Here is a 101,130-nt window from a genome sequence, read left to right on the forward strand (position 1 = left end):
TCAAAAGAAACAATAAGCAAGCATTATGATTAAATTCAAATAAGATTATTAAACACGAAAGACTAAAATTAAACAAACTTGAAAGTATATATACCATGAGATCATAAAAACTATTTATCATATGATTAATTTTATCTAACTATATATGAACCAAAACTCTAACTTATTTCAAATTATAAGAAAGAAATGTTTAACTAAACCAAACTATGTTTGAAAAGTTACAATATAAGGAAGGGTATGAAAGTTTTAAGTTGGGTATTAAAGGTGCATGAAGAATCCATGGAGAAATGAAAATAGAATGGTGGAGTAAAACTAGTCAGTTAAATTATTAGAAAGGGTGAATTTTAGTAATACATTACAAAGCTATTTGTCATATATTGCAGAACCCCAAACAAATGAAACAAGTAGGTTAGTTAAAAACCCTAAAGAATACAAAGAATGGGTATAGTGGGTGTTTGTTTAGAATAAAATAGGGTATAGTTTAATGTAATTGTATATAAAATAGTAATGGGCAAAGAATTGTGAGTAGTTGGTGGGGGGGAAGAGGATCCCACAATGGGAAGAGAAGAAAGGGCATATCATGTGCATTATTAGAGTTTCAAAGTGGGAACCACTTAATGGGCATGTGAAGTTGTAGGGTTTTTGTCACCAATGTCTCAAACCCTATCCCATGTGCATTGGTGCAGGGTATCCCACTGGCCCCTCCCCTCCTCTTTTTTCTTTTCTTTAAATTCCCCTATCAACTTAAATTTTTCATCAATAATATTAATACCCTATTTTCAAAAATATATATCAAATCAACAAGAAATTACAAAAAGAAAAAGAAGTGATATATATAACTCATTATACCTTCCCTTTTCCCTCTCTTTTATCCATTCTACCATCCTTCCTGTTGCAATCTTTTTTCTTCACATCTCGAGTCTAACCATCTACGAGTCGTATACTATAATATATTGTTACGTTTTGGATATATATTAAAAGTAGAAAATTTTGAGTTTTCTTTTACGTTGTTTCTTTATATCATTTGTTTGTGTTTTGAATCTTAGGTTAATATTTGTACTCGTTTCTATGTGCTTTGAATCTTGAATTTATATTTGAAACATTATGTTTTCTCTCCATTCGTTTTACATTAATAGTCCATGTGCTAGTTAGATCTCGAATAGTATGCTAAACTCTTGAGCCAACACGTGAATGGAGTAATATTATTTTGATTTAACGTATATTTTGGTAAGATTGAAAGTTGAAATGACGTTTAAAATTAAATTAGGCATGGAATTGTTGATTAATTGAAATGTGATTGACATCGTTAGGTAATTATCAAGCAAATCACATCAAATATATAAGTCATGTAACGATTTAAATATAGTTAAGTGTAAGTGAGTTGTTAAATATATATCAACTAAAACCGACATTTTAAACGACACCATAGAAGAAAAAAAACATATTTTTTCAATATAAAAAAATATATATTGTGAGGTAAATTATTGATGGTAGCCAAATTGTGTTGCCTTCTTCCTAAGATAGCATATAATATATTTATAATTAAACAAAATTTGAGGAGGTTGTTCATATTGGCCCAAAGATTAAGTTAAGAACATTATGAACCTTGTTTGGCAGACAAAGGAGTTGGTCGGTTCTCATAAGCTTAGAGATATCAATTCAAATAATTATTATGATCAGTATTATGATAATAATTATAATTACAATTTTATTATTATTAGAATTATTATTTTTGTTATTATTATATCAAACCTAAGTTGAAACTTTTAATAATGAGCATTTAATGGTCAAAATTTTTTTTTATGGTGTCAACTGTCAATTATGATAATATAAGTATATATATATCTTTATGAGCCAATGATCATGTTCGCTTTTAATTGATCCCTCACTTCTTTTAAGAGTAACATTTTAATAATAATTATAGTCTTATCACACCTATGTATATGCATGCATTTCTATTATTTTCTAATTATTATTTCTTATATTTCACACATTTTTAGGCTTATTTTAAACTTTTACTTCCATTTTAAAATATAGTAAAATGTAATTACTTTTAAGTGGAGGTATTAAAATATTTCTAACAATTTTATTATTTAAAACAATTATGATTATTCATTCAATAACTAAACTATGGGACGAGTCGATTGTTTTTTTTTAAATAATTATATAAACATGAACATATATATGAAAAAAAGTAAAAATAGAATTTAGATTTTGTATCTCATTATACTTGAAATATAAAAAAGTAATTATATAAACATGAACATATATATATATGAGAAAAGATAAAAATAGAATTTAGATATTGTATCTCATTACACTTGAAATTTTAAGCAAAAGATTGGGTAGAATAAAAAAGAAACAACAAATTTTGATTTCACTGTATTTCAAATTTTAAGTAACAAAATTGGTTTTTATTGATAAGTTAATTTTTAAATTTAACAAAAATTAGACTATTATATTTATTTAATATTCTATTTTGTACATTGTAAATAAACATATTTTTGCTCTATTTTTAAACATGTTTAGAAGTTTTGCCATTTAAAATAAACTTTTGTCATTATATTTCAATTTTTAACAAAATAATTGGTAAAATAAAAAAGAAATTAACTATATTATTAATTATACATATTATCCAGTAGTACATGAACAAGTATTTTATGTAGACATTCATGTATTTAGTTTTTTGAGGTGTGGATTAAATATAATTAATGTTAGTTCATGCATGTATATGAAGTTCAATGTGGTTTGTTATAATTACAAGTACTTTTAGTACATTGATCTTTTGACATATATGTGTGTGTGTGTATATATTAGACAGATATGGTGCATTATGGAAAAAGAAAAACAGATCAGCTTTGAAAGAAAAATGATGGACCAAGTTTGTATTTTCTCAAATATCAATCATAAATTTGATGTATATATTTTCAACTTTGCTATAGAAAAGTAAATAAACTATTGTTTTAAAGAACTGATGAGAGAGTTGAGATTTTAGAGGTTGAATCCTATTTAAGGAGGTTGAACCAATTAGTGTTAAACCAACTATGTTTCGGAAGCTAGTAAAGAGCCTTACAAAAGATAATCTACTAATACTTAATACTTAAAGAGTCAAACGATTACGACGTAATAACATTTATAGTGACACACGTAGAGCCTAACTCACCCTTAAGACGATGGAGAACTACTTCTCGAAGTGGCGAAGTCTTAGGTACTCCTCTAAGATAGAAGTTGTCTTAGCTCTTCTTGATATTGTACTCTTCTTCAATTACAACAATTTAGCACAACAAATTATAGCGAGCAACTGTGCAGTCAATGTATACACAGTTTAGTCTTGATCATAAAAACACAATACCAACAAACAAGATAAACAAAAGTCACAATCCTAAATAACCACAACTTTCTCCTTTATAAATAACGGCTAAGAAGGAAACACTACTCACATTTGAAATTAACATCCTTGAACAAAGAAAATTTTCGAAAGAGAAAAGATAATAACGTAAAAATTTTCAAATAAGGAAAGACACACAACCTTTAAAACAACTTCAAAATCACTACAATATCATCAAATGCAAGCCTAAATAAACATAGAACAAATTAACAAAGCTCTAACAAAAACTTACATCTAGAGGTTTTTCCATTTTTTTTCTTTTTTCAAGAGACAATAAGTGGGCCTTCTGATACATTGAGAAAAAGATTGGTGACACCGACAATGAAGATATTAATTTTGGATAATTTGAATGTGAGATTTATTTATTTATTTATTTATTTTAATTTTCATAGGAAGGTTGCAATAAATGAATAACTTTAAACCATTATTTTTCATCTCCAACCTATACCCATTATACTTTTTATTCAAGCCAAACAAAAAAGATTGACTTGCTACCAAAAGAAGTACCAATCTAATATTAGCAATAAAGATTGATTGTAAGATATATTTGAATCAACTATAAAGACTCTTTCAAATTATTAGAAAATATAAGAATTAAATTAAACTCAAACTCAAAAACTATATAATGACAAAATTTAAAGTTTTTAAGATGATAGGAATGGAATTAAATCAAAAATCAAAATTAAAAACAAAAGGATGTGAATATCCAAAATTTGAGAGAGAAAAACGAAAAAGATGGATCGGGGGGGAGGTGTTATGTGTTATGTTAATTGGGCCGAAATGTCTAAAAGTCCAAAAACTTGAACACGCACGTGCGGGATGAGGGCCCTATAAGTCAAAGTCCATCATGTTTCATGTCACACGTGTGTCCCAAGAATTGATGGCATCTTTCAATTTCTTGCATTAATTACTACCCCTTTTGATTAATTCAATATTCTTGCTTTCCAATTTTGAATTTTTTTTTGGACCCACCCATTATGGTGAAAATAAGCTCACAACAAACTCAAAATATCTCCTCCAACCTGCATACTAAACGTAATTAACTTTCGAGTTTTACGACTAAGTTATAAAAAATAAAAATAGATCTTGTTGATGTAGATACTAATTTTTAATTCTTTTAAAGTTTACTTAACCGTATTTTTGTATATTGAATATTAATCTAATCTAGATGTGATTTCGATTCATTCATATCTCTCCCTAAATTAAAAGCGTTACAATTAATTATATATGTTTTGATATGAATTCAAATTTTATGCTAAAACCCTAAACTAATTTTGTAACAAGTTAAACCATGAGCTTTCATAAGTGTATGAATTAAACATTTGATCGTGTTTTCGTTGGACTAAACATCATGGGAGACTTGTAATTTTACTAATCAAATCCACTAAATTTACAAAACCGAATCGATTTAGATTCTCAATTAAGATTTATTTAAAAATTGTCCATTCAAATTATAATCGATAAATGAAATAGTCTACCCACGCCTAAAATTGATACATTGATAATTTTCAAATATAATCCTACTAAAGTTTCTAAACAAATTCACTGATAAAAATTATAATCCTAATTGAAAAAATTTAAATGTCACACTATATTGTTCGACTTAAATCTGAAAAATATGTAAATTGATATATTAAATTATGGAAGTTAAAAGCTTAATAAATTGATGTGCTTATAAATACAAATTCAGAATTTAAATTCTTTAATTTAATAGATAAATTAGTGTACAACCCCAGTCATATATTTCATAAAAGTAAAATTTGAATATGTGATATTTAGTAGTGGTGAAGTTAAAGTAATGAGAGCACTTGGTTGGTTGAAACATACATGAGAGATTTTATTTTCCAACTAAAGAAATAATTAGCCCAAGGTTCAATGCATGCAACACATTAAAGTAGATTTTCTTTTTCTTTTTTTTTCTTTTTGAGGCACATTAAAGTAGTTTTCCAAAGGGATTATTGGCCATTTGATTCTTCATTCTACCAAACTTTAAAGTAATAATTGATCATTTTTATTATAAATAAAATATTAAAATATAGGTATAATATAGATGTTCAAGTATCACGAAATGACATTCTCTCCGATCACTCAATGCATGTGTCTACGATTCATGCTGTCTTATAATAGACGTTTGAAATAATGACTAACTAAGGCTAATTCTGATAACAAATGTTTACTGTAAATACTATTTAAAAAACATTAGAGACTCTTCATTTGCTATAGTATTTATTATTTTCTACCATTTTTACTCCTTTATATTCTATTATTTTTTAAAATTCTCAACTACAATTAATAACTCTTTATTTCTCAAACGAAAATATTTTACACCTTAAACACATACTATTATAATCCAAACTAAAATAATACACATCACAAATACAAACTATAATTAATTTCTTGTCTCAAATGCCTCCTTAGTATCTATACAATGTCACTATCCTACTTGTCAAATTGTATATAAATAATAATATTAGGTCAATTTTGGATACAGATGCATGTTGAGAAATTAATGAGAATTTTGGTGAAATTTTGGAGGAAGATCATACATAGCACATTTAAATTTCTATAATTTCATATATCTCTTTTGTTATTTTATAATTTTATAATATTGTTTATGTTATAATATATTATATTACCTCGATTTTTGTGTCTTCACGTACTTCATTTTATTTTGCTTTGAGTTTAAATAGATTTTTAAAATTTTGTATAACTTGTTCGTAAATATTTTTACATGCATATTTTCATCAATATTCACAATCTAACCTTTTAAACTTTTGACAGGAAGAATATCAAACATCATTGGTGCTTGAGAATCAAAATGATCGATATTTCAAATTTTAATACCGTCGTATCCGACATGAAAAGTATAGAAAAAAATGACGGCTCTCGAAAATCAAAATAAAATAAAATAGTAATTAATACGATCTTATATTTTAGAGGTTTGAAGATTCGGTTATGGTTGTACGTAAGAATTTAATATTCGACAACTAAAGCTTTTGTGTGGGGAAGAATTGGAGAAGAGTGAAGAAGGGGAATTAAAAGCTAGTGGACCAAACATTGTCTTTTGAATGAGTTGGGAGAGATGGCAAATAATTGATTTGTTAAGCAATAAATAATTGTGAAGTAATGTTGGAGTGTGACATTTTCTTGCATATCTCCAACGTTTTCTCTTCTCCCTCTAATTCTTATCCTTCTCTTCAAAGAGAGCTGTCTTTGTTTGGTGTATATCCTTTGCTCGTGGACTTGTTTCCTTTCACATCAAAAAATCACAAACCTAATCTCTTTGGGGCTTGTCCCACATTTTTTTTGTCTATGATGTATATGGTATGTTATAAAAGTGCTTTTGGTTTAATCCTACAGTGCTCTAACTTTTAACTCAACGAAACAATGGTATATAGAACGAATCAAGTTTGAATATGGTCATTCTTCGTGAAGTGCTTTTGAAATATGGTTGTTGCATTACTTACAAACCATAGTTCATTCAATAGAATATAGAAGAAGTGAATGATAATTAAAGTGAAGAAGTATCGAAAGTAAATTATTAAACACATATCTTGATTAAGTGAAAGAGTTAATTTATATCTATGCATGTATATTGATTAGACAATTAGAGAGAAACATATAGATCATAATAAGTGAGGAGAGACAGGTTAACAAGGAAAAAAGGTACAAGAAGATAGATAATCTAATAACTAATAACGATAAAGTAGTGTTTAAGCATTTCTTTTTTTCTTTTGAAATTTATAGGGTTTGAGATTCGAATACTTGAAACCAATTTTGATCCAGTATGTACATACTTTTCATACATCGATGAGCAAAGATAATTAAGCGTTCATGGTTCGATTATTTTATTGAAATGAATTTGATTGGTTTATCAACATTTTCTCTATTTCATATATTAAATAGATATGATATTCGTGTATAGAAATATAATGTCCAAACCTAGCATTTAATAAAAAAAATAGGTAAGCTAGCGACATAAACAACCTTCTAATCATTTATCTGGAAGGCACAGAACTATATACGGTAAGAGATTTTGATGAAAATCAAAATCAAGTCGGTCTAATTAGTTGATATATTAACATAATACAACTCATATTCACTACACACGATTTGATGTTAGAATTTAGTTTCATGTAAATGAAAACAAAGACAAGGAAAAGACTAACTTTTGGTGGCACTAACGTCTACTAGAGCCAAACCATCACCTAGCTAGTTTGAAATTATGGGATGTTAATTGAGATGTGATACAAACCCTAAATGTATATAGTAATTGGTTGTATACATTGAAGGTTATTACTCATGGACTACACTATATCATGTAACGTAGTTAAGATAATGTTCTTGATCACGAAGCAAAGCAAAAAGTTTTTGATTCTCCATTTTAATTATGTTATTATCTCACGTTCTGGTTCGTAAACCTTAACTATTATTGTAATACACAAACGTTATTACACATTCTTTTACTGTTTTTGTTTTCCTTCTGAAATGGATCTCTTTGGACATGTTTTATGAATGATAAAATAAAAGGGGTAATATAGAAAGCTTCTAACAAATGCTAGCCTATGAACTTCGATAATGTTATATATTTTTTGTTTATAGTCTTCAAAAACGCGTTTTAAAATTAAATTTCACTCTATAAATTGGCTAATGAGACCTACCTTGTGAAAACTATAATTTGACCTCAATGTAATGTTGTCTTCGTTACAAATCAAACATCAACCGAAGATTGGTATTTTGATTATGGTTGCTCAAGACATATGACTGACAATCGCTCATATTTTTCAGAATTAAAAAAATGTTATTCAAGGCATGTAATTTTTTGTGATGGAGCAAAAGGAAGAATTTTGACAAAAGAAAATATAATAATACAAATCTTTCCAGACTTAATGATGTCAGACATGTAGAAGGACTTACTGCAAATTTAATCAGTATTAGCCAACTGTGTGACCAAGGTTATACAGTAAATTTCTGCAAAAAATGATGTATTGTGATAGATAAGAACAATATTGTTTTTATGAAAGGAATTCGTCAAATTGATAACTGTTATCATTGAAAATCCAATTTTCGTCAAATTTTCCTCTTTAAATTCGGCAAAGATGGTGTGTGCATTACTAGATTTAAGAATTATTCTCTTTTTTACAAAAAGGAGGATTTTGTATGATATTTTTGTCAAAAATAAATAATAACGTTCTTTTTCTTAATATTAATGTGATTATTTAAAATAAAGGATATTACTCAATATAGGAATATTATTTAAAGATAAAATATTTTTCTTCATAATATGAATCTTTTTATCTATATCTTTGCATAAAGAAGTTAAATAAGATATATTATTGTGATATTTAAATAGCTAAGCTATATGCTTAGTTTGACGTGCACATTGATGAAAATTTTATTTTAGAGAAGTTCTCTCTTGAAGATTTATTATTTGGGAAGGTAGTCAAATTGTCTTCTTTTTTAAGATGGATTACTGAAGTTCTGCAAATGGTATTTGTGTTATACATGTTGATAAAAAATATGAAAGAAGACTGAAATAATTGAACCGCGGTCAATGAATTAAAGGGGGAGCCTGAGTTTAATTATCTTCAACTATGTATCCCAAGTATGTTTTTCTTTAGATAATTATACATAGAACATAATTATAAAACTTACAAGCTTATTAGAAACAAAATTGAAAATTCAATTTTCCTATTAATTAACCACAAAATTTAATTTTATATCAAATTTGATTTGTTAGTTTTTAATATATATACTATATATGTTAAATATGTGAGGAAGCCCATTTGATACAATTCTTTCTATTGCTTATATTAATCTATTTGACACTAATTCTATACGTTTAAGGGAGTCCACAAAGAAACATGCATGATGTTGAAAGAGATTAAGCTTCTAATCTAACTATCAAATAATTATTATATTAAATAAGGTTAAACTACTCAAGCTTATAAGTTTATGGGTCGGAGGTGCATGCCAGCTTTTAAAATAATTACTATTGACAATAATAACTAAGATTCAAGAAAAAATTAAGAAATGATATTGTAATATGAAGTTAATTTACTTAATATAATAATATATATACCATACATTAAAATAAATATAGACTAAAATAAGAAAAGTTAGGGTAAATAACCAAACTTTTTAAAATATTTACACAGTATACTAAAATTTGAAATCATGTTTTAATAAACATGATTAGACTCCAATCATCACTTAATCATGTCAATTTGGTATTTAATGAAGTATTTAGGTTAGTTAATTTTTTACATTTTTTATTATAAGATATTTGATTTTTTATAGATACTAATAAACTTGTATTAGGTGTTATTGATAAAATCTAAAAAAATTACTAGGTTTGTTATTTACCATAGTTATTTGTTTTAAGCAAAATCTACAAATGGGAGAAGAAAATTATTTTGTGAGAAAATGAACAGTAAACGTAATATATCTTACTAATTTAATTAAAAGAAATGAACCAAAATTAAGGAAAAATAAGAGAATTGTTGATGCTCAGAAAAATTGAAATGGTTGGAAAGAGGGAGAGATAGAAGGGACATGTAATCAAGAAAAAGAAAACAATTGAAAATGATAATGGATTGTGATAAAAGAAAAGGAATCTAATTACTATTGAAAGAAAAGGAAGGAGAGATAATGGGAGAGAGGAAAAATCAATATTTTTTTTAATAAAAATGTCATGATTTAGGTTCATAGTGCAAAGGTGATGTATTGCGATCTCATAATCTAAGGTTAAAACATAGATAAAACACTAATTAAATTTTAGTTTAATTTTGTATAGTGAATTAAGAGATGTATGTGAAACATATGAGATACGTGTATCCATCTAAGTTTTTTCTTATATATATATATACGCATAAGTCGTTTATTGTCAATCATTTCAATTATAAACATCTCAAAAGTATAGAATTGTGTATAATATTGTCAATAATTTGTATATGGGGTATGGATAACCCCTCTATACAGTTTGGGAGATCTAAATTATTTCTTTTACAAACAATAATCAAATCAAAATCTAAAAAACAACAATCTCTTTTCGTTTTTTTTACATCCTCTTTTGGATTTTTTTTTTCTTTTCCCTTTTCCTTTCTTCCTCCTGTTAGCCCTTGATCAGCTGCTGCCATGGCTGTTCTCTGTTTAAAAATAAATTTTATAAACATCCCAACCCTCTTGCTTCTGATCCTTTCATGATTCTCAATCTTTTGCAAGAAGAGATGAACATTCTGCACATTTTTAATTTTGAAATTTCCAGATTAGAATTAATCTCCTTATTTTGTTTATATAATAATTAATAATCTTGAAGAAAATTAGATATATATATATATGTGTGTGTATATCAACACTTACTCCCATGGGACGTCTCCGACGAGCATCCAATCACCATCTTTGTCTTCGTAAGTTGGAACATAATCAGATCCATTGAAACCTTCTCTTTCTGAGTAACCACCTAAACAGATCCAACGGTTATTCATTAGTTAAATTACTACTAAACTCAAAAGCTTTCATTTTATTTATTGACTTATTTTCTTACCTAGATTGAATTTGAACATGTTCTCCAAGGCCTTTACGAGGTCCGTGTAACTTTTGTAGACGGTTAAATCAATCTTCCTTAGGTATGGAGCTCCGTCCATGCTTACTTTCACGTACCCTCCACTTGAACTTTCTATCTCGCTCTTCTTTACAGCCAAACAATTCTTTCGGTATGATCGAACAGGTGGCCATCCAACAACTTGTGCCCTACAAATATTAAAAAAACTTAACATTATTAGTTTGATAGATTCTTTTTTAACATTCTCAACTAGTTGATAGATTCGAATATTAGATCTCTTAGATGAAGAATATATACGCAGCTTGTTGATGATCTCTTATTAAAAAGATGAGTAGAACCATCATATAATTTTTGTAAGATAATAAATCATTATAAAGTTAACTTGTTTTTAATTTTGATCTCATGTTATCTAATATAATATTGGAGCTTTATATATATATATATATATATAGTCCAATCACTATGTGATCCAATTTTCTCACTACGTCCGTACCCTAGCTAAATCTTAAATAAACTTGAAACACAATAATCAATTAAATTCTTTTTTTCTTACTTGGATGGAGGAGGTTGGGAGGTTTGATCGATGTGATTCCCAACGTCAGAAACGCTGCTGTTATTTTCCTTATCGATCTCTGAAAAGGGTCTCTTGTTCGACTTTGATTCGGTGCGACGATTGGTGTCGTCGGAGCCGGGGAGGCCAAGGCGGAGCTCGGTGGCTTGGAAGTTGAGATCTGGGTGATCAGAAGAAGCTGCCAGTTTGGCCATTAGATTTGTAAACTAAAATTGGAAAGGGTATGAAGAATTTGAGTAAACGATAAAAATGATAATGTGGAAAGGTTTTTCTTTCTTTCTTTCGTGTTTGTGAAAGCTTGTAATGAAAGAGAGAATATATATAATGGGAAGAACCACATTTCTGGAACACGCACGGTATGGTCTGCATGAACTCCACCATCGCTTATTTGACACGTGTCCCCTCTTTCATTTATTATTTTCCTATCCATTGTATTTAATTTTTTTGTTTAATTATATGAAATTTTGTAATGAAAAAAAAATCTTATTATCATTATATTTCAATCTCTCTACTTTGTTTATAAAAATTTGTTGATGAGTACATTTTAATTCAAAATAAATTTATAAAGAGTGTGACAAACGTACATCTAGAACATATTGAAAGATAAATTTATCACTAGACTAACTAGTAAATTTTGATATTGCCTATTAATTTTGGTTTCATTTCTCTTCAATAAATTCATATTTATTGTTTATTTATTGATTTTATAAAAGGATATATATTTTATTATTTAATAGTATTTTTTTCTAACTTTTGAAAGTATTCCTATATTATCTTTCTTTCGCTTGAAAATATATTTATTAAATTAAATAAATATTAAGTAGAAGAAGTAAAATGAATACATAAATAGAGCGTTGTTAACATTTCTGTAAATTCTATTTCATTAAGTAAACTATTTCTCTAAATCTTACCCTTTTTTTATGAGTGCTGTAAATGACGTGGAGAGGAGATTTATATTTATCTTAAAATTAGTTAAATTCTACACAAATAGGCAACAATATTTATAAGTTGAAGTTCTAAAATTACGATGAATTTTAAAATTGGTCTTTTTAGAAAATAAAAATAAGAAAAATTAAGCTTAACTAAAATATTAAAAAGAAAGAAATACAAGAATGGTGACACGTGGGGAGAGGACCAAGTATATGGCGGTGGCACGTGGAATAGAGCATCCCGTGTGTGTCAAGCGACAGATATGAATGTTCCCGAAAAGAAGGACAGGGTGGAGGATGTGGTCCGACGTGGAGGGGACAAGCAATAGACAATTACAGCCATTTGTATTAAAAGAGCTTGGACCCATAAACCAATGGTTCTGATTGAGTCTTTCTGATGACCCTAATCCTGCGCCGTCGGATTGAGTTCAAAGGCATTAGAAAACAGCAGCATGTGATGAGAGCGCCCCACTTGGACTGATTGGCCAAAGTGGAACAATATGGGGCCTTCTATTGTGGGACCCCTTTTTTCTTTTTATTTTAATTTTTTAGAAAATAATTTTAACATTTATGAGATTGATTTGATTTGATTAGCATTTTGGTAGGAATCCATGTGGGCTGTCAAAAGCTTAGGGTTTTACTGTTTAATTTTGATTTTGATTGTACTTTTCTCTCAAGAAATCTAGGAAGTTGTTTCGAAACTGCCCATTTTTTTTCTCAGGTATACTTTTTCTTTTTCAACTCGGTCGTAGTTAGTCTACTGGCATCGCCTATCATATTAGTTAATGATGAGTTGTCGTGATGATACTTGATAATATGATCCAAACATAGGAAGGGATATAGAGATTTGAAAATGTATGTTTTATTTAAGAATTTTGTAATTTAAATTCCTTTTAGTTTTAGTTAATAGTAGTAACTTTTTACAAATTAAAATGTAATTTAAAAAGTGTTAAAACGAGCTTTGAGATAAAATTATAATTGTTATCTGTTCTCTCTTTCGTGGTTGGATATCTAATCTACCATCTCTACTATACTGTAATGCTAAGAAAATGCAAATAGAACACACTTGAGTAGCTAAGTTTATTTAGGTTAGTCTATGAGTTGTATTTTGTAATTCTTTCACTTCAGGTTTGTTAATTAGTAATGTAGTACGACTTTTCAATCATGCATGATTGTTGAAATGACTATTCATACATTTCACTTTAAATTATTTATTTATTTATATATATATATTATTTCTTCAAGTTTGTGATTACATACGTACATTGTTTTTTATAAGGTTTTAATCTCTCAATCAAATATTTATTTTGTTTGGTTGATTATTATTCTTGTGATACTAGGTAACAATGACTAGGCTACACTTAATTCCTGTAACTTTGACTAGAACTTCTAACTTTCTCCCCTCGTTTACTTGAAAAAAGAGAGTAAAACTAATGCTTACTTTCATTCTAGGATAAATTAACTCTTTAAGATTATTATTATATACAACAATCGAACTTATCCAAAAAGATTCAATATTTATATTAGGATGGAAAAATATGACACATCTTTCAAACTAAAACCACTATATATATATTCTCTAAAAATAAGAAATTCAAACAGCAAACTTTGGACAGAAATGGTCAACTTATAATACTCTCTCCTAAACTAAAAATGATATATACATAACTAACTAAGATTTAGTTTACTTATTGAAAACAAAACACCACCATACAAAATTTGAATGTTTATATAAACTAAGCTAATTTGATGGGTTAGCTTAGTAGATTAATTCAATAATGTATTCGCTAGTAATCGAGATCAAAGATAACGATACCCCTTACGAATAATATATGTGTTTAAGACATATATCATTAGAATCTTTAAAGATTTGATACGAAAAGGATTGTTGTTGATTTCATTCAGACACGTTTGATAGTATTTTTTGATTTTTGTTTCTTCTTTCTGTTTTTTTAAAACAATAAATAAAAATAAGTTTTTGTAATTAACAAACCTAAACCTGATGTGAAAGAATTACAAAATACAACTCATAGACTAACCTAATTATTATTATTATTATTGATCACTAAACGTTTTCTTATTTATGAACTTTAGATATTTTATTATAATTTCTAAAAATTTACCTAATTAAGAACTACTTAATTTACTTTTTATTATCCATTCTTTTTGCATAAAATATTGTTATTATTTTTTTAAAAAAATAAATTGCATTCATGGACGATAAACACTCTGTTTTTATGAGGTTGGTATTTAAATTGGGAAGTCATTAAAAATATTCATATGTACTAAATCCTACCTAATTTTTAAAAACTTATATGGACTTTTTTATTTCGAATCCTTGAAAATTGTAAGGAAAATTTGTACAAAAATATTTAGAAAAAAACGATTCATAACATTTTATTTTTATATTACAAATATGATAAAATTAGTAATATCAAAGAATTATCGATTTTTAAATTTACTATTTTTGTAATTTAGAAAATATTTATTATTATAAAAAAAATTGTTATCTTTGAAAGCATGCTTACCTTTATTTCTCTTTAACTAATGTATGATATAATTTGAAATACACACATTAATAAAGTAACGTGAGTATGCATTAAAGTCTCATGAATCACCCACAATCAAGTTTAAATTATATATGTATTATGTAAGCATTAGATATTTTGTAACATAAAAATCTAAATACATGCAATAATTTAGAATTTATAAACTAAAATCGAAAAACAGAAAGTAAAAGAAGAAATAAAGAGAGTAGATTTGACAGAAAGTATATGTAACTCAATTTACAATCCAACAAAGTAAAATTTAAACTTAATGTTATGTTTCGAAATATTTATTATATAAATTATTTTTATGTTTTACATTTTTTAAAATTTAGTAGGATGGGTAGAAAAAAATACGTAGACAGTGGATTGAAAAATATGATATATCCTGAAGATTAAAACCACTATATATAATATATATATTCTCTAAAACCAAGAAATTCAAACAAAAACTTTGAATAGAAATGGTCAACTTATAATACCCTCCCCTCAACTAAAAATGCACAACTAACTAGGATTTATTTTAATTGAAAACAAAACAAACACCATATAAATTTTGAATGTTTAAAAAGTGATTTATAAGCTAAATTATGAAGGGCTAGCTTGATCACTATAATATGAACATGATCTTACAATAGAGTAATTCAATGATTTCGTCATTAGTACTAATAGAGATGAAAGATAATAATACCTAGTAAGAATAGTATACGTGTTTAAGCCGTATATCACTAGTCTTGAAGATTTGATACTAGAAATATTGTGGTTGATTTAATAAGTTTGTTAATATTCTTGTTTCTTGTTTTCTATTTCTTTAGAATAAAAAACAGATAACTATTCTTGTTTTTTCTAAAAAAAAAAAAACAACTTATTTGTTTTATAACTATTTCTTATTTTCTTATTAACATGATAATGTATATATATATAAATAAAAGATATGTCATACATTAAAAATTGAAAAAGATATTATCAAAAGTTTGTCATCTAATACAAGTAAACCTTGATGACAATTAAATATTATAACAAAATTATATTTTATCTTTCATATGTTGCCTAAATTTGATCAACATTGCCATCTCTAACTCGAGTCATATGTCTTGAATTTTGTCGTGGTCTCAGTCGTAAACTATTAAAATTAAGCTAAATGGATGTCTTAATCAATCTACCTAGGACTTAATTTTTTAGGAGTTTGCTTAACACTCAAATGTTGTAGGGTTAGACGGATTGTTGTGAGATTAGTTGAGTTGTATGTATATTGCAAAACCTAATACTAAACGATTTAAATCTAAAAATAAATTAATACATATTGTAAATTAAAATAATATATGAATCTAAATACACAAGAATTTTACCAAATTATTTAAAAGGAATAAAAACTTAAAATTCAAAATTCAAATAACTTATAAACATTTAAATTTAAAAATTTAAAAATATATTGCAAAAGTATTAATATAAAAGGAAAGATGAAAATTTTGATTAAAAAGCAAAATTGTTGCATAACTTTTTTGTTGAACTCATGACTTGCAAAATCAGTCAAATTAAATGAACGTTGTGGTGAACAAAAATTATATTGCAAAATTTGAACAAATTCTTAAATATATTAAAATTTAAAATAATATATAAACATGTTAAGAAAAATTGAACTTTGTATTAAAAACAACAAAAGATAAAAAAGTTAATACTAAAAATTGCCTTATTATTCTTAGTAGTTGGATTCAATAAATATAAAAATCCAAAACCCTTTGCTCAAAACGTCAAACCCTCGCCCAAGAGTTTGGCGCGAACAATAAAACACAAGTCCAAGATAAGAGCCATGGTAATGGCGTTAGAGCAAACCCTAATTCTTTCATCTTCATTGTCATCAAAGAATTCTATCTTCTCCATCCCTAGAAACCAATTACCAATCTCTTCTTTCTTCCCTTTTCACTCCTATCTAAACCCTCCTAAACACCTCCGTTTCCCTGCTCCTTTCCCAAAATGCTCCGCTATGGAAAACTACACCAATTACTCTGCTGTAACCTACCCCAAACCTTCCCAAATTCCATGGAAGAAGGAGCTTAGTAACTCCGTCACTCTCATTGGGACCGTTGGTCTGCCTGTCGAGCTCAAGCACCTGCCATCTGGCAAGGATGTGGCCTGGACGCGACTTGCTGTTTGGAAGTCTTCTACTGAAACATCTTGGTACTAGTCTATTGTTTCATTTCGAAATGGGCTTTTTTATTGTTGCATTTCTATTGAAGATTGGATGATAATAAGTTGAAGAATAGTTTTTTAGTTGTGGTTAATAATATGGACATTTCTTAGGACTATGGTTATAGACTATATTTCTGTCTACGTCGAGTGCCATTTCTAAATTGTTGTCCCGATTTCGATAGGATGTGGAAACCATATGAATTCTTAAATGAGCCTTTGCTTTATGTAAGTGACGCCTTTCCGTGTTTTAACAAGTTTGGAAGGAAGTTACTTGAATGCCTCTGTTTGGGCGTTGAGAGTGAGGATGTGTGGAATTTGACACATTTTAGATTGTAAGGTTAAGTTTCAGAACCACACCATTTTTATTTTTACCAGACGAATTGTATCAATTCATTAGCCATAAGAGAAGCACCCAAAATTATCTGTCTATTCCCAACAAGACCAAGCTTCTTAGGCGCAATGGTGGTACGCAGGGCCACTTTCGGACCATTGGATAAGACACAAGTAATGCTTTTATAGGCATATTTTAGAGTGTTATTCTCGGAAATTTATTCTACTTCTTTTTCATATAAATTTGCAGATCATATCAACGCTTACATTGGTGCATAGAATCTTACATTTTCTCTGGAAAGGGTGACCCCAATAAATGTCTGACAGGAGGATTATGTTACACTTAGTATGCAGAGAGTCAAAATTTTAAGCTGCATCGGTAGTGAATTGGTAAAATTCTTTAAGTTCTTAGCATTAACCTTGCTGCACATGACGCACCATGAAGAATAAAGCTAAGTGAACATACCTTTTTTTATAAATTTGCCATTCATATTGAGACCTCCCAAAGCTAGAATCCGAAAAAAGAACTTAATCTTTTCTCCGACCCTTCTATCTTCATGCTATACGACCTTCAAAAAGGCTTGATCAATGACAGCAGCTGCCGCTACCAATTTACCAAAAATGCAACGTTAGAGTTTTTGGTGTAGTTTGTCTTAATAATCAAGCACAAATTCTTCTATTCTCTATCAAGAGTACTCCAAAATCTCAATAATGGAGAAACTACTCAATCTCCCCATTATTTTAATTTCCTTCTAATGTTGAGATTCCACCTTCCTTTGTAGTTGTTCCTAGAATCTTTGACTTGTAACCATCAGAATTTGCAAAGGGTTGAAGTTTAGAAAATAGTGAATGGGTAGGAAGTATGGATGATGGGACCAGGGAACGTTGACAGATCTAACCAAAGAATCCTCACCAACTTTAAATGTCAAGAAATAGAAGTAAAACCATGAGCATATTTTCACTTATGGGCACATAATTTGTCTTATAGCTTTCTACATATTTGTTCATTGGCAAAGCTCCTCAGTGACAGAACCTCCCTTCAAGAGAGCTAAGTGCATGAGCTCGTGCATAGGTACAATTTTTTAATAAATGGCCTTGCACTTTAGGCTCAGTGGGCTATTATGCTCCAACACACTTTTGGGAAGATACACAAGTCTTTGTTGCGACCGGGAATTTCATTCAAGCCACGTAGTCCAAAGGAAAGCAAACACAGAGTTCAGCGAAAGAATCTTCTTTTCCTTCTTAAATGGATGACCATTGAAAAGGTGTGATAGGATGTCTCGATTATGTTGAGGGAGGGTTGTATGCCAACCAAAATCAGCCAGGATGAAATTCCAAAAACTTTGGTCCGGTTTCCGTGAAAAGACAGATGAGAATGGGTCTCTCCACCATTCTTGTACATATGATAGAAGCTTGTGGAGATACCAATCCATGGGCACTGAGTTTGTAGTTTGTCTTAAGCGTTGAGGAAACTGTGGCTCAATTCCCAAATGAGAAACTTAACTTTCTTAGGATAACTACTACCCCAAATAGATTGGTAAATATGCTTGAATGTTGCATCATCTTTATAGGTCAGTGAGTTTTAAACTGCAGAACTTTAAAACTTTGGTTTCTTGAGAGATACAGCGTGGCATTTCAAACTTGTTGCGTTTGCATGTAATGACAATTAGAAGTGATTCAGATTAGGATTTTGCTCTTTCAGGATAGGTTTAACATTCTGGGATGAATTGGCACATATTGCTTCTCAGCACGTCCAGAAAGGCAACCAGATATATGTATCTGGTCGGCTGGTAGCAGATTTAGTTGAAGCTGATGATGGGAAACAGCAAACATACTACAAGGTTTTGATGTCCTTGTTCACACCGTTCCATGGTTTTCTATTCATCAAGAAGTAGATTCCAACACTTTCATATCTTTTGCAGGTAGTGGTTCAGCAACTGAATTTTATAGAAAGAAGCAACTCAACAGCACCCCATTACGACCAAGACTCTAATTCCATAATGGCAGGCATGGGATAATTCCCTAATTTAACATTATTGATTGACGCTTTACTTTGCTTCAAAATCTTATTATTTGGTGTCCTATCACATTATTCACAGGGAGAAAGCCCGGCAGTGGTGCTGTTGATAACACAGGGTCCACACAAGAACTATGGCAAGCATTCTTTGCTAATCCCGTTGACTGGTGGGACAATAGGAAGAATAAGGTACATGATTAATTCTCTTGCAATTTCTGGGATTCAACTATCTCGTTTTTGGATTCAAATGTTCTTAACATGGACCAAGTTGTCTTTCTGTTTTTATTCAAATTGATGCATGGAAAAACCTTGGGAACTTACAACGAACTGCATGATAGAATAGCATACATTTTATGTATGTTATATTTCCATTGCAGAGAGCAGGCCTCATAAATGGTTACATTTTCTTAACTATTCGAGTGATACACCCCCAAGGGGGTGAGAATACGGAAAGAAAAAGCAAAATCAAGAACTTTGAGACAAATATAAGCAAAGTAATAGAGGTCAGCTCACAGAACAATTAATCTGTTAAAAAACAGTGGATTTATCCAATAATTTATGCCTTCTTTGAACCAATAACTTTTAGAGCTTGCAAATTGTGGTCGAAGTGAAGACTCTACAAACCACTCCAAAAGCAGCTGCAGCAACTGAAAACGAGACCAAAAAAACATTAAAGAAATTTCATCTAGAACTTGCTGAGAAAAACGTTGTATGGATAATCGCGGGATTTAATATTGTAATATCAATGAGACACTACCATTTAACATATCATGAGGAGAGTAAGGTTATTTAACAGGAAAGGTACCGAGAGCAACAACAGCCACAAGACTAATCCTCAAGGAAAGTAACTGAGGCTGTAAAGATTTGTGGAAGGCCCAAAACAAGAGCAATCAAATTGAAACAGAGCAAACTAATAAAAACTTATCAAACGCTGAAAAAGGCAGAAGCCGCATCAAAGGAGTCAGTATTAGGCATAGAAAAAGAAAACCTCCAAACTCAAACAAACTCAGATGCGCTCAGCCACGAAGACAAGTTGAGATCTCTCGGAGCCCATGTACTTGAAAACTTGAATTTTGATTTTTATCTCATAAACCTTAAGACCACAGACTCTGAAAAAGGAGGAAAAATTATAATCATCTTCAATGTGTTCTCATGAATGAAGGAGAGGAGGGGCGTCATATCAGACATTATTTGGAGGCCTAATGTCTTCTTGAAAGGGGTTACGTAGAACCCTATCAATAGCTTGTTTAGATGAAATTTTATCATTTCAATCGTCAATTAGAAAATTGAAATCCAATTCCTCACTCACAAGACTCCCTTTTGCTTGACCCATTTGTTGAAAAAATCACACTTTGACAGACCGTTATTTCAACTAAGAGGCTGAAATTGTGGAGGAAAACTGGGGTGAGTCGAGTTTGAGCCTACCTAGTCTCAGGAAATCTCTTTCATTTAGCTAAAAGCCTAAAAGAGTACTTAAGCTTCAAATTTTTAAAGGTATGTAGAAGGTAAACCAAGTTAAAGCAACGCAGAGAAGTCACCAACAGCCTTTTTTGGCTATCATAGATCTAAATATTATTATTTTTTCTATGCATGAAATGGAATGGCAGGCCTCAATGATTTAAGAGAAAATCAAGGAAATAGTAGCCTCCTTTTGCAGGCCATAGACATTCCAAAAGTTACCTTTTGTTAGTATTTGTAGGTTTCCTTCACTGTATAGTTCACTTGAATCCTTGTTGAGATATAAGATGCACTCTTGAATGTTAATACTTTATTGGCATTTTGGTTCTGGTTGCAGAAGAACCCAAAATATCCTGATTTTAAACACAAGGACACTGGGGAAGCCTTGTGGGTTGAGGGCAGGTATAATCCACCTTGGGTGAAGTCTCAGCTTGCATTATTAGACATGAGAATGGGTTCTCTTGATGATCAGGAAGCCAAAATGGCCAACTTCGTAACTAGTTTTGATTTTCCATCTTACTAAACTGACTTTGGATTGCTTTAAATTGTTTCCAAGAGGGTGTAAACCAAATATATTAGTAAGATTCTTTTGTGATGTCTGGCTCGTATAGTTTGTAATTTGGTGCATTGTATATTGGTTGTTAGTAATTCAAATATTTCGTCAGTCTCTAGGATCAGTGCCTTTTATGGAAGAAAAAAAATACATGGAGTTCATCCCACAGGATTCTCTCTTTTTAATAGTTTACTAAAAAGTATTAATAAATTTTAAAAAAAATAAATAAAGTTATTTGGAACACAATCAATCTAATACATTTACATGGAGTTTTAAGAAAATCTACTTGTTTTTTTTTTTTTTTTTTTTTTTTTGTATTTTTAAAATTATGTTGAGTCATAATTTATGTTTTGTATGAGTGTGTGCGTTTACATATTATTAGAATAACCAATTTTGAAATTCAAGCAAACTTTTTTAATTTCAAATGTGTATTTGAAAATTTGAAACAATTTAATCGATTTAGTCGAAAATATCATTAAGATTTTATAATATTTTTATACATGCAGATAGATTAGATCACAAGTGTTTTTAACTTATTTTATTCATTTACTTTTTGTTTTTTCTTATTAGTTTTGTTTAACATTTTAGATGTAATTCAACTTATGTTTTAGAAGAAAAGTGAATTGTTTTGTTCAAAATGGGAGTGGGAGATTGAAGTGAAGCTGGGTGTGACGTTTTTTTATTTTTTATTTCTGAAAATGAGTTCATTTCTTAAGAACTTGTTTTGGGGTCCATTTTCTTATGAAGATAATGTGCAAGTGTGACTTAAACTTTACCTTCATACCATTATTTTCTCTGATTTTCAACATTGTTCTTTAATATTTTCATTAATCTGTGCAATAAAAAGTTGAATTGTTTTGTCAAACTTGTAACATTTTTTTGGATAATTTTTGTTGACACAATTTAAAATGACATTGGTGAAAAGAATTGAAGTTTAAAGATTGGACTCCAATAGGAACTCTTAAAAATGAAAAGAGTTAAGTGTAGAAGCATGAGAGTTTGAGAGTAGGATTCCAATTATTTAATATATATTGTTTCAACCAGATTTTACATCGCTTGAGGATAACCATACAACTTACTAAGTCAAGAGGCATGCTTTCTTTTGTGTTCGGTTAGGATTATCTTTGGTCTTGGCTGTGGTCGGGCGTCTTTCCTTAGGTAGGTTCATTTTGGTCCTAGGGTGATGCTTTAGATTAGGTCTATGCAGGACATTTTTGGCCGGACACATTAATTTAGGCTTTGAAATAAACTATTCATCGTTGTAGGAAGCTTTTTGTTGTGAACGGTTTTAATTGGTTATTATACTTTCCTTCATTTGAAATATATAGCCGTTACATAGAGATAAAATTTTGTCATTTAAAATATTTTTTATTAATAATGTGACAAACTATCCAATATTTGACTTGTACCATTTTTGTTAGGTTAAAGGTATTCGCTAAAATGTTACTTTTATAAATTAATTTTTATTTAATAATTTAATATGAATATAATCTTGATATCTAACCTGATTAAAATTGATTTTTTTTAATCTTAAGTCTATAAACTAAAATAAAATATTTAAAGGTTGGAAGATTCCAATAAAATTAAAATAAAAATAAAAAAACAAAAAATCTATAACCAAAATAAAATTTTTCACAAAATATTACATTACAAATGTCAAACAATTTCAACAAAAAAAAAAAAACCATGGTAGAAAGTCATTTCCAACATGCTTTTACTTTGCTAATTTGCAAAGGATTTTAGTACATATTAGTAAGAGTTTCTTTAATTAAAATGGACGATTGGATGTGAAAGAAACTCGAATGTGTTACAATTCTAAAAGGTTAGAGGAATATCAAACAATATTTTCGAACATGTTTTAGGAGGTTGAATTAGATTCTTTGGAGATTATTAAAATTCTTAACAATTTTTTTTTTGAATTTATTAGAGACGTCAAATGTTGGTGCAGACATTCTCTTCTTCGTCTTTTAGGTGATTGTTCCAAGGTTTTGATTTTATAAAAGGACTTACAGTCATGTTGTTCACGCACTTGCAACAACAGAGGTCTAGTTTCTTTGTAAAATCTTTTTATATAGTGTCTCGTTACCTAGTGGAGATCCAGATAGGATGTCATTTGTTTACTCAAGAATTTTTTTCACGTTTACTTTGATTTGGTCCTAATATACTTATTTTTAAAAGAAAAATGAAAATTTTGAGAAAAGTACATAAAAAATCAGAACCAAAAAAAGAGAATTCTCCAAATACCAAAACCATTAGAACCAAACAATTTGTATCAACCAATACTTTGTTTCTTCACAGTGCTTAAAACTGCTTTTCTTATTCCTTATTGTAAAACCCAACAAAAGAAATGCTCAAAGAAAAAGAAAAAGACTGTCTTTGGAATCAAAGATGAAAGCTTTTTGGGTCAAACACTTTCTCTCTCTCTCTCTCTCTCTCTCTCTCTCTCTCTCTCTTCAATGATTTATTTGCCCAATAATGATCCATGAGAATACAAAAGTCCTCATAACTTTGCCAAATTCATAATGCTTTCTTTGTTTCAAAGTTTAATTATAAATCCAGTAAACCATTTGGTGATAATTAAATCACACGAGTTCGATCAATTTAAACCTTTCAACTAATAATCCACCACTGGGAGATGATTATTTTGAACTTTTACTCAAAATTTCTCTAGAAAATCATCCGTGAATGAATAAATTCAAGGCATATTTTTCGAACATAATTTTAATGAAAGGTCAATAAATTAATTGGTTTAATTGAAACCACAGTATAAATGGATATTTGGCTTCACATAAATTAATAAATTTAGTAGAATTTGTAAACTTCAAAGATATTCAAATCTATAATTCAACCTTTTTTTCTATCAATTCTTCAAAGACACTACTCTCCATTTCAAACTTTCAGCATTTCCTTTCCTTTCCTTGTAAAGGTACATCATCCAAAAAAATACACAAAAAAGGAAGAAATTTTATTCATATTTTTACAAGGTCCCCACAATCCACTACCAAAAAAAAAAAAAAAGAAAAGAAAAGAAGGTGCTTTGGTCATTTCCCACCACTCCCTCCACCCATTGATGCATAAACAAGAAAAAAGAGGGGCATATCAAGTAAAGCTTTGACAAATTCTTGTTGCTTTAGTTGAGCTTGTCAAGGCCTCAAAGGCTTGCTTGCATCTTTTAGGGCATTGACATCCATCCCCCTGTTTTGACAAAAGCTAAAAGTAATCTTAAAAAGCAATATAACTATGCCATCTGACTTTGATTGCAATACCCATACCCATCATAAGTGAAGGAGGGGGAACACACTCTGAGTGTTGCGACGACGGGACGCAGGCCGTAGGACCATAGGACCCAACACCGATCCATCCATAAGTTTCTTTTTTTTTTTCTTTTTTTTTCCTTCTAGGATTGTGGGAATGCACATCCCTCCCTCGGCTGATGCTGCGAGGTTATTCTATGGAGGAGGATTACTCTCTGGCTTCACAACACTCGAGCTATCAGGAGGTTGTGTGTGATAAATCGCTGAAGCCAATGAGATCGGCATTATGCAGAGTGCCTTTGATTGTAGGAATTGCATAGCGGCTCCCACGTTTTCTTCCATAAGTTTAGCAACTTGTCTCTCTGTACCATCGTTCGACCACTTGTCCCATGCCGGTTGGTTCCTACCACCTTCACTTCCTTCTTCCTAGGATGCAAGAAAAAGAACAAATCATCAACACACGACCCATTTTGATTACAAATTTGTTTATTTCAGCCACCGAAAAATCAAAAGTACAACAGTATCAAACAGGCTTTTAAAGTCAAAGATTTCGTTTTTCATCTCATTACCTCAACTGATGATAGTGGAATATCCGTTACAAGTGGTGCCACAGCACCAGCTCCACCCAATCTACTCATGCTCAGAACCTGCAAAGAAGATATATATGCAACAATGGATAAATACCTAAAAAAGTAGAAAATGAGAAGTGACTGTTACATCCCAAAAATGAGGGGAAAGGGGGGGCTGAAATTGAACTATGAGCACACGCAGTAGTGCTTTTTAAATTTGTTAGTTGACTAAACTCCATAAAAATGATCCATATAACGAGTGAAATTCGCTTAAATAAGGAATGGAGAAGCAACTGGCTCTAAAGAGTAAAGACTACAGCCGATCAAACAAAGGGATTGAGTGTACACACAATCTTCATATATGATAAACAAGTTATAACTTATCAGGTAATTGACAAAACTATCATGAATATCAGTCGTCAATTGCTTTTCCGCAATCTTGAAACAGTTTTTCTTAATGGAAATTACATGGATAAACCATCAGGTAAAAAGTCGGAAGGGATTTACTTCACCTTTACTTGAAGGCGAAGGAACTTTACGTAGTCTACTATTTCATCAAGCATTGCAGCTCTATCCGTCTACACAAATTAAAATATGAATCAGTACCAAACTAAGGTTAATCATCCAAAAAAAAAAAAATCCTAGAATGCCATTATCTCTAGAAAACAGTAATGAAATTAAAATCAGGTCAATAGGCTACTCGAGCATCCATGAAAATCCACTTTTAAAGTGGGAGAGTAGACATTAACATCAAGATGTCCCCCCTACCCCCCCAAAAAAGGTGATCCAAGCATACATTCAAAATACAAACCATTTATTTTTCAAGGTCAAACACATGCATTATTAGTTTATAAATATATGTATATGTCTATATGTGTGTGTGCTTCAATATGATTTGACAAGTGCTCTCACATGGGCAAGGCATACAGAGGCTGAATGAGATGAGGTACATCTTTGGACCAACCAACAATGTAAAGGTAATTTGAGCTATTGACAATTAAATTCTTAACCATGCAGAGGAAATCACCATATGTTAAGAACGTTTAAATACCTTATCATCATATGTTTTCCCACGTTTTCTAAATTATGGAACCAAGAGTTTGAAAAACAACCAGAACACAAAAAAGATCTATGTTCTATCGTTTTTAAGGACTAAGTTACAGAAGTTATAAATTGAAATTGAGAACTAGTGCAATTGCTTGAAAGTGAATGGAACAATAACATTGATAATCCCAATGACTTAAAATATTAGACTATCACCTTATTAACACTCGGTACAAGTTCCTGCAAGGCCCTAATTCTCTCTGCAATCCTTTCTCTTCGTAACTGCAACAAAATGAAAATTACTTCCCAAAACCAAGAAAACCAAATAAACAACTCCAACTCCAAAATATGACCAAGTGCTGCAATAATTTTGATACAATTATAATCTAGTAATTGGTAACTGTTTTTGATTTCTCCAAACTGGTGTCTATATTACCCGCTCTGCAATACTATGTGGGTCAGTGGCCTGTCCTCGTCTTGCCCGTACCCTAGGGCGCATTGCTGGTGGATGCGGGGCTGCACCCATAGCAGCATGCATTTGTTGGCCTTGAAAAACCTGCAAAGTGATTAAAATAGAGTTAATGCAATTCAACCACTCCCCATCCACCAAAAAGGATATTTGAAAAGGAATACAAAAGACCTCTACCTCAGGCCCTCAAGAGCAGAAGAATGACAATAATTTCCCATTTCTCTTAAGCAAGACAACAAAAACCAGAAACATCACAGCCATAAGTCATCATAGAGCACAAAATAAACTCAAACGACAAAAATATTAAAATAACACACGTTCAGTCCATGTTATTTGGAGAAAAAGATCATATGTACACACAAGAAAAAGCATAATTCCAGTTCAGTAAGTCAAGAAAGCCACATAGCTAGGTATCTATATGAAGCAACAACAAAACGTGAAGAGAAATAAAACAACATAAAAATAATCACTCCTGCTTCCACAGTAATCTCCATACATACAAACAATGCTTAATCTCTTGATATGAAGCTCCATAAGAATCTCAAGTCAGTTAGTTGCACAAGCTTCCCTGTCCCTTCTCTCATTCTACTTTCCCCATAAACAAAAGAGAAGTGAAATTACAACACCGAAACTCCAAGAATCCACAGAAAGAAAAAAAAAAGTTTTGAGCAACAAAATAAGAATCACGATCTTACATTTTTAACAGACGAAGCTCGAACATCAACAACCTCACCACAATACCGTTTTCCACTTCCAGAAGCTTCCTCAGCCTTAAGAAACCCACTCTTCCCTTGGTCCAAACTCAACCCCAGAGGAAAAGGGGGTCCGCCATGAAACCCAGTTCCACCGACACTTCCACTCCCAATCGTAGTGATATGACCACCGCCATCCCCGGAGCTAAGCTGAAGCATCATCGGAGCCTGACCCTGAGCCGCCACCGCCGCCGCCGCAGCAGCAGCTGCTGCTGCTGCTCCGGCCAATCCGCCGTCAGTTCCAGCTAATCCTTGGTCGGAGGAACCAAAAGGGATCCCAAGAATCTGTTCGAGGAAATCATCGGCTTGAGTATCGGAATGGTTGTTAGCCATGGAAATAAGGTGCGAAACTTGAATGGATGGATTAAGAAGAGAAGCAAAAGAGGGGTTTGAAATAGCATCTACATGCAAGAGAAATGGAAAAGAGAGATCGATGATACAAATTTTGTTTCTTTTTTACGAATTTGGGTTTGTTCGATCTTGATATGTTTGTGTTTGTAAGTTTTCTGTTTGAGTTTTGGTTGAACAGAGAGCAATGTAGAAACGAAGAGACAGAGACGAAAAAGAAGGAAGCTTTATCCTCCTTAAAAATGTTGCTACTTTGTCTAAAAGGGTCTACCTTTTCCTATATTTACATTTCTAGTCCTTTCAGATTCTTAATTACGTTTCTCTTTTTTTTGGGTCAAACACCGTCGTCTTCATGGGAACTTCGTCGAGTAGAGTTGCCATGGGAACTTCGTCGAGTCGAGTTGCCTCGCCTCCTTTGTAAACCAACAAACTTGTATATTTTTCAAGCTCACAATGGTGGAAATATGAGATACTTCACCATCTCAATCCCTCCATTACACAAATGACTTGTTTGAAGGCTTAAATATTAGTGTAGATTGTTGAAAATCTAAAAGGCATTACAATGTGTGAGAAATAAAAAACAGATTGGAAATGAGATGAATAAAAATAGTGAAGGAAAAGGTAGAGTTGTAAACTCATGATCTATTAATTAGTTATTGAGATTACGTCTCATTTTTACCATTAAGTCAATACATGACCGTTAAACTTTAGATACTATTATATTACAAACACATTTCATTAAAGATGTTACATTACAAAGATATCTTTTTTACCACAAGATAAGATGAGATTGAGAGCATGGAGAAATAAAAGGTTTGTAGATAGAGATAATGGTTTAAGATGACAGGCCAAGGTCATTGGAGCACACATCCGACCAATAGCTACTCGTGTTTTTATAAAACCAATCTCAGTCGATTGGTAAAGCTTCATGAGAAAGCCTAGAGGTGAGAGAGTTAAATAGTAGCACAAAGAATCTAGTGTAGGTCTAATTATAGCTTAATGACTTATGAAAAGTTTAGAGGTAGCTCATATGACCCATAAGGGTGTCTAGTGATGGGTTAGAGAATCTATGAGTAGTCAAGTGGTAGCTTAGAGAACCCATGAGAGAGTACTTGTGGTAGCTCAAAGTACCCAAAAGAAGTTTCACAGTATCATGTAGGTTTTAACGGTGACTACTGGTACCATGAAGGTTCTCTGATCTTATTGTGTTGGGACTAGAATACACCATAAAATTTACTATATGTATGCACCATACAATATTATACCATACAAAAAACATCTAAAACGGAGCCCAAACAAATAAAAATGGGCAAAATGAAAATCGAGTATCGTTTTTGTAAACAACTCAAACTTTACGGTACCACATTCGTCACTCCGTATGTTCATTTTCATGCACCCGATTCCATCAATGTCCTCCGTGTCTCAGCTTCGAACCCTGCCCCTGCCGAAATTTTATTTCCTTTCCTCTTTAAATACCCTCGTTTGCTTTCTCTTCTTGCCTTCATTTTCACATAGATTCACCATTTTTGAATTTTTATCTTTCCAATTGCTTCACTTTGGGATGTAAGAATTGCATATTAAATTTTTGTTATTAATCTTGATCAAATTAACTCCCAACACAAATTAAAGTTATCAATCATTGCATAATTTTTTCTTTTGTATCAAAATACTTACCATAGTTGATATTAAAATTATTGTATCATGAATCTTGAAATAGGTAGTGACAATTACACTATTTTAAGTCTTGGTTAAAAGTCCAACAACTTTGAAGCAATTCATAAATTTGACCACACGAATTAATTAAGAAAAAATCGATTGATAAAGGTTAGTGGCGTCATACTTTTTTCTATTCAATGATTGGAATTAGAAATTAAATATCTAATTCTCCTACTTTTATGTTGAAGGGAAACTTAATTCTACTTTTTTTTTTTTTTTTTTTTTTGTTGATTCGTGAAGCATGTTATAATTTCCATTGCTTTTGTTCTTTGATTACTTTACTTTTTTTTTTTTTTTAATGTTACAACCCATGCTATTCTCCATAATTGTATAATTCTTGAAATTATTAATTGTTTTAATTGAGATTTTTAGTCTTTTTCTTGACCGATCGAAAGTTCCTTGTGGATACGACCCCCTTACTTTTATTGTATTGCTATTTTGAAATTTTTTTAATCTTCGAAAGAGGTATTTTGGTGAGAACTCTTATCCAACCACGTTATATTCTTAGTTGCATATCTTTTTATTATAATCTTTAGGGCAATTACATTCTATTATTTTACTTTATTTCATCTTCTTTCAAAACAACCCGTAACCTCTCTTTTGATGACAGGGAGGATTCATGTGGTAGTATATGGCAAAGTTATTGGACCTCTACGTTAGGGTAAGTTAGGTGGATGATCGAGTAGATTAGGCATCGCTTGCCACATTCATAATGGTATTGTAACTACTTGAAATATAATGGCTCAATGGTTTGATGAAGTAAAGATGGATCATTATTCGTCTACGTGTCTGCGACATAATACTAAGTTTTATACTAGCAAATTACAATCATTCATCATAAATCTACTATTTGCATATTTCTCAACTCTGATTAACTCAAGCATCGAAGTGTGTCGATAGTCTAACACCATGCTGAAGAGATAAAAGCCCTTGTGCAGCAAAAGATAACACAAAACCAGTCTTAGTTTAATTGAGATCTAAGAAATACTCATTAGCAACAATACAAAACTAATTATTTCTAAAATAATTTAAACCATATGTAAATTAAACTCTCCCACATAACTTAAACTTTTAATTTAATTTAACTAAATGGTTAATTAATTAATTAATTATCTTATATTTAATTTAAGGGGATTTTAAAAAATAGAAAAATTTGATAAACTATTTACGTATTATATAACAAAACCACTTAAAGACAAAATTTATTACATTTTATTTTTCTATGAAATGTAAATATTTGGTCAAATATTCTATTTTGGACAATTTTTTTAAATTCATATTTAAATCATATTCATATATGTATTTCTCTCATAACGGATAGTTTTAGTGTCTATCACATACGCATTAAATTTTAACCTAAATATGAATCTATTCGCATTAAATTAATATTTAAATTTATTCAAATATATTACTATCTAGTAAATTAATTTTGAATCAATTTCAAAATTAAATTCATATTATAAAGATTAATTAAAATGTAAACTTTATATTATAATTTATCATCATACATTAGATTATTTTCATAAGTGAATTTGAATCATTCAAATTTAAACCAAAATATAATAACTTTGTTACCATTTACAAGATAGGAAGAAGACCTAATGAACCTATAAAATTAAGGGACAACAATATGAGATTAATTCGTTAAACTTATTAATTACATTAATCAATATTCGTTAATTATGTGTACACTCCAATAAAAACCCACAATTGAAATTTTCTCCATGTAGATATATTTATGTATTCATAAATATAGACCAATAAAAGCAAGTTAGTCCTCGAGTACAAATGGTTGTAACACCAGTTGAATCAAATTATCGTTTAGCTTCTAAGTGGTTCGATACGTTGCTTCTCTAATGAACAATTTGTTTATTGTCCAACCAATAAATAGAAATATCTCTTGTGCCATAAAAAGAGTAAGGACTCTTATTCAAGTTTGAGAGACACCATTTAAGCAAACATTCATTTACTTACCCTAAAGTAAAAGAATGAATGAATTCCATTTTGTATGATTATGTTTCCAACTTCTTACTCAGTCTTGTCCCAAAAATCATAAACTTATTGAGTTGACAATCTAACAACTGTCACCTGTACAAATCAAAGGTAATTCATCGCGAACAAAAGTTCATAATACATTCAGGATTAAGACTAAGTTGCCTAAATTATCCTATTGAAATAAAAACTTAACTACAAACAAAATCACATATAGTGGTTACTATTGATATGACAAGTTCATGATTGTTCCTAAACAAAAAAATTCTCTCAATTTTTCTAATACCTTGAGATAGACTTAAACAAGAGGGATTTTTTTAGGATGACCAAATCTAATTTCAAACGTTGAGTCACACATTAATATTAATTAAATTCTATAGACAATACTAGTGGTGGACATAAGCCTGGTTGTATGTGTTTGAAGAAGAAAACGAGAAACAAGAGAATGAAGTGTCCTCGTAATGTTATGTGAGGTAAGAAATATTAAGATGGTGTTTGGAATACTTTTTTTTAAGTGATTAACTTAAAAATTAAGTTATTTTGAAAAACAAATTCACATGTTTCAAAACAATCCGAAATAAAATTTAAAAAACATACTTTATAAAATAAGTTGGTTTATAAGAAGATACTTGCTAAATCCCATCACTATTAGAGTTGGTAATGGGGTTGAGACAGGAAGCACTCCTCATTCTTGCCTCCGCCTTGTTCCTCATTTTAGAAAGTTAAAGTTGAGGTTGCAAATTTGTTCGAGGATCATGCCCCTAAATTAAAAAATTTACGGTTCCTTTCTTAAAATTGATTTTTTTATTTAAAATAAATTTATATTTTCAATTTACATTAACAACATAATTCATAAACACATTCCATTCATGGATTTTTTTAGTTAATTTTGAAATATCAAGCAAAATCTTTTATATTTAAAATTAATTTTTTGCAATAATGTTGGTATACATACATTTTTTTTCATGTGTTGAAACCAAACATTAATTTTAAACTTGTAAATTCTTTACTAAAATGAACTTAGCATGGATCATAGAATTAGAAAATTTAATATCCTATGATCACAATTGCACGTATCAAATGTTCCTAACTAAGGTCACTCCAAAACTAAAACTAAAAGAAAAATGGCAACTTATTCTGGATTAATTATTTTTACATTTTCGATGTGATTTGAAATTAGTTTAGTTTAATAACCCAATTCATAAACACATTTTATTCAACATTTAAGGCAAAATAGAAGAATTGGAACACCTTATAGTATAATTAGTGAAATGTCAAATTTGACACCCAAGTTTCCTCACTTGTACCTCTTTTCTATTTTAATACTATTGTAGTCTTAGAGACACCAAATCTATAAGTGGAGAACTTACCCATTACTTTTAAATTTTAGATTAAATAGATACATATTTCTTCTAAATTAATTAATAAATTTACCTAATTTTTCATATCATTAAATTCAAACATTTCGATATAATTTACTTCTAACTCTGTCCGGTAGGGAAAAAACAACTCAAACATAATAAAATTTTATATTCTATCAATCTCGATAGATACTAATAGACTTTTATCAGTTTCTATTAATGTTATAAATAGACTTTAATAATAATAAAATATTAAATTTTGTCATATCTTTGTCGAAAATGTTTTAAATTGTTGCTATCTCAATTATTATATTGTCTCTAATGGTCTATGAAGCATAGATACTTCAAAACATGCACAAAATCAGTAATCAGATATAACTGATAGCTGATGATACGTCAAGATATGTGGCAAATATGTGTGATCAGAAAAGTATCTAACTTCTTCCCTTTTTAAAAAAGATTTAAATACGGGAAGGTGATATGTCAATCAATTTTTTTTCATACATTTGGAATGTATTTTAACCCTAAAATCCATAGCTCATTTAATTTCATAAAAATATTATAATTACAAGCGACAATAAATATATATAAAAAAATAATAGAAGTATACCATAAACTCATATATCATCGTCATTCTTATGTATTCATTCAAGATCAATCATTAAGTTATTTCATAAACTCAACCTTCTTCTTCGTTTAAGAATTATATTAAGTACGAGTGTGTCATTAATTTGATATTTTATGCTTTTGCATATTATACTTAGTATCTTTGTACTAAACAAACAAACGAATATGTAATGAGAAAATAACATATTCATAAACATATCAGTTATCTTCATTTTTAAAAAATTAATGAATTGTTGTGTTCGATTGTATTCATATAGTATATTTGCTTCGGGTTAAACTATAAAAGAAAAAGTCAATCCCATACAAATGAATTAAATGATATTTATTGGTCATGCAAATCGATGTTTTATTTAGAGACATTTTTAAAAATAATAAAGTAAATTAAAATATTTACAAGTTATGGCAAAATTTTGAATTCTATCACTTTCAGTTATTAGTTTTAAAAATTCTCCTTTTATTTACTCATTAATCAAATAGATTTCTACCTCTACCATTTCTCTCGTTCTCACATTATTGACATATCTAATTAATCAAATAGAAAAATGGTTTTTCTATATATATAAAAAATAAAGAAAACAATAATCTAAACTCTAGTTACTCTAAAGTTAATTTTCATAAATATAACGAATGAACAAAATATTTACCGTTCGTATCACAAATTGAAAAAGTTCACAAAATTTATCATTTTTTTAAATTCACATTTGCATTTCTTTATCATTTCTGTTTTTCTCAAACTTTTTTTAAAAATATTTTCATTTGTACTTTTTTTTCATAATCTTTCTTATGCAATTTTTCTTTTTCTTTCCATGTCTTTTTCTGTGTATTTTTTTTTCAAATATAAATGATCGTGTACTAAAAATTTTGAAAAAAAATTGACTTATCGTAACGAAAGAAGGGACAAATCTATTAGATGCCAATTAATCAGATTTTGAATTTTTTATTGTGGATGTATGACTTTTTCCATTTTCGAAGTTGTTGTAAATATTTTATTGCTTTGTTCTATTTTTAAAAATACCCCTTACTTTATTTGATAGAATGATTTTAGATAATTAAAAATAATTCTTATTAGAAATCTTAATAAATAAAAGAGGAATGCTTTTGAAAACTCTTTTGTAAATCACTTGGAAATATTCATATTAATAAATAATAATTTTAGAGTATTTACCTGAAAATTCTTAAAATATATAGTGTAAGATAATAGCATATTTATAATTGTTAGCAACACTTTTGAGAATGTATGAATTGTGCAATCAAATTATTTAGAAAACCATTTTTAATAAAAATACTTCTTTGAAAAGTATTCAAGGTTTTGAAAACTAACTTGGAAAACACTTTATTTAATTCATCAAATGTTGAAGAATAGAAATCTTCCAACTATTTAAAATCAAATATAGAAACAAAATATAAGAAAATTTAGGTACATATGTTATATTTTTGTTGAAATATTTTTTCTAATAAAATTTTAATTTCAATAAATTGCTTTAACACTTATTTAACTCGAAATAATACAAATTGATAAATTTAGTGCTAAATTAATTTACTATTTTTAATTTAAAAAAATTTGAGCAGACGAAAATTCAAAATTGATTGAATTAGATTCACAAATAAAAAGATATCATTGACTTGTTGCTCTTTGAAATGTAAAGCATTGTATTAATGCAATCTCTCATTAATCATTCTCAAAAGAAAAATTAATCCATTTTGATGATGACAGTGAATGACAAATTCAGACTTCAATCTCCTCATTGATCTCATCTCCTCTTATGAGTATTAAATTCACAAATTAAAGCTACCGTGTTGGGAAGATCAATCAAAGCTCGTTTACCTCAATGTTCTTCTTCCTAGATTCAAAACCCATCTTCATGTAGCTGCATTATTCCTTTCGTATCCCATTTTCATGGTTTTTTTTCTAGATCTCCATTTCCTCCTTCATACCCAAAATGGATTTTTTTTCTTTCTGATTAATGGTGCGTAATTCATTCTTCCCCGCCTTCTTCTGCTTTGCATTTGGAAGATTACTGACGAGGGGTTGTTTAGAAATGAGAATTTCATCAAGGGTTTTTGTTTTTTTTATTGTCTGCGCCATTCCATGGAGGATTCTCGCAATTGAAAATTTCCAGCAAGCGTAAGTCGTTTCAATTCTTCTGGGTCTGGTTTTTTTGTTTTGAATCTTGTTTGTTGTTGATTTGAAGGTTCTTTAGTTTGGATTGTGATCTGTTGTTCTTAATACTTGAGTTGGGGAGAAGTTTTTGTTTGTTTTGTTTATTTTCATGTATTATTATTTTTTTTACTTCTTGTTACGTAATGCGCACAGTTGGTTAGTTCCATAAAAGTGTATCTTATTGTGGCCTTTGGGAACATTTCTCTGTTTAAGTTTCGTTTAGAAGGTGTAGGAGCGAAAATAGAAAAAAAAAAAAAAATAATAATGATAATAACTAGATGATTCATGATTAAAAGATGCTGTATCTCGAAGATGAATTCAAGGAAGAAAATTCTGCAATAACATTAAGTCCTATCATTTACGAAGTAAATGCATAGAAAAGGGAGACTAAAGTAGGGGCAAAAGCAACTTAGAGATACGAATAGGGACTTTTCTATTCCATTTATATGCTGTTAAGGTACCGGAAAATACCAAGGGATGCCTATGATCTACAAAATTTGTTATCAAGCAACGATTGGGTGGTGTAAGGGAACTAGAGGATTGAAACAACATTTGTTATCGTGGGGAGATGTTTTACTTTGAAGCAGATGGGAAGTCGTTAGGAAGCATTAGGATGGGAAGAGAGACCATTCTGATGATATAATGTTATTTTAAGGCTTAGCAGGTCCTTGTATGCCTACTTAACTTTGTTGTCAGGTTCAAGGATTTTCATGCTTGGGTATGAGAATTTTTTTGTTTGATTTTGAGTGTTTTAGTTGTTTAATTTCGTGCGATCTACTTGTTGGTTCATGAATCATGACCATTTTCCTAGCTTACTTTCGAGGATGTAGGTTCATGAATCGTGACCATTTTCCTAAGTTTTGAGGAGGTATTAATTTCACTGTAGAGTTTAGAGTTAGTTTGATGACATTTATCTTGCAACATTTTCTTTTAGTAAACAATGCTTCATTCTAAATTCTCATATTATGACCTTAAGTGTTAAAAATAAATTGGAAAAGTTGAATCTGCCAAATAATTGTTTAAAAACAATAATTTAATCATGTTATATCATCTTCAATGAATTAGTAATTTAGTGATGAACTGCTAATTTATTTAAGTGAGAAAATTTTAGACTTTCAGCAAGGCCCAACTCATGAGACAAATGCCCTTCTCATATTAAGCTAAGCTCTATACTTAGCTTACAATAGTTTGTTCCATACATAAATTCCTAACGTTCTTTACATGGGTCATGGATATATCCCCATAGAAAACAATAGTTCGTTGATTGGTTGTCCATACAAATCTTCGTCTTCAAACCTTTTGCATCCGTCTTTAGAGTTGTTTACTTCTTGGTAAGAAAAGGACTAAAGCTCGTTTTAATCTCTTGCAGATTTCCCATTGTAGAACCTGATCCTGGCCATACAAAACTTCGTCTATCTAGAGAAGGTTTAGAGGCTATTGAAAAAATAACAAATCCAATTGCAGCTGTTGCGGTTAGACTGAGATGCTCTTCTGTTACTTTTAGTACTTGTGGAATTTTCACATCTTAAATGAATGGATATTTTGAATTGATTCTTGAAACATAAGTTTCCCTTGTATCTTTTAAACTTTTTATTTTTTAATGGGGAAGTTTTCCAATCTTTTCTGAAGAATGAGTCATTCGTGATGCATCTTTATACATATTTTTCTGGTTTTGTATGCATGTTTTGTAGTTTAAAAACCATGGCTTCATGGACCATAACCAGTTATACTCAATTTATTGTAAGATGGTCCTTCCTGAAATAAATATTGACTGCTAAACTTGCATTTAAAAAATTGGCTTCTCTTTAGATACAGTTTAAATAATGCAGGAGCCATGATTTGGAAGAGGGAGAATGAAGAAGAATCTAACCTTAAGTTGCATTTCATGACTGCTGCAAACTATAATGCATGTTTAAGAGTCAAGATAGCTATTATGTTTTTCATTTTCTCTTTTCTTTGGTTAAATTATTCGTTTTGCCCAAACTTTTAGTTTTCTATTTAGTCCATGTAATTTACAAAAATTCTTATAGGTCCGTACACTTCTCCGGATATGACTATTTAGTTCCTATACTTTAGAAGATTTTAGTAGGCCCTTAAACTTTATACTTTGTGTCTAATTGGTTTATGGATTACCTCTGCTAGTTTAATGCTTATGCTACCAAATGTCTGAGCCTGCCCAAAATCAGTTCACCACATTATCCTTAAACAAAAATATAGTCTGCTTGCTAAGTAACTGCTAACATAGTCAATCATAGGATCCAAAAATTTCTAAGTTGAGAGACTTATTAGAAATTAATAAAAGCCTAATAAATATTGCTTCCAAATTTCGGGCTCTAATGGAAACTTTTTGAAGTGCAATTATAAATAGTCAACCTTGAAAACATAAGAACCAAAGTTGTATCTTGACCTTTTTTTTTCTCTGTTGTTGCTTTATGGTAACTTTTCTGCTTATTTCTTATCGACATAATGAACTTTATAGGTTCAATTCTGATTTTCTTATCTTTTCTTTCATATGATCAGGTCATTGGGCCATACCGATCTGGGAAATCTTTCTTGCTTAACCAACTTCTCTCTCTTTCTTGCTATGAAGGTGCGTTAACTCCTATGAATGTCTATCATTTCTCTTGTTTAAAAAATTAACGATCCTGTATACACGTATCATTTATTGTAATAAATAAAATATTTTGTGTTTCAGGGTTTGGTGTAGGACACCTGCGTGACACCAAAACAAAAGGTAAATGCAGTTGCAATGATGTGGTGGCTGTGGATGTGGTATATATTACTGGTTGGTTATTTATACGGTTTGTCAATTTTTTTTGCTCAGGGATCTGGGTGTGGGGTACTCCTTTGGAGTTGATGATTGATGGAGTCAATACTTCTGTTTTTTACCTTGATACAGAGGGATTTGAAAGTGTTGGAAAGTCAAATGTATATGATGATCGGTAATCTGAATTTGTGAGTCAGTTTTAGGTGGTAGTTTTTGTTGTTTATTCCCTTTAACAATCTTCCACTCTGACTTGTATGCAGAATCTTTGCTTTGGCAACTGTTCTGAGTTCCGTGCTTATCTACAACCTACCTGAGACTGTGAGTCATTTACAGCTTTATATTTTCATCATGTCAACTGTTGCTTTTGCTCGACACCTTGTGATTTTCATAGCTAAAAAGAATTCATAGTTTTAAGTTTTAAATTAGAATACAAGAAGTGAGCATTGGCTATGAGTTCCAAGGTTTTCTTATAGTTCAAGTTTTATGCTTATTTAAGCGGGGTATGTTTATTTTGATGACAAAATGGGCTTCCATGGCTGTAAAATTTAGAGACACAAGAGTTAGGTGGAAAATCCATTCGGAAAATACCATAGGGCCAAGATATAATCTATTAGAATAATTCAATCAGTTAGAACCACCTTCGCAGGATATATGTTGTAGCATTCATACTCATTCCAATGACTAGCTTCACAAAACTATTTGAGCCAGTCCTGCAATTATTCACTAACAACCTATACTTCCTAAGAGTTTGGTCTTGATTCTTCTCTGAAACTAAGCCTACTTATTTGGAAAATCGAGAAGGATGCTAGATAGTCTATGTTAAAGATCTCGGTTGGAAAATACTTTTGGTCCTTGAACTTTTGTAAAAGTAACAATTTAGTTCTTGAACCTGGTAAAGATTTAGACCATGTATTTTTTTATTATGTAGTAATTTAGCTCTTGAGCTTTAACAAGTAACAATTTTTTCCAGCACTTTACATTTTGTAACGATTTAAACCCATCATAAAAAATAATACTATAATTTATTGTAATTTCTTATTCGTGTAGATTGAATAATTGTTTGGAAATCGTTCTTTTTTCATATCACATTTATTTATAAACTATAGAGACAAAATCATTGTTTTATAAAAATTGGTAGTTGATTTTGATGAAAATTTTCATTTTAGGGACTAAACTGCCAAAATTTCAAAGTATGGACTCTGTTACTTATTAAAACTCAAGGATAAATTGATACGAAATTGAAAGTATAGGGTCTGAGTCATTACCAATTAAAGTCTAGGATCTAAATTGTTACTTTCACAAAGGTTCAGGAATCAAAAGTATTTTTAAACCATAAATCTTTTTTCCTTATTTGCAAGATAAAGTTGATAGTGTTTAACTCTTGAATCCTTTCTCAAATGTCTCTTTCACTGTTCTTGGATGCTATCTCTTTGACCCTTCGTGTCTGCAGTTGAATTCTTTAGACTTTATGTCTCTATCCATAATTGGGAGAGATAGGTTGAAAACCAAAACTAATTTGAAAAGTTTGATGGATTCATATATGCAAGCTTTATTTCACACAGTGCACTGTATCACATACATGAGATTTTCGTGTAAAAGTCCAAAGCCAGATCCTTGGATGTATTGCTTCTATTTTCTGCTCAAAAGTTTGATTTTTGCAGCTTTCATTTTTGTGCTCGCTTGTATGGTGCAAGTATGATGCATTTTGTGTGAGGTCTTTTGGTAGATGCATATTTTCCCTTTAGCTTTGAGAAGTTTTCTACACTTTGGTCTCCTGGTACAACTCAATGAACATCTTGATTGTAGAACATGTATTCTTTGCTTGCCAATTCAGTTTCCAATTCTCGGACGTTGAGTTTCATGGGCTTGAAAAATTTCAACTATAATTAGACAGAACATCCACTATGATGCCATTATTTTTTTCCGTTCAAAAGTTGTTCTGATTGCTGATTTGTTTAGACATTGAAGTAATATTGAACATGTTGCGTTTGAATTACCTCATTGCTCTCTTAGTAACTATACTCTAGACTGCGTTATTGTTCATAGTTTTGAGTTTTCTATTTTTTTATTATTATTTATAGCCAATCATGAACAACCAAAGTTGACTTGGCTTTCCATCAAGTTGGCATAAATTTAGGTTGTTATATACCATGTATCTGCTTGATGTTAATGATTGTGAACTTCGACTTTGATTCCTTTGATACTATTTGGCAGTTTTCAACTGAGTCAATGTTTTACGTCATACCATTTGCACTACTGATATTTTTGGCTTGTTTTCTATAGATTCGTGAAGCTGATATTTCTCGATTGTCGTTTGCTGTTGAGCTTGCTGAAGAATTTTATGGGAGGTTTGCATTTTCTAAATTTATTTAATTAAGTATTTTATTAATTAAATTACAAATTCTATTCCTGATCTTTAAATGTTGTGTACATCGATTTTATTATGATTCATACTTGATAGTTTACATGGTCACTAAAATGCTGACCTGATTTGAACTAAGAAGTGATGCTGGAGCATGATGTGGCATAGGAATAAATAGGACAGATGAATAAAGTAAGAGCAATCAGAAACAATTTTATTCGAAATGTATTCTGCCCTTTTGGCTCTCACCCTAAGAAGCACAGACATGGACACGGATATGACAAAACACAGCGATTACGACAAGTTCTAAAATTTTAGGATACTGATACGTTGGGATACACTATTTTTAAATTATTTTTTAGAATATATGTTAATTTAACATAAAATACTAGATGTACTCCACTAAAAAAGCATAAAATGTCAATTGTCAAATTAATTAGCCATTTTAGTTTGTATGAGAACAAGACAACACAACTCTTTAAACGGCAGGGGACTGGAGTTTGTAGACGTTATCCTAACATTTAAAAGGAAAAAAAGAATATAAAAGAATCTCAACTTGAAATAGGGAATGGCTAACGACTAACATGATGGATAGATTTAAAGAACAAAAATTATGAACTTAAGGATTGGACACTGGCAAACGGCAGTAACATTTGAAGTTGGCTGTTTGGGGGCTGGTGTGCAATTTTGTGAAGTGCACAAAAGGGGAGCATATTCAGTTTAAAATTTGTGATTTGTGATTTGGAATAGTTGCAAATTTAGCAATTAGATTCAAAATAATTAAATATGTAGCAATATTTTAAAAAAATTACAAATATAATAACATTTGTCAAACTTTACCAATAATAAAAATCTATCACTGATAGATCATGTTGCAAATATTGATAGAAGTCTATCACAGATAGATTTTGCTATATTTGCAATTTTTTTAAAATGTTGCCATATACTTAATTATTATTCCTAAAATTGCCACCAATTATAATTATCCTTTTTTTATTTTTTAAACGAAAGCTAATGGGCTTTAAAATTTTGGCCCATTTCTTTAATTTTCTTTTCCAGCGTGTCCGTGGGCGTGAAGTATCTCCAGCGTGTCCGAATTTAGAAAAGAAAAAAGAAAATAATAGGACACACAAAATGGTGTGTAATATGAAGTATCTGTGCTTCTTAGCTCTCACCCTATCAAATATTATGGGTTGCCCACCCTATTTTATTCTATTAACCTATTTCTATGTTTACTTCGTGCCGAAGTGTCAAATCATCAATTGTTAGTCCAACTAGCGGGCTATGCCAATATTTAAGTTTATGTTGAAGACTAAGATTTGAGGCTTAATAGAAGCAAAATCAAAAACTCAAAAACGTAATAGAAACGTTTGAGTTCAAGGGCCTAAAGTCACAATCATCAAATTTTAGGTGCTAAATTTGTAATTTAATATTTTTTCTTTTTTCTTTTTTATATTTCTTATGTTGAAATTTGACTCTTACATGTTTTATTCTGCACGCTGCTCGTGGGCATGTAGAGTGAAGGTAATAAACTTTTAGCCTTGTTATAGTTACTTCAGTTTTACCCCCATCACATCCTGTAGTGTAATTTGTTACTGTATAATCTGTAGGGACAAGATGTTGCCTTTGAGCCTGCTAAGCTGCTATGGCTTATTCAGCGTGATTTTCTACGTAGGTTCAGAAATGTCTCTCTGCTTTTCTTGATTTTTTCACGTAGTTTTCAAGTTATCTGATGACTATGCATTCTTCTTCTTTTAATACACACACACACACGTACATATACATACAAATTGATAAAGGAGGTGTCTTGTTCATCCTGCCTCAATTTTTTTACTCTAGTTTTATTTGATTCTTCTATTGCTGTTTTGTAGAAGGAAAAACTGTTCAAGAAATGGTGAATGAAGCTCTAAGACATGTGCCTAATAACGAAGGTTGGTTTTAATGTTTTTCTGCAATAGACAAGACTGATTCATGCTAAAGTATCATGGCATATATGTAGGGATTTTTTTTAATGGATGGTGCTTTTTATCATAAATGCAGGAGACAAAAACATTGATCTGGTATTCACCCTCAGACTTCTGTTTCATTTATTATGAAAAGAAAAAATAAAATATATATTCTTCTGGGAAAAAGGCATGATCTTTGTAATTGCATCAGGTAAACCAAATTCGAGATTCTTTGGCTATTATGGGAGATAATAGTACAGCCTTCAGTTTACCACAAGTATGACCCTGCCTTATTTTTTTTATCTCTGCATTCAATTTCGTTATTAACATGGGGTTATGCTTAATGGTGGTGTTAGGAAGATGGGATCCATTCATGTACATGTACTTTTATGCCAAAAAATGTTGTTTCTATAAATCTGATATGCATGGTAGTCGCAAGCTATGCTCTGGTCATGTGTTTGAATAGTCTTTGTTAGGCCTTTGGGTTCAAGGTGAGGTAATTAGTAAGTACGATGGTTAAATAAAATAGTTTAAATACACATTCTGTGGTATTGTTACTCGATTGGAGTCCCTTTGTAAGTAGGATATCATTTTGTGGCCTTGTTTCTTTTTATACCTCTGTACTGTATTCTTTCTTCTTCTTCTTCTTCTTCTTCTTCTTCTTCTTCTTCTTCTTCATTTTTTTAAAATTCACTCAATGCTTCCAGTTTGTTATTTGATACATATGCTCGAAAATTGAAGTGGTTGACACAATTGTCCGATACATTGATAATTGTCCAATATCTTGTAACTTAAGAGTACTGGCTTTCAAAACTTTTTCTTGCGAATTGATTGTGACCTTTATGCTTTTAACAGCCTCATCTCCAAAGAACCAAGCTTTGTGATATGAAAGATGGTGAGCTGGAGCCAACATATGTTGCAAAGAGAGAAGAGTTGAAAGAGCTTGTTACGAGCATTATCCGTCCAAAAATTGTGCAGGGAAAATCTTTGAATGGAAAGGAATTTGTATCTTTCTTGGAACAGGTGGTGCATGCATGATGTGCATTTTATTGACTCAATTTATATGCTCATTACCAGTCTTTTCACCAGTGGCTCCACTAGCAATTTGATGAACATTGAAATGATCTGAATTCACTTTTTCTTTACTTCTATTAGTACATTATTTATTTGTAATTTCAATTTACTTTTTGTTCCACTTTTAGATTCTTGAAGCATTGAACAAAGGGGAAATTCCATCTACCGGGTCTCTTGTTGAGGTTTTCAACAAGGGTATTCTTGAGCGATGCTTGAAAATATACAGCGACAGAATGGCAAAGGTGCCTTTACCTATTACAGAGCAATCTCTTGATAATGCCCATGAAACCCATCGAGCAGAGGCAATGCGAGCTTTTGATGAACAACATTTTGGGCGTCACCATGCAAGGAAGTCGGTCACACAACTTGATCAAGAAATAGACAAGGTTTCAACTTCCCCTCTATTAAAACTAGTTCAAAAGATAAAAGGGCACATATATTGTCGAATAATAGTCGTTAAAAGTAGATGGCACCTTGGTGTATTTTAGTCTATTTCATGTGACTTGTAGTAAACAATTCAAATAGGTTAAATTAGGACAGCCATCTTAGCAGGTACTAGTCTCCTGACCTTGGAATACTCTTTTAGAAGAGAAACTTTTCATGTTTGGCTCTTAATATGCATTTTATCGTTAGCCACAACTACAACAGCCTATACAACATATTTTTTTCCCCTTGATTCCTAAACCCTTTGTTATGTGTAAGGTCTCAAACCTTTAGAAATTCTTAACAGGTACATAGTAACGTTATATTGGCAAATCGGTACCAATCCTCAAAGCTCTGTGAGGCACTTTATATGAAGTGTGAAGACGAAATGGACCACCTTCAAGCTCTAAGGCTTCCGTCAATGGCAAAATTCAATGCTGGTTTTCTGCAATGCAATCAAAGTTTTGAGGAAGAGTGTGTTGGACCATCAAAAGAAAACTATGAGCAACGCATGTCAAAGGTAATGTAGTCATCAGTTTATTAATCTTCTTCTCCATTTTTCATCTTACACATCCACATATTCCTCATTGGATTGTTCATAACTTTATGTTTAAATTAAATCTGATTCTATGTTACCTCATTCATTCATAAATTTCAAATATATTTAAGTCTTATTATTGACCTTCCATGTTTTGGCTCAAGAGGTACTTCAAACCTTATTTTGTTTTAACAAGAACAAATTTGTCTTGTACTCAAATGTCTACAGCAATAAATTGTTTGGGCATGGCCCGTGTGTTTATAGATGTTTGCCATATACTTTCTCAAAACTTAGATGGTTGTCCCTGACCAAATTGGACATATGGTTTCAAAAGCTAAATTTTCTGAGCATGATTGAGTCATGATTTGCAGATGTTAGGAAAGTCACGATCTCTCTTTATCAAGGAATACAATCACAGGCTTTACAATTGGTTGGTGGCCTTTTCTCTTGGCATGGTGATCGTGGGAAGGTTTGTTTTAAAGTTCTTTCTAGTTGAAATTGGGGCATGGCTGCTCTTCATTTTTCTGGAGATATATACAAGGATGTTTTGGTCAGCCGAGACTCTTTACTACAGCCCCGTTTGGCATTTTGTTGTAGCCACCTGGGAAACAATAGTTTATAGCCCCATCCTTGATTTAGACAGGTAAGTAATTTTTCTTGTTATTCAATGTTGTGCCGTTTCTTTCTTCTGATTTGCACTAAATTATGAATTTCATACTACTCAACCTCATTCCTATAACTTTAGTAGTTCCACTTTATCACACCTTAAGTCTTAGATCATTTGTCAATGTAAATGGGATGATTTTACTAAACAGTTCAACCAAGTTTAAGAATAAGGATAGCTTTCCAGTTCCTCCGTCCACTATTTCTGGAAATATACCTTCAAGCGTGGTAATTTTACAACTAAACACACTCTTTTTGGCTGGTTCAAAGAGAACGGCTTTTTGTCAATAGGGAAAAGCAATCTCATTAGTTCATCTACGGATGTCATATATGGTCTTGAATCTAATATGATAGGTAATAGGTATATAATTGGGATATTACAATGATATGTTAGTAATTAGCTAGGGAGTTTGTTAGACTGCTTGGTTATAAATTCATAGGTTAGGACAACCAAGGATCTATTTTATAAGTTATACAACTGTGTCCATGAATTCTAAAAATTAAGAGGTTGGGGGATGAAGAAGATAGACAATACTTTAGATAATGAATTAGGGCTTGAAAGTATTTCAAGATTGGGAGGATCCAAGTACCTCGAATGTTTGATTTATTTTGTATTTGTTATCTTTTGTTGTTTGATATATTCAGGTTCTATGAATTAAACTTCGTTTTCTCTTGTTTTATTTGATGAGACAGATGGGCAATTCCCATTGGTGTCTTGGCTGCTGTTTTGGTTGTGTATTGGAGGTGTTGTGGGAGAAGAAAATATGGTTCTCATTGGCTTTTACCATTATACAACAATCCCAAAAATGGTTCACAAAGACCAAGATCAGATTGATGTCATTAATCTTTGTTTCTCTTCAAGCAGTTCGCAGTTTCTTTTTTTACCTTTCTGGCGAGCTCTTCACCTTTTTGATACACGAAGCACGTCGCACCTTATCAGCTTCAATTGTAGTTAGGAACAAAGTTTAGACAGGTCATTTTATCATTCTGTAGGTGATAGAATCATAACCAAAAGAATGGATAAGGAAATGTTGTTGTTGTAAGTCAATATATTTGTAACATGTCCGAAATATTGTATTCAATTTTTACTCACCGAAAGAAATTGTTTCTCTTATCACATGAAAGAAAAAGAAAAATCAATATCAAAATCTTATTTTCTCCTTTTTCTTCAATTCAAAGCTTGATTATAGCTTAGGAAATTGCAATATGTCTGAAATATTGCAATTGATCACCTAATTCTGACGATGTATGGTCAAAATTCATTAACTTGAGGTCGTATAGGTATGGGTATATCAAAAAAGGTGAGACAGAGAAACTAGTGATGGAGATGATGCAGGCCAAGTAGAAGCAGCCTATACTCGAGTCTCGTACTGTTGGATAAGAAAAAAGATGGGGGTGGCGTTTCTGTGTGGACTATCACAAATTGAATCAAGCCACAGTAGCAAATAAGTTCCTCATTTCGGTGATAGAAGAATTATTGGATGAAATACATGGGGCAGCGGTTTTCTTGAAGCTTGATCTCAAATCCGAATATCACTAAATCAGAATGAGGGAAGAGAACATATAGAAGATAGCTTTTCGGATTGGCGAGGGGCACTACAAATTCTTAGTAATGTCGTTTGGTTTGACTAATGCTTCGACCACATTTCAGTCATTAATGAATCAAGTTTTTTGCTCGTTCCTTTGTTGATTTGTGCCGGTGTTCTTTTATGACATTTTAGTATACAACCTTGACATCATAGAACATGAGAGACATTTGGGGGTAGTGTTCAACATATTGAGAGATAATGAGCTCTATGTCAACCAGAAGAAATGTGTTATAGGACACTCAACAATACAGTATTTGGGACATTGGATTTCAAGCCGATGGAGAGAAATCCAGGCAATGGTGAAAACACAAGGATGTAATGTAACTCCAGAGATTCTTAGGGTTGATGGGATACTATAGAAGGTTCGTCAGAAAATATAGGGACATTGTTGCACCTATAACCAAGTTATTGCAAAATAACGCTTTCAAATGGAGTGAAGAGGCCACCTCGACATTCGAAATACGGAAGAGAGCTATGATAGTAGTACCAATTATGGCATTCCCCACCTCAGTCCTTCCCTTTGTGATTGAAATAGACACGTCTGGGTTTGGGTTGGGGTTGTCCTAATAAAGAATTCAAGATCAGTTGCCTTCTTTAGTTAGAAATTGTCTCCACATGCCCAAACTAAGTCAATTTATGAAAGAGAACTCATGGCAGTGGTATTATATGTGCAGAAATGGTTGAGGAAAATTTTGGGGTATGATTTCGAAACACTATATCAGCCCGGTCTACAAAATAAGGCAGTCGACACCTTGTCTCGAATCAACCCGCCAGAATTCCATGTATTGACAGCCCCAGGTATCGTTGATGTGGAGCTGGTCATGAAAGAAGTTGAAAAGGATGGAGAACTGTAGAAAATTATAGAATTGTTAAAAATGGATCCAAATGGGAAGCCGAAATATGAATTGAGTAATGGACAACTAGGCTATAAGGAGAGGTTGGTCCTACCGCAAACATCATCCATCATCCCATCGTTGCTACACACCTTCCACCTTCCATGATTCTATTTTCGGAGGGCATTCCGAGTTTTTTAGAACGTATAAACGAATAAGTGGAGAACTTCACTGGTTGGGAATGAAAACAAATGTGAATAATTACGGAGAGGGATGTGAGACTTGCCAAAGAAACAAAATAGTATCGTTGTCTCCAATAGGTCTTCCACAACCTTTTTCCATACCATAGTTGATTTTAAAAGACTGGACCATGGATTTTATTTTAGGGTTGCCCAAGGCAACAGGATATGACTCCATATGTTGGTGGTAGACCGATTTAGTAAGTTGGATGAAAAAGACAACTTAGTTATAGCTCAAAATCGGATGAAAAAGCAAGCAGATTTAAGCAAAAAGAGATCTAATTTTCAAGCAAGGGATGAGATATATCTAAAACTGAGACTCTACCGAAAAAGATCTTTAGTAAGGAAGAGAAGTGAGAAACTCTCTCCAAAGTTTTTTGGGTCATATCGAAGCATAGAAGGATTGGAGAAGTTGCTTATTTATCGACTGGAATTGCCACATGAAGCTAGCATTCATGATATTTTACACATATCACAGCTACAGCTTAAGTTGGGGCACAACCAGCAGGTGCAACATCATTTCTTGGCGTTGATCAAGGAGTTTGAACCATAATTGAAGCCAGAGTCCGTATTGGGAATTGGATGGAATGGTGAAATGGAAGGGGCTGCCGGATAGTGAGGCAACATGGGAGATGGTACACCTAATAAAACTACAGTTTCCATCTTTCTACCTTGAGGACAAGATGCAATTCGAGCCCAGCGGTAATGTTAGACTCCCAATTTGCCCACATATAAAACAAGGGGTGAAAAGGGAAATGCACAATACCAAGGAGAGGATAGCACCCAAGGACTCACTGTGAAGGGAATATAAATAGGCAAAGTTTGGGGATTGGGTTTAGGTATAGATTTTGGTTAAAAGTTGTTGGCTTTGGGATAAGTTTCCAGCCTTCTCAAAGGAGCTGAGTTGTCTCGATTGAATTCCTTTTGCTTTCATTTCTTATATTTGTGTTAATTGTTGGTTTTGAACACTTTACTTTGATATCAACTTTGATATCAATGCATTACTACATAGTACTGTCTCTGTTTTGGCTTTGGCCATGGTTGAGATTTTCCTGAGTTGCAAGTTTAGAATCTCAACATATTATATTCCATTTTACTCACTGAAAGGAATTCTCTCTTATCACATGAATGAACAAGAAAGATCTTTATCACATCCTTCTTTTCCTTTTCTTTCTTCAATGCAAACCTTCAACATAGGTTAGGAAATATACAAAAAAAATAGTGCTCAAGTTTCTTTATTCTGGTTCATTCTAAGGAAGACAACATATAAAGCTCAGGTGATTTTCTTTTATGTAAAAAAATACCTACTTAAACAAAGTAAAGATCCAAGTCTTATTACAAAGTAGTGGAGGATGAAATGAAAATAATAGGTAAGAAGAGTTAGTTTTCATTTCTTATTAATCCCTTTAATCCCCACAAGCTCGATAATAATAAAAGAAAAGAAAAATTGGTACAAAAAGGACAAGTTCAATTCTTCTTGTGGTTCGGGGTTGCATGTGAAGGTTCTGCATCCCAACCTGACATTGGGGCGTGCATGGGTTGCTTCTGCACGTGATCTATATGGACAGAGGGCAAATCAGTCATTTCGGTTGCCACGTCATTGTGTGATCTCCCAACATGTTGAATGGTAGGAGGATTAGGTGGCACGGGAACTTCCAAATTCTGGTGATTTGGGGGACTGTTTGCAAATGCAGACATGTTTTGATGGAAGAATTGAGTGTTCGATTGCATAGGCATTTGGTTGCCATTGACAAATGGCATTTGGGTCTGAGACATTGCAACAAGCAGTGGATTCACTCCTGTCACTCTTTTCACTGTTTCTTCAGCCATTTTCACCTGAAATAAAACCTATTCATAAATATTCTATTGATTTCCCACAAAAACTAAAAGGCAGATACAATTATATTCTATTCTATCTACAGTAGTAAGCCATTGAAGTGAAAAGCTGATGTGAGAAACAACCACCTAGCCAAGCCACCATCGCCAATGTATTTTTTCATTTCATAAACTAATAGCCTTTTTCTCTCTAAAATATCATTCAAGTCTTGTACTACAAAGTTTGTCAGTTATTTAATATTTAGTATCTTAATTTTAGTTCTCGTGGTTAATTTATTAACATTTTATCTATGAGTGTAAACATATACGCATATTTTGTTGCATGAATATATTATTACTACTTAAACCAATTTCGAGTCTTGTGGAGAGAGGGGACTCTACTGGCCAAAACTGCTACTGCTTTCAGCATCTCAAAGTTTATTTTTAGAGTACTAAACTTGAGATTTATTTCATCGAGAAAAATAAATTAAAACAATATAAGATGAAAACACGAAATGTAAAAGAAAAAAGAAACTGAAAAAGGTTGTGGAACAACTAATAGTAGACATGATATCCTGAATTACTACACAGGCTATGGAACAAAACAAACAGCACATAACATACACGTATAGTTGAAACTGGCAGATTCAAAACAAATATAATGTTGAACATTCTAAATGCAATTGAAAGTAAAGAAGACACAATTGCAATAAATGCGGAATTTTTTTGTTCGGAAGGGATCGAAGTCTAACAAATTAATTTCTTTCGTTTTAGACAAAAAAAAAAAAACTTACCATTTGAGATTACACATGTAGCCTTGTAAAAGAAGGAAGCATAAGATTTCTCCTTACTGCCATTCCTCAACTGAAGAACAATCGAGAAAGGCTTCCCTGATGACTGAGGAAAGGCGATGAAGAAATAAGCAATCTTTCCTTGGCTGTTTCCCCAATAATTCATTAATACTTAATACATTTGAGGTTTGTCTTCAATTTTGGTATTTTCTTGGTGGTTCTTTGACTGCGAATTCATGACTTCCGCAGTGGTTGTTTAATGCTTCAACTCAAGTTTATAGTTCCTCTGATGATTCATTAGTCAGTTCTTTCTCTGGTAATTCATTAGAGTAGTCGATGTTGAAGTATTTTCAATAATGAAGTTTTACACATATATATAAATTATATTTAACTTAGTTTATAGTTTATACTTTGCTATCAGAAAACTAATTCCTAAATAGTTGACCACTATAGACTACGACCTTTTAATTAGTTATTAAAATTTTTACCCCAGCTTCATAAACCCACCAAAAATCAAACCTAAGTACGACAGACGTAGGTTGGAGATAGGTTCCGGTGGGTTGATGGTGAATTTTCCCATCAAAACATGAAAAAACCAACCAACACATGTGTGAGTGTTTTCTCAGAAGTATTTTAGTCCACTACCGCCAGCTTGTCCACTGCCCTTCAGCCTTTAGAAATTTCTTTTAAAGATTTTATTTTTATGTTTCAAGTTCCAAGTCCACTGCCATTAAAGAATTCACCATCTCCCTCTCTCTCAGCCTTCTCTCTCATTATTACCTTTGACTATGGATCCGCCTCTTTCCACGTGGGCACAACACACTTTTCATCATCCTCAAAACAGACCCTTCCAAGTTCCGTTCACGGGATCCGATACTGAAGCTATTTGTACAACCCTGCCACGGAACATTAATTTTTCGGGGACAACCCATCAACAAGCTTTAACCATCCTCCCTCTGCCTCTCGGATTAGGACCCCATGAACCATCAACAAATACACCAACCAATTTGTTCTCCTCTTCCCTTACTGTCGAGTTCTGGTCCTCTTTCCCTAGATGAGACCCTTCCACTTACCTCTCGACTTCAAAGCCAACCCACCATCTCACCCAACACACGTAGCTCGTAGGACACTAAATACTAGATAGGTGGCAATCAGAGTTTCAGCTAGTTTCCTTTGGGCTCTTTTCTATTTACATTGAACCTAATGGACTACTAGGTCTAGTCCATGGTTGTAGTTTTGCTTTAATTGCACCTTTAACTAGTTCTTGTTTTGTCGTCTTCCATTTATGAAAACAGCTTATAAGTGCATCTGAATCATCCATAGATGCTTATGTCTGAAATGCTCACTACGGACTAAAAAAGAAAAAGAACCTAGATACGCAAAAATTAGGTTCCTGCCTAAAAGATGTGGTAATGGTACTCTTGAATGGAAGAAAAGATTAGAGTTAAGTTAAAGAAAAGAAAGGAGTATATGGGAGAAAGCAGAGTGCGAGAAATAAGGGTGTGAAGGAAACGGAGTATGATCATCGAGGATCGAGAATTGCACAAGGTAGATGAAGAGGCATGCACCAAAAATTAAATCATTCTGCAAAGTTTCTGTATTCATTTGATGGTAAGTCCTCTTCTTTTATGTTATTTTTCTTACCCCAACGGAGAGGGAAAAAACCAGTAATGACTAACCTTCGCTCTTAGAGTCTCGATATCAGCTTTCAAAATTCTGTTGTCAACAGCAGCATCGTCGTACTTTTGATTTACATCTGTGAGACGCTTTAACAAAGTAGAGTGTTCAACCCTAAGTTGACCAACCTTTATAAAAGGAACCACATTCAGAAAATGTTTTGATAATATAGAAAAATACCCGAGAACATTTGAGGGTAAACATTTTGCGGTACCTGTGTCTCAAGTTCATTCAAGTGTGCTTGTTTTCTTCGTCTGGAGCGTCTTGCTGATTCTCTATTTGACAACATCCTAGGCCACCATCAATGTCAAGTGAGTAAAGCTAGGACCGGGCAACAAATTGGGTAGAAGGATTGATTTTTCCCATAGGGCCTTCTTTTTTCTCTCCTCACTAATTTGTTTATTTGCTGATTAGAATAAGACCATTCACTAGACAAGTAAGGGGACAAGATGGAAGATGCTATCTTCCTTACCCTAAGGCTAAAACCAATAAAGATTACAAAAACACTCTTCAATAGTAGCAACAATAAAAGAGGATAGTTGTTTTTAAATGCAAAGCAAAGTGAAACATGCTTAATGTATCTCTAGTCGTAAAAATTACAGAATTCCAAAATATTTGATCAAAACATCAGACTTTAACCGTTCCTTTTCACAAATGTACAAGGAAAATGCGAAGGGAACCGACATGAGACTCGAGTTACATCAACAAGTTCAAGTTGAGCACACGATGAACTTAGATAATCAAAGAAGATATAACAAGAATATCTTCTCTAAACATTATAACGGGTGAAAAACATAATAGAAGAGCATATATAAGAAGCCAATGATCGTTGCTTGAGTCATGTTCTCAATCAACGGAAATATGAACAGCTGGATAATTCAGAGGATTAACAATTTGACACAAGCTAGAGCAACAAAGTCCACAGAACAATAAACCAAAATTACCTCCTAGCGCGTCTTGCATCAGCAGGATCCATATTCTCAATATTTTCAATGTCTCCTTCAAGATCATCATCGTCAGACTCATCTCTGGATGATCCACTTGTTGTTTGAGCAGGTTGTACCCCTAACTTCTTAGGCATTGCAGGTAAGGATGGAATCCCAAGGGGACTACCAGAAACCTCACTTTCTTTGGTTGAAGTGCCACGATCAGAACCTACGGTCACCATAGAGCAAAAGTGATATTACAGTTATACCACACAATTTAAATGGTTAGATAGTTAAAGGGGCAAATTGCATCAAGGAAAGGGATTTAACTTGTAAAATATGATCCATGTATTCCATTCATCATACCAATGAATGGTTTTTGTTTCCTATCAAATAAAAGAAAAACAAAATTGAGTCAAAACAATAGCTAGATACCTAATAAGATAGAGAAAAAGGTTTTAGAATAATAAGACCGAGAGGATGGATATGAAAAACTTTGGCACACCAGGAGACCAATAGAAAAATCAACTAGCATTCCAGGAGATGAACACCATCATAAAGATAATTAAACCATCGAAAAAAGTCAAGACATACAATAGTACCAAAGTGGAGCAAAAAGAGTCCGGTTGCATGCCATTTTGCCAAGGCACAACTAGTAACTTTCCAAACCATTATTCTTAATTACGGAAACTCAACTTAATGAAACAAAATCAACACTTGGGGGTATGGGTGTTCAAAGGATTAGGCTTCTAAAGAAATGACACCGCCCCACGGCAAGAACAATAAATCATATATCAATGTTCCCCACAACAGATTACAGGAAAACAACACTAAGAAGTTCTTCATGCTTTTTTTCACAAATTTGACTTCCCGTACTCGCTCTTCTCATATACCAAAGATTGCCCAATACTTCTATCCACTACAAATGGAAAACGGCCAACGAAATCCATAGGAACAATAACTAGATAACTACTCAATGAGCTTGCAGCGATAAACAATAAATTTAATAAAAACCCGTAGACTGGCTGAGCGAAAGCTACCTTGGCCCGGAGCTTGCATGCCAAATTGGAAAGCATTCGATGTCTGCCCCCGGTGATCGGTTGGCTGGACTGGACCTTGGGGCTCCAAAGAAGCAGCCTACAATCCCGAACACAAAAATGGCTAAAAGAAGTTCTCTTGCAAAAGAAACTTACGAAGTTCCCCAATTTCAGTTGAAAACACAAATAGAGTTCAACATTTCAAATCCCAAATTCGTCAAGTACAGTACACCAATCGGTTACAAAAGAGAGGGAGAGAGAAACAATCACCCGCGAAAGAGCCACAGCAGCGCAAGCCATGTCAAGCTGAGTCTTCAAAAACACACGATATCGTTCAGAACTACTCCGAACCATTTTCGACGGATCCGAAGGCGGAATTGGATGAGAACGATCATGATCACAATCCGCCTTCTTGATCTCCACAATCTCATCATCGACTTCATCACGCTTGGACGTTGAAGATTGAGAAGCAGGAGATGCGACATCAACGGGAGAAACCGCGACGCGATCGGAAGTAGTCGAAGGGCAACTATTGACAGGCAACGCCGAAACTTCCTCGAGAAACCTCTCGAAGGCCCACTCAGAAGCGCTTCTGTTCATCGTCAAAGAAGGATCCGGCGACCGAAAAGGAGAATGAGACGGCGGCGAAGATGACGGCGCCGGCTGTGGCGGCCAGAAGGAGTTATCGGAGAGGTCTTCCGATGAGAAGAAAGTATGCATCGTCGTTGTCAGAGTCGGATTTGTCTTCCTCGTTTGGTACGCGCGTTTTCAATGTGTACTGCTGCTTTAAGGACCACCTTACTCAACCATTACAAAACATCCACGTGTTTTCATTTCTTTTCTTTGTCAAACTCTTCCATTCCATTTTTTTTTCGAAGAAGAGAGTATTCCACTTTGCCTTCCCGTCACCTATTTGCACTTTCTCTTAAACTACCCAACCTTAACTTAGCTACATTGCGTGGTTGCACTCAACTTTATGCTATCACCACCAAACACGCTACCATACTTTGGTATCTATCTTAAATTTTATAAGGTAGGATAAAAATCTTATCTTTTACTTATACACCTACGTATGCAAGTCATTTTAAACATTTTAAACAGAGGATGGTTACACTTAAATTAACAAAAGCTTTAAGGAATCATGTATGAGTTAGGATAGAATATCAAGCTTAAACATCAATATCTAATTATTTTAATTGATGCGCAGTAAAGCAAGACAACATAATGAATTACCTTTTTGAACGAACACTGTTCTTATTTTCTTATTATAGTCATGCACTGAAGTCTCGAGTCATCGTGCTTTAGAAAGATAGATTTAAACTATTTCGTGATAGGTGGTCACACTTTTACTATCACGTTATATGTAGTATCAAGTTTGTTAAAAGAAATCACCCAACTTAAGCTCTAATGTACCATCAAATCACTAGCAATAGATCACCCAAACAAAAAGTTATGGACCACTATAAGGCTTATTGTCGCTAGAACTCTCCAACTGTCAATAAATAGAAATAGAACACTAAAAAAATAAAACTTCGCAAAACAAAAACTTGTTAGTCGAAGAGCTCCCTCCCGTCAACTCAGTCGGGTTTGCTCTCGTCGACTCAGACATAGAAAAAACAAGTCGTCAAAGAAAAAAACACCAAAATAGGAAAGTGAGGAGAAGGGGTTTATTTAGCAATGTAAGAGCGAAAAGCAACTCATGACACATTCGCAACGAGTTTGACTTTCTCCTTGTGACATGTGATGCCACGACCAATTTGTAACCAATAGATCAATTCCCATAAAAATAAAATAATAAAATTAAATTAATAAAAAACATAGTATTTTTTTTCTCGCATGACCTAACTTATATATATATATTTTAACAAATTTCACCAACAAGGTCTTAAGCCCCATGTTCACGGATGATAAGTCTAGCTACTAGTTAGTCCTTTGGCGGTAAATACTAAATAATAATGTGTACTTTTTTTATTTGACACAGTTTTTACTATTTTATATTTTTAGTTTTCTTTTTTATTGTTTGTTATCATGTTAACTATTTAAACTAAAATAGTTTACATATCAAATACATACTACTATAACTCAAATACAAACTATTGCAATTCAATTATAATAATTTAGGACGATAATAACCAACTTATTGGCCAAACGTCTTCTAAATTTTGTGAGTGATCGTCTTAAATAACAAAACTGACTAAAATACTAACAAATATAATATATAAAAAAGAGTTGAATATCTATTGGTTAATGATAGATGTATTGTATGAGTGTCTAGAACATAGCTATTTTTTTAAACCTAATTTTAGAGAAAGATTTGGTTCTTCCATGGTTGATAACAATATATTAGCTCAAATATTGTTTGTTCACATTAATCTCCTAAGTTTAGTTCTAAAGAAATAATAGAAATCGTTATTGGCCATATATTTTCTATATGAAACCAACCAATGCAATTCAATTTCGATCAAATTTATTAAACTTTACCTAACCTTAGGCTATTTCATTTTTTTTTTCTCTTTTCACATTAATAGTTTTCAGCAACTAAAGAGGCATGGGACATTTCATTAATTAAATGGTCAATTTTAGCATTTAACCTTTTAAGAGAAATAATATATATCCACTCATACGAACATATATTTTTATTTTAAAATAAATTATTTCAACTTATTGTAAGTTAAATCTAAATTATTTAATTTAATTCAATTTACTATATATATATTTTGAAAGCCAATCCAATTGAATAATGAGTTATAATAAACAAATAAGTAGATTGTTCTTTTTCTTCTTATTTTAATCCCTATGTACTACTTTTAGATGCTTTCCCTCAATTCTTAATATTGACTTTTAATATCATCATAAATTTATTGTTGCTTCCAAACCTAGAAAATACCCAATTGTTAGGTCATGGATTAATCCCCATTTGTGTAGCTGATGTATTTTCTTTTCTTCTTCTTATTAATAAATAAAGTCTAACATGTATGCTTCATAAGAACATTTTTTTGTTCTTGAAAAGCAAGAAATTCTACTCAAGAAATTCTCTATGATGGTAGATAGGTAGGGAAAACCTATTTACTGTTGAGATGAAAACCAAATCTTTTAAGTTTTGAAAAAATATATGCATCACATGTATGAAATTAGATGAAGATATGAAATTTTTAGTCTACACTTTGTATGAATTTAGGATTGCAATTTAGTAAATTTATGATTTTTATTGAATCAAAACTAACAAATATATTTTTGTGTGTAATTTTGGATCAAATGACATAAACCATAAATAGGGAGAACATAGGCAACAAAGTCAAGAAGCATGATTTGGGTTTGAGGTAATAACCTCTGGATGTAAAGGAAGAGGTTGGATTGGGCCTCGATGAAGGTTGTACCTCATTCAAATACCTAATAGGGCATGTCTCATGCATGTCCAAGTCCAAATGATTATAGTAAGCCGAAGTATAGTTAAAGTGAGGTGCTAGGCTAGATCACCCATAACTACAAATGTACAACCATTGTCCCATGTGAAGTAAGCATCAAAGTTATTCTTGATGTATGTCTTCTCTAAAGTGCAAATTTATCATTATTGTTATGTGAAGGTTGAATATATAATCTCTAGATCAAAATTTGACGTCAACAAATATAAATGTTAAATTACTTGTTAAAATGGGATTATCTCAAGTGTCGATTGACGTGCATAAATTTCTTTTAGAATAAAAGATTCACTCTCTATCTTCATCGTTATTGTATTAAGAAAAGGTATTTAATTATTTATCCATGTATAAGTTAAGAATTCAACATCATTGTATAACTAAAGCTTGAATTTACAATTTTTTCCACCTTTTTTATGGATGGTTTTTTTAAATAAAATTTGTTGTACTTGATACTTAGCTTTCACAGATAACTTTATTTGTTGTTATTGTTTGATTTTTGGTGGATGTGTCCCTTCTGGTTGTTATGTAGTCATTTGCCTTATCACTCTTTTTTTAATGTGTGATAATAACATTGAGATTGTTCAATTGAAATAAAATTTAGAAAAAATGATAATAATAAAATGAACAATATCAAATATTGGTGCTAATATATTATAGTCTACAAATACTTATCAAAACATAGATTAGGAACCATACAAAAATTATAGTAGACAAATGAATTATCATGATCTATAATATCAGTATGTTAATATAATTTAAATAACTCAAAATAATAAATGAAATACTCTCTATATATATTATTTTATTTTAAAAATAAAGGCAAGAAAATGAAGAAAATTTAAATTATGGCTGGAAAAAATTAAGAAATTTAAAATTATGCCTTAAAATTAATCTTAAGTGAAGATTTGGTTGAAGGTTGGATTAGAGTCAAAGTTTATTGTTTTCAAACCTAAACTAAGATGAAAGTTCATGCATTATATATTTGTTTCATCCACTTTTATAACTTAGCGTTAAACAACACGATTTTAATATTTAATTATTTACTAGTGAAATTTACACATTTATCGATAAATTTAACAACCGACCTCTAATGAGTAAGGTGTCAAGTCAACTTCGTATACAATTCAATGTTAAGTTTGAGTCGAATCTCAAACCAAAATGTGAGTAGTTATTTGTTTAATTAACTTCATCCAAGTCTCAGATTGAAACTTTGTCAAGTAAGATTAGTTGCATTTTTTTAAAAAAATATTAATGACCCATCTACAATTGGAATCCACACTCCTATACAATGTGATTTTCTTGATACGAGATCTTTTTAATTTCAATTGAATTATGTGTCAAGCTAGATTCATTAAACTAACCTCAAGCAAGATGAATGTTCACGTAGATAAGTGTGATCATTAGATGTAGTTTGGTTAAATCTAGTTAAATCCAAGTTTGATGTAAAAACTTGGATCATCACAAGTCTACTCAATCTAATAAGATCTAACATCAAGTCCTAGCATGGAGTTTGATGTTAGCTCTATGGTCTTGTTTACTCAACCTTGGAGTTAGAGAAAAGTCTACTTTTCAATTTAATTTAAAAAATAAAAACAAATTTTTAAATACTACTTTTTCTTTTGGTTTTAAAATTTTGGCTTTAGTTTTTTAAATCGATAGTAAAATGCACAGAACAATTAAATGAATTTGATGGGTGAAAATAGTGTCTATAGACTTAATTTTCAAAACAACAAAAAAACTACTAAACAAAACCTTAGATTTTCAACTTTCTATTTGTAGGGTGCAGACCGGTAAAGTATGAGTAGGAAATAGTAATATTATAACGAATATGAAAAGTGAACAAATATGAGATAGTAGACAATGTATCGTAAAATCAATTTGAAAGAGTAATACTATTGTTAACTATAGTCGAAAATGTTAAAAAAAAAAAATCCTAATTTATTGAAAGACAACTGTTAAAATATAACAAACCTAAAATAAAGAGTAAGGAACTGTACATTTGGGTGTCTATTGAGATGTTGGATTTGTGGGATAACGTTCAGGTCGTTTGTCTGTGTCTAAGCCTTGGGAATCAGTGGGTTTGGATTTTGGGGTGTCATGGTGGTTTTTTAATTGAGGGTGTGTGGGATACTATGGGATAGCTCGGTGTTGCTATCATGTATTCTATGTGAGGGGAGTTTCAAGTCTCGTGATCATTTATTTTTTTCCATGTCCTTTTGGATGTGATATTTGGTCTCGTGTCCTTCAGGTTATGGTTTGGTGCTTTTGTTGTTCTTTCTATGTTTTTTAGCGTTTGTTGCTTTGGTATCTCAGTCTCGATGTGAGGTTCTCCTAGTTGTATAATAAATTGCCTTTTAAAAGAAATGTACATTGAAAAAAGAATATAAAAGAATATTATATTTATTGTATGAATGAAAATGACACAAGTTCTTTTATTATAAAAAAATAAATAACCAAAGTTTAAGGTTTGTTTTTAATCACGATAAGATAAACGAAGGTAATAATTTTATTATTTATATAAAAAATAGTATTTGCCTATTTATAATATTTGGTTATATTTCAAATATATATATTTTTATAGTTTTATTATTTAAGATCAATTTTCTCAATATTAATGTAATATATGAAATAAAGTTGAAGTGTAAAATGAAAACGCAATAAACAGTGAGATTCAAATACCAAAACCCAACTTATTTCGACGAAAGCTTAAGCAACTCGGCCGTTCCTCTTGGTGGAGTAAGAAAACTCTGTGAGGTAAGCTAATTTCGAGTTCTTATCGAGCCCAATCTTTTTCACATACGTTCAATCTAATCTTTACGTGATTTCGTTTGAGCCATAAAACTGCTGATAGCTATTTTTATTCGTCCATCAGTTACTAGAACAATTTCTGTTTCTACGAAGTTTTTTTCCTCTTTTTTCCACGAGAATTTGCATTTGGGAATTCCTAAAGTTCAAAGTACTTTTTGTTTTACGAAGTTAATCTCATCGGTCGAAATGGGTTTTGGTTTAGGGTTTAGGGTTTTGTGTGATTCTTGTTTTAAGACGCTTCTTGAGTTAAAGTTATGTATTCTTTTATTGGATTAGAAAAGTTTTATGCAATGTAATATATTGACATTGATTGGTGGCAGCCATGCATGATTAGGATTGATGCTTTTATGGGATCTGATACGTTTGTTAATTTTATTTTGCTTAAACTCATAAAAGAACCTACATTTGTTTTGTTGAATTATGTCTCGTGTATTCTGTATTACCCATATGTTGTTCTGAGAAATTTGTATATTTGATTGCACATTTGGATTACCCATATGATTTGGATGTACTAAATTATTCTTTCTCTGACGCTGCAAGTGATGAGCAAGAAGAAGAATCCTTTAGTATTCTTGGATGTTTCAATTGGTGGGGAACCAGTTCAAAGAATTATCATAGAAGTGAGTGAAAAGGCCCAAATAATGACCTTCTTAATTTCTTTGGGATCTCAGTTGAAAGGAAGCAATAATATTTTCTGTGCTTGATTGCTGATGACTTGTTTCGTTTTGAATAATGCAGCTCTTTGCTAATGTTGTTCCTAAAACTGCAGACAATTTCAGGGCACTCTGTACAGGTAGGTTTTAATACTAGTAAGTTTAAAATCTTTTTTCTGATTATTCAAGAGTGGTCTTAAAAAAAGTCTTAATCATTTTATATGTGATTTCAAATACATTAACAGTTATTTCTTGCTATTGGTACATGCCTGATATATAGAAAACAATCTCTGAAATTATACTTTTAGTGTTGTTTAGATTTGTCCAATAGTAGTTGACCATTGTAAAACGTCAATAACTGATTGATATATTTAATTTAGGAAAAGGTAAGATGGTATACTTTGGGCAGATATGTTTTTCCAATGACATTACCTGGCTCAGTAACTGACCAGTAAGAATCAATTGCCGTTCCTTTGTCTTCGATATAGGTGAAAAGGGGATTGGGAAGACTACAGAGAAGCCTCTTCACTACAAAGGAACATTTTTTCATCGAATTATCAAAGGGTTCATGGCTCAAGTATGTTACTTTTGTTCTTTTCTTTCACTCATCATTAAATCGTGAGCTTCCAAAAATTAATAAACAAATAAATTGTTTTGATTCTATTATAATCGATTCATAAATAAATAAATAAGAAATGATTTCTATGCACTTATTCTTAGATAAATGTTTTTTGATTTTCAAGTGATAGATAACTAAATAAAGAAAAATGCTCTTGATGCAGTTATTCTTTAGATAGTTGTAATGACTTGCTGTGAAGGTATCTATTTTGACGTGCTTGCACATGTCTTTGGTATGAGTGAAGAAGAATTTCAAATACGTCTCTCTTTTATTTTTTTGGAGGAAGCTGTTTATGGAAAATTTAAATGCAGCTTCCAGCCAAGCCTTTTTTCTTTCTCCAGAAAAGACTTCAAAGTAAATTAAACTTTGCTTTTCCTTAAATCATGCATTTGGACGTTTCTGGTATTACCATGTGGATTTATTACTTCAAAATATTAGGTATTCTAAACACATTCATCCTCTTAATATTTTTCTAGTACTAATTTCTTTTTCCTATGATCCTACAGGGTGGTGATTTTTCACGGGGAAATGGTATGGCCTTTTTTCTTGTGATGAACTGTTTGAAGTTTTTTTAAATAAAATACCGTTATTTGATGTGTTGGGTATCTAATGGACAACATTTAACTACATTGTAGGGACTGGTGGTGAAAGTGTTTATGGTGGAAAATTTTCTGGTATTTACCCAAGTACATTGAGCTCTTGTCAAAAAATATGTTCATTTTGTGATTGTAAAATTTGGAAAACTGCAGATGAGAACTTCAAGCTAAAACACGATGGACCTGGCATTCTTTCCATGGCAAACAGCGGTCCAAACACTAATGGATCTCAATTCTTTATAACGTTTAAGCCCCAACCTCACCTTGACGGGTAATGGGTATTTTCTTATATTCTCCTTAGGTTCTGAAGATTGATAATTTTCGAATTATCCTTTTGGCCCCTTCACCTTCTTGAAAATCAAGAATCAAACGGAAATGATACCACATTATTATATGTGGATAAGTATATATTTGTTTGACACTTACCTGCAATTTTGTACAGGAAACACGTTGTCTTTGGAAAAGTTGTGATGGGAATGGATGTTGTGAAGAAAATTGAGCAGATTGGAACGGCTGATGGGAAACCTGGAGAACCTGTGAAAATTGTAAACTGTGGTGAACCATCAGAGATTAAGGATGAAGCTGTGGTAAAAAAGGAAAAAGGTAGTGAACTAATGTAGGTTTTAATTGGATATACCAAAGCAAGAAATAAGGGGTTCTTCTTAATGCCTGTGCATGGTTCTTTGACCTTTTTCAGAGAAAAAGAAAAAGTTGAACAAGATTAAATCTTCAGAATCTAGTTCTGATGACCAAGGGAGAGGCAGACAGAAGAAGTCCTCAAAGGACCGAAGAAAAAAGAGGAAGAGATACTCTTCATCTGATTCATACAGCTCTGATACTGAATCTGATTCATATTCTTCGGATTCAGACTCATCACTTTCTGATTCTAGTTCCTCAAGTGATGGAAAGTACAGGAAGAGGAGATCCAAGAGAACAGCAAAGCCCCAGCATGGAAGGAAAAGAAAAGGCCGAAAAAGAGAGAAAAGAGGCCGACTGGGAAAGCGTTCGAAGCGCAAGGCTAAATGGTTTGTGTCATGTTTAGTTGGGCTTTAGCCTTATGCTTTCCTCTGTAATATTCTTTCAGTGTGTTTCAGGACATTGATAATAATTTACCTTCAGGAGCTCTGGGAGTTCAACTGACACGGGTAGTGAGAGTACAAGTGATAGCAGTAGTAGTTCTGATGGTGAAAGAGTTGATCATCGTGCCACTACTCGCCGCAAGATTAAGAATTCTAAGCATTCTGAGACTAAATCAAAAGGAATTACTGGTATGGTATCTCTTCCCACTCAATTATGATTTTTTTTTGCACAAATGAGATAGTAGGATTCATAACAGGTCCACATGTTACATCTCCAAGACTCATATTGCAGTATACACTCAAATGATTTGAATATTGCAGATGAGAAGGAATCCTTGAACCCGGTTACTGAAACCACTGTGGAAAAACAAAAAAGTCAGGACCTTAATTTACTACAGGAAGAAGGTGAACTGTCCCCAAAGCATGATGATATTCCAAACAATAATCATAAAACTGAAACTGAGAAACTAGAGAGATCTCCTAATCAACGTCCTGTTTCAGATGGCTCTAACTCCTCCAGGTTTCAACCTCATTCTCATTTCCTTTTATCTTTGTTCCTTTATTTCTGTTTTGTTTTTCTTTTTTATTTTTTTAAATTTAATTTTATTTCAGTTGTTCAAATTGTGCTGAGTTTATATACCAGCAGTTGCATGAACTTTTACTTGTGTGATCGACAGGAGCACTACACCTGAAAGGCCAAGAAACATCCCCAGGAGTAATCTTACCAGAAGTCCTGTTAAGACATTTGGAAATCCTGGGATGAAGTACAATGAGTGGAATAGGCCAAGGTCCTCCCGGAGCCCTGTTCGTAGTCCTATTAGGAAAGCTGCCGATTCTTCTGTTTCAAATCATGGTCAAACTTCATCAAGAAGCCATTCTCCAAATGGCACCCCAAAACGTGTTAGGAAGGGGCGTGGTTTTACTGAGCAGTACTCATTCGTACGTCGTTACCGTACTCCATCACCCGAACGTCCTCGTAATTATGGTGGTAGAAATAATTATGGAAGAAGTCATAATGGGTAAACATTTATACTTTTTATGGATAAATATTTATGTTAAGATACTAACTATTTTAAGCAAGAGTTTAGAATTTAATTATTTCATTTCATATGAAGGTATTCAAGCTACAGAAACAAACGTGATTGGTCACCTGATAGACGGTACCGGAGCCCACCTAGAGGCAGGAGCCCTTCAAGGTTTTCTCTCTCTTTTGTTTCTCACACACCACACACAAACACTGAAAAGTTGATGAATCCCTTGTATGGTCACCAATATCTTTTAAAGCTCAAGGCCGCAATAGTCTTTTGGGGCTTAAGCGCTAAGCACAAAAAAAAAAACATTGTTTTTTTACGAGGCACACTATATATAGAAGTACTACATTAAGAAGAGAATGTATAGTTGAAGTAGAAATATGAAAAACAAAGGCCCCTATACACAAGAATTTTTGCATTTAGGTTTTGTAAATTTGACTTTTTTAGTTAATAAAGAAGGAAAACCCTATTTATTATTATTTTTTAAAATAATGAAAAATCCCCAAGGCGCAGGGCTTTGGGCCTTGGGGGGTTTAAAAAAGGCGCACACCTTATTTTGTGAGCCTTGCAGGCGTGTGCTAGGCTCAAGGCCCTGTTGGCCATTTGCAAGGCTTAAGGCCTAGGTTTGGCACTGCACAAAGTAAGGCACCCCTCAGGCCCATGCCTTTTATGGAGCCCCAAGGCTAAAAAAAGCGTTTAGGAGCGTCTCTAGGTGCATAATTTCTCTAAGAGGCATAGTTTTGCAGTTTGGGCATCAGGTGTGCACTTTTTGTGAAGCCCCAAGACTCAAAGTCCAGGTCTTGTAGCTTTTCTATTATTTTTTAAAAATAGTAACAATTAGGGATGTTTTGTTCTTAATTAACTAAAAAAAATCAAATTTACTAAGCATAAATGCAATTTCTTTTTGTGTTGAGATCTTTTTTCTCTTCATATTTTTACTTCAACTATCCTTTCTAGTCAGTCCGCCTCACAGAAAAAATACTAACTCACGTTTTTTTTCCTTTCTTTTTTTGCCTTGAGTTTAAGCCTATGAATTATCATTACATTCTCTTTTCCAACCTGTGATCCTGTGGAAACCCAAAGCTACAATCCTTGGCAGCTTCCCGATAAGAACATCCACCACATTTTTCTTGTCTTCGCGACTCAGCCTCTAGGCCACCTAGATGAGAGTTTGAGAGCTGTCTCTACACTTGACTTCTTATATCCATTTCATCCGTTCGTCATTAAATCCCTTGAATTACATCCCAAATATTTTTTTTTGGGTCATTTAGCATATATATCCAGAATTAGTTGTTTAGCATATTTATCCAAAACTAGTCGTTTGGCATATTTATCCAAAACTAAGAAGCACATATATGGATACGACATGATACAAATGCGGTGACACTACGTTTTTTTTTTTAAAAAAAATTTACGATACTGACATGTTGAAACTTTCATTTCTAGAATATACATAATTTTTAAACAATAATTTAGGACACCATTTCCTGCAAGTTCTTGATCAATCACATTTAGTCATTTTTCCATTCCTTTTTGCACCATTTTTCCGATTCTCGCCTAGGTTGTTGTGGCTCTGATACCAATTTGTTAGGATACTTTCTAACAAGAACGAGATCTGAAACTCTAAAACCCTAAAACCAAGTATAGGACACTTGGAACCTCCTCTTGAGTACTCTCATCCAAGCCCTAGATCACTCCACCGAATGCCCCTCCTCTCACTTACCCTCCCTCTATTTATAAGTGATTGTAACCACCCTAGTAACCACACTTACACATAACTACTAGTAACCACACTTACACATAACTACTAGTAACCACACTTACACATAACTACTAGTAACCACCCTTAGACAATAACTACTTGTAACTTCCTATCTTATCCAATTACCCTTATACCCCTTAACTGACATCATACTAAGTATCTAGTACCGAACAGGACCCTTCCACCTGAAACTCGGTATAACCTCAACAATGGCAAAACAGAAACAGAGACCGTACTCTGACAAGACTATATTCAATATAGAGTCACGAAACAGCAAAGGAAAATAACAATGAACAAGACTAAGAAATTGTAGTAAAGACAAACGGCCAGCTCCTTTGAGAAGACTGGAAACTTCTCCTAAAAGCTCGAAGCAGCCTTTACCCAACATTCCCGGAAGCCTTTGCTTGTGTTATTCCCTTCTTGTCCTTTCTTTTACATGTGTGTAAAATTGGGGGTCTAACAGAATGCAACTCAAAGTCAGCAAGTTTATTCATTTGTATACTTCAAAAATTAGTTTGATGTATTTTGCTTTCAAATTTTATTATTTTTGTCATACATTTGTCTTTGACTTAGTTATGTAACAAGTGTTTGATGCATGTATACCAAATGTCGGTCCTATTTTGACATTGTACAACTGACGTTTAGCACATCTATTGCTTTAATAAGTGTTCAATACATGTTAAGCAAATGTTGAGAGTGTCTGCTTCTTAGATCCAAAATATTATTGTTGTTATTATTTATCAATACTGTATGAATCAGAACTATAATGATTAAAGAAAATTTTTGTTGCATTTCTTTGCCATCCAGATACCGAAGGAGGAGTCGGAGTGTTTCACGCAGTCCAGGAAGTTATCGTGGTCGTTACAGAGACCGTAGCAAGAGTCGGAGTCCAGTACGGAGTTCTAGTCCTTTGGAAAAGCGAACTCAAATAAGCGATAGACTAAAATCGCGTCTTGGACCGAAAAGCAAATTTTCCCCAGAGAAAGAAACTTCGCAGTCGAGGAATTATAACCGTAATCGTAGCTTGTCCCGTTCGATATCTCCAGATAAACATCGCACTGCTGCTGCTTCTCCCAGTCGGTCTAGATCGAGCTCCTTGTCTGGACAAAAGGGGTTAGTTTCCTATGGAAATGGTAGCCCTGAATCTTGATAAGCTTTGTATAACTATCTGCACGTTATAGGAATGGTAAAATCCTTCTCCTTCGTTTGATAGAATGAATGTAATTTCTTTAAGTGATTTGTTTGTTTATATTTGGGATTTGGTTTCTGTTTTCCTTTAGTCCAACACTTGTAAGGTTAGCAACATCTCATTTTGACCTTAATTTTGATTTGTTCATATAGAGCTGGCTGTACTTTCATCTTGTTGGTTCATAGATTAATAATGATTATGTTGAGGGAGAGAAGGTTTGGCAGGAAATTAGTTATTTTTATTTTTATTTCACTTTAATTATTTGTTGAATCATTGCTAGATATATTATAGTCCAATTGAACGACTCCTAGCTTTCGATTCATACCTTAAACTAATAGTTATATCAATTTAAAGCTATTTCATTGTATCAATTTAAATTTCAAACTTTATTTAAATTCATTTCTTTGTATCAATTTAAATTTCAAACTTTAAATGTGAGCGAACTTTTCCAAATACAAATTTCATAAGTTAAAGTTGATATACTAAGTTAAATTTGATATACTAATGAAAGTTCAAAGTTTAAATGGAAGCAATCGCAAAAATCACAAAAAGGTTGATATAATTGTTAGTTGATATATAGCGATGTTCTTTTAGAACAAAAGGTCCCAGGTCTAGAAGTATGGCATATGTTGTAGGTCGTGAAGTATGACATATGTTGTAGATCCGCTGAGGAGGAAGTAGTTGATTGGCTTGCTACTTCTAAGACATACTTTCTATTCCTACATGAATTAATCTGTCACCATAGCAAAGTAGCTAAATCCTAGTAGTTGATGAATGAGGCCGAGCCAACCTACTTTATTTAAGAATCTCTCTTTCACTAAAGCTATAATAGTAATTCCTTTAAGGAAAAGAAGCAAACTTGTAAGCCACGGAATTCACAAGACTAAGACTTATAACTAGATTTCTCTCTCGCAACTAATATGCGACAACGGATCAACGACATCAACTACCAACTAATAATAATGGATACACGATGTAGCTAGATTCTAGAACTGCAGATGTACTTAGGAGTGCTGCTTTGTCAGACCAGTAAGCTGGTTGGCTGTAAGGACTCTTTTGCTTGAAAAGTATTTCATTCCTGGTAAGAAAAAGAACCTAAACCCTGAAATGAGGTTATGCCAGTTAATACCAATATTCTTTATAAACAGACAAGCAATACTGACTTGTGAGGTGGGTTTATGCACACTCTGAGGATTAGGTATCTTAGATTCTTTTCGGGTGTGTTATCAGTAGCAATGTTTAGAGTGACAAGATTCACAATGTTTTTTTAAAGTAGTGTTCTGGATAGGGTTTGGGAGTTTACAACCCTTAAAGGTCTTCAGCCAAGCTTGACATTAGGATGTGCGACTTAGCTCTATGTACTTCTATTTCGATGGTCATCCCAAGTGGCCTCATTCAAAGCTGCAGTAATGATTTTCCCAGTCACATTATCTTTCGTCGTCGAATTGGGGCTAAACCTCCAATCTCTTAAAGGTTGGTCAATAATCAATTCCCTTTACTGGAACCTCTTTCAGAGCCGTCTTTGAAGATCTTAGAAATCCTAATATACTAGTGACTTTCTCACATGGAATGAACTTACGTCTAGACAAGTAATCTTTCTTTGTTGCGTCGTCTCAACGAGTTTCACTGAAATATCCATATTTAAAGAGAATTTGTTCATTATTGTAGCAATGAGCCTAGTGGGTATAGTAGTGTCAATGGACATCAAAAGCCCATTCAATATCATTTTGAGTTATGGACACATAAGGCCAAAACATGTGTGCGGGGCTTGCGACCCATCAACCGTAATGCTTAAGTTAACAATACTCTTGTAGTTACATAGGTAGGTATTTCAAGAAATTGCGAACTACTCTCTTTAGTACTCCTCTTTTATGTTCTACGATAATGTTAATGCTACGTATTTTGATTTGTCAAAAATTTATATCTTGAAATTGACTATCATTTAATTATATGTTTAACTCAGAAATTTGATTTGTCTCATCAAATATTAACTTGAAAAAAGAAATTGTCATCACCCAATTTTCTAAAACAGTTTGTGCAAAAACTATCAAAGAATTGAATTCAAACAAATTCAACCATTTAAAATTTAACAAAGTTTATTTAAACCAAATAGAACGTTTTAAAAATAGACCAACTAAAACCATACAACAAAAATATACAAACTTCAATGCACAACACATTCAATTTTAATATGTATACATTGATAGTTGAATATTATTCCAAATAATGTTAGTGAAAGTTTGTTAAATGATCCTAAACACAAAAAAAATTAAGTTAATTTTGATGAATATAACAAAAGGGTCCGTATAATAAAATAAAAAATCTCATTATATTTTCGTAAATTTCAAGTTTTCCCTTGAACATTGCGGATAAATTTTCACTCATTTTTCTTCTTCTTTGTGATTTATTCATATTCTCTTTGTCGCCACATACCCAAGACAACGTGGAGCGACCAACGCCCTTAAAATGATTAATTTTAAGAACAAAAAAAGAGTTACCACCAATCTTTTTTACAATTTGATTGGAAACTGAAATGATGTAAATAATTTTAAATAAAAAATGGTTTGCGAAAGAAACTAGAGTTAGAGTTCGAGAGTTATTTGTATACGGAGAATATGTTAGTCTCATAAACCCGTTTAAAAAACGTTGACCAAATTTAATATCTTGAATTGAAATCATTACTTAAATAAAATTTATTTAAAAGAAAACAACTTTTTTAATGTCCTATTCTTATTCCATTTCTCATCTCATCAAACATTTGAAGCAATGACCCCATAAAATAAGTAGAATACATTTCATTAATTAAATTATATTAAAGAAAAATTTCTCACCTTAAAGAGAATGATAAAATATTACAATTTCTCAAAATCTATCGTAGGTTAATCTTTGAATAATTTTTTTTTTAGAAAAACGTTAATTAAATTCATTTTTTCATGAAATCAAATATTGGACTCCAAAAAATATTGATCTCTCATCTCAAGAATCTATAAATAACGAATTTTCATTATTCCATCTTAGGATTTTTGTTTAGGTAAATCTATGTGAGTTATTAAGAAAAAGTTGATTCGAAAACTTTTTAAAATATAGATTTAACTTTAAACTTCGAAAAAGGTAAAGAGAAAATTTTTCTAAATGGTTTAAAATGAAAATTTAAGAAAGATTTCAAAATTAGTTGTGTTTTAAGCTAAAATATTTGTAAAACTTCAATAAATTTTAAATATATGTCAAATAAGAATTAATGTACAATATAACAAGCGAAATCAAATATGTCACAACAATTTGAATGAAGCAAATCACTCAAATTAAAGTTTTTTTTCTTTAAAAAAGTGTTGGGATCGATCTCGGACTCCTAAAGAATCGGTCTCCTCATCTTAAAAATTGAAATAACATAATCATAATATTTTTTTTTAAAGAATAAAGTGTAAAGATAAAAATAATGTAAAGAAATAGATCAAATTAATTAACTATAATGTAAATAATATCATAGTAGATAGTTAAAATAAATACAAGGTAAAATGTCAAATAAAGAATGATACACATTTAAGCACGTATAAAATATAAATAAGATACAAAATTAAGAAAATAGGAATTAGATGTGATAATAAAAAATATTGGAATTTTAATTTAAAAAACAAAAGAAAAAAATGAACGAAATACATAATCATAGAGTTTATAGTAGTAGTAATAATAATTATTATTATTATGATAGTAATAGAATAAATGAAGAAAAAAAATAAAAAGAGAACATAATAACAATAGAAAGAAATAATAAGAAGAAAAGAAGGAAGAAAGAAAAGAAGGAAAAGAGGGGTATGCGGCAGCCTTAACAATAATAATAATAAAAGTGAAAGAAAAAGACAAATAATAACATTGATAATAATGACAATGATAATACTAACCCATCGCTAATAAAATATTCTTTATCCCTCCTCTTTTCTCTTCATGTTTCATTTAGAAAAATAAACACCAAGGGTTAAAGATTAAAAAGATAACGATAGCAACAGTAAATAAAAATAGGAGTACTTGCAAAAATGACAAAATAAGTTATAATAATTAAGTCCATAGTACACACGTTTTATTATTTGCGAAAATGACAAAAACGAAACTCAGTCTACATATCAAGAGGTAAAATGTCACAAATGCCGTTGTTACTAATATACGTTTGATACATTTTATACACGTTTGATACACCTAATACACCTCTTGATACACTTGATACATCCAATACATTTGATTGATAACACTTAATGCACATGATACTCTTTGATACACTCGATATCGAAACATTACTATGTTTGATACACTGTAGATACATTTAGTATTCTTCACTTATATAATCAATTGATTAAATGCACTTGATATGCTTGAAGTTCTACTTATACATTTGATATACTATTGATATACACTTGTAAACTTGATTCATATACTTGATAATGATTCACTTTACTGATATGCTTTAACAATATATTGTTGATATACTTGATAATAATATACTGAGTTACATCATTCATATACTTAATAATACTCTAATGAATGACATAAAATTTGAAAAAAAAAAATCTATGTAGTAAAGTATATTAACCAATTAATACATATAATATAAGTATATCACAACATTGATATACAAAACTAAGATAAAGTAAAACAAAAAAATTAATGTAAAAAAATAAAATAAAATCATTTGAAATCAAATTCAAATTATTAGGATCTTAAAAAGTGGGAGCATAAATAAATAATGCGTAGGACATTAAAAAGAAGAAGAGAAATGCGTTATTGAATGGTAGTTTAGGAATAATATCAAATTTAAGATGGAGAAATAAAAGTTTTATCATAAAAGTGTTATATCATATTCTCACAATGTTATCGTATGCAATTTTCTATAAAAAAATATATCATTTTTTTATTTCTCTTTTTTTCTCTCTAATCTTTTTTAAGAGAGACGATAAATATTAAAATGTTTCTTTTTATAAATAATGATGAAAAAAAAAGTAGTAAAAGAAAATGATAACTTCTTTCAAACACATTTTTTCTCTCTCTACTTTTAAAATAAAGAAGAAAGGAATTGAGATACAAAATCCAAACCTCCAACTAAGCTTTATCATGGGATCAGGTTGCTTAGAAAATAAAGAGAAAAAAAAGTAATGAAATGAATAAATGAAAATCCACATTTTGGTAGAGAATCAACTTTTTTGTAAAGATTTTTCTTAAATAATTTTTTTTGACCAAAGATCAAGTGTACAACAAATTAAGAAAATTCAATAGAAATATAATATGTGATTTTGTGGAAAATAAATTAATATTTTTTTAAAATAATAGATATGCTCATTAGGGTTTTATTTTCCCCTTTTTATAAAAGATTTTTTTTACAAAAAAATGATATTATAAGATTTTATATTATTACACAATATTTACCTTTTAAAATAAAAATAAAATCTTTGCCATTATTTATTACTACTATTATATTTTTAAGAATAAAAAAAATTAGATCGGATAAAAATAGATAGTTACACTCTTCATATTATTACTTCTTCCTAGTATTCTCACTTGTTCTTGTTAGTTTCCTCTTCTAAAATTTCTTCCATTTTTTTTTTCTTTTTCATTTCTTCAAATTCCCATTTGGTAAATGATCTTCGTCATCTCTCATATATTTTCCTCGCAGATCTAAACAATCAGTGTACTATATCTAAATGATCTTATGGTTCAAGATCTTATACCAAATATAATAGATCTTGGTACATGATCTTAAATAAAAATCATTTAGATCTTGGCATACGATCATTTAGATCTGGTATAATAAACTATGTACTGTAAGACCCGTACCTAGAATGTAAGTTAAGAAATAAAATTTGCTCAAGTGTTCAATTTTGACCATTTGGACAAAGGTGTTTTGGTCCGTCTACGCGATTAAGAGGATAGTTCGCAAGAAAGTTTTGAGAAAAGAAGGATTTGCGATAAGACCTGTGAAGTCTAGGTGTTTACATGAGAAAAGTCTTCACGAGAAAGTTGGATAGTCCGCGAGAAGAGTTATGTTAAGCGGTTAAAACTAATCACGAAATGAAATTAGACGAGAAGAAAGGTTCGGTGAGAAAATATCAAATCTAATTTGACAAGGGTTATCATATAAGATGATTTAAGCATCACTAAGATAAATGACAATTTTAGACGTGTGAGGTTTTAGGTAAGAGCTGACAATTGAAAAAAGAACTAAGGATGACTAACTTGGGTTAATGAATAGTATAAATGGAGGATTTGGTCATTAAGTAAGCACTAAGATTTTGTTAAAGAGCTAAAGTGATGTGGTTTTGCTCTTGCGAAAAAGAAAGAAAAACAAGGTGTTAAGTAACCACGAGAAGGCTCTGCCAAAAGAGAAGGAAGAGGAGGATCTTTTGTAAAGTTTGGTGAGTGATCTTTTCTTAAAAGTATTTGCGGGTGCTTTCTTTCAAAATGTTCTTTTTAAAGTATTTATATGATTTCAAACAAAGCTTGATTTGATGACTATGATATTTATTAAGAAATAGTGTTCAAACCATTACTTGCTTCATTTGAATAAGATAACTGTTATGTGCATATAAGGTTAAAGACAACCATGTAGAAAAGGTCTTCATGGTGGAGTGATGCCAACCAATGTAGAAAAGGATGGCATGGTGGAGTGAAACCGGCCAATGTAAAAAAGGACTGCATTGTGCTAGATAGCTTGAACAATAAGGACGAATTTGTATGTTCTCGGATGTTGTTGATACAGTAGGCTAAACGCAGAGTAATGAGACCAAGCGTATTCATGATCCTTGGCAAAAGAAATTATTGTGATTAATGAGTGTTTATGCGAATTGTATATTGATGTGATTTTCGAGCTGATCTGATTCTATTGTAAAAATGATTATATGTGTTTCGATGTTTTACTAAATGATGTGTTTATTAATAAACTGATTTGTGTTGAAATTTATGATTTGACAAAAATGATTTATCAAAAGGTATTGTGAAAAGATTTTCATAAAATCTCACTAAGTCTTTTAGATTTACGTCTTAAAATTTTATCTTTCAAGATTTGACGTTAAGCCCGAGTAAGAGAAGAAGAAGGAAAGGGCCTACCAGGCGAGAAGCTATCAGGCGTTTTAAGTTTTAGTTTAAGTTGTATTGTATACTAGGTATGAAACGTCTATTGTTAATAAAGTTTAAGTTTTGGTTATATTGACTGCATTAGGTTTTATTGCCTAAAGCATTTTATTTAAAATATTTCACGTTTAAACAAGGTAAAGGATTTAAGATGAGTGTCTTTGGTGTTTAATCGCATCAGAGATGCTCAAGTTGCACAACGTCTCACAAGAAAAGCAAGAAGGTTTGTTGGGCAGGGAGTGACACGTACGATCGTGTATCATCATCTATACGATCATTTACTAAGACTTTTTCAAAACCGTCGTTTATCATGAACTAACAATCGTGTATCATGAACTACGCGTTCGTATATCATTTCCTACACAATCGCGTATCATAAAAGAAGAATTATGCGCTCACAAGTGGTCGATTAATCACATGTTGACTTGAGCATTTTTTATATTTTTTATTGTGGGACTACGAACTTTTTCTGATTTTCAAAATTGTTCTATACAGTGTAAATATTTTACCGAATTGTTATATTTTTAAAAATATCCAAAAAATAAATATTTTAACTATTAAATGCTTTGAAAAGCTGATAGACTAAGTACACACAATGGTTTAAAATCTAAATAGTAATTTATTCATATTTTCGTTTGAGATCAACAAAGATAGAATGGGAGGGAATTGAAACTACCAAATTTTAAATAATGAATAACAACAAAACGTGTTGTTCGAGGCTCTCCAGCATGATCGTACATGCTAAAAGAGAGAAAAAAAAGGGTAAGAGAATTAAGATAAAAAAGATAGTGAATGATTAGATTAGTGATATAGTGATGGTGTAGGAAGAAAGCGAAGGAGGAAGATGCAGAGAAATTGCCATGACATGACGTGACCATGTGAACTCAAAAGGACACTTTAAATTAAATTGTGATCGGAAGTTACGTTGTAATTTAAAATGTCTTTGTTTTTATGCCAAAAAACACGACTTTTTAAGTTTACTTTTCGTGCTGCCAACAACTGCAAACAATCAACCAAAACGTGCTCCCGCTTTCTCTTTCCACAGCTTCTCACCCAATATCAATTCTCTTTAACCACCACTTGTATCCGTTGAAATATAATTTTTTTTTTTCATTTTTCTAAGTTAGAATTTGAATTTAAAGTTCTCTTTCCAATAGATATATGTTGTTATAAACCCCTCTTTTTCGGAAGGTTCCTTTTTACGTCTTTAAATAAAAAGTAGTATGTGCTGAGCTCGTCTTTGATGATGGTATGTGGTACAAATACATGCACTTATTAGTATGTTAATATTTGTAAGTCACATCTTATGCTGGTTAAATAATTTCTTCCTAGAAAAGTTAGTGACAAAAAGGTGATTAATTTTCTAAAGTTTATGCACTAAAAGTCATACCAAATTGGAACAAATTTGAAAATTTGGAGAACAAAATTAAAAGGTTAACGATAAAAAAATGAGATTTCAATTGGATGTGGTATATCATAATATTAAATCCTTCATCCATTTAAAAGAAGGAAAAAAAAAAGTTCAAGAATAGAATTGAACTAACGATATATATAAATGTGTTGTGTGTGTATATCCATTGTCAATTGCGTAACACAATTATTGTCAGCCCCACTACTTTGAGCCATTCAAACTAAGAACTCAAAACTATTGCTAGCAACCTTAATATGAAAGGACCAGATTCATTCATCAAATTTAATGTGAAAAATAGAAAAGAAATGAAAAACAAACAAACATCTTTCGGCTTAAAGAACCCAACAAAAGAAAATTGAAGAATTTGACTAAACCTTCGTCCTGATCGGCTGATCCCCAAGTTTGTAATATAATAATATCAACAAGAAAGCTACATTCAAATCCAATTGTTCTTACCGTACATGTGTAGGAAGTTTCCAAGAATACAATTTTCACTCTGCCAATACAAACTTTGCTTCCTTTCCCAAGTTTATTTGAAACTCTGAATCAAAGAAATCAAACAATAGATTGTGATACAAGTCAATATCATCATCTTGAGCTTATCTCTCAAGTTTTGTTGTGCTTAAGATTTGAGTATAATAATCATTTATGTATGTTTCTTTGATTTTTATTTGAGCTACATTTATTAGATTTGACTACAGAAGTTATTGCTACAGAAGTCTTCCTTTATCAACTTGTAAGATATTGCTATATATAAGGTTTCATAAATCCACAAGATTAGACTTTTGGCATTTCACAAGGAAGAAAGAAGCAATAAGCATGGGGAAATACGAATCTACTTATCATGAGAGTTTGCTTCTCAACATCAGCATAGCTCGAAGGAGATGGAGATTTGCCTTTGCAGCAATATATTCAATCCGGGCCATGCTTTCTCTTGCAGTGACCAAAGGAAATGTCCATTACAATTTAATTAACTTTGAGAATGTGGAGGAAGATGATTCATCTGTTGAACAAATAATCTGCACCAAAGATGATCAGAAGAAGCTGATTGAAATGGTGAAGAACAAAAATAAAGAAGTTTATCATGAGCTTGGTGATGTTGCAACAATTGCAGCTTCTCTCGGAACAAATCCGGAGAATGGAATCAAGGACAATAGTGATGTCGTGAATGAACGGCGCCGAGTATTTGGTTCTAACACTTACCACAAGCGGCCACCGAAGAGTTTCTTTTACTTTGTTGTGGAAGCTTTCAAGGACACCACCATCCTCATTTTACTTGTATGTGCGGCTCTGGCGCTCGGGTTTGGAATAAAAGAACATGGACTACAAGAAGGATGGTATGAAGGAGGGAGCATATATGTAGCTGTTGCGTTGGTAGTTATTGTGTCAGCGATTAGTAACTTCAGACAGGAGGTTCAATTCGAGAAGTTGTCGAAAATAGGTAACAACATCAAAGTGGAGGTAAGTTTTTTATCTTTTCTTTTCTTTAAATTTTGTAGTCCAAGTCTTCAACAAATGTTGGTGTCTTAGTCATTAGCCTATGTGTATGTTGACAAAATGAAGGTAGTCTTTAAGTTGAGAGGGTATGGTGTATTTAATCTTTTACTGAATTTTTTTAACATTACACAGGTTGGAATATAAAACTTAGTTTACTACTCTAATGCTACGTTAAATTACAATTAGACCCAAAACCTATAAGTTGATAGGATACAGTGAAGTGAATCTTTTTCTCTTCCTGTCTCAACAGGTACTAAGAGATGGAAGGCGAATACAAGTTTCCATATTCGATATTGTAGTTGGAGATGTGGTGGTTCTAAAGCTCGGTGACCAAATTCCAGCTGATGGATTGTTTTTGAGTGGCCATTCTTTGCAAGTGGATGAGTCAAGCATGACAGGAGAGAGTGATCACGTCGAACTCAATATAACAGAGAACCCCTTCTTGTTGTCTGGAACAAAAGTAGTAGATGGCTATGGTCAAATGCTGGTGACATCAGTGGGAATGGACACAGCATGGGGTGAGATGATGAGCTCCATATCTCGGGATTCCGAGGAGCAAACACCATTGCAAGTTCGTCTTAACAAATTAACCACTTCTATAGGAAAGGTAGAGCTGAATCAACCCTAAAACCAAAAGCTTGAATTGATAGTTAACAGTAGATTATTTAGATGTTTGTTTTCTAAAACTATTGGTTCTAAAAAGCAAATAGTTTCCATTTATTCATAATTAAAAGAGTTGAATTCTTAATCAAATTTCAAAAACAAAAACATGTTTTAAAAAATATATTTTTAACTTTCAAAACTTGTCTTAGTTTTTAAAAACACGGAGAAAAAATAGATAACAAAATAAAAACATTTAGAAGTAAAAGGAGTATTTATAAGTTCTTACCTTTCAAAAGTCAAAAACAAAAAATCAAGTGGTTACTAAAGCGCACCTTAATTTTTTTTGTTTATACTCTACATTACTCTCACTAGATGGGCTTGAAAAGCACAAAACTATGAGTAAATGGACATGGCAAGAGTTTGAGCATAGGACTTTACTGTGGCAAATCACCACTAAAACCTAAAAGTTAATCTTAACGCTAATAGATTACAGTAACTTTAATTATTTATTTACAGGTAGGACTCTCAGTTGCTTTGCTGGTCCTTGTTGTCATGTTAGCACGCTATTTCACTGGAAACACAGAAGATGATTTTGGAAACAGGGAGTACAATGGTCGAAAAACAGATATAGATGATGTGCTCAATGCAGTTATCCGTATAGTTGCTGCTGCAGTTACCATTGTAGTGGTTGCAATCCCTGAAGGTTTGCCATTGGCTGTGACACTAACACTTGCTTACTCTATGAAGAGAATGATGGCAGATCAGGCAATGGTGAGGAAACTGTCAGCTTGCGAAACAATGGGATCAGCAACCGTAATTTGCACTGACAAAACAGGTACTTTGACACTAAACCAAATGAAAGTAACCAAATTTTGGATTGGCCAAGAATTCATTGAGGAAGAAAACTCTTCCAATACCATAGCAGAGGCTGTTCATGAGTTGATAAATCAAGGAGTAGGCTTGAATACAACTGGTAGTGTCTATCGACCTTCACCAGAATCCAAAACTGAAATCTCCGGCAGTCCAACTGAGAAAGCGATTCTATCTTGGGCGGTCACAGAATTCGGTATGGACATGGAGAAGTTGAAGAAATCATATGCCATTCTTCATGTGGAAACCTTCAACTCAGAGAAAAAAAGAAGTGGGGTTTTGGTGAGAAAATTGACTGATAACACAATCCATCAGCACTGGAAAGGAGCTGCTGAGATGATACTCTCAATGTGTTCAAGTTACTTTGAAAGAAATGGGACAACATATCCCTTGGATATTGAGACCCGAAGAAAACTTGAGAACATAATCCAAGGAATGGCAGCAAGTAGCCTAAGATGCATTGCCTTTGCTTATAGACAAATCTCAAAAGACGAGGAAAAAAATGGCATACCAAATGCCTCAAACACGAAAGAAGATGACTATACATTAATGGGAATCGTTGGCATTAAAGATCCATGTAGGCCAGAGGCGAAGAACGCCGTGGACACATGTAAATCAGCTGGAGTTTCTATTAAGATGATCACAGGAGACAACATTTTCACAGCAAAAGCTATAGCCACAGAATGTGGAATACTAGATTTTGATCACAACACTGCAAGCAAAGGAGAAGTAATAGAAGGTTCCGAATTCCGAAACTACTCGAATGAAGAGAGACTACGACGAGTTGATCAAATCAAGGTAATGGCAAGATCCACTCCGTTTGACAAGCTTTTGATGGTTCAATGCTTGAAACAGAAAGGCCATGTCGTAGCAGTAACTGGAGACGGTACAAATGATGCACCGGCTCTAAAAGAAGCTGACATAGGACTTTCCATGGGAATTGAAGGCACAGAGGTTGCAAAAGAGAGTTCAGACATTGTTATCTTGGATGATAACTTTAACACAGTAGCCACAGTCTTGAGGTGGGGAAGATGTGTATATAACAACATCCAAAAATTTATCCAATTTCAATTGACGGTCAATGTTGCAGCTCTCACAATTAATTTTATAGCAGCAGTATCAGCTGGAGAAGTTCCCTTAACAGCAGTCCAATTATTGTGGGTAAATCTCATAATGGATACATTGGGTGCTCTTGCACTTGCTACTGAGAGACCCAATGACGAATTAATGCAAAAGCCTCCCGTTGGAAGAACTGAACCCCTAATAACAAATATCATGTGGAGAAACCTATTAGCTCAAGCTTTATACCAAATAGCAATACTCTTAATTTTCCAGTTCCAAGGAAGCAACATCTTCGACATAAGTGAAGCAGTAAACGATACACTAATCTTCAACACTTTTGTCCTCTGCCAAATCTTTAATGAGTTCAACTCAAGAAAACTAGAGAAACAAAACGTTTTCGAAGGCATCCTAAAGAATCATTTATTCTTAGGGATCGTGGGAGTAACGGTTGTCCTACAAGTTGTTATGGTAGAATTCCTTAAGAAATTTGCAAATACTGTGAATCTAAATGGTTGGCAGTGGGGACTTTGCATTGCCATTGCAGCATTTTCTTGGCCCATTGGTTGGATTGTCAAATTTTTGCCCGTTTCTGATAAGCCTTTCCTCAGCTACTTCAAATGGTTCTAAGGGGTCATCACTCATCATTTTACTAAACCATATTCACCTTACTACAAAGTACAAAAACTTAAGAAAGTTAGATCAAACTCTTCCTTTGGCCAAATCCTTAGCCCCTTTATCACTACAATGCTATTCTACAGCTTATTTTATCACCTCCCTGTGGACAAAGTACCCAACAACACAGAGAGTTCAAAACAGATTCTTAGCCATTGGGGAGAGGCTAAGAAGCACCAACACTCTTAAGATGACCAAGTATCGGTGTCGGACACATTTCCTACACCGACACGTCTATTCTATCTTCTTAAAAGAATTTTGACACGGCTCCGACACAGCTGAAGAAACAAAAAAAACTCATAGAAACAGCCCATTAGTTCAGTCCAATGGCAATAATTATTAGAGTTTTTTTTCTCCTAAAACCAAAAGCTTCATGCACTCCACTTTATGGAAAGCCTAAATTACCAGGAGAAAGTGTCTCAAAACTAGAGGGAGCTTAGGTGTTCGATTGAGATTGAGTGATTGTTTGAAAGTTACTGAATTTATGTAATCATCACATATAAGTACTACGTTGTAATTGCTTATAATTTTTATTAGTGAAGTTATCTTTCTTAGCATACTCTTTCAGATATATGTGATTTACACCAAATTGGGTTAACAAACTCGTGTGTTTTGTTTACTGCTTGTCTTATATCTTGTGTTTGTGCATGAAATGCTACAATATCATAGGTGGCATAGTTATAATGGTGTAGACTATGCTTCCTCATTTTTCACAAGTTTTCTTGATTTCGAAAAGAATCAATTTAAAAACAAATTTTATAGGTTTCATTCCCTAACATTCTAGTTTTTTGAGTTTTTATTTTTAAAATAAAGCTTATAAACACTACTTCCACTTCCAAATTTCTTCATATTTACTTTTATTTTTTAACCCAAAGTAACTTTCAAATTCAACATTTGTACTTAAGAAAAGATGCAAAATCATGATAAGAAATTGGGAGAATACTCTCATTTTACAGGCCTTATTGACAAAATAATGGAATCAACCATCACAATTAAACACATGTGAGATCTAATAAGATTTATCAGCTATCGTCTTCAACTTCAACTTAGGACACATGTTGATTTTAAATTTGTCTCAAATATGATAAGTTGAGATTTTGTCATTAATTTCCACGATATGACATGCATGCATGACAACCTGTAAATTGGTCGAAACGTTCTTATTCCACACTCACCCTCATAGTATCATTTTGTCTGAATTTTCTCCCAAAGGCTCATCTTTTCAATCACCACACACAAATTTTGTAAGATCATGACTTGTTTCTTTCGAATTAAGGTGCAAAAAAATTTATAAAATACTTGTCAATTGCATTCATTTCTACTTAGTCTAATCACAAGTTAATTAGTTGGGGCAATTTTTTTCTTTCTCAAAATACATATTTTTCCACTTTTAGTTTAAAAGGATGAATTGATAGAGTGAATGTTGGCCGCACTTAAGTTTAAGTATTACTCTTTTAATAGCTCATGGTGTACATTACATGATAGCATACCTTTGACAAATAGTGATGAAGATATCTTTCCACTTTGAGGATGTAATAGTAATACTTTTCAAAGCTCCATTAGACCGTTTGCTAAGAAAAGAAAAATGAAAGACTACTATTATAGGAACAAAAGGTTTAAGTAAAATAAATATATAATTTATTTATTTATTGAAAAAAATCTATTTTCAAATATAACAAAATATAATAAATACTAACCAATTATAGTAAATAACATCATATATTGTCCAATGAATCATAGTAAACTACATTCAATCAATTAAACTAAAAGCATATAAAAATTTTCTTTGATTGATTTTAAGTAGTTTTACCCATACACGTCGTCCTTTAACCTTTCCTTTAGATTCAAGAAAATTGAAGAAATGGGTTTAAATCTAATGATTTGAATTTCAAAAAGTGATGTTAATTGTTTGTTTTGTTTGTTTGGGAGGAGAAGTATTTGGAATAAATATATTTAATATAGGCTTTTATCTATGAATGTGTTAAAAAGTAAAAATTTAAAAACTAAGTTGTGTAGTTTACTTTTAAATCATATAAAATCACGTGAAATCCAACTATTTTGATCGATAAACACAAAATTCGAAATAATTTTTTATGTTAATATTACTATCTTTACAACAAACAATGAAATTTATTTGGAAAATGTTATGAATTAAAATTTTTAAAAATCTTGAGATTCCAAACCGAGCATTTTAAGTTTTATAGCGTTTAGGACAAAGAAGTAGAGTTGTAAAGTTTTAAAAGGTGTAAATTCCTAAACCTTACAAATGTAAAAAGTTAATAAACACAAACAAATATTTTCTAAAACCGAACATTTTAAGTTTTATAGTGTAGACGAGTTCACAAGTCCACTTCTTGCACACCCAATGAACTCTAAAAGAGACTTATGAATGTTTTAAAATGTGTTTGGTCCGAGAAGTGTGAACTTCATTAATGTTTAATTGAACCAATATGTCGTTGAGTCTCACTATTAAAAAAAAAAAAAAGCTTTAGATTTAAATACTATTTTGGTTCATGTACTTTTTTCTTATTCACTCTAGATGAAAAAATTATCCGAAATAGAGCATATGAAGTTTCACTATAAAAAACTAGCTCGTTTTTTAAAATGTAGTTCAAATACTTTTTTCTCAAGATTTAATTAACTTTTTTTTTTTTCTAACTAATCAATTTGGGTTTTTTCTATATGTCTCACCACTTAGCTTTGCTAAAATTATTTGCGGGAATCTTATCTCTTTAAATTTTTTCTCAATTCGATTATCTTAACTAAATATTACAACAAATTATAACGTAGTTTTTCAAATATTTAGCAAATTTTTGTTTTCAAAAAATTGATAAATAGGTTTTGATAACGAGTAGAAATAAAAATTATTACTATTATCGTCTTTTATGTAAAATAATGAAACTTTATTGCGAATAAAACATGGATAAAAGTACGAAAGAAAACATAAGAAAAAGTTGCATAACACAAAAAATAACTTCATCTCTGTTTTATTGCACGATTTTAGACAAATGAAATAATATGCGAGGAAACACATCAAGCCAATGCGATGAGTTTTCCAACTATCATAATTATTTTCCCAAATTTATTCAACATTTCTAAATTTTAAGAAAATCAAATTTTGAAAAAAAATGACAAGATTTGAAATATGTAAATTAAGGTGTTAATCATGTCAAAGCTAAAAAAAAAGCTCAAACATATCTAATTTCAAAGTTTAATATGTTCGAGAATCTTGGTGTTATTTTGCTTGGGATTAACGAGATTCACATATTTTTTTCAAATTAAAGATTTTATGTGATAAAGAGTTGTAACAATGGTGGCGAGAATTTGCAATAATTACTTTTTTTTATTAAACAAAAGGACAACTCTCGAAGATTAACGTCAAGATATCGTGGTGATTTGAATGTCGTTTGCATAAGAATATGACAAAATTAGAATTTTTCAAAGTTCGCAAGTGGGGTTTGGAATTTAAAAAGCTTTTAGGATAAACGTTTACAAAATTTGTAAAACTTGATATAAGATTTGAGAGGTAGAAATTTTTTTAAAAATGAGTTTAGATTTGCTGTATGATTTGGTATAATTGTATAAAAGTTTTCAAAAATCACTTTTTAAAAGTTAAATAACAAAAATGAACTAAAATTGAAAACAGAACTATTTAAATAAATATTTTTAAAATACGAATATAAAAAGAAACCAAATTAGAAATAAACATACATGAACCAAAATTTAAAATATAAAAACTAAAATAGTATTAAAACGTTAATTTTATATCTTATTAATTTCTTGGGGTGTGAACCACATGAATACATAAGTAAATAAACATCATAATTTCATAGTTCTTTCTATTCGAGTTCTTACCACAAACAACTTCTAAACAAGAGTAAAGTGGAGAAAGGTATGAACCCAAAAACGATGGCAACAAATAAAATTTAATAAAAGATAAAGTAGCGTTTTTGTAATGGTGAGATGCATTATAAATTGTTTGGGTGTGTTTGACGAATATAGTTTGGAAAGTAGGAGTATGAAACTAGCGTTTGTTCGAGGTTTAGAAGGGTACGTTTCTCAACTACGGGAGCCAAACAAAGGCAATGACAAATGGTTTAGAGGAAGAAGAAATGTTGAAATGTAACTAAGAATGGGATGTGAACAATTGAGAAAGACAAAAAATGTACATGTAGGATAGGAATAGTCAAATCAAAAGGAGGTGGGAGGGGGTGAGGGGGTGAGGGGTGGGGGTGTGTGTGTGTTTATAGGGGTCTTAATATAGAGGTTTAGGGCAGCTTTTGAGTGGGAAAAGACCATAGCTACCTATCTATCTACCCATAGGACCTATACCCCCTTAATTACCACTACATAGCTCTGTTGTTCAGATGACATGAAATTATGAATTTATATCTTCACAACATACCTGCCATCTAATGCAATTAAAGCTCAATTCTCTCTTCTTCTTTCTTCCTTTTTTTTTTTTCCTTTCCATTTTGTAATTTATATATTTCTTCTCTCCATCTAACATGATAATAATAATAAAATTAAATCATGTGGAAGTCCCCCTCTGAGTAGTCCCAATCTATTTACTGTTTCATCTACATGCTTATGCAGTTATATGCTCATGGTTTTTGTTTTGGTATCTTTTATGCTTATTTTTGGGTTTCTTTTTCCCAATGCTCCCTTCATCTACATACACACTTCTACGAGTGTTATACAAAGTATCATACCCAGTCAACTCATACATTATACCTACATTCCTATCGATCCTTATATTCTTGTAATATTATACAAGTTTATGATTCATCTAAACACAGTACAATACAACTCTATTACACATATATTCCATCAATGACATACACATTAATAGGATTTAAACACAACAATACAATTTCAATAACAATCATTCCTCAATATAGAAAAGGTGTGAACTAAATTATCAATAATATAAGTCTAGTAATAATAGATATTAGTGAAATACAATACAATAAAATTCGACCAACAATATAAATAAATCAGTAACATATAGTTAGATTATTTCCCACGTTTACATAAATTGTTATATATTATAATATTAGATTTAAGATTTATTAAAAGCTTCATCATTAAAATGGAATGTTTAAAATGATAATTATTGTTTATATATATGTGTGTGTTTTGAAAGAAGACAGAAAAAAAAGGAAAATAGGGGATTGGATTAGAGAGTGATGTAATTGGACATGGAAAGGTGCTATTCAAAGAAAACAAGAGAAGAAAGGCCAGCTGCATGAAATTGACAACTGAGGTTTTTATTATAAAGCATGCGTTGAAATTCTAAAATCTTTTATTTATTTATTTATTATTTATTATTATTGTTGTTGTTACTATTATTAAAAGAAAAAAAAAAGCTACTAATTGAAAATAGACAAACAGTGGAATATTGAATTGTCTATAAACCTGAGAAAAAACAGTACCACACACACATACAAAAACCCTATTTTTTGTTTATTCATTGCACTTCCCAATTCTTATTCAACCCTCTCTCAAATCCAACACCTACCCTTTTCACTATTTCATATTTGTTTATGTTTCCATCTTCAATTTCACCATTTTTGGGTAAAACATTCATCAAATATTCCTACCTAGTACGTCTTCTAACTAATTCAATTGTAATCTATGGTTGGTTTGTATAAATCTCTTTCACATGTCAAGTTGATTATTATAGCATATAGGTTAAAATATTGAGTTGGTTTGTTGTAGTATATTAGTAAGGGTAATGGATGTTTTAGTGCATAGATACTATATTATAATTTGAGCCCAAATATGAAGGGGATCAGTAACATACTACTCATATAACTTTTTTATTATATTCATGTATTTGACATCAACCTAAGAGATCAATTTACATCCTCTATTGTGTTACTAAAAAATGATAATCATATAAAAAGAAGCCAACAAGGGATAGACGATGTGAATAATAAGCTCTTTGTCTCATTAATAGTGTATTTTTTTAAAAAAAAAATTGAATTGATGTTTTCGAAAAACTAGAACATTGACACTTTAAACATGGACAATAATTTCATATTTTGTTTTGGTTAGATGGTAGCTTAGTCTTTTAATTTTAAGATTTTTTTTTTGTCCATTTGGTTCAAAAACTATACAAATTGTCCGATAAATCTTTAAACTTTAATTTAGTTTTGGTTTAGGATTTTAGCTAGCGCATATACCTAAATATTTTATGCCTTGTTGGATCATAAGATTCTTTTCATTATCAATTTAAACACTACCTCTACCCATTAGTATTTTAAAAAACCAAGTTAGACTTAGAAAGAAAAAAAGAGTATATTTAGTCTTTAGAAATTGATTTGAAATTCAAGTAATTGTATAATAAGGGCGGAAAGCAAAATTTAAAAATTGAGAGGAAATAAATATAAACAAATTTTGAGAGTGTTAGAGCGTCAAATGTATAAATTGACATTCTCTTTTCAAATTAGGGTTGAACATACAATTATAAGTGCGTGAATCAACCACGTTCGGCCCTCAACTTACTTACGGTTCTAAGTTTCCGTCTTTATGTTTGAAGTTTTCAATTATTATAACCTACTAAAACTATTTAAAAATGCATATTATCTAACTAATTTGTAATAATTCTATCTCAAAGTTTAATTAATAGTTTGAACCTCCAAATTGACCCAAAGTTTAAGAGAACACAAAGGAAATAAGTTGTATATCCAAAAGAGATCGTGAAACTACGAAAATATAATTAAAAAATACTTAAAATAATTGAAAACGACTACTTATATGAACAAAAATGTACATTTTTTTTATAGCTTAGTCCCAAGAATTTGAAAGAGTGTTTAGATATGGGTAATTCGAAATCCAAACTGTCTTAATTTGGAGGATTAAACATCTAATTGGTTCTAATATTTTTCACTATTTGATGTTGTGCAGTTGTATTTTAAAAGTGACACGCATTCTAACATCATTCAAATTAATTTTCAAATAATCTCACTTATTGGTTCATCAAAATTGATATTTTCCCCTAAATTGATTTTCTTTTTTGGAAGTTGTGTTCCCCCACACAAAAGCAAAGAAATCTCTTTAATTCACTGTATTGGTTAGGGTTACATGTTTTCATCTCTCTCAACAATAAATTCATTCACTTTTCCCCCCCACAACTTCTGTCTATAAATAAACCCAAAGCATGACCCCTCACTTTTCCATTTTCAACAAACCCCATTTCCCTTTTTCTTCTTCCTCTTTTCTCTTTTCTCTTTTCTCTTTTCTTCTGCTCCGTTCATCCCATCCATCGCTGGCCCTCCTTCCAAATCCCGCTTTTCCCTTAAAAAGATCACCGGCTTTCAATCTCCCTCTCTCCCTTCTTCTTCTCCTTCTCACCCTCCTCCTCCTCCCCCTTCTCCTCCATCGAGAGTCGCGAAATTGAATCCCACTCACGGAAGCTCCTGCTTCTTCTTTCATTTTCTTCTTTTCCTTTTCGAATTGCAAAAGCATTCGTTGACTCTCCCTTTTTATTGCTTTTGATTCTTCTTCCTAAGCCCCATCGATTTATGTGCTGTGTGTATGTGATTGACTGATTGTGTTCGCGAAGGAAAAGGTGAAGCTGCCAGCATGATCTACCTCTGGTCTGCTAGCTTGAAAAGACAAAAGCGTAAAGATAAAGAGATTGATTCATACCAATTTCTTTTTTCTTCATCCATTGGTAACCCTAGTTAGGTCATGCTCTGACAGCCTCACTCCTTCCTACTCCCGAACTCTCTAAAAATCCCAATCTTCCTTCCATTTCTACCACCACCATCGCTCAATCGGTAACCTATTCGTTTCGATTTACTTTTGTGCTTTATTCTTGAATCGGTTATAGGTTGGTTATTTCTAGGCGTGCGATCGGAACTTGTATCATCATCTCTGCTTTTTTTCTTCTTTCACTTTTGCTTTTATTTGCTGCCAAAGCATGCTTTGCCCGCCGGTGCGTGGTGGTGGGGAACCACTGCTCTGTGATTTCTGTTGGTTGTTGGGCTTAATGTTTTTAAAATGTGCCTTTACTTGTACGGCTTCATACTATGGTTGGCTATTGGATCTTAAATCATGTCTGGAATTTTTCTCGTTATGTTTCAGTTTTTGTTTTAGCTTTTTTGATGGGTCCAGCTGTTTCTATGGGTTTAACTTCTAACATACTTTTATTTGCATTCCATGCAAGTTTTTTGGTGATTTCATGACTCTGATCATCTCCTTTTGTTCTTTTGTTGGAAATAACAAATTTCTTTCTTTCTTAAAGTTGTAAAATTGGGATTCTTTTGCTTTTGGATTATATTGAGTTTCTAAATCTATATATTTTCTATTTTAAATTTATTTTAGTTTATATCATGGTGGTCAGTCGAAGCTTATTTGTATTGTATGAGTTTTTCGGTTTCTGGATCTATTGGACGAGGGCTTTGAATCACACTAAGTATTATGCAACATTTGAAACATATCTTCTTTCTATTCAATGTTTAATAGAAATTAATTTTGCACAGCATTAACCCCTATGGAGAAGTACCTGTCCTTTCTCACAAGCATGTATGCAAAGACTGTTCTATTTGCATCTATTGTTTAAACGTATTTATTAAGTTTCATCGTTTTGATTATTGTGAATACGTGCGGGATTAGTTGTGAATGATTTATGGTCTCTTTGGTTCGGCTAGAAATAAATGTTTTTTTTTTAAAGAAAACTCATTTTTATTGTTCATGGCTTTTGATGGAAATAACTGTTCATCTTCTTTTAAAGCCAAATTTTAGAGTTCATGGTTTAACTGATTTTGAGTGTGTGGATGGATGTTTTGAAATGATTTTGAACGTGACAAAAATGACTTCAGAAATCACTTTTCAAACATGTACTTGAGAGAAATAATTCAGGTAATTGGAATTTTCATACATGCTCTTTTTTTAATGCTTTGGGATAGATAGTGGCAACCATCTCTTTCTTTATTTTTTAAAAAATAACCATAGAATTGAATCTACAGCCAAATTTCAAATTGACTTTTTTGTTCTTTTTGTAGTTTCGAAAACTTTCGCTTTGTTTGTTTTAAATTAATATTTGTAGAAAATAGATAGGAAATAAAGAAATTTAAAGATAGTTGAAAGGCTTAAATGAAAATGGATAACAAAATAGTAGTATGGAAGTTGATATGTTAAGTTTTTGTCTATTGATGTCGGTGGAGTGTAATTTTCTTTTTTCAAATTCGAATGATGCATGGAAATAAAGAAGATTTCAATTTTATTTTGTGATAAAGCATAACTAGTGGGATTATGGAGAAAATCATGTCAGATTGTCGAGCTTTGGATTGTTTTTTTAATTTTGTCTTGTTGCAAGCATAGGGAGAAGTGTGCACGTGATTGTAAAAAAAGAATTACGTGGTGGGTAAATATGATGAACATAGGTGGGCGATGGTAACACATGATTAAATAATGTAGACACAGAGAGGATAGACACCTAGAGAACAAAGCAAATAAAATCTTCAATCTTTAAAAACAATCAAACTGGGAAAGAATAAAGAATCAAAGAGAGCTTTCTCTTTTTATTCTTTAGGCCTTTTGATTTTCTTACCAGTAATTATTTTGTTTTATTTTCTTACTCTATTCAACTTTTCTTTATAGGTTAGGTTTTCTTATAGGCCACAAGATTCTGCTTCTATTGGTATCAACAATTTAATATAAAGATTGATATAAGGATCAAAATTTTCACATTTTAGATGAAAGGTCATTTTAATTACCAATATTAGTTTATTTTCTTTTTATCTTCAGTGAAATTATAATGGAATATTATCTGCTTGTCTGTCTAGGTATGATTGATTGTCTATTTTTCATCACTGTCAATTGCACGAACCGCTTTTGAAGAGTAGCTAAATAGTGTTAGTTGTATTGGTGCTTTAGAAATTGATCTTAATGCTAAAATTAGATTTGAAAAAAAAAACTTATGGAATTATTATGGGTTTGAGAATTGTAGAAATTTAGAGGTTTAATTTGTACGATTGTAACTGCTCTATACCCTATATAAGGTATAAATGTTTTAACAATGTTATTTAGTAATTGAGTGGCTGGAATTTAATTTACTTCGTGATGGTAATCTTTTGTCTACCGATTGATAGAAGATTTTGATTTTAACTTAATAATCTAGATTAGAAGCTAATTTGTATAATGATCCAACCATATTATGGATTGTCAGGGGACTCCATTACGAGCTGAAGTATTATATTAACCAACGCATTGTAATTTTACTCAGGCAGTAAAGTGACTCGAGAATTTTTTCATATTGACATCGTCTCACCTTTCATTTCGTTGTATTTATAGTGACTTCATGTGCCCTATTTGGTGAATACACTGAGAGGGATTCCGTCATTCAATGTTTATAATTTTGGTTAGTCATTTTTTGGAAGATTTCTTTTTTCTCTTTTGTAATCAAATGTATTGTTATTTATATTTCTTGAAATCATAATAATAACTAGTGCGTTAACACATGTCAAAAACTCAAGATGGTACTTTTAGTTGGTTGGATAGGCCCCAAGTTGGTTGAGTTAAATTTACCTTTGAATTATCTAAATTATTGAAGCCCTTCGAGGATAGTCTCTTACTGCAAGTTTAGGAAGTGAACACCAATAAGTAAATGATTCATTATCCAAAAGAGTAACGATGACAGATACCGAACCCTAAGTAGTAGGAAAGTGGATGTGGAAAAAGAAAAAGGAAAGAAAAGAAGTTCCATTTCCAAGACAAAATGATGGGAAAAACATCAATTATTATTATTATTGTTAAGAACCATTGTTATCAACTAAGAAAGAGTTGGAATTAAACTATAGTGTACCCGTCTACAATGACAATCTCAACACTTTTAATTTCTTTTCTTTATTCTTCCCAATATTGTAAATCTGATTAAAAGTAATCTAATTAATCAAACCCATTTATCATTTTTCTCTTTTTTCTGTTTTATTTTCCTCCTCTTTTTAAGTGATTATAATCATTTTGTTCACCCAATTATTTTTCACTAGTGTAATTATTGAACTTACTATGTAATTTATCCTCTACAAAATGCAACGTGATTTCCTTGATTATATTATCTTCATCATTAAAAAAGGGTTACTGTTCTAATTAGAGTGGTTGATGGGATATTTGATGGTTGGTCATAGTTAGTATTTTGAATAAATGAATTATGGTTGGATCAGTAAATATTCAAATCGACCTCGTGGCGATGGAGGAGGATCCTGATAATTGGAGAGTTAGGGTTTGAGCTCAATTTTTATGCACAAACAGAAAAAGATATAGTTAGACTACTTATATGATATCTGAAATGATGTTTGGGAGAAAAAAATGAGTCTTCCCTTCGGGAGTTTTTGTACCGATTTTATTGATGAAAACTATCAAAACTAATTAATAACATATTTAAGATAAGTTAACTAGCAGAACTATAATTTTGTTACGTTTAATTTGATACTCTATCGATTATTAGTTTTGGTTGGTTTAATCTTATAAAAAAAGTGTCGTTTTTTTTCAAATCAACACGGAGTCCCTCTTTCCCTTGACCAACTACCTTTGGTTCAATTGATTCAGTTTTTCAACCTGCCAAAACTCATTTCCAGTGGTTGCCTTATCAATGAAAAAACCTAAATTGAATTGAAAAATTGATAATAAAGAAATGTGTCTTCTTTTTTTACCATTGTTATTGAATGAAATAAATAAATTAGTTGACCTAAAATTAAATAATTTCAAATCCACGTGAGTCTTCTAATAAAGTCGATAAATAGGGAATAGAGTTCATTTATATATGAAATTTGTTCTTTTTTTATTTTTTATTTTTTATTTACAAGAAAATAAATTAAAAGACTTTTATAAAGTAAACATTAATCTTGTGAGTGTCATAAAAAGAGATTCCATGACAGTATTTTGTGTCAACTCTATAATTATTATGTCAAAAGTTCCCTCCACTATATTTCCTATTTGAGTTTAATTTTCTATAATGACGTAATTATTAGGTACATAAATTGCGTAGGACTAGCAACTTTTAATTTTTCTAATATTATTACACACATTTGTTTTAACTTATGACATGCTGTATTACTCTTAAGGTTATTATAAAGAACAAAAATATGTTCCTAATTACAATTCAAATCTCACACTAACAATCATATACAAAACGTAAGAAATGTCATTGCTAAATTATTAGAGATTTGTCGAAGTATGTCACACGTTGCATGTGCTCACTCATTATTATAGAACATTAAGTTTAAGTAACGCTACGATCTAACCCGTCTTTTATGGCATCGGCAAATTTTTTTAATGATGTTTTTGTTTGATCACAATTGTAGAAGTTGTTTCCATTTCCATCTATAAGCGCTTGTAATGCATCCGTCAATTGTTTATAATCGAGTTACGAATCCTTCATCCTTTAATTGTTTAATTTTTGTTTAATTTAATCTCTATATTTTTAATAAATCTTAAATTTAATTTTTTAAAATTAATAATAATAACAAATATTTTAAAAATATTCCTGGAAAAATGTATAAACTAAAGTTAGATATTTAAAAGTAGAATGGATTAAAATTGAATAAAGTTGAAAGAAATTTATTAGAAAGGTTATGGTAAATTTTTCATAACAAATAATTATCTTATTCACGACTATATTAATGATATAATATGAAAATTTGATAATATTAAAGTAATTTAGTTAGACATAGAAAATAAGGAGAAAATAAAAAAAGAAGGTTTGAAATTTTAATTTATAGGATAAGAATAATTGAAAGTTATAGAGAAGAGAGACAAATAGATGTATATAGAGAGAAAAGAAAGGAAGGCATAGTTAAATAATATATTCGATACTTTATTTTGAATTATGTTATGTGCAATTAAGATAAGAAGTGGGGAAAACACACATTGGAATATGAGAAAGATTCTGACAACAATGAGGAATTTAATATTTTCATGTTTTTAATTTACTTCATTCCAACACTTTAGCCAATCAAATTTCTACTCAACATAAACGTCAAAAATATTATATTTTATGGAGAGAAAAAAAAAAAAAGAAGAAGACATGAATTAGACTTTAGGGTTACAAACTTAGAACTACGAGTTTAGACCTCTTATCTAATAAGTTTTTGGTAAATTTTAATGAGAAATTGCTATCAACAAAAATGAAAACTATTTTACTATTTAGAAGATATACACAAACCTCATAAAATTTAGAAGCTTAATTTGTAATTAATTTAACCTTAAACTTTTTAAAAAAAATTTAATGAAATTGATCCAATTTTTCCATTAAGTTTATTTTCCCCCCTCAAGTTTAGCTTAAACTTATTGCACTTTTTATACCTCTTACCAACATTTGTTACATTCACTCGCTATAATTTCATAAGAAAATTAACCTTCTTGACTAAACTATTATTGTCCCAACAGAATAATCTCTAAGTTTAACTTTCAATTTGATAATTTTGTTTTTGTTTTTAAAAAATAGGGTTGCAAAATTGATTCTAGCTAAGTTTAATATCCTTCTTTACACATATAAGTGTCATATATGTCCTAATTTAATTAACTTCAATTTGAGTTCTAATAAACTAAAAGTTTTATGCATGAACACACCATAACTTAATTAATAATTAAACATGCTAAGTTAAGCCAACGAAAGAGAGGCTAATGTTATGGAAGAACAAGTTGCAAAAATTATCTCAACATAGATTGATAGTTGTAATTACACCCTTAAAATTTATACAAGTGTTAAGATTCGTATATACTCGACTCACGTTAACTTAACTTATAGTTGCAATTTTGGAAGAAGAAAAAAATGTTAGAGATGCTTTATTTTGAAAGGGGAAATAGATGAAGAGGGTTTAGGGATAGAAGAATATATAATATATTATGTGTGTGTTCCATATATGTAGTTGAGATTTGGTATGTATATGGATGAGATTATGATAAGGACTCCATATGAATATGTCTCTCCTATTTCTCCAACACACATGAAAATAACAAAACAACACATAAATACAATATGTCAATATCTAAATTTTCCCTTCCTACACCCAATGACTTTGGATTTTGTCTCTATTTCCACACTCCTCCAATTTTTTTATGTGATTCACACATTTTTTTTAGTTTAACAATTTAGACGTGAGAGGGTATGAGATTGAATTATTGACTTTGAGAGACGATTATCGGTGATAATTTATCCACTTAGTTGTGTTTCTATTGATTATATTTTTTTTTTCTTGTCGGATTTTATTAGGTTTAATTTTAATCTTATTTGTTAACCGTTCAACAGGTATTGATGTTTAATTGAAATCTCTACTTTGGAATCTTCATTTTGTTAGGTTAACGTTATGTAGGGTGAGTTTCAAAACTCTAAGGGTTAATTAGGTTTTAGGTTGAGTGAGCTATATATGTACAATAACTATGGCAATTTTTATAGAAAGGATGTAGAGAAAGCCTCATTAGTATGATATAAACGATATCAAATCTTCAATTTCTATAGAAAAAAGTTTATACCAATTAATAATTGTCGTGTAGCTAAACTTCCACACGCTTTAATTTAGTTTATGAAAATAATTATTAAAAGTTTATTTTTTCTTTAAATCCTTAAAAGAATTCAAAAGTGAACAAAACAAGAACATTGGTATAACTAATTTCATAAAGCTTAATTTCACAAAATCATTACCAACAGCAGCAAGATGTGTCTTTCAATTTTCTAAAACTTCTTTTAAAAAATTCTAATCAAGTTTTAATTAAAAATAAGGAATATATATATAAGTTCAAAAACAAATTGTTTTAGTCTTAAAAATTAGGCCTAGAATTTCAAAATAAACATAATTAAAGTAAATTAAACATAAAAGAAAGGTATTAGTAAATAAGCATGATTTTGAAAGACAAAACCAAAAAGAAAGAAAAAACAATAGTTAATAGATAAAATGAGGAACATTTGATGGGCCCTTATTTCATTTTTATGATCTTTTTAACTTTCATTATACTCCACCTTTTTATCTTTTTCATAACCTATGATAACAAATAGATCAATACACCACGTAAGGATCATATATATTATTAATAAACAATAATACATCTATATTTGTTAATGAATACTTTATTAACTCAAGTCTCATACATATATCTATATATGATTAATTGAGGTGGTTGACTAAACTATATATAAATATATATATAACAACTAAATTGAAACTAAATCCTAATTAAATGAATCCGATTGAAATGAGGGTGGAAATTAAGTACAGGTTTTAAAGTGGATACAGAGGAGGAAGATGAATAATATAAAGTTAATGAATGGCACAAAACATGTGGATTGTTTAAAGAAAAAGAAAAGCAAACTAATGAAAGACACCTATAAGGGAAAAAAAAAATGGAAGAATGGTACAAAGAGAGAAGGGAAAGGCACATGGGGTTTTGTTAGGTTTAGATTCTAAACCCTTTCTCTTTTATTTTTTTCCTCTCTTTCAAAGTTGGAGTGTTAAGAAGCCATGCAATTGGTCCCCCTTACCACCTTTTTTTTTTGGGGTTTCATGGAGGTTTTCGTGTGATGTTAACTTCTAGAGACAGAAACAGACCCACATATCAAAAAGTAAATAGTGGGTATTGCTTCAGAATATAATGCTAAAAAAGAGATTAAACTATAATATTTAAACTTATCTCGGCATAAACTTTAATATGGTATTAAAGTACCACATATCACACTTTATTAATTACCTATCTTACATCAACATTTTAAAAAATTATTATAAATATCTTCCTATACTGTGTTTGGGTTGTTAATTAATTTTTTTTTGTTGCGTTAAGTTAGATACTAATATATAACTTATATATGTTAAAAATAGTTTTGAGAATTATATTATTTTGACTACATTTAAATGAGCTTAAAGGGATACTCCTAGCTAGTCATGAACAAATATAGATTCCGTAATGAGATTATTCAAAAGATGTTGATAGGTTACTTATTAGTTATTTATGCTAATTATTTTGAAGTCTCTTTTGAAACATATTTAAGAATTCTAAATAACTTTAACCCTATGATACCAAGTTTTTAAGCTTATCGATAAATTAAGTACATTTATTAAATTTTATTGAGTGAAGTGGTAAGGTGTGCGAGATATATTCGAATTATTAAAGATATATACTATAGTTAAATAAATTGAAAATTCTAAATTTGATAGTGATTTGTTTTGTATTAATCATTATAAAAAATATATATTTCTTTTTATGTATGAGAAAATTAAAAGGGCTTTAAAATAGTAGCATTAAGAAAAAAGTTGTTTGTCCTAGTGACTTTGAAGAAACAAAATTATTATAAGGTATGAGAATTTTCAAAAAACTTGTCTAACTTGATTTTATGTCTAAATCACAAACACATGAAAGAAAGAAGAAGACCAATTAATTGTATGATACCTCAACTTAAAGTTTTTCTTAACATAAATTCAAATCTCACCTAGGTAACTGTTTAAACTCAAAATTAGAAAATGTGATAAACCTTTTTCTTTATATAGTTTTGGTCGAGTGTAGTAGTGATTTTTGGATTGCGATGTAAAATGTTAAAGAAGAAATAGACCCACATGACAAAAAGTGAATGTTAGTTTTTTCTTTTTCTTTTTTGGTTAAAAAGAATTGAAAAATAACATGTTTTGGCGTGGGATGAAATAATATTCATTATTTGTCTTACCCTTTGGACCACTTTATTTATTAGTATTATTAGTATTGGTGTTTGGGTCATATAAACTCAATAACATAACAAGTAACAACTCATCAGCTTTTTGGTATACTCTTTCTTTAACACAACAACAATAATAATAATAACAAAATGACCAAATTACTTGATACCCAAAATTCCATACCCTCACCCTCTATTTATACCCCTTCTATTATTCCCTTTCTCTTTTAATATAAACCCTTTTTCTTTTCCTTTTCTTTCTCCGCCGTGCGTGCTCCGCCGTGCACCACTAGCTGTTGAAGCTGCCAGCATGATCTGAATCTGAACCCTCCGCCGCCCCGATCTCACGTCGGTCCATCGGAATCGGATCATATTGGTAGCTTCATCTGCTCATGGTATCACGATTCTCTCTCTCTCTCTTCTTAACCCTAATTTTTCATTTTTAACCCTTTATGGAATTATAGAAATGGTAATTCTCTCTCTTTTTTTTCCTTCTTCTTTTCAAATTTGTATGAGGAAATTGGGTTTTTTGTTCTTTCTATTTTATGAGATGTTGAATTAATTAAGGAAACTATAAGGAATTGTATTTTATATATAATTTGGTGTGTTTTTCTTTGATTTTGTCTTCTATTTTCTTTGATAAAAATAAATAAAATCTTGGTTTTGGAATTGAATTTGTATCCTTCTTTTTGCAATTTTCTATCAGAATTGGTTTTTTTTTTTTTTTTTTATGAAAGTATAGTCAATTTATAACCAATATTGTAAAAAATACCTGTTTTTGGTATTTGTATCTTTCTTTGATTCTTAATCTACTATATAAAAAAAAAAATAGTGAAATGGTAGCCAAATATAGAAAACTTAAGAAGAAGAATATTTGTTTCTCAGAATTTTGTCTTCACATCATTGAAACTCTTTACCAAATGTTTTAAAAAGAGAAGTAGGTTTACATTATTGGTAACTATTAAATAATTTCTTCTTCTTTTTTCTATATTTGAAAATACTCTTTTCTCGATTAGATTATAGAATTTAGAATTAACATTCGATAATATCTCAAAAATGATTTGAATTTTTTTATTAAATCATACCAATTAAATTTTAACATTACTCAAAAAAACCAAATTTGCAATTTACCTATTTTTTTATTTAAAAAGGGTGTAATTTTGATATATATACTTTCCTAAGCACTTATTTTAACAGAAAAAGTCATTATCAAATGGAACCCATAAATAAATTGTATTCAATATTTTATTTCATGGATCAGTTTGATAAAAGCAATATATATGTATATATAAAATAAAAATAATATTTAAGATAAATAAATTATTATTATTTTTCTTCACCTCTTAATTGTTTTTGTGTTCTTTTTAGGCCTAATTAGCAATGGCTAACTATCCCTAAGCTGAATATTAAAGTACAGAAAAATGAATATAACCATAAATTAGTACCAAAATCATATTTATTCATACGATCAATGACATTTTTAGAAATAGAATATGCGAATCTTTTTAATTTTGTTTTATGTGTTTCCTCTTTTTGTGGTGAATTAAGGCATTTACTTGGGAAACTCAAATATTATATCGACACAAAGATTGAAGATTGAAGAGAAGATATGTTTGTGTTAGGGTTTCCAATTACATTTTGAAGAAGAATCGAATCTATAATTAATTTGAAGTAAACTACAATAATACGAATTTATCTACTGAATTATATGTTTAGACTAACTATTTGAACTTTGAGCTTATAGATCTTTTTTTTAAGTATATGTTCAGAAGATAGAAATTGAATAAAATAAAACTTTCTCGAAATGAATTCATTTATATTCTGTAATGTTATGAAAATTTAAAATCTTGAAATAATTGGATGAAATATATATAATTTTTCTTGAGAAGGATTATTTTTACACTCATTTTCGTTTTCCAATTAGTAATGTGGTTGGATGGGTTTTCATGATGAGTAATAATTAAAGATGGGTGATAGAGATGTTTAACTAATGTATTCATTTTTAAAATATTGTGTCATGATTGATATTATTCTTTTGCTTAGGTACAAAATAAATGTGTGACATGATATTTAATTTCTAATAAATGAAACAGTGATATGATATTCAACTATTAATTTTCAGGTCGTTATTGTCAAAAAAAAAAAAAAAAAAAAAAACTTCAATAGATGTCCCTTTTCAAGACAAATTTTAAATTTTTAGACTTAAATCTCATTTGGGTCATTAATTAATTTGTTTGATGTCCCTTTTCAACTATACAAGGAAGAAAAAAAAAAGATTAATATGCATGTCATCCATAAATATATATATATATATATTTTTATCTATCTTCTACTAATAGTTAATTAAAAAGATAAAGTTAAATTTTGAAAACTAAAAAATTAGCTTTTAAAATGTTGTTTTTATTTTTGAAATTTGACTAAAAGCTCAAGTAATTAAAAATCATTGTAAAGCATAAATAGAAAATATGTTTAATTTTTGAAAACAATAACCAAAAAAGGAAATGATTATTAAAGGGGACTTAGGTGTCAATATTTGAAAATAAAAACAATGAAACCCTATAGGCATAGTTTGGATAGGTGCTAGTTAGGTATATGAGATAGAAATGGATGACATAGAATAATGACATTTTAAATCTACATGAACAATAATAAAATGTTCAAATTTTAACTTGAGTTTTTTTTTTTTTTTTTTAAAAAAAGAATAGAAGTAGACAACAAATTAACACATAAATTTATAGGTAAAAGTAGAATTAATTTTTTAAAAAATTGTTACAAAGGAAGGAATGAATTAAAAGAATTGAGATTAAAATTTGGATAGAAGAAAATGAATAAAAACAAAAAGGGTTTTGTGGTATTCGTAGTGGTTGGTTTTGTGAGTTTTGAGAAGAAGCATTGAGATCTTGACCATTATCTATGCTAACAAAAGAATAAGATAAAAACAAGATAATCAAAAGTGTTAAAAATTAAAAAAAAGAGAAAAAGGAAAAGTTACTAACTCCATGGCCTTCCCCATTATTAAATTTTAATTTTATAATTAGAAAGTTTTGGTTATCTAACAATTGCCTTATGTTCCCATGTGTTTAACTAGTAAAGTAGTTGTAATTAATCTAAGATTTATATTTACAATGAAAAATGCATAAATTAAAATACAACAAATTTCGTATTAAATCTCTTTTAAGGTTAATATTTTTAGTATTACTAGTTTGAACTACTAAGTGTCCGTATTTAATAAAATTTAAAATGAAAAGTAGGGGAAAAAACTATTCAATCTAAAACTCAATCTCATAAAAAAAAAAAAAATTAAAAATAACTCACGTTAAATATTGAAAAAGATAGAAGCTGTGTTCTTGTCTCAATTTTTTTATATAAAAAATTAGTAAAAGTAAGTTAACAAAATTACAAGTAAAACAATTAGTTAACAAAACTAAAACTAAAAAGAAAAGAAAAAGAAAATGGAGAAGATAATACATGGAAACAAGTTAGTTTTTAAATCCTAAGTTTTCTTTATTATTTCACTTTTATTGATATATACTTTTTTTTATGTTAATTGCAATAAATATTTGAATTTTCTCCTATATT

At 31.0% G+C, this 101,130-nt stretch overlaps 7 protein-coding genes and 3 long non-coding RNA genes across 15 annotated transcripts; 6 read left to right on the top strand and 4 right to left on the bottom strand.

Moving 5' to 3' along the window:
* Positions 1 to 10,267: 10,267 nt before the first annotated feature.
* On the bottom strand, positions 10,268 to 11,834 carry LOC101219427 (auxin-induced protein 22D). The gene is made up of 4 exons (XM_004146911.3): positions 11,506 to 11,834; positions 10,935 to 11,140; positions 10,751 to 10,850; positions 10,268 to 10,626 (listed from the first exon to the last, which is right to left on the bottom strand). Exons 1-4 carry the CDS (start codon positions 11,715 to 11,717, stop codon positions 10,554 to 10,556), a joined length of 591 nt encoding a protein of 196 aa, XP_004146959.1. The 5' UTR covers positions 11,718 to 11,834; the 3' UTR covers positions 10,268 to 10,553.
* A 4,895-nt stretch (positions 11,835 to 16,729) lies between these two features.
* On the top strand, positions 16,730 to 21,712 carry LOC101219190 (protein OSB1, mitochondrial). 2 transcript variants are annotated; one of them, XM_004146910.3, is made up of 5 exons: positions 16,730 to 17,176; positions 19,221 to 19,359; positions 19,441 to 19,525; positions 19,618 to 19,724; positions 21,331 to 21,712. In XM_004146910.3, the coding sequence occupies exons 1-5, from the start codon at positions 16,809 to 16,811 to the stop codon at positions 21,514 to 21,516; spliced, it is 885 nt and encodes a 294-aa protein (XP_004146958.1). In that variant the 5' UTR covers positions 16,730 to 16,808; the 3' UTR covers positions 21,517 to 21,712. The 2 variants fall into 2 exon arrangements, with proteins under 2 accessions (XP_004146958.1, XP_031744970.1); XM_031889110.1 differs by lacking the exon at positions 16,730 to 17,176 and adding an exon at positions 17,860 to 19,089.
* A 2,664-nt stretch (positions 21,713 to 24,376) lies between these two features.
* On the bottom strand, positions 24,377 to 28,205 carry LOC101218718 (transcription factor UNE12). The gene is made up of 6 exons (XM_004146908.3): positions 27,578 to 28,205; positions 26,850 to 26,969; positions 26,630 to 26,695; positions 25,882 to 25,947; positions 25,370 to 25,447; positions 24,377 to 25,226 (listed from the first exon to the last, which is right to left on the bottom strand). The coding sequence occupies exons 1-6, from the start codon at positions 27,965 to 27,967 to the stop codon at positions 24,996 to 24,998; spliced, it is 951 nt and encodes a 316-aa protein (XP_004146956.1). The 5' UTR covers positions 27,968 to 28,205; the 3' UTR covers positions 24,377 to 24,995.
* Positions 28,206 to 35,354: 7,149 nt separating this feature from the next.
* LOC101219664 (guanylate-binding protein 5) lies at positions 35,355 to 46,752 on the top strand. Of its 3 annotated transcripts, XM_004146912.3 has the most exons (17): positions 35,355 to 35,803; positions 37,209 to 37,311; positions 38,360 to 38,429; positions 38,535 to 38,573; positions 38,664 to 38,781; positions 38,867 to 38,924; positions 40,890 to 40,954; positions 42,486 to 42,492; positions 42,579 to 42,639; positions 42,840 to 42,899; positions 43,009 to 43,028; positions 43,126 to 43,191; positions 43,770 to 43,937; positions 44,117 to 44,374; positions 44,719 to 44,931; positions 45,321 to 45,592; positions 46,306 to 46,752. In XM_004146912.3, the coding sequence occupies exons 1-17, from the start codon at positions 35,643 to 35,645 to the stop codon at positions 46,445 to 46,447; spliced, it is 1,881 nt and encodes a 626-aa protein (XP_004146960.1). In that variant the 5' UTR covers positions 35,355 to 35,642; the 3' UTR covers positions 46,448 to 46,752. The 3 variants fall into 3 exon arrangements, with proteins under 3 accessions (XP_004146960.1, XP_031745154.1, XP_031745155.1); XM_031889294.1 differs by lacking the exon at positions 37,209 to 37,311 and having other exon boundaries at positions 35,668 to 35,803; XM_031889295.1 differs by lacking the exon at positions 37,209 to 37,311 and having other exon boundaries at positions 35,668 to 35,803; positions 38,664 to 38,767.
* A 2,740-nt stretch (positions 46,753 to 49,492) lies between these two features.
* LOC101220379 (light-inducible protein CPRF2) lies at positions 49,493 to 55,451 on the bottom strand. The gene is made up of 6 exons (XM_011660968.2): positions 54,790 to 55,451; positions 54,523 to 54,619; positions 53,501 to 53,711; positions 52,771 to 52,846; positions 52,559 to 52,684; positions 49,493 to 50,109 (listed from the first exon to the last, which is right to left on the bottom strand). Exons 1-6 carry the CDS (start codon positions 55,237 to 55,239, stop codon positions 49,741 to 49,743), a joined length of 1,329 nt encoding a protein of 442 aa, XP_011659270.1. The 5' UTR covers positions 55,240 to 55,451; the 3' UTR covers positions 49,493 to 49,740.
* Positions 55,452 to 60,554: 5,103 nt separating this feature from the next.
* On the top strand, positions 60,555 to 67,903 carry LOC101219904 (peptidyl-prolyl cis-trans isomerase CYP63). Of its 2 annotated transcripts, XM_004146913.3 has the most exons (14): positions 60,555 to 60,692; positions 61,287 to 61,366; positions 61,485 to 61,539; positions 61,888 to 61,976; positions 62,525 to 62,549; positions 62,654 to 62,692; positions 62,768 to 62,885; positions 63,057 to 63,217; positions 63,312 to 63,639; positions 63,734 to 63,882; positions 64,015 to 64,213; positions 64,371 to 64,712; positions 64,809 to 64,889; positions 67,294 to 67,903. In XM_004146913.3, the coding sequence occupies exons 2-14, from the start codon at positions 61,289 to 61,291 to the stop codon at positions 67,634 to 67,636; spliced, it is 2,007 nt and encodes a 668-aa protein (XP_004146961.1). In that variant the 5' UTR covers positions 60,555 to 60,692; positions 61,287 to 61,288; the 3' UTR covers positions 67,637 to 67,903. The 2 variants fall into 2 exon arrangements, with proteins under 2 accessions (XP_004146961.1, XP_011659271.1); XM_011660969.2 differs by having other exon boundaries at positions 62,654 to 62,885.
* Positions 67,904 to 76,827: 8,924 nt separating this feature from the next.
* LOC116405129 lies at positions 76,828 to 77,540 on the bottom strand. The gene is made up of 2 exons (XR_004218225.1): positions 77,403 to 77,540; positions 76,828 to 77,218 (listed from the first exon to the last, which is right to left on the bottom strand). It is a non-coding gene; the product is annotated as an uncharacterized LOC116405129 (long non-coding RNA).
* On the top strand, positions 76,987 to 81,470 carry LOC101220140 (calcium-transporting ATPase 12, plasma membrane-type). The gene is made up of 3 exons (XM_004146914.3): positions 76,987 to 77,660; positions 77,947 to 78,303; positions 78,816 to 81,470. Exons 1-3 carry the CDS (start codon positions 77,019 to 77,021, stop codon positions 80,856 to 80,858), a joined length of 3,042 nt encoding a protein of 1,013 aa, XP_004146962.1. The 5' UTR covers positions 76,987 to 77,018; the 3' UTR covers positions 80,859 to 81,470.
* Positions 81,471 to 88,063: 6,593 nt separating this feature from the next.
* LOC116404953 lies at positions 88,064 to 91,822 on the top strand. The gene is made up of 2 exons (XR_004217972.1): positions 88,064 to 88,690; positions 91,084 to 91,822. It is a non-coding gene; the product is annotated as an uncharacterized LOC116404953 (long non-coding RNA).
* Positions 91,823 to 97,670: 5,848 nt separating this feature from the next.
* On the top strand, positions 97,671 to 99,708 carry LOC116405038. 2 transcript variants are annotated; one of them, XR_004218099.1, is made up of 2 exons: positions 97,671 to 98,020; positions 99,100 to 99,708. It is a non-coding gene; the product is annotated as an uncharacterized LOC116405038 (long non-coding RNA). The 2 variants fall into 2 exon arrangements; XR_004218098.1 differs by having other exon boundaries at positions 97,680 to 97,946.
* Positions 99,709 to 101,130: the final 1,422 nt, after the last annotated feature.

Source organism: Cucumis sativus, chromosome 7 (assembly GCF_000004075.3).
Source record: "Cucumis sativus cultivar 9930 chromosome 7, Cucumber_9930_V3, whole genome shotgun sequence".
NCBI classification, from domain to species: domain Eukaryota; kingdom Viridiplantae; phylum Streptophyta; class Magnoliopsida; order Cucurbitales; family Cucurbitaceae; genus Cucumis; species Cucumis sativus.

What these genes read in the sequence shown, in the direction of transcription:
- LOC101219664 (XM_004146912.3), top strand. Translation starts at nt 35,643, where the DNA reads ATGGTGCGTAATTCATTCTTCCCCGCCTTCTTCTGCTTTGCATTTGGA. An exon ending in GAGACAAAAACATTGATCTG is followed by an intron (nt 43,029 to 43,125) that starts GTATTCACCCTC and finishes TAATTGCATCAG; the next exon opens with GTAAACCAAATTCGAGATTC. An exon ending in CAGCCTTCAGTTTACCACAA is followed by an intron (nt 43,192 to 43,769) that starts GTATGACCCTGC and finishes TGCTTTTAACAG; the next exon opens with CCTCATCTCCAAAGAACCAA.
- LOC101219190 (XM_004146910.3), top strand. Translation starts at nt 16,809, where the DNA reads ATGGTAATGGCGTTAGAGCAAACCCTAATTCTTTCATCTTCATTGTCA. An exon ending in TCTTCTACTGAAACATCTTG is followed by an intron (nt 17,177 to 19,220) that starts GTACTAGTCTAT and finishes TTGCTCTTTCAG; the next exon opens with GATAGGTTTAACATTCTGGG. An exon ending in GGGACAATAGGAAGAATAAG is followed by an intron (nt 19,725 to 21,330) that starts GTACATGATTAA and finishes TTCTGGTTGCAG; the next exon opens with AAGAACCCAAAATATCCTGA.
- LOC101218718 (XM_004146908.3), bottom strand. Translation starts at nt 27,967, where the DNA reads ATGGCTAACAACCATTCCGATACTCAAGCCGATGATTTCCTCGAACAG. An exon ending in CACATAGTATTGCAGAGCGG is followed by an intron (nt 26,696 to 26,849) that starts GTAATATAGACA and finishes ATTTTGTTGCAG; the next exon opens with TTACGAAGAGAAAGGATTGC. An exon ending in TCCTTCGCCTTCAAGTAAAG is followed by an intron (nt 25,448 to 25,881) that starts GTGAAGTAAATC and finishes TCTTCTTTGCAG; the next exon opens with GTTCTGAGCATGAGTAGATT.
- LOC101220140 (XM_004146914.3), top strand. Translation starts at nt 77,019, where the DNA reads ATGGGGAAATACGAATCTACTTATCATGAGAGTTTGCTTCTCAACATC. An exon ending in GTAACAACATCAAAGTGGAG is followed by an intron (nt 77,661 to 77,946) that starts GTAAGTTTTTTA and finishes CTGTCTCAACAG; the next exon opens with GTACTAAGAGATGGAAGGCG. An exon ending in TAACCACTTCTATAGGAAAG is followed by an intron (nt 78,304 to 78,815) that starts GTAGAGCTGAAT and finishes ATTTATTTACAG; the next exon opens with GTAGGACTCTCAGTTGCTTT.
- LOC101219904 (XM_011660969.2), top strand. Translation starts at nt 61,289, where the DNA reads ATGAGCAAGAAGAAGAATCCTTTAGTATTCTTGGATGTTTCAATTGGT. An exon ending in GATGGCTCTAACTCCTCCAG is followed by an intron (nt 64,214 to 64,370) that starts GTTTCAACCTCA and finishes TGTGATCGACAG; the next exon opens with GAGCACTACACCTGAAAGGC. An exon ending in AGAGGCAGGAGCCCTTCAAG is followed by an intron (nt 64,890 to 67,293) that starts GTTTTCTCTCTC and finishes TTTGCCATCCAG; the next exon opens with ATACCGAAGGAGGAGTCGGA.
- LOC101219427 (XM_004146911.3), bottom strand. Translation starts at nt 11,717, where the DNA reads ATGGCCAAACTGGCAGCTTCTTCTGATCACCCAGATCTCAACTTCCAA. An exon ending in TCCCAACCTCCTCCATCCAA is followed by an intron (nt 11,141 to 11,505) that starts GTAAGAAAAAAA and finishes TAATATTTGTAG; the next exon opens with GGCACAAGTTGTTGGATGGC. An exon ending in GTCGGAGACGTCCCATGGGA is followed by an intron (nt 10,627 to 10,750) that starts GTAAGTGTTGAT and finishes AAAAATGTGCAG; the next exon opens with AATGTTCATCTCTTCTTGCA.
- LOC101220379 (XM_011660968.2), bottom strand. Translation starts at nt 55,239, where the DNA reads ATGCATACTTTCTTCTCATCGGAAGACCTCTCCGATAACTCCTTCTGG. An exon ending in GATGCAAGACGCGCTAGGAG is followed by an intron (nt 52,847 to 53,500) that starts GTAATTTTGGTT and finishes ATGGTGGCCTAG; the next exon opens with GATGTTGTCAAATAGAGAAT. An exon ending in TCGAGACTCTAAGAGCGAAG is followed by an intron (nt 50,110 to 52,558) that starts GTTAGTCATTAC and finishes GTTTTATTTCAG; the next exon opens with GTGAAAATGGCTGAAGAAAC.